Below are 100,935 nucleotides of genomic sequence, written 5' to 3'. Positions count from 1 at the left end.
ACTAAATTGAAACTAAACCCAAACCATAACTACTAAATCAAAACTTCTAAGATCACAGTGCCCAAGTTTATAATTTTAACCTTTCTTATCATATCATCGGAGAAGAAGCTATCAAATCTGTATCCTAGTAGTGTAATTTCTTCAAATAAATTTATTGTATGTGTTTAGCTCTTGACAGATAAGATGTGATTTTGTACAGGCACAGTTGATTTGTGAGATCATTTTGAATATATAAAATTAATTTGTAATAAGACATCACAATAATGTATTGGTTATCAGGCTAACCGTGAAACCCAACAAAGCACCAGCTGCAACTTCAACCTCAGTGTGGCCAATTGATTCCTTAAATGGCTTCCAAAGATTAGCCTTTGTTCTTGACCCTTCTTCCATATCTGCTGCCAAGCTTGAGGATGCAATATCCTCCTTTACTGGACTCGGAACTTTTAAGGTCTTGGTTCCTTCCTCGGATAATATGGGACTGCTGCTCTCAAGGTTTCTATTGAGTGGTGATGTTCTATTTTCGAGCAGGGAATCGGCTCGATGATCTTGATCTTTACAGGGAAATGACGAGGTCACTTGTGTCTTTGTCTGCAACAGCTTGTTGATGGCTTTAGCATGATTTCCTACTTCCCTCCTCACTCCCTGCAAAATGAGAAACTTTGTTATTGGTTACTCTTACTGATACCAAAAAAAAGCAGGGCCCTCCCATGAGAAATTTCTGAGCGTTTTTCGATTCTGTTCCTAATACTATACTGCAGGAGATTCTAAAAATGGAAAGAATGTATATAGGGAGGCTAGAACTGCAAACGAGTGGATCTTCCTCGGGAAAAAGGTGGAGTTTGTTAGCTAACCTAAGTATCAATTGCTTAAAGACATGTATTCTCGACCAAAAGGTTGGAGGTTCGAATTCCTACCCCAGCTTGTTTTTTAACTCAAAAAATGGGAAGTTCACTAAAAACTCTTCTGATCTCCCTGAAGAGGAGGCCCAAGATCATAGGCCAGCTTCCCGCACCACAAACAAACCAATCCACCACAATTTTGACTTCTCCTAGATACAAGTAGTCCCCGAGGCCTTCTCGAAAAGTCTAACGATATTAAGTATATTTTTCAATTTTGAGTGATTGTACAAATAAAATACTAGATATCATTAGCCAAGTATGAACGACCGATGTAGTGGGAGCTCATCCCTTGGGGGAGGTGGATAGCCTAAGCCTGGCATAAAGTCCGTACCGGACAGTACAACCTACTCCCAAGCTGGTCAGAACGAAGATACGTCAAAAATGATTGTCATAATGACATAATATCTCCACCAATCGATTCGTAAACCTATCGTTGCCCAAATTATGCAAACCTGATGGATTCCACCACACGAACCACCAAACCTCTATAAGGTAACTGACTAAGATAATCTGCTGCAAATACTAAAAGAAAAGAGAATAAGGGATCTCCTTCCCAAAGATCTCTAGAAGCATGAAACTATCTAGTGATCTAGGTTTGATTTACAATATAATCGAGAAGTTAGTGCTCGAGATTATAGCCAATATCAACTTCCTCCACCTTTCCCTAAAGCCTTCTACTTGAAGGATGGAAATCAAGGGAAAACCAGTCAACTTTATCACAAGTATTCTGAAGATGCAATTAAAAACCATCCCCTTTTTGTCTCTTCTTTTGGAATCATCCACCACATTTTTTCAATTAAGATGAGGTCTACGATCTGCCTACAGCCAACAAAGGTAGATTGGCTGGTGGAGGGGAGAACCTGTTTAAGTCCAACTTTAGAACATAATCTAATAAACTGCAGTAGGGGTCTAAACTCTCTAAAGTTGCTAACTATTACACACTGTATACATGCATACACATATACGTGCACATATGCACATACATACAGATATGAACATACTTATCATTTCCATAAATTATTTTCCTTTGGGAGTGTAACTTCCTATGCTTAGATACTACAGAAAAGAATCTTGCTGAGTGTAAGTGATCTCAGCAGAAGCCAAGGGATGTAAAATATATCGTAATAGTTAGTATTTTAGATCCAAATATGCTTGAAATGGGGCCAGCAGATAAACTAGTTCCAAGATCTAAGCGAGTATTTCTATATTCACTTATATTATATTATATATCAGTTAACATAAGAGCATTTATCTGCCTAAATTCAATAGTCCAGTTTTGCCTCCTATGCCTACTATGTTGCATGGCAAGCTATAACACTTTCGGATAACAGATAATCTAATAATATCCAAACGACGCAGACCCCTAATATCTAGCTCAACATTATTTGTTCAACTTCTACAAGGTCAGAGCAACAATTAAGCATGATATCCTAAACAACATGACTGTAAGATCAAAACATGAAACATAGAAATGAAGAAGACTAAAATAAACCAACAGGAAAGAAGAAACTTTGGCACACTATGAGCATGTAAGATTTAAAAAAAAAAAGTTTCTATGATGAATTCCGGATGCAACTAGTAAAACGGTAGTTTTTCTATGCCAATTGGGCTGGTAAATAATGACTATAACTTCTCCAAACATATTACTATTATAATACCCAGATTTTTATTTTATTTTAAAAAATAGTTTCATAAAGGAGGCAAAATTAAAAAGATGAGTTGACAAGGAATCCAAAAAGAAGGAACCTGTACAATTAAAATACACCTAGCTCAGAAAGGCCACCGAAGAATTACAAGCATGTTCTCTTCGTTTACTATCCATCAGTCACGAGGAATGTTTCTGAACATTTTCACAATGGATACCAATCCATATAAAGGAGTAAACCTGTGACATGATAATAAAGTGAATTCTCCCTAGTTCTTAAGACATTAGAGCCTTAGTCCTCAAGAACACACCTATATCTCACCAACCATGTATCCTAGAAAGAAGGCATGGAGCCAGTTTTGCCTCTTCATTTTGCAAACTGTTAAACGACTTACACTCAGCTACTGCACCGACTCACCTAACAGATATCAAAGATGAAAAATGATTTACTACAAATGAAGGTAGAAGAGCCACCATAAATGGTCTAAACTGGCATCTTTCAAGAGAACATACTAATAGGAGCAGAAGCCAAACGAAACGAACAGTAGTACTGCTGCTGCTGCTACACTACTTACTACTGATATGCTACTATTGCCACTGCTGCTGCTACTGCTACTATTGCTACTATGCTAACTCTTGCTCAAAAAGATATTAAAAAAAGTTTAGCCTATTATACAGTGTCACAGTTGGATTTTCTGATGATAATTTTAATATAGGGCCTTAATGCTTTACTTCATTTGATTACTCACACTTGTTCAAGAGTATTGCTTCACTCAATAATACCGGTGCCCAGATGATAAATTATGAGATCATTTTCTCTTTCCATCGAAGTTCCTCGTTAATAGAAGTTCGCATCAGAATATTTAGCAGAAGAAAATAGGGAAAAAATCACAATTAATCAGCAGAAAGATGCCAGGAAAAGAAAAGGGAAGACGATTATAATCAAGTATAACGAGGGCCAAACAAAAAATAAAAAAGAAAAAGAAGGAGAAGACCCTTCATACTTGCCTGAGCATCGTACATAATAAGGGACGCGTAAACTACAGTTAGGCCAAAAATAGAATCTGCAAGACCCCTGCGTTTATATTCTTAAGTAATGTTATGACAAGTAATTCTAAAACACAGGTACATGATTTCTTAAAACGGAAACACAGACGACAAAAAAAGCACATAATAAGTAGCTGATTACCTCTCAGCGCCGAGGATTGTCGCAGCAGCGACCACCGCCTGAAACATTTTCACGAAAACAGCAGTGATGATGGTGATTACATTAACAAAAGAATTGAAAATTACAGAACAAATGGGTCTACTAACAGAGGAATGGGTAGAAGGGAAGCCTCCAGCCTCGAAGGCGGTTCTGAAGTTGAAATCTCTGCCATAGATAATAACAGAAGCGAAAGGCTTCGCCAGTTGCCCGATCGCAGCAGACACACCGGCGGCAACTAAAACCTTGAAAACAAATTGAGCAAAATTTACGGCAAGATTCCTCCGCTGAAAACAAGAGAGAGAGGCCATATCGGTACTGAGTGAGATTAAGGGGAAGGAATTACCTTGTTATGGCTGAGCTGAACGATTTCGTCAAGCAATACAGCTCTGGGAGCGGTGAAATTGGAAGGAGAAGGGCATAATTTTCTGAGATGAATGTGAGAGTAGTGGCGATGATGAGTAATTAGCCGCGGCTGAGACGGAAAAGGAACGGCGGTGGCGGAGCTCCACCATGGCAGTGACATTCTCCTCTTCCGTCTGCAATGGCGGCAAGAAGCCTGAGGAATATATCCAAACCAATGAGTTTTCGATTTAACTTCTCAGGGCAGCGGCCGTTATTAGTCTGTTTTCTTTTGGAGTCCAAGTGGGTCGTGTTTGTCCGTCGTGAACAAGGGAACACCTTTTGGGGGAATAAACGAAGTTTATATTTACATTTTGGTCACATTTTGGTCTATTTATTGTTTTTCGTTTTTAATTTTATGTATTTTAAAAAAATTCCACAAAATTATATAAAAGTTTGGAAACAACAAAATTTTATAATTTTTCATCAAGAATGAATGGAGCATATTTAAATGTCTAGAGTGTTGTTAATCAAATGTTAATGGTTGTTTTGCAATGCACTTTCTTTGGATGTTGACTAATTTTCTCTTTTAGACACCAACTCATAGTCGTTTTGTTAATTTGAGTATACTTCAACGATTAAGGTATCAATGCAGTATGAAAATAGCTTTATTGTTGAATGTATTATGACCTATCTCCTTAAACGACGTTTAAGGTTCAAATATTATCTATCCGTGTTTGAATTAAAAAGAAAAACAATATTAAATTATTGTTAGTAACCAATATTATATGTTTGTGATTTGAATTTCCACCACACGCCTTTAGTGTAAGATTCTAAAGGAAAATAACATATTTCATGGTGACATCTGAATATAATGCGACGCATATTATATGCTAATGGCCTTCTTATGTAATATATTTTTATTTGAACATCAACCTATATCCTATTCGTGCTATGTAGCAGTTGGTTTTCTTACTTTATATATATCTGTCACGTCTAAAGAAAGTTTATTTTCAAAATAATTATATAATATAAAGAATTAGGAATCTTCAATGAGATTTAACTATGTCCTAGGTATTAAAAACTTTAAAATTTGTAAATAACCAAATTCAAACCATATAGTGATAGATTTGTTCACAAGAGCATACTTGGAGGTTGGATACGTCTATCTACTCTAAAGGATGATGGTTTGAATATATGTATCAATTAGTTGAATTATGTTCAAGTCAACGAAATAGTAACCGAGTAAATTACAAACATATCATATTATTTTGATTATTTATACAATAAAACATTTATTTATAGTCCATATTTAAACCATGTAGGTAAGAAAAAAAATTAACCCTTAGAGGTAGAAAGTTGTATCAATTTTCACTATGATTTTTTCTTTCAATTTTAATAATTTTGGGATAAGAGATTGAATTATCGATATTCGAGATGGTAATAAGTATCTTATCTACTGAGATAGACTCGAATTGGCAAGTTGATTCATCAACCATAAACTCTCAATTTCATCTAATTGAATTATAAACTCATATTATTACAATTTTTTACCATCTATTCAATTTATACTAATTCACCCATTAGTCTTAATATGAAGATTGATGGTAAAAAAGAAAATATATATATATATAGTTTAGTGAAAATCAAACTTTGTACAAAATTAATTTGATTAATGTACAAAATCGACTATTAAATAACAATGAAAAAGCTTAAAAATTCAAGCAAAAGCGAGCATAGTTAATTGGTATATATTTTCAACCACAAGGTTGTGGGTTCGATCTCTACCCCACATGTTGTACTAAAAAAACTTAAAAATTTAACAATAAATCATTTATAACCAATGTTTTTGCTTCAATTCTATAAATATCATACTAAATATATATTTGATAATTCATCTGAGAATACTTTTGTTAACAAAATTTTAAATAAAGCTCATCCGAATTTAAAAATTACAACAAAATATAACGTTAAAGGTGTAGATTTCAACACTTGATCGAGTTAAAAAGTACAATTTGATTCAATTAAAAATTAGGTAATGAAGGGTGTTTCCTTGTCAAAATCGTTCTTAGTATATTTGTAAATCTAAAAATAAGAAAAATGAGGGTATTTCTGTAAAAAAAAAAAAAAACCCTGCAGTCAGCGGCAGCACTCGAGAGGCGAGTTTGATCTCCGAAGTGTCCATCTCATCGAAGCCTTTCATATTGCCGCCGATTTGGAAGTTCCACCGCCATCGTAGACACGAAGACTGCTAAAGCAAAAACCTCCCAATAAACCCTAAACGCCGGCGATTCTTCTTCGGCGGAGAGAAATCTCTCTTCCAGTGTAAGTAATGGGACTTCTGCCGGACGAAACTAGCCGTCGATGAAGCGCCGACCGACTTTTATTCGACCCATCATCATCAATTTAGTTCCTAAACCTCCGTGGTTCCACCTATATCATTCGCCCACTGACCCAATCGCCACTTCCAATGAGGTATTCACCATCGTCGAAACTGTCAATCCTTTCGAAGATGCATTGGAACCCATAGCCCCTCATATGTCGCCCGATGTGATTACCTCCGTCATTGAGGAACAGCCGAATCCCCGACTTGGATTTCGACTCTTTATTTGGTCGTTGAAGAACAAGCGCCTGTGCTGCAGCGCCTCGCAGAATTTGATCATCGACAGGTTAGTCAGGGATAATGCCTTCGAATTATATTGGAAAACTCTTCAAGAGCTTAAGGATTCTGCAGTTACAATTCACTCGGACGCTTTCTCAGTGTTGATCGAGGCATACTCAAACGCGGGCATGGATGAAAAAGCTGTTGAATCGTTCGGTCTGATGAAGGATTTTGACTGTAAGCCCAACATTTTTACTTACAATTTGATTTTGAATGTTTTGGTGCGAAAAGAAGCATTTCCGTTAGCATTATCGGTGTATAATCAGATGCTGGAGTGTAATTTTAGACCAAATGTGGTTACATACAGCATTTTGATTCATGGACTCTGTAAAACTAGTAAAACTCAAGATGCCCTTGTACTTTTTGATGAAATGATCAATAGAGGGATATCGCCTAACGAGATAACTTATTCGATTGTTCTTTCTGGATTGTGTCAAGCTAATAAAATTGATGATGCACAGAGGTTGTTCAAAAAGATGAGAGCTAGCGGGTGTAGTCCAGATGAAATAACTTACAATGTTTTGCTGAATGGATTTTGTAAGTTTGGTTATTTTGATGAAGCTTTTGCATTGTTGCAAGCATTTGAAAAGGATGGCCACATTCTTGGAGTCAATGCGTACAGTTGTTTGATTGATGGCTTGTTTAGGGCTAGGAGATATGATGAAGCACGGACATGGTACCAAAAAATGTTGAGGGAAAACATCAAGCCTGATGTTATCTTGTATACTATTATGATACAGGGTTTATCACAAGAAGGCCAGATTAATGATGCCTTGGCATTGTTGGGTGAGATGACAGAAAGAGGGTTTAGTCCGGATACAACTTGTTACAATGCTTTAATTAAAGGATTTTGTGATATGGACCTTTTGGATAAGGCTCGGTCTCTTCGACTTGGGATCTCGAACCATGACTGTTTACCTGACAATCACACTTACTCCATTCTCATTTGTGGTATGTGCAGGAATGGGCTAATTGATGAGGCACAATATTTATTCAACGAAATGGAGAAGCTTGGGTGCCTTCCTTCTGTTGCGACCTTCAATTCTCTCATTGATGGACTTTGCAAGACTGGAAGGATTGCTGAAGCTCGCCTTTTATTTTACAAAATGGAGATAGGGAGAAAACCTTCTGTGTTTCTTCGGCTTGCTCAAGGCGTCAATAAGGTTCTTGATACTGCTGGTCTCCAAGTTATGGTAGAACAATTATGTGAGTCAGGTATGATTCTTAAGGCCTACAAGCTTCTTATGCAGCTTGGTGAGAGTGGGGTTTTGCCAGATATTAGGACTTACAACATTCTAATCAATGGATTTTGCAAGGCCAACAAGATTAATGGTGCTTTCAAGCTCTTCAAAGATATGCAACTCAAAGGGCGCTTGCCTGATTCAGTTACCTATGGGACTTTAATCAATGGGCTCCATAGAGTTGGTAGGGATAAGGACGCTCTAGCGGTCTTCGATCAAATGGTAAAGAAAGGGTGCAAACCTGATTCTTCTGTTTACAAGGCCATCATGACTTGGTCGTGTCGAAAAAAGGATGTTTCACTTGCTTTTAGTGTTTGGATGAAGTATCTGGGGAATTTTCGTGGCTGGAAAGATGAAGATGTCAAAGTAGTAGAGGGAAGTTTTGATAAAGGAGAGCTTGAAAAGGCGATCAAGAGACTAATTGAAATGGACTCGAAATCAAAAGACTTCGACTCATCTCCATACACCATTTTCCTCATTGGACTGTGTCAGGCACAGAGAGTTTCTGAAGCCTTTGCGATATTTTCTGTTCTTAAGGACTTCAAAATGAATACAAATCCCGCAAGTTGTGTGATGTTGATTGGTGGGCTTTGCCTGGAAGAAAAACTTGACCTGGCCATCGATGTTTTCCTTTATACGCTAGAAACAGGTTTCGTGTTGATGCCTCGAATTTGTAACCAACTGCTGAGGCATCTGCTTCTTTCTGAGGACAGAAAGGACCACGCTCTCGTTCTTATACGAAGAATGGAGGATTTTGGATACGATATGGACGCGTATCTTCACTACAGTACTAAGTCGCTTCTTCACGATCATTGGAAATCATTGAATGCCAAAGCCTTCACATCCAGATACACGCAACGATTGCCAATCCACAGCCAAGAATCCTAAATGCTGCATTCCCTCTGGTGGGAAAAAAGAAGAGGACCTGGTGCATAGTTTTTAGGAGTTAGTCCTCTTCCCTAACTTAGCAAAGTCCTTACTCGCTTAAGACCCCCAGTAATCGAGATTTGGCTTGTCAAACCGATTTCGGGTATGTACCAGTAGCAAGAATGTCGATACTTTTCCATTCATACTTCACAGTTTTGTACAACTATCTAGTAGTGTACTTGGAAAGTGTATGAGATTCGTTATTTGAAGGATGGCTTTCAGAAAGCATGGCAGAATTATTTTTATTGGAAGCTTTGGAACTGGCGTTTTGGAAGCTTTTTGTTGTCTGATAACTGTGGTCATTGGGTCTATTTGTTGAGATGAGAATTAGAACTTGATTCAAAGAAGTATCCCATTAAGAGAGATAAATGCATCGGAGGAAGAGAAAGAAAATAGAATAAATTGATTTCAATGGTAAGTAGTTATCTCCTAGCTACCCACCGGTAATCACCTAAATTTTATCTCTTACATTTTATCCTTATTTGTCTGCTGTGAGCAATGGCACGATCCTTATCGAAATTTTCTTGTAGCTTGCCTTGCTAGGAAACTCAGAACCATTTTGCCTTTTCAAAAAGAGGAAAACAGTGACGATATTCTCCCATTCTGGCTAGGTAATGTTTGAGTTTATGTTCTTTGCTTCATTTATTATGACATGATAATAGTTTAATCCAGTTCTTATTCTCACGAGAATGGATTTGTGTTCATTTAGAATGAGTTTGTGATGAATTTTGAAAATTGTGCTCAGTACTTTTAGGAAAACCACTGGTATTTTAACAAATTTGATTATATGTAATTTTTTATTTTTGGGGGCAAAATGTACTTGATTTGAATTTGATGTCTATTTGGTCTCTTTCCAAAAGAAACGTTATAGTCTTTAATGTTTGAAAAACAGGCAACTTCTATAGTGACAAGCAACAGCCAGAATAGCTCCGCTAGAAGAGGTGCATAGCAAAAAAAAAGGAGAAAGAAGGAAATTTAACGGTCACATTATTTTTCTGTTTTTTTACTAACTTACAAACGACTCCGGACTATTTAAAATTATTTAATCTAAATATATTTAATCTTTAATCTTTTTATTTATTTTTCTGGACAGCAAGTCCATTTTTTCTTCTTTAATTTTATAATATTTTAAAATTTTCATAATCAAGTATTAGTGAATTTGCGTATTGAATCTTGATCTAGAAATTTTTTTCTTTGTATCTGGAAAGTTAAATAAAAAAATAGTTATCAAATATTAATTTAATATATTGTCTTTTAGATTATCATAAACGACCGAAAGACATTATTGTATCTCTATAAGCTTTTTTAATAGTTAATTTGTTGTTAGTATTTATTAATAAATTCAATCAAACACACTTATTTTCCACCAACTAATTTGGAGTCGTTATGAATTTAATTTTACAAAAGAGTACATCTCAAATCACTAAGATAAGAGTAAAATTCTAAGTTTGAATTATCATCTTAGATTTAGTTTCAATTTCGTCCTACGGCTTTAAAAACTCCATCTCAATTTTATTATTTTTGGCTCAACCTTATGAATCTCTTTTACCCGCTCATTCATTTTTTGTTTTACAGAACTCTAGACACTAATATAAATTAACACCCTAATGAGAAAAAAAAAAACCAATTTGTGAGACATTAGTAGACCAAAAATGTTGAGGGCAAAAAAATAGCCTTGTCCCATGGATAATAGGGGAAAGGCAAAAAGGTAAGGTCTTACCTCAGGACTCTCTTGGACATATTCCACCTTCTATACTTAGCTAGAAAACACTGCAGCGACACCTCCTTAGAACCGTATGGCGGATGGCTGATCCTAACCTATGAATAGAGAGCTTCACTTTCGCATCAAGTATTGTATATCGTATTCTATCTCGGACTCTGTATTAAAGTTGAGCTAACACTGACATGAGTATTAGAGTGTTTGCATCTCTCGTGTAGGTTTTTCTTTGCTAAAGACACTCAAACTCTTTCCTACGTCATACTTTAACTTAGGTTAACCTCAACCAATTTTGTTGCATAAAACAAAATAAATAATTGAAATGTCTAAAATCATAATAATAAATTTAAAATTTTTAAAATTATACCCACTAAATGTCCAACCCACTTTGCCAAATTCGTAATTAAAATAAAAAAAAAAAGTCATTTTCCGTTTACGAGGGAATGCTCTGGCAGTTGGCGGCGAGGAGTTTTGGGTACTCCGCTGGTAGGAAACTGAAAACAACGATTCAAAGCAAACGAACTGAGAAGCCGGAGTCAACACAGCCATAAAGATGGACGGAGAACTACCGCCGGCGTCGGCTCCGTCGTCCATTCACCCGGCCGTAGCACCGCTGTCATTCTTACTTGGAACATGGAGAGGCAAAGGCGAAGGCGGATTTCCCACCATTAATTCCTTCTCCTACGGCGAGGAGCTCCATTTTTCCCATTCCGGCAAGGTAACCTTCAACTATTTGTTCTTCGTCTCAATTGTTTCCTGTTTTTTAATCGTCTTATTAGTGCAATTATAATCGTCTGTTTTCACGCCAATGGACTGTGCTTATTTAGCCTAATCGATTATCTTCTTTGTTTGGGGATTTTTGAATACGATGACCGTGGGAGAAGCCAGTGATTTCATATACCCAAAAGACTTGGAAGCTCAGTTCTGGAGAGCCAATGCACGCTGAGAGTGGCTATTGGCGTCCCAAGCCCGATGGTACAATTGAGGTAGTCATCGCTCAAAGCACTGGTCTCGTTGAAGTTCAGGTAAACCATAGGTTATCTTTCCTTCTCTCGCGCTTCACTATTAAATTCAGATTCATCGGTCAAAAGAGAATTGTTGTTGAAAATAGACGTGTTTATGTTTTCCGATTTTGATTTAGGGAAGTAGTGATGGAAACTTACGGATTCATGATATGATGATGAAAGGCTCTAAGATGTGAGCCCTAACAATATAAAGCGACATGAGTATCTAGCGGTTCTGCTATGCGTTCTCCTGTTATAATTTCGTAGGAAAGGCTGAAAAGAGTGGAAATGTTGATCATTCATTTGCAACAAATGCACAAATTCTGAAAAACAATAATTATTGAATTGCAAAGGTCCCCCCCCTAAAGCCTCTATCATTTTTCTCCCTGAAAAAGGCTAGTTCAGGGGTCTAGGTGTCTTGATGTAGGAAATTGTGGGTTACTTCCCTTTTAGTTCTCTGTTTTGTCAGTAAATGATTTTTAGTTAGTTGTTTTAATCATCTATAAATAGAGGTATTAACAGAAGGCTTTCAGAAACAACACTTAACTGTTAGGTTTTTGGTAAAATATTTAGAAGAGTAAAAATCCCACAACTGAAAGTTGCAGTGAAGTGATGTGCTCTAGGTGCTATAAAAGGAGCTTATTTATTCCAATTAGGAACACTATAAACTCGACATACTAACTCTAGTTTTGTGAGTAGTAAAAGATACCTGAGAATGTTTTTTTAATTGGGGTCGGGGAGAGATTTTTCTGTTATTTTTTCCCAACATGATCTTGTGTAAACATTGATATTGAAAATTCTTGGAGAGTGCATAACCTGCATCATGTTTTTTTATTATTTTTTTTTTTACAAAACAAAATTTTCTTTGAATTGGATGCAACGTATAAAAAAACTCCAAACGGGGGCACAGAAAAAGAAAAGAAAAGGAAAGAAAATAGAACTTCACTTGAAGGCTACAGAGGAATGGGATTAATTGCTGAACACGTTTGAACTTGAACTTCGAAGAAAAGCAACAAGGTTTTGGTAATTCATTTTGTGTAGGAAATGTACTAAAGTTGGTATTTCAGCTTTATGGATACACTCAGTGGTCGAAACAGATGAGTCAGAATCAAAGCTGAACTGCTCAAATCCCTCCACCCTGTGGATGTGATAAAATTGATTAAAATACAAGTGTTTCTTTCTTCCTTTAAGCTGCCTATCTTCTGGGGTTGAAATTTATTAGCTGCAGATTTAATGGCTCGTGATGTTGGTGCAGAGTGCCGTTCTTTATTTTTGCTTGATATGTGCATCTTCTTCACATACAACAGAAAGAATTAGTTAGAGTTAGAGGAGTAGGTGTTATGGTGCAACTGATAAGAAGAGAAATAAGCCACATTCTGAGGAGGTTCTCCTAATAGGATTGGGTTTAAACATATCTGAGCATCAAGTTCTGATGATTATATAAGGCTTTTAAAGGAAGAAGTAGAAGAAAAATAGATTTGTATTGGTAGCTAATGTGAACTTCCAGCTTACCATTAATGCTCTGATTTCAATAGCCAATTTTGATTTGTTTTTGACGTTGAAATTTTATAACCAGTATTATTTGCATCATCACCATCAATTTCTGAATATTGGTTTCCATTTCCTGAAACTGTAAAAGATCATCTCAACTCATTGAGACATTTCTTTTACTTATTATTTAATTTTGACGTTACTTGGCTCTCTTCCAGAAAGGAACATATAATGCAGAAGAGAATGCGATAAAGCTTCAAAGTGAGCTTGTGGGGAATGCTTCTAAGGTAATGTTTACGATCATCGTTATTCAGGGCAATATGAAATACTAATATATCATTACTAGGCTTCTATTTTGTGCTCCTCCCCCAATTGCCTTGTTCCGCGATTGATAGTTAATTGTTATCCTCGCCAACTATGACAACTAATTCTTAGAGGGTATTTGTCTCTTAAGTTAGATTTTGTGTAACCTAAGGTCAAAGTAAAACCCATATATTTATTATGTTTAGTATGTGAAGGTATCCATCTGAACTATTGGTGTGTTAATCCCACAGACTCCATAAACCGAATTTACATTAATTGGAGTTTATGAAATTCATGTTTCTAACTTCATACATCATATTGTTTCTAGTATTTGTTGCACATCAATAGAGCATACATCTGACTATATGGAAAGAAAGGAACTCTAGGATTTTCAAAGAAAAAGAAAACTCTTTCCAGCACTCTCAATCTCTTTTTCAGCCTCATCGTGGTGTCACCCCTTTTAACAGCTATATCTTGAACTGTCTCATATTTAATTGGAGAAGTTTTTTGTAACCATCTTGAAATAGAGTTTTACCATTTTGTAAATTTTAAGCCATCGATGAAATCGTTTCTTATAAAAGAAAAAAAATGCTAGTATGGTGGCAGGGCTTATTAGATAGGAACTTTAACGGACATGCTAAATCAAATGTTTAAATTATTTGTTAGTCAATAATCAGTTATATTTCTATCAACCGCCATAAAGAGCCAGGCTATTTATGTTTGTACGTAATAGGTAAAAGAAATAACCAGAGTTTTTAAGCTGGTGGATGGAGATCTTTCCTACGTTGTTCAGATGGCTACCGGCTCAACCAGTCTTCAACCACACTTAAAAGCCTTGCTTAGTAAAGTTTGAAGCAAAACAAAATGGTAAGTGCTCATAAATCCTTTCTTTAATTTTCTCTTAATGGACTGAAGTAGTCTTGTTAAGAATACTAATAAAAGCTACATAAAATCTATATTGAACTGAAATTAGCAAGTTTCGATGTTTATTTCTACATTCCTATGGCTCCTATTCCTCCATTCCTCTCTCTCTCTTAGGGTAAAACTTAATACCAATGTTTTCTAAATGTTTCTTAGTTACGATTAGGCATTCATAAATTTGTGTGTTAATTTAGAAAATATAAGACTTTTTTGTTTTCAGACACAGTTCTTTTAGAACATTATGAAATAAACTTTCAGATAACCCATTTCATGTTAGGTGCAGAAAAAAGTTGATGAAAGTTGTAGATTTCACACTCAAAATTTGGCAAACATATCAAAACAAAAGGACAAAAAGGGAGGAAAAATTCATCTGAAATTTAAGCCTTCTTCTAAAATAAACAAAAATGGCATGTGAAGAGGCCACGGAATTGTGAGGAAATGAAAAAGAAAAGATGGCAGTGTGGGAGCATAAGAGACAAGATTTGGGCATTTTAGCCATTTCAAAACGCTCTATTGATTTTGATTTGGTATTTGGTGTAAACTGTAAAGGCATCCATCCAGCAAGTTGAAATATTGATCGGTGATTATAAGAATGTTAGTATTCTCTTTTGTTGTTCACAACTGTCCAAATTCTTCTTTATAATTTATATATAACTATATTGCTTTTTATATAACTATTTTTTTAATCCATTATTCGTTTCATATTAGAAAAAAACCTTTGAACTCTTAGATGACATTTGATTCATAGGTTCTAATACAAATCTGAGTTGAACTCAACGTGTGGTGTGATAAATTTTAGTTTTCTATTTTAAAAAATTATGCTTATTTTTGTATAATTTCGTTCGTAGATTTTTCACATCTCTTGAAAATATATTTCAATTCTTAGATAAATTTTTTTATTTTCAAAATTTAACATAAATTTTAAAAATGTTTATAAAAGTTGTATAACAAAATAAGGAAGTTGAAAGTAAATTTCTATGCTTACCAATGAAATAGGGGCTTAAGTTACATGTTTATTTTTTATTTTTGTAAATCATATTTTTACAAATTAAATACAAGATTAAATAAACAATTTAGGTTTTTCTTTTATCTTGCATACTATAAACTCAATCTTATTAAAATTATGAGTGAAATATTATTTTTAATGATGACAAAAACAAAAAATACAAATAATAGTGGAGTTTTTTCCTCTTCCCATGTTAAATGGGGACAACTCACCAGTCACCGGTACATTTCCTCGTGAAAATGAAATAACCGCGTTTCTTTTTTCCACCTTCTTATTCGTTGGAAATTACCTTCTTCTTGTCAACGTCATTTCTCAAGTTTGTGCTTTAAAAGACATTTCTCAAGTGGCTCAATCCGGGCCCACTTCCCGAAATCTAATGAATATATAAAATAAAACACATATAATAATATAAATATCGAAATGTATTTTTAATCATTTTATTTGTGTCTTGGTCCTTCTTTTTTTTAATTCAGGTAATTATTTTAACGATTTAGTTTTATACTTTAAAATTATAACAATTGATCTATTATTTTGAATTTAGACTACTAATATGTTTCTTTTCTTTTTTTTTTAGTACTATAATACTAATATGTTAGGAAATAAAGAAAATGCACGTATACATTATTCTTTGTAAATATTTTTATTGAGAGTTAGGTTCCATTGTTTCTTTAAAAATAAAATTTTCATTTTTAATTTATTGTCACTATTTAATTAATTTAGCCTTACAATTATTTAAAGTTGAAAAGAACCCAAGATACTAGTCTATCATATTCATATGACCTGTGAGGCACAATCTTATTTTTTTGTTGTATATATCTTTGTAACTGAAATTATAATGTAATTAAGTTTAAATAATTTTATAATTGAAACTATACAAATTTGATAAAGTAAAGTAATTGTTTAAATAATAAAAATATCCAAGAAATTGTGATTTAATGATCTAAGGGGGGGTGAATTGTTGGCAATAAGGTTGATTGGTCAACTAATTTTGTTTGCTTTTCTTAATACCAAAATATCGATAATCTTGGAGTGGTAAAATTTCTCCAATCATATCTATTTTTTTCGGTGCTATGATTTTGATTTGACACTTGGTTTGAAATACTTAGTTAGTTCAAAATGATCAATATTTAGAATCAGAACTTTTAACTCAGATTTCATGTATTCTTCTTTAAGTTTTCTATAATTCTTGGAGGATTGACTTAAAGCTTCGTAAAATTTGGTGTCTACCTTTATTTAATTGACTTGTTAATATAGATTAGGATTGTCGGGCCCTCTCCTCGTTCCGCCCGCTGGCCTATTAGGTAGGATAGCTGTCTTCGGGCTTTGCCTGCCCTTTCTCATAAAGAATTCTGGTTTGGCCCGGGAAAGCGCTGACAACAACAGAAAGGAAGGGGTCTATGTAGCTGCTGCGCCCGCCCCCTTCTTAGTTAATGGGGCAGCAGGTTCGGCATCCACTTCAGATAATCACGCCTCTGCGTGGCAGCATGTGGAATGGCCGAGAGCGGGGAGTAACCTTTCGGTAATTTAGGTTGGGGTGTTTATGAGTTAGATTGAAGTATTTTTTAAACAAAATCAAATTGTTGGAGTTGTAAATTTATTCAATCCGAAAAAATTCTTACTAAATAATGAACATATTCCAATTCAAATATGAGTTGAGTTGGTTGAGTTATTCGAGTCATTCAAAATATTGTATAACAAAAAATAGTAAAGGTTAATATTTTAAATAATTATATATATATATATATATATATATATATAACCTCGAATTGATTCGTAAATGAATGTTTATTGCGGTGAAAACTTACTCTAAAAAACTTTTAAAAAATATTTTAAATAGTTATTGGAGAATAAGTAATCCAAAATTTAAATAAATAAATAAATAAATAAATAAATAAATAAATAAATATATATATATATATAATTTAGTATTATTGTCATCCAACAATTTGTTATAATTTCTTTGGTACAATTTTTGCATGTAGCAAACTTTGTACATTTATATTCAATTGCCTTGTTCGGATTTTTTTAGCAATTTTTTTAAAATATCATATTACAATATATGAGAAAAAAATTAAAACATTTATTAATATTTTACCAGGTTAAAGTACCTTATTTGGATACATTTTAAGCACCAATGGATTCCAACTATTCATAATTTGTGGAAAAAAAAATTAAAAGGAATTTTAATGGTTAAGCAACAAAAACTTACACATATAAAAAGTTAAAAGAGGAAGAGATTTGGGGTTCTAAAATTTGTCATTGTGTCAGCTGATGGATTTCTGGCCACGTAAATACGGTGTGGCCAACGAACGCGACGAAAGAACAACAAATTTTGGTTCCAAAATATTTGTTATTTTATGGATGTCGTAATTTTTACTTCAATTTCTCCATAATTGCATACTAAAATTTCATCACATATCCAACTGGTTGTATTGATGAACTTTTGTTTCGAACCAATCACAAATGAAGTGATAACTTGCAAATAAAATTTTACATCAATCTAATATAATGCGGTATTCGACCATGTACATTCCAAAGTTTAAGTTAGAATTAGTTTGAACTGACATCGAGTCAAACTTAGTTGGATTGCGAAGAGATCGCGTACATTTATAAAGGAGCTATTTTCGGACGATTGGTCTGCATATAGCAGGCCATGTTCTACCGACTGAATTATTAGTTAATTTTATTTTATTATATTCTAAAAATAAAAGGCACATTTCAACACTATATAAAATATTAGGATAATTAATAATATATATTAAAATATTATCATTCAAAGTAGAGTTTTAGGGATGACCATATAAATTCACTTCTAACAAAAGTTACATAGACATGTTTACCATGTCTAATTTGTTACAAACAATTCATTTTTTGTTTATTAAAATCAAGTTTATTTGCTTAATTTTATTATATGGTTGACGTGTGAATTCAAACCAAGTTACTAATACGGATCCGTGGGAATTTCCACATCACTTAGCAGAACTTGGGCTTGGCCTGAGGAATTTACCCACATGTAGTAGTAGTTTTTCACCAACAACACACGTAAACTTATATTCTAAACAACATATATCAATCAAGTATATATATATATATATATATTCAACTCGGGTAAAAATTTAAAAAGAATAAGTTGCCTATCAGCTAACTTATGACTTAATTGGTCAAAAGACATTAGTAATCAAAGATTACCATCAAGGTGACACGATAAAAAAAGAAAAGTGAATGTTTGGTGGCCCACTAATCTTGCATTTGTGGATCTAAAAAAATGAAAACAGGGTATTTACAAAAGTTTAAGACCAAATCAACCTAGAGCAAATAAAATGGGAAAAATATAGAGGACAAATTAAAATAAATAAAAAAAGATTTAAATTCTATTTTAATCCGTCAAAATAGTTAAAATCTAATTTTGTAGTGGAGACTACGAAAATAAAACATTTGAACTTTCTTTGTTGGTTGTTAATTGATGAGAAAGTTTGTTATAAAAACAGGGAGGGGGAAAGTCAGAACATTAGGGCTTAGGGGCACTCTAATTTGAGCCCTTTTCAGTTGAGTTTTCCCAGAAATTTGCCCTTTTAAGTCCGCCATTATCATCTTCCTTCCTGCTCCATCTCTCTAACATGCTTGTATGTTAGGTTACAGGAAGCCAATGTCGCTAATTACACATTTTTTTCTTTTCTTCTTCTTCTTCTTCCTGATCTACGCCGCCTCCGGCGAACATGAGTTCGTCAAGCTGGATCTGTTACACCGCCACCATCCCAAGGTCATGAAGAAGATTCACGGCGAACCGAAGGTTCTAGGAATCCACGATCGCCTCAAGGACATCCACGAGCACGACCAGCACCGCCACCGCATGATTTCCGAGACGCTCAAACAATCCAAGGAGAAGGTGCAGCCGCCGGAGGCTCCGGCCATCGATTTTCCCAAGCCGACGGGGCCGCCGATAGGGCTGACAACGCTCTCCGCCGCGGATTACGGGAGCAGCCAGTACTTCGTGCAATTGAAAATCGGAACGCCGCCGCAGAAGTTCTTGATGATCGCGGACACCGGAAGTGATCTGACGTGGGTGAATTGCAGATACCGGCGGTGCCGCGGGAACTGCACCGCGAACCCGGCTCGGAAGAACCGTAACGCGGAGCGCAAATTTAAATTTAAGTCCAAGGTTTTCCTCGCAAATCAATCTTCGAGTTTCAGGTTCTTCAATTGCTCATCCCCGAGGTGTCAAAATGAATTCTCCAGCATGTTCGCCCTCCTCGATGTATGCCCAACCCCAGCCAGCCCTTGCTTCTATGAATACCAGTATGCATACTCAAAACGAAACTCTCCTCTAATAACATATAGGTTAGAGATAAAAATATAAATTAAATTTACTCAACCCAAATCTTCGATAGGTACGCTGGCGGAGCAACTGCAAAGGGGTTTTTCGCGTTGGACACGATAACCGTGAGCCGAACGAACGGGGAGGAAACGAAAATGGAGAACACCACTGTGGGGTGCACGGAGTCGATGAACAGAGTGTTCGTAGGTGCGGACGGCGTTGTTGGTCTAGGTAGTAACTACTTCTCACTGACATCGAAGGCGTCGACGGTCAGCCCGGGCGGTCTGACCTATTGCCTGGTGGACCACCTGAGCAACGCGTCGGCGCTGAGCTACATGATCCTGGGGCCGCCGGGGACGGCGTCGCCCTTCGCGCACGGGCACGTCCAGGCCGGGAAGATGACGTACACGAAGTTGTTGATCGACAGCAACTTCTACGGCGTGGACATGGCGGGGATCTCGGTGGACGGGCAGATGCTGAACATCCCGAACCACGTGTGGGACTTCAACAGCGAAGGCGGGACCATAATGGACTCCGGGACGAGCCTGACGATGTTCACGTCGCCGGCGTACGACGCGCTGGCGGAGGCGCTGACGAAGAGGATGAGGGCGGTGGGGCCGCTGTACGAGCTCAAGCCGTTCGAGTTCTGCGTGAACGGGGATTTCGACCTGGAGAAGGCGTCGAGAATGAAGCTCCATTTCCGGGACGGCGCCGTTTTCAGCCCGCCGGCGAAGAGCTACTACGTGCCGGCCATGCCCAACATCACGTGTCTTGGCTTCGTGTCCACGTCATTCCCCAACAACAACATCATCGGCAACATTCTTCAGCAGAATTATCTCTGGGAATATGATTTCTTCAAGAGGACCCTCGGTTTTGCTCCCTCCGAGTGCTTCTAGTCATCTCTCCTTTTTCTTCCTTCCTTCTTTTCCCTTTTTCTTTTTCTTTTTCTTTTTAATATATAATATATAATGTATGTTATGTTTCTCACCCTCAACTCTCACTTACTATAATATACCCAAATGAAATGAAATGCCCATTATTTTATTCCTATCATCTTCCCCTCATTTTAATCGTGTACGATCTAATAGATTGTCGTAGCGAATAGTTGGATCATAGTCTGTTATCATAAAAATCTCTTACCATAAAAATGGCTGTATACCCACTAGCACCAGCCATGAGAAATACACCCATCCACATTTTTATCCTTTATAATTGGGCCATCGTCAGAAACAGCCAATTCTGAATCGTTATCATAACTGGCAAAAAATATATATATATATTTATAAATTGTGCTCTATAAATATAATTCTATTATATTTTAAAATGTATTCTTCTTTTCAATTGATCATGATGTTCATTTAGTGCAAAATTTACATTAATAAATAATCAAACAAATAAAGTAACTTGTTTAAATTTTCCAACGATTATTCTTTAAAGTTTCCGGCGGATATTACTTCTTGATGGTTTAGGTCTATGGTTTGAGTTTTATTTCTTGATTAGAAAGAGAAATTTTTAGGAATTAAGATTTAGGGTTTAAAGTTTTATTTATTTTTTTTAAAATACATGGTAGCTTGTTAATTTTCACCTGGCCCATCATAAATAGGTGCCTAAAAATATCTAGCTGTCTTGTTATTAAGAAAAAAAAGGTGTGCAACATTAAAACTTGAACAAATTTTCTTATTAATTGAAGTAAGTATATGCACATATTTGTTGAACTTATTAATTGAAGTAATAAAATTGTATATTGATTTTTAAACTCAGCCTCATATACTATGGTACTAACATTTATAAATATAAAACTTTATATGGGTTATTCAAACCTAAACTTCTAAAACTAAAATCCTTGAACCTCTGGAGATTGTCCCACCGGACGTGCCAATTTGTTCATACAAGATTCCCGAAGAAATTATAATTAGTGGACTAAATACAATTTGTATTGATATTTGGGGGTTCGTACAATCATTGAATTATTGCCTCGGGCTTGATGATGATCTTGATCGGCCTCGGACTTGATGTTGATGTTGATCAAGCCCATGTTGATGTTGATCGGCCTCGGGCTTGATGTTAGTCTTAATCGGCCTCTGGACTTGTTGATCTTAATCAGCCTCTTGTTAAGCCTTCTGGACTTGTTTTGTTGATCTTGAGTTTGTTGATCTTGATCGATCTTCTTTGCTTCTCCTTGATCTCCAGATTTTGATCATTTTCCAGATGAATTAGATGGTGAACGAACCCTCTATTTATAGGGTCTTTCATGAGTCTTCGGTGCTTGGATCCATCTAAGTCCATTGCCACGTGTCACGATCCAATTGGGTCAGTTTACGTCATCAAATATGGATTTTTTTTAATAATGCTTCATTCGAAACTTATTCCAAATATATATCTAACTCCATTTCCAAAAATAATGCTTTGAAAATTGTAGGCTATCTCTTGACGACCTATGCCACCTCACGGTTCCCTAGTTGCATGGCGCCTCATTGACGCCATGTGTTTTTTTTTTAATTCTGGTATGTCGTCTCTTCAAGAAACGACATATGCAAAATAATAACAGATTTAATACTTTGATACGGTGGTTGTTACTTTATCTTTTAATTAATTGAGACTTGAACCTACGAAGAGACGACATGACATAAATAAATAAAAAATACATGGTGCCAGCGAGGTGTCATGCAATTAGGGAAGCGTGAGGTGGCATAGGTCGTTTCTGCGACCTACAATTTCCAAAGCATTACTTTTGGAAATAGTTTGGGAGTTAATATATATTTGGAATAAGTTTCAGATGAAGCATTATTAAAAAAAAATCTCATCAAATAGATATGATACAATCTTATTAGATCAACTTATGTCATCATAGGGTCATAACATAATTTGATGGGTCGAATTCAAATATCCAAAAATAATATGTGACATTATTTAATTGGTCTCAATTTAATAACATATAATTATGTGGTAATTCGTGGTTAGTCGAAATTTATCTAGCAAACTCCCACCCAATCAAGATATTTTACTGGCGTTATAATTTTTTTTTTCTTTTTGCTATTTAAAAGACATTTGAGTAGCATCTAATTTAGGAGTTTATTTTTAGAGAGTGTTATTTTTTTCCAATCATATGAATTTAATTTGATATAAAAAAAATCACATTTTGAAGAAATGATCTCACATGAAGTTGTGTCAAAATTTATCTTTTTTCTTTTTCAACACTAAAATTTTTATTTTAGCAAACAAAGAAAAAAAGAAAAAAAGAAAAAGAAATGGTCTCTTTTAAAAATAATTATTTGCAACTTTATCGTGATATCACAAAAATTATCCTAAAATCAATAATTTCAAAAATAAAAAATAATATTAATAAAATAAAAAATTTTGAGAAAATAAAACATTCTTTGAAAAATAAATAAATAAAGAAAAAGCATTGAATGCAAAGCTTGAACCCTCAGCTGATCAAGATTCTATTGATTTGATTGGAGTGGACCATGACTTTTTATGTCCCTTTAAATACTTGGCAATTTAATCATTATTAGTTAAATTAAATTATTCAATAAAGTATTCTGTATATATTTTTCTTAATTTTGGGTTTATTTCTCAATAGTTTAACAGCTCATAACAGAAAAAAAAAAAAAAAAAAGATGCACATGCTAAGATTCCTATCTTCATTTGCTTGAAAAAAAGGTTTTGCCTTTTTAGCAATCTGAACAGCTCACAACCCACATGATCACCATACCCATCAAATCAACACACTCCATTCATTACCCTCAAAAAAACGAAAAAACCACCCAATTTTTAGACCAATTCCAAACCATAAACTCACCTAAATAAACAGAAATACTCATTTATAATTTTTTTTTATAGGGAAAAAATACAATTAGGAAGTCAAAGTAGGTTTTTTTTTCCTAAATTCAAATGACACCCATTAAAAACAAAATAAAAGTTTGAAATATTGAGTGTTGAGTGAGTTTTTTTTAGTATAATGAGTATTTCATGATTTCTTGCTCAGAGATATTTATCAAACACAGTGGAGAATTGCATTGCATTGCAAGCAAAGTTAAGCCAGCCCCAAGAGAAAGAAATCCAAAATAGAAATTAGAAATAATATAATATTGATTAATAATGTTGAAATTTTGATGGATCACATGGGAATTTACAAAAGCAAACTGACACACTCACATGCCATTGCCTCCCAATTGCACAAGCACATGCTGTCTGTCTTCTACACTAGCCCTACCACCACAATCCCCTCCCAATTATTTTCTTTTCTTTTCTTTTCTAGTCATCCAAACACTCTTACTAAAATGAAAAATCCCCACCAAAAAAAACCCAAAAAGTCTTAAACTTTCACACAATTTCACAACCCCACAATCTGTTCTCACTTTTTTTTTTTTGGTTTCTCTTACAAGCCTATTAATATAGACATTAATATACACAAACCCCACAAATCTGAAAAAGGGAAGAAAAAAAAACAGCTATCTAGTTAATTAGCAAACAAATCATTGATTGACTCCTCGTAAAGGTTACCATTTTTCTTTTCTCTTTTGTCTGTTAATTAAATTGTCGAGAAAATTCTAGAGAGTTTCGGAAGTCTCCTCCACTTCCACGGCCGGCGGAGCGCGGCGGCCGGCGGCGAGTAGCGTGCAGCGGAGGTGCCTGTGGCAGCTGGTCAAATGGTCGTTGGTCAGGCCGGCGGCTTGCATGAACGAGTGGACCACCGTCGGTCCGACCGACCGGAAACCTCGTCGGACCATGTCTTTGCTTATGGTCTCCGATTTGGATGTCTTCACCGGAATTTTGTGGCCGGACTTGTACTGCGGCGAGAAGGGCTTGTGGTTCACAAATCCCCAAATGTATTTATCGAATGACCCAAATTCCTTCTTAATCTGTTCCCATTAGATTAAACAACACAACCAAAAAAACGTCAGCATGCAAATTCCATTTCATAAAAGTTTGGAAAAAGCGTCGTTGTATGAATATTTAAATTAATTAAAAATGGGGTTTGGAAATTCCTTTTTACCTCGAGGATTCGGATTGCGTTGTCGACAACTCCTCGGACTCGGTTAATGTCGATGCCATATTCCGTGCTGATGGAAACCATCTGTTTGTCGGAAAAATTAGCCACAGTTTCTGCATCGAAGCTTGAAAATGCGTTTCTGGGGCAGAACACAAAATTGATTAAATTAGTGAAATCAAGAAGAATGAAATGATTAATTGGTTGGAATTGGGAAATTTTCTTTGGGAATTGTTGTTTTCTCGCTTTTGGGTACCTGAAATCTTGGCGTTTCTTCAATATTGAAGTCCAATCTGAACCCACCTGGGCTACGCTCAGAACCAGCAATTCAAACAGCACCCTGTTTTCAATTCTAAGATTCAGTACCCAAAAAACAGAGAGAGAGAGAGAGAGAGAGAGAGAGAGAGAGAGAGAGAGAGAGAGAGAGAGAGAGAGAGAGAGAGAGAGAGACTCACTTGTCCTCATGAACAGGGACACCCCATTCTTCATCATGGTAAGCAACATAGATGGGATCTAGAGAGAGAGAGAGAGAAAAAAAATTAAGCTATGGATCTCATAAGCATTTGAACTTGAAAAACAGAGATAACAGAGGATCGTTGGAAGAGAGAGAAAAAAATTTAGTCCAATTAATTTGTGGGTTACCTGAATTAGGTGTGATGAAGCTGCATCTTCGATCTTCGACAGCGGGTTTAGTTTTAGAATCAATAGGAACAATTTTTTCAAACCGTGCAGATTTAGATCTTCCATAATGGGCAATCTTCATCTTCCTCTGCGCCTGCTGCAGCGCCACCTGCTCCCTCCTCACGGCGGCGATACTCCCCGGCGACTCAGTGATCAGAGACGAAGCGTAGCTCAAAGACGGCGCCGCCTCATCGGCCCCACTCCCGCCCAATTTGAAGCTCTTGGATTTCTTCCTATCGAGAGCCCTGGGTCGAGCGGCGGCGGGAAGAACGAGCTTGTCGGAGCTGGAGTTCATGGCAGTAGCGGCGTCATTGGCCCGCTTGGTGGCCGGGGGGCGGGGGGACTTGGACTTGGGAGAGGCGGGGGACGGCGGAGAGAGAGGCGGAGAGGGAGATGGGGGTTGTTTTTTGAGGGAATTACGGCGGTGGAGACGGTTGCAGGTGGGTTGGAGGACGGCTCTTCCAACTGCAACAACAGAAGTGGCCTCCATGACCTGCTCCGAACGGCACATTTTTGTAGAGAGAGAGAGAGAAGAAATGAGAAATTGGGGGAGTGGTGAAGAGAGAGGAAGGGGAGAGGTGAGGGTTTTATCAAAGGGGAGTGGGGACAGAGGAAGAGCTCTGGTTCTGGCTATGGCTATAGCTATGGCAGCCTCAAGTGAGGGGCATTGCTTTTTGGGAACTACTCCACGAGGATGATCATGACACCCTCTCCCTCTACTTAATTATTCTTCTTCCCTTTTTCTTTTCTTCCTCTTAATCTTCTTAACTTTTCACCATCTCTAGTTTTTCTCCTTTTAGCCTCTACTCTTTCGTCTTAGTTCTCGCTGGGTTGACAATCTATGTATGAATTAAATTTATATAATTCATTAACTTAAGATTTCAAGTTTACGGATGGTTTGTTCGTAACATGGTATCAGAGTGAGAGTCGAGGTCGTTCAAACTGCTACATTGTTATTTTCTTTCCATTTATAATGAATTCCACCGTATCGATGATAATCCATATATATAAATTTAATTTAATCAATCGATGAGATTAAGTTTTTGGATTGAATTGTAGTTTGTTCATAACATGGTATCAGAGCGGGAGTCAATGTCTTGTATTCAAACCTCAACATTGTTGTTTACTCCCAATTTATAATAATTTCCACTTGTTGAAGGGAGTATTGAGAAGCCATATATATAAATTAAATTTATCCAATCCATCATCTTAAGATCCTTAACAATGCAAGGGGTCCGGTAATTTTTTGTATTATTTTTTTTATTATAAAAGATGACTAATTCACCCTAGGTTAGAATTTAACCACTCAATTGGTAAAAGAAAAGGAAAATAGAATTAAGTTTTGATCTAAATTGAACAATTTTCCTTTTTGACATTATATGGGAATTGAAGATGGGGGGATTGAATGGATGGGAGACCCCACTTTTGTTAGGGAAAATGGGAGATCATCACTTGGGGGGAGCTAGGGAGTGTTTTGGATTTACAACTTTTTGGCAATTATTTGGATATATATAAATATTCCAACCCTAAAAGGGGTATGAAATGGCATTGGCATTGGCATTGAGTGGTGGATAAGGAAGGTTACTATGGATGAAAATGACCAATCATTAAGCTTCACTTTTTAGCTGTATGGGGATTCCAATCCCCAATTCCCCCCTCACTTTTTCTGATTTCTATGCCAAACCACTTGCCCCACGTTGTCTCCCCCTTCTTCTTTTCAAAATATAACTTAACTGATTAATTCACTGATTCAATTAATTACGGTATATATGTCCGATCAAAATGTTAGAAGTTCGAATCTCTACCTTATATGCTATTGAGTTCAGGTCTATCAACGTCTCGGATCACTTTCTAAGAATAGTACTTTTAAAAGAAGCATTAATTAAGTACTTCAAATAGTAACCAATATTTTTAGAACTTTTCAAAATGACGGGTTTTGACATTGTATACTAATTCATGAAAATTCTAAAATACCTCTTTAGTGGTTTGATAATACTTCTCATCATTTTTAACCTCACAACATAGTTAATTTAAAATTTTCACCATAGTTTAAATCTTCTTATCCTCCTTACGCTCTTGTACCTTTTCTTTTTGTTTTTTATTGCCCCTCTATACATCCAAGTGCATAACCGTTAAAACTTTCCAATATTAACCATCTTTTTACTATAGATATTTCACCCTTTTAACTTTTTTTTTCTTTTTTCATTTATACCATCTCACGAAAGGTATTATAGTTATACTTGTCATATCCTATGACTTATGTATAGTCCTATGTACTTTACCTCTTATATTTAAACTTATCGATCAATTTTTAATGGTGAAATAGTATTGAATTGTTCGAGTAGTTAGGCATTTGGATCTCTTCCATGGTTGAGTCATTGAGAAATTTTTCAATGTAATAAAAGTTGGGTATGTTTCAAAAAATTTTATAGTAAAAGTAAAAAAACAAGAGGAAACAAATAAGAAACATAGGAAATTATTGATTGGTGAGTGGGCCCTCTGCCCAGCCCAATTCTGCCCTACTTGAGAGGATTACAAGGTGACAGATTTTGTTACTGTTAAGGAAAGAAACCTTGCTTGCAAGTGACAACCCCCCCCCACACACACACACAATTTCTTTTTCTTCTTTTTTTTCCCCTTTTTGAAAAAATAACAAATTATAAAAATGGTAAATAATAAAGTACTCAATAAACAATTCACAAAATTATTATTAGTTTAATTAATTTCAACTCTCACGGGAGAGGGAACATAAGATAAATGGGGTATGGGCATTGGATAGTTATTGAAAACCAAGTTCAATAATTATTGAAATGTATTATTATTATTATTATTATTATTATTATTTTGGTGTCAAACGGTTTAGTGTCAAAATTATTATCAGGGGGGCATTTATTTGATTTAAAAAAAAAAAGAATACTAATGTACAAAACACATTCATTTGTGAATTAAGGTTTCTACGTGGGGATTGAATTTAAGGCGAGTGCTTTTAACTAACTAAACTATAGAGTCCGTTATAAAAAATTATTGAAAAGTTTAGAATTAAATGACGTATATTTGAATTAAAAAAAAGTTTGATTTGTATTACCGTTGAGCTATACTCGCTTGGGTAACAAACTAAGTATCTAACAGAAGTAAATACAATTAAAAAATAAGTTTAGTATTTTGATCCCAAATCTCACAAATATAACATAAGCGAGCCAAACGTTTTTTTTAGTATCGATGTGTTTTAGTCTCTTTAAATTTAATAAATATTTATTTTGGATATAGTAAATTTGTAGTCATTTTTGTGAGGTCACATACTCTATCTATAAAACTTGACATTACTGTATTAAAATACTAATATAAGTGATGCAATAATTTTTTTTCTGTCTAAGGCTAAAACTATGACAAAAATCAAAATAATCTTTTTTTATGCACATTAAGAACATGGATAAATATTCTAATCCACTTGTCTGAACATTACGACGACAAATTAGTCTTCTATGGAAGGTAAAATATCACTCGAAGTCTCTTGAACCTTGTAAGTAACGATAAGTATTCGCGTCAAGCTCAGCACTCGTCGTAGACACATATAAATGACACTACAATATTTAACATAAAAAGTTGTTTGAATTAGACTTCTAGATACAACTACAGATAAACTAAATAAATAATAAAATTTAGTAATTTAAAAATGTATTAATTTGAGCTTAGCTCGATAGATAAGACACCTATTACTATCTTTAAAATTGATGTTTCCGTTTCCTATTTATATTAGTTTAACCCAAGTAAAGTAATAATAATTTAAGGGACAGAAATCCAAATGAATTATTTGGAAAAGAATACAAAAGTAAAATTACACACACGTGTAGAGAAACACACGTTATTCCCCATTATTGATAAATTTTAGGGGAAAAATAGCGTATATAATTCCAAGTTGATAATAATTTGTGAGGGAACAGTAAAACGCGTCGTATCATTGGTATTAATTGGCGTCACATGAAATTCCACGTGGAAGCAGATGAGAGGAAGTTGCAGTAACATTACATGATACTTTGCCAATAATATTCCCCTATATATTTGGAATAATTATCTTTTCACTTTAAAAATACTTTTTCTTTTTCTAAATTAAAAAAATGTAAATGTGTCAGCTTTTTATTGTATACCCTGAGACAGTCCATGTGACCTCTTTGATGATTCTAATAATTAATTAATAATTTTAATTAGATTTTTAAATGAAATTTATTTATGGATAAAAATTAAACCGTGTAGCTATGTTGCTCCCTGGCAACCTAAAGCTATATCGAATTATTTCATTTCACGTTTATTAATTATTGAAATCATATAATTACGTATTATGCAACTTTTATTAATTTTTTTAATTCACCGATATTTTGCGTCAGTTCCTATGCATTTCAACAAATCATTATTTTAAAGTAGTATATGAAATTACAAATGCGACAGCGTAGATTAAACTATAATAAAATATTCGTGTATTTTTTTAAAAAAATTAGTGTATTTTTAACAAGTAAATGAAGAAGGAAGGGAAATTATATTGTTGGTAAATAATGTTTTTACCGGTTGAACTTCGGACTTTAAGAAGTAACTAATGTCTTTAATAACTTAAACTATACTTATGTCATTGGAGATAATCCATGCATTCAAATATTCGTGGCATATTTGAGACCGTCTGGAAAAATAATATTTTTAAATGGACTATTATTTCCATTAATATTTTAAGCAATATTTACTAAATATTTTTAAAATTTTCAAAATCATATATCTAACCAGTGCTGTCAAAGTCATTTTGAATTCTTAATAAAACACTTTTTAACGTCCGGAAAATTTGCGGTTCCTAATAGAACAGGTAACCAAGCAACTTTGCCGTCCACTACCACTAAATCACCACTAAAGAAAGGTCGTCTTTTCAATGTACAAAATTACATGTATATTTACAATTCCTTTCTAATTACACAGACTCATAAATCTATAGGCTTAATTGCTTAACCGGGATATATATATTAACACTTGTTATATTAACACTTATTATTATGAGGGGTAGGTTTAAATTCTCTAAAACAATCAAGTTTAGTTATAAATAAAAAAAGCAAAAAACAAAAAACAAAAAAGAGAATCATTTCAAAACAAATTGAATTAGAAGTATTTGGAAATGTGAGTTAAAAGGGAGAAAAATAATGTAAGAAATGATTGGAAAAGGCTAAAATGGAGGTGGTACGGATACATATAATGTTAGATTGGTGGCAGAACAGAACAGAAGAAGAAAACAGAGGAAATTAAAGAGATTTTACATAAAAATATCTAATTCTTCACTTACATACAAAAAAAAGAGAACAAAAAGAAATTGGAAGATGACTGGAGAGGAATCTTTTCAGCAAACATTTTATACATTCATTATAGCATCATCGATGTCGTGTAACTTATACTAGTAGATTTCTATAATTAGAACTCGTTGTTTAAACTAAAAAACACTATGACGAATACATGACTCGAACTTGAGATTTTAAAGTAGATGGTACCCCGGACTCCAAACGCTCGCCACTGGAGTATCTCTAGGGGACTATACTCTATATTTTCATCCCTTGAGAAAACACTTTATAACTTTCCTTTCCTCTTCTTTTTTTTTTCCTTTTTTAATATTTTTATACTTTTAATGCAGCACTCTCTCGCCCCTGTACAATCATATCATGCTTCAAACTTTAAATTAATTTCTTTTATTGGAACTCTTTTAAAATATTTTGTAGCAATGTAGAGGGAAGTAGTGTTGTTTGTTATACACCTATGCCCATGCATCGTTTTATCCAACAATCTACAAGAAAAAGGATTTTTCCCGACAAGTTTCCCAACAAAAAATTTTCGTCGGGAGATCATTCCCGACGTTTTTTGGACTTTTCCCAACAGTTTTTAATGAGGGAAATTTTTTTTTTTCTTTTTCTTTTTTGTAGTGAATATATCTTTGTGACCTAATATTTTTTAGATATAGTTGAGCTCACCACTTTTTGTTGACGTCTTAATATTTCATCCATACGATTTAATGTATCTAAGACTTACCATACTTCATCGATTAACTTCTAATGGTTGTGTCTTGTCTCGGGCATGATTTTGATATCACTTTTTCGGATAAAACAGGATTTATCTCCATATAGCAGTTTTAATTATTATTATCAATCTTTAAGATTGCCTAAAGGATTTTGCTTTTAGATTTTTTTTTATCTAGAAACCAGTCTCATATTTATTAAAAAAAAGAATCACTATATCACATTCAACTTTTAATCAGTACTATCAAGTTACTTAGAGGGCGAGAACAACGCTAACACAAATATAGTAACACATCATTGAAAGAAAAGAGAGAAGTGAGGAAATGAGAAGAATGGGTAAACAATAAAGGTAAATAGATGAAACTATCATTTCACATATTAATAATATAGTTAAATAATAGTAAAAAACTTGACTAAAGATGAATATTTATTCAACTAAAAGGTCTAAAATGTAGAAGATCAAATAAAATTAACTTCAATGAACAAAAAGTATATATTTTACTTTCTTTGTCATGAAAATTCATAAATAATATATTGGAAAAAAAGGTGTGAAATAATATATGGTGGATAGTACATAATTAGAGGGAATTGTAAGAATAATAAAAAGAATATGTATTTATACTTATAGCATTAACTTTACAAAAATGGCATAGATTGCAAACTAATCCAAAGTCGCTTTTGTAAAATTTTTTGAAAAAATAAAAAGTAATGACATTTTAATAAATGCATATTTATTTTATTATAGAATTTTAAAAGAATATATATAATTGCATAAAATAACATATATTATTCAATTACATATGGAAACAAAGGAATGTAGTAGAATTTTAAAGACTGTATATGCTTTATGTATATTTAATATGTATAACCTAATTATTTTCCTCAAGGAAATTTAAAAACAGAAAAATCAAGTGCATAAAGTCAAGAAGTTTTATATTACTACTATTTTTTATTCCTTTCTTAATGTTATATTATTTCAAGATAATATACATTTGGCTAGAACCAGGAGGAGAAGCCATTTAATCTCTTTTTTCATTTTCTTTGTTCTATTTTATTTTTATTATTTTTAAAAATATTAAAGTTAAAATACTATTTTGGTCCATCTACGTTCAAGTTCATTCTAGTTTCCGCACTTTCAAAATGTTTATTTTGGTTATTGTGTTTTCAACTTCAGTTTATTTTAGTTACTGTAGCTTCACAATGTTCGTTTTAATCCATATATACTTTTAAAAAGCGACTATTTCATAGTCTCTTAATTTTATTTTGCATCTTTTTTTTTTCTATCGCATTTTCAACACAACAATATACTCAAGTGGAATGTAACCAAGATTTTATGTTAAAAAGTTTCTCTTTATGTGTATAATTTATGTTGGAACTCAATATATTTTGATTCATATACTTTTAAAACATTTTGGTCTCTATACTTTCAACTTTAGTTCATTTTGTTCACTACTATGCTTGCAAAATATTATTTTGGTTCTCGTACATTTAAAAACAACCATTTTGATCCCTTCATTTTTATTTTTATCTCATCTATTTCGTGTCAAAATTTTAACATGATATTTCACTCACTAAATTTCTTGAAATATAGCTATAAATTTGTATTAATTGATATCAATTGCAGATAAAATTTGTAATGATAAGAACTAAAATAATCACTTTTTAAAATTACAAATACCAAAAACTGATGTCTTAAACGTAAGAGGAAACTAAAATAAATAAAAGTATAAAATACAAAAACCAAAATGAACTAAAACAAAAACTACAAGTAAAGTAACCAAAATAGTTTGGATGATCAAAATTACCTACACCAAGATAACTTCTCGTCAAAACGAGCATAATTCAATAGTAATTGACATATATGTCCGGTCCGATCCGATCTACTTAAAAAAAAATACAACTTCTAAGCTTTATAATTTTAGAATACAAAAACCAAACTCGTGAGCTAAAATGGTGTATAAGTGGGGGAGTATCAACCAATAATAATAAAGAAAGAAAGTAGAGTCAACTCTTGAGGGAAAAAATAAATATAAATATATCTTAAAGATAAGAGAAGACATGTTTGCATGTAAGCATAAATATTAGTGCTTCTCACGTACGTACATTTTCTTCCCTTTAATTTATAATCATATCCCAAATTATTCTAAAAAATAAATTGAACTCCATAAAATCCAAATTCCAAAGCCTCACTCTTTGAATTACGATAAGCTTTTTGTACTTGCAGAGCAAAACCCCATAGATCCAACTTCTTCATATTCTCAGTTAATTGAATATCTCCCAATTTTAAGCTCGAGGGGCCATGAAGTTCATGGAAATGCCTTCTTTTGCTCTCTTCCTTCTACTTCTTGATCTGGTCGTGGCGGCACCCACCACAGGACCGCCAGCGGCCTCCCTACTGTCGCACTCTTACTATCAGCGGACATGCCCGGATGCCGAGGGCATCATTCACCGGAAAGTGCAAGCTTGGATCAACAAGGATTCCACGTTAGCTCCGGCGCTCATTCGCTTGCATTTCCACGACTGCACTGTTAGAGTATGTATCCATAGCATCCTATACATGCGTATATATGCATAAAGTTCACTGTTGTACTTTCAGTTTCAGTTTAATCCTATTTTTAATTTTATATGTTCAATTTTGTTCAATTTAGTCTCTATAATTTAAAAGCTTTAATTTGAATCATATAGTTTAGAGTTATGTCTCTCACAAATAAGTCTAGAAACCATTTTTTAATTACCTACCCAAAAACAAATATTTTACACAATTCCCAAACCCTAGGTTTTTTTTTTTTTTTGGACAAATCCCAAACGGTAGTTGAAAGTATCAATTTGTTGCCATATAAATAGAACAATTGTCCCATATTCAATAAATTAATTTATATGGATTAAATTCGAAACTTCTACGTCCTGAACAAAATTCAACCCAATCTCAAACTCTAAGGATAAATATAAATTTGTAATTTCTCAAACTATAAGGATAAATAAATTAAAATATTTACCTCTATTAATACCAAATTAAAACTTCTAACTTTGCAAGAAACCTAAACTCAAATCATAGAAACTCAATTTTTTCCTTTAAAGTAGAAATAAGAAATTGGAGAGGTAGAATACATCTTAAGGTATTAAATATTCATGTTGACATTTTGATCAGCATTTTCATGTACTCGTAGATTTGACATCAAAATGAGTGATAAATTAATATTTCTATAATATTACAAGAAAAGAAAAATCGATAAAATATATATAAAAAAATATAGACATAATATTAATCTAAATCATTTTAAACTTATCTAGAAATAGTAGAATGTTTATTTGTCAATTTAAATATTTTTTTGTAAATTTTTTATTTATATAATAAATATCCATTAATCCCGATATTTTACCGATATTTACGTGGACAGACCAAATTTAAACCGTAATAACCAAATTTATAATTTAAATTAAATTTATGAATGGAAACATTTCTTAAAAATGGATATTTCAAATTTTCAACATATTTTCTGGTAGGGATGCGATGCATCGATTCTTCTGTACGATCGGGGGACCGAAAGAAGAGCCGTCGCCAGTAATACGCTGAGGGGATTTCGAGTGATCGACGACATCAAGGCCGAGCTGGAGCGGGCGTGCCCTAAAACCGTCTCCTGCGCCGACATTCTCACTGCCGCCGCCAGAGACGCCACCATTCTCGCCGGAGGTCCCTTCTGGGAGATCCCCTTCGGCCGCAAGGACGGGACAATCTCCATCGCCGCCGAGGCGGAACGGGTCCCCCAGGGCCACGAAAACGTCACCGCTTTGATCGGCTACTTCCGAGATCTAGGGCTCGACGTCCTCGATTTGGTCGCCCTCTCCGGGGCCCACACCGTCGGCCGGGCCGCCTGCCGCACCTTCAAAGACCGCCTCTACGGCTTCAACCGGACCGGGAAACCCGACCCGCTTCTGAACCCTCCGTTTCTGGATCTGCTGAGGCGGCAGTGCAAGAACGACATGGACCTGGTTTTTCTGGATTCCACCACCCCGAGGATGTTCGATTCCGCGTATTTCACGAACCTTCAGAACAAATTAGGGCTTCTTTCGACAGATCAGGCGCTGGTTTCTGATGAAAGGACTTCTTCGTTTGTGGATTTAATGGCGAATCAGCCGTTTCTGTTCGACAGCCAGTTTTCAGCTTCGATGGTGAAATTGGGCAATGTGGGAGTGCTGACCAGGAAAAACGAAGGGGAAATTCGAGCCAATTGCAATTTCGTCAATCACAGAAGGAAATGATGGAATCAGAATGGATGAGTTGTTTGCCATTTTTACATTGCTCTCTGCATGGAATCTTATCTTATCTTATCCGAGTTCAAATAAATTGATCTGATAAAGGGTTTGTTAGTGATATTGTTGATAACAAATTGTGTGAGCTTTTGCTTGAGAGTTTGATTCATAGGTTAGATTTGTGAACCCGAGGGTAAGAAGTTGAACTTGTGTTGAATTAGAAGTGTCTATATTTCTGTAACTTATTTCTTTATATAATAATGGGAATACAAATTATACGGTCTTAACTTTCTAACCTCAAGCTTCATAAATTCAAGTTAATTTAAAGGTTGATAACACACTTTAGTCCTTCATGATAGATTATTTTTTCAATTTAATCTTTATTGTTTAAACAGTTCCAATAATTTTTAATTTAGTCATTTACCATTAGTGAATGTTAAAATTGGTCTATATAATCATGACGGGAAAACTCTGCCAATTTCTTAGAATTGAAAGAAATTAGGAACTTTCACCTCATATACAGATATATTACATTTTACCTGTTAAGTATTATGTCAAGTAATTTATCAATTACATTGACACATGGTCAGAGACTAAATTAAAAAACATTTAAAATAAAGAACTAAATTTAAATATTTTAGACTATAGAAATCAATTAAAACAACACTCAAACATTAGAGACAAACGTATATTTAACCACCATCACAAGTATAGATCAGCAGTTAAGGTATTTTGCTCCTAAAGTCCGAGTTTTCAAATCTTCACCCTACCACTAATAAATATATACATATATTTAGCCATCTTCCCAAACCCCATTTGAGGAAGCATCTTAAAAAAATGTTCAAAAGAACAGAGGCTTAGTAACGTGGGTTGAATAGCATGGCTGTCAAAATTAAAATTCTGCATAAAAATCTTACATTGATTGTCCATGTCCGACAGACCCGTTGGCCTTACAGATTACAATTAGTGGCTCTGAAATCACCATAATGGCTGACTCAGGTGAAAGACATTTCCTATGACTTGGGAAATTTATGGCACTGTCAGATGAGATGTGGGTATTGGAGTAAACACAAACTATGGAACTTTTGTAAGTCCAATAGGAAAAGAAATGTACAAAAAGGATAATGGGGGAGATTTTCTATTTCCAAATACTGTAAATCGGTGACGGTGTATAATGACATACAAAAAACAAGATTAGGAGGGATGATAACAATGACCTAATGCATCTCCTATCTTCTACGTAGCATTGCCAATATACAAATCATATGTACCAAAAAAATTAATTATATAAAGACTGCACAGTTCCATTGCACGGTGCAGAAAAAAATAGAATCGGCATGTTGATGGTTCGTCAAACTCCAAAATCTTTAGCTTCTTGGTAGGAGCAGTGCAGAGATGTTACAGGGGCCAGAATGTAATCCCTACTTTGATTTCAATCATCTACATCTTGTACCCATGCCAAACCTGCAACAAATTTTCCAAATAAAAAAAAAACAGTTGGTTCTTAGGGACACTATACAACGAGCTACAAAACTCAAGAAGTATAATGTATGAGAGAGAGAAACCTCGAAGCACTGATTCAACTGCTCCATTTGGGACAAACAGCCCAACTATTCTCTGTTTATCTGTTGTAGTTTCTATACGTACTACACGGAGCCGCTTATGACTTTGGCGTGCCTATAAAGAATCATATTGAAGAAGGTAAATCTGGTCACTGCCAATCCATACCATTGAAACATACCAATTTAGGATATGAAATCAAAGCAGATTAATTTCTTTTCCTACTGACAAGATGAGTTGAGACGGAGTAACACTGAGGAAGTACAGTTAAAACGGTAAACTGAATGACCAGCAATGCCTATCAAGTTTTAATACTTGAATCAAAGACATGAAGCATGGTATTACAGTCCTAGTTGATAAGTTTGGCGTTGGGGTATGTAAAAGATGTTGGAATCAGCAAGAATGGATGGTAATATTATAGTAATAGCATGGGTGCAAACGAAAGGACATGTTAATTCACCAAACCTTTTTATTTCAAAATTTCATACATTCAAAACGAGAACAAGGAAAAATCTCATTCCAGCTCCCATATGAGATAAATATCACTCGGAAGTTAAAGCCAGCGTACCTGTTTAGAAAGGGCCTGTTCAATTGTTCCCCAAACTGGAAGGATAAGGCCACCCAAAACATTAACTTCTTGTATTCTCCTGCCTACCGTACAAAAGTTGCCTAGCTTACAATTGGGTCCGTGCATGCACTGGATACAGTGGTAGAAAATCATTGGCGAGAAGGTATTAATTTAAAAATGTTACTGATACAACAAGAGGAAATCATCCAACGATACAATATATGTTATAGGAAAAACTGATGTATGGTTCATCAAGCAATGACACATTTAAACATAAATGCTGGCATCTGTTTGGGTGGCAACTAGCAACATAAGGGAAAAAGGAACCAAGTTATAGTTCAAAGATTAAATTTTCTAAGGAAGAATTTTAGTAAAAGACACCTAAACCACTTGCCATATACAGGTACAGGGCAACCTCAAGGCCAAGAAGCTTAGGAATCCTCTCGACTAAAAGTGGGATTGAACAAAACACCCTCAATCTAAGTTGATAGCAGAAGTAGAATAACAAAAGTGTTTTGTAGGGCACTCCAGAGGACATAAACTCTATATTATCACAAAAACCAGCAAAACTCTTGCGTTTATGGTTGAAATTCTTTTGTTCCTTTCTTCCTGAACCAACCACAAGAAAGCTATTAAGGCACTTAACCAAAAAATTTTAATTATCTTTACCTGTTTCGATGAAATGTTATACTCATCTTCCCACCCACTACGAGCCTTCTCTAATGATGATGTTTTTCGATACTTGTTCCGTAACTCGGTAAGAGACATCTCCCTGTAGAATAATGTAAAAAGATCAATACATATATGGGTGTGCTCAGACAGTGAAGTGTTATGACCACTTTAATTTAATACCTTAGCGACTCCCCAACAGCTGGACGGACAATTTTATACATTCCAGATACAGAACTGACAAATATTTTGAGAATCAATAGAAACAATTAATCAAACTGGGATTCCAAATTGCATGTAAATTTAATGAGAAAATAGGGGAAAATGTAAAACAAGTATAGGTGTAACTCCAATGATATAGAGGTAAAATTCTTCACATTATCAATCAAATAAGTATATTTCTACAATAATAACTAACACCATCCCTCCAACATAGAAAGAAGAAAATGGCCCTGGAAACTAAACAATTGTTTAAAAGGGTTACATTTTCTTCATGCTTTACCTTGGTCTCTTCTAACATCATCAAACTATCAAATAAAGTCAATGAATACCATTCGAAACAAACCAAATGAAACAAGTTTGGATGATTAGGAAAAAATAAAAGGAAGCCAAACATTTCAAGTCAACTATTATTATTGTTACTTTTGTCTCTTTCACCACCACTGACATAAAATAATACAAAAATAAATTAAAAATGGACATAAAATTATTTTATTCAGAAAGCAAACTAGATTATGGTGGATATAACATCCTCGGAAAAGCTACCTGTACTCATTAACTCCAAGGGAACGAGAAACTATTGGAAATGCCGTCACAATATGGCCGGTAATTTTACACCATTTGGTGTATGTGAAAGAAATTACATAATGTATTTCAAATCCAATAGTTCCGGAGCACATAGAGAATTTGAATCCATATTGAACAGTGATTAGGGCGCCCATTGTCCAACGATACTCCCCCTAGCATGCGTATGCACTACTTGATGACACCCTCATCTACCCAATAATTATTTGCAACATTGTCACAACTATAATTTATAAGAAGATCCTGATAAATTGCTTCTAAAAACACTTTTGGTTTGATTGGCTTCACCTTGCAATACCTCACACGAAACCATACAGCCATTTTTAAGGCAAACAAGAACGTAAAAGAGATGGCTGTCCCCTCTCCCCCTTTCTCTTTACTCTTATTGGGGATGCTTTCAGCTGTTTGGTTCACTTTTGCCATGAGAAAAAAATTCTTAAAGGCTTCTCGGTGGGAGCAAAGAATGTAGCTTTAACCCACCTTCAATATGCAGATGATACTATAATTTTCAGCCAAGGAAACTCCGAAGATATCATGGATTGGTGGGGTCTCCTCGCCCTGTTCATCAATGGGGCAGGCCTCTCCATCAATCTTGACAAAACCTCTCTAATAGGGATCAATGTTGAGGAGACCATCCTTGAGGATACTGCAAATCTGATTGGCTGTAGAACAGAAAAGCTTCCCTTCATGTATCTGGGTGTCCCCCAGGGGGAAATGCTAAATCTATTGGGTTTTGGGAGCCTATGGTGGAAAAATTCAGATGTAAGTTGTCTAAATGGAAGAATCTAAACCTATCCAAGGGAGGCCGCCTCACTATGGCACAATCCGTGCTTAATAGCTTGCCCCTCTACTATTTTTCCCTTCTGAAAGCTTCTGCTACTGAAAACTATGGAAAAATATGTGAGAGGTTTTTTCTGAGACGGGAGCGCGTTTCACCCAAGTAGCCACTTAGTGAATTGGGAATGGACCTCACTTCCCCTCACGCACGGAGGCCTCGGCATAGGCTCTTTCAAGCAGCGGAATAACGCTTTGTTGCTCAAATGGCTTTGGCGCTTTAGCCAAGAGGAAAGAGCCCTTTGGAGGAGAATGGTTGGCAGCATATATGGCACTCAACCTAACGGATGGGTGACTGCCATGCCAAAGGGAGCTGCAAAAGGAAGGCCCTGGTTTGACATAGCTCGGAATATCAACCTATTTCTTAAGTTTGTAACCTTCAAAGCTCACAATGGGCAGAAAATAAGATTTTGGAAGGACCACTGGGTGGGGGACAGAACTCTAGAGGCAGCTTTTCCTGATCTCTATATCATTTCAATGAAGAAAGATGATACAATAGATAGTTGCTGGAATGCAGAGCATCAAGACTGGGACTTGGGTTTCGGAAGAGGGCTTTTTGACAGAGAATTTGAAAGCTGGTTGGGCCTCACAAACAAACTAGACACGGTTAGTTAGATTAGGAGACTAATATTGATACTGGGGGTTCCTTCTCAACTAAGGCTACCTTCATTCACATCAACAAACCTTGTAAAACCCTCCAGCCCCCCCTCCTTAAGACCATTTGGAAATGTAAGCTCCCAAAGAAGATAAAAGTGTTCCTTTGGTCGGTGGTTCACAGGAGCTTAAACACCCATGACCGCCTACAGAAAAAGTGCAGAGCGTGGTCCCTCTCCCCCTCGGCCTGCCCTCTCTGCCTTAGTGATGAAGAAGCTCTAGACCACTTGTTGCTCCACTGCCCCACAGCCAATAAGTGCTGGACACAAGTTTTTAGTCTGTTTAGTATTGAATATTGCCTTCCCAGTAAGGTTGATGATTAGCTCTTTCAAGCTCTAAATGGAGGGTTCTTCCGTAATGCTAAAGGAACTTTGTGGTTTTTTGCAGTGGCTGCAATCTTGTGGAATATATGGAGGGAAAGAAACAATAGAATTTTTTAGAACAAATCCACAGATTTTCCTTTTTTGTGGGGTAATGTACAGCTAACTACTGCTGGGTGGTACTATAGTTTCAGCAAATTCTTTTGTAATTACTCCTTAAGCTCTATACTCCAAAATTGGATGGCTTTTCTGTAATAGCTCTTTTGGGGAGGGGTTCTCTCTACCCCTTGCCATTAGGTTGTTCTTCTTCTTGTGAGTAATACATTTTCTTTTTTGTTTTTGATAAGAAACTGCACTTTCATTGAGATAAATGAAAAAACTACAAAAAGAGGACATACAAAAAAAATAGTCCAGTAACAGGGAACCCCTAAAGAAACGGGCTCCAATCCAAAATAATGACTCCTAACTGATAATTACAAAAAGCCTTAGTGACCAATCCCCATAGAGAAGTGTTAAATCTAATAAGATCCCCCACATAATTCACAGATCTCTCCACTACCCTAAAAATTCTATTGTTTTTAGAGTAGCCAGAAAAAACGCTTGCCAAAGAAAACGCCCTTTGTCTCAAAACGGGGGGAATAACAATACTTCCTCTATCATCGCCCAACAATCTCTGGAACGGGCCCAAACAATTCCAAAATATCTAAAGAAACGAAACCATAACTCTTGCGCGAACAGACAAGACCACAACAAATGATCAAGATCCTCCGAAGCATTCCTACACAGAACACACCACTGCATACCCAAACAAAGGGAGGACATCCTCTGGATCCGATCCAAGGTATTAACTTTTCCATGTAGGACTTGCCACCCAAAGAACTTAATCTTCTTTGTAATTTTAATCTTCCAAAGCGAGGTGAACCAAGGGGTCAACAGGGACGGAGAAGAAGAAGAGGACGACGAGGAGTTCGGGACATGGAAAAAAGAGCTATAAGAAAAACCTTTCGAAGGATTGGGGTCCACACTCTCACATCTTCCCTCCCAACAAATAAGGAAATTCTAGACAGCGATCCAGTAAATCGGAGACCTCTGACGATTCCCGATCAATCAAGGAACAGGTGAGTCCCAAAGAGATGGACAAACCCTCTTCTCCAGAACTTAAAACCTCGGCCACTAAAAGGAGTTTCTTATCAGATAGAAAGTAGATCCGAGGGAAAGCAAGACACAAGGGTTTGTCGCCTATCCAAGTATCCTCCCAGAAATACATATTAAGACCTTCCCCCACAAAGACACGTAAAGAATGAGAGAAAACAGGGAAACCCAAAGAAATAGCCTTCCAGGGATTGTAGTTGCTAACTCTAGCCCCACCTGCCTGTACCCAATCAAACGAATGAAGCCCATACTTACTCACTAAAATCTTTTGCCACAACGCATTAGGTTCGTGGAAGAACCGCCATAACCATTTAGCCAGGAAAGCCTCGTTTCTAATCCTCAAGTTCCCAATGCCCAGACCTCCCTCCTCCAGAGGCTTAGACACCTCTTTCCAGTTAACAAGATGAGCCCCACCCCCCTCCTCCACATATTTCCAAAGAAAATCCCTCATTAATTTCTCTAACCCTTCACTCACAGTCACAGTCACTGGGATTCTGAAGAGGGACAAAAAGTAGTTCGAAATGCCTCTGAGAACAGATTGAATTAAAGTGAGTCTCCCTCCTTTAGAGAAAAAAGTCTTCTTCCAAGTAGAGAGGCACTTCTGAAACTTTTCCAGCACCGGCGCCCAGAAGATAGCAGACTTTGGATTATGACCTAACGGAAGACCAAGATAAGAGGTCGGAAACTTACCAACTCCACACCCTACGAGGGTCGCCCACTCACTGATCTTAATGTCCTCACAATTAATTCCCAATAACGAACTCTTGCACCTATTAATCTTCAAACCCGAAATGGCTTCGAAGAAACCAAGAAGGCAATTAAGATTTTTAAACGCATTAGGATTGCCGGAACATAAAAGGATGGTATAATCAGCAAACTGAAGGTGAGAGACGGATTTTCTCCCTACCCACTTCAAAAGCTTCCAAAGCCCCTTTCTCCACTCCAACAGAGATTAGTCTACTCAGGATATCCACCACCAGAATAAACAGGAAAGGGGACAGAGGATCACCTTGCATGAGGCCTCTCGAGGCTAGGATTTTCCCCCTAGGTCCCCCTAGGTCTTCCAGAGCCCCTTTTTGTGAGTAATACATATCTCTCATCAAAAAATAACGTAAAAGAGATTATGCCTGAATTCTTCGGAAGAAAGCAAGAGTTCTTTGAGTTAAATCTATGATTTGGGAAATTTGGTACGAGCAAAAGTTCTCCTTAGAAAGAAAGTTCTAATCCTTCTAGGACAGATTGCTAGGAATTTCTTTTGGGTAATCGGGGATATTAATAGGAATCAAGATAGCAAGGGTATATTAGAAATTAGCTAAGGAATTGTTGGTAGGAATTTGTTATAACTTAGACTGAGGGGAGAAATGAAGGTATGCAATGATTCAAGGAGTTTAGGCTTGACCGACCCAAAGAGAGGAAAGGTCCAAGTACCTCGAATTACTTAGGAGTTAATGTGGTTACTTTATCCTCTTCTTTTTAATATATTTCAGTTATTTGGTTTCTATCATATAGCTTGGTCCAACAAAGGTCTTGGTCTTATTCTTTCATTTCTTAGATATAAGTAAAAGGAGATATCAATCTATTATATACAAAAGAAATGATATTAACGATGAAAATATAAAAAATGAGGTCATTCCTGGCCAAAGTGAAATCGAAGTGCAAGCTTCATGGGTGTAATAACAAAATAAAACAATACCTTTCGAAGGCTAATATGAAATGGCATCTTCCCAACCAGTCCCTCTTAGATTCATAGAACCCGTCATTGGTTGAATCAAGCCCATCCTTTTGCCTCTCATCAAGAATGGTGCTCGCAGACTGACATGTGCACAAAAACATAATGAAACAAAGACGTGAGCCTTATGAAAGTGTCAAACAAGACGAAGAAGATATCACCCTTCTTTCTCCATTTAACTTTCTCTAGGAGGAAAACTTTTTGCTAGCTTTAGTGTTACTTTTGTCATTCCCTCGGATGGGTGACTTCCTACTCTTGGTTCAAACTTACCCTAGGCACAAAGCTACATTTTTGTGGTCTACTTTGATTCAAGCTACTTTAAAGAAGATTTCAAAAGAGATACAATCATGCAAATTCTAGGAAAATGAGATCTACGGAGATGTTTCCAGAACATTCACTCTTGTGCAATTAATTGTACCTAGCCTATTGTGTGTGACTACATATTTCTGAAGATATCTTTCTTTTTTAAGAAGAAACAAGTATTTCATTGATGAATGAAATATTCCCCCAAAAAAAAAAATTATATATATATAAAACCCAAGGGCCCAATGGAGTTACAAAATTATCATCCAATTGGCCATAAGTGTATTGAGACTATAATCAAAAAAAGGTTTCTTGCATCTACACCAGAAGTGGGCTAAGAAGAGGACCGAATTCAAAAAAGAACCATAGGATATTTTAGAAGATATCCTTGTTTCAGATATTTCCCAATTGGAGTTCTTTTTTTTTTCAATAAATAAAATAACAATCTCCTTTGCCTTTTGGGTCTTTGGAATCAGTTTCTAGTTCTCCATTTATAGGGTTGTATGTACTCTTATTCAATACAAGTGTTTCCTATACGTACATATAATAAACAAATGTATTATGTGGATTTACATGAAAACATGTGTCTACTGAATTTCTAGAAGATATCTCTCAAACAAATATCATCATAGTAGTCAAACATGATTAGAGAATATACCTCCCAGGTCATACCACGATCCAAAGTGAAAGTAAACAGCATAGTTGACGCCCCAGAGACAGGATCAACATGAACAGTCTGCAAGATAATTGAAATGAATCTTGGTCGACAACAAAAAACTGACAAGTGATGTGATGAAAACAGCAAACCTTTGGACTTCCTCGTAATTCAATAACATTGGCTCTCATATCAACTATTCCAGAATCAAGATTCCCTTCAATGCGTGCTTTCTGAATTAGAAGATCCAATATGCTGACAAATAACTCAAAAATCCTGTAGGTTGACGTCAACATTAATGATACAAACCCAACTCCAATGTCCACATGCATATCATAGTAAATTATAGATCACAGACCTATTTTGAATCTCAGGAGGCAGGCCCAAAAGCCGATTAAGAAAACGACCAATATCATTCATGTCTGACTCAACAATACGGCCAGAGGCTTTTCCAAAGTCCTTCCCAGTCGCTAAACTCAGAAATAACAACTCAAAATTATAACCAAGTCTTGACCGAAAATGTAATTTATATAGCGTAATGTAACATAAGGTATAGTGGCAAGTCTGGGAATAAGATAACTAAATAATATTTAACAACGTGCAGACAGAGTCACATAAAAGATAAAACCCTCGGCAACTAATCTTTCCATTTTTCTATTTATTTGTTTTCTAGTCAGAATAAAACGTTCACTAGAAGGTGGGACTTGGGAGGGAGACGAGAGATTCATATAGAAATGAGAAGTTACCGAGAACTGTGTCCCTAATTATTCCCACAGAATTAAGAGCAGCTTTTGCATTCTCAATAAAATCGCGGATTGTATCAGGTTGTTCAGATGAGCAACCAGGAGGTTCAACAGGCAGAACATCCTGGAAGTGAATTTTTGTTATTTATTTTCCTCTGCTCAAACGAAAGCATAGCTGTTGTAAAAAAAGTATAATAATAAAATATAATATAACCTGCTCCATTATTCCTCTATACATCATCGTCAAGGCCGTCTTTCCATAAGCACTGTCATAATTATAAGCACTTAGTGACAGTCCAGCCCTGCATGTGAATTGCCAAATACCATCAAGAATAACGAAGTAGAAAAACTATTCTAAGCATTGGTTAACTAATAATAAACAAAATCTTGATAAAAATAATCCGACTAGCCTTCGATCTCCTTGAGTTAAGGCTCCAAGGGACTCTAATCTCTTGGCAACAATTGATGCAAACCTGCGTTCTCCACCAAGATTCGTAAATAGCAGCCTACAAAGACATTTACCAGATAAATGTTACACTCAAACAAATACAAAAGCATCAACATGTTAAACATTTTGCCTTCGAACTATAACAAACCACTAATGCACGTGCATCATGCATTTCCAATTATGCATCCAGCATTTCAATTTTGATGGAAATAACTTGAAGTTATAATAAAATATATTAGCAGAAATATCAAATTAAAGGGCACTAAAGTAACAGGAATAACTAGTTCATCCACCAAAATCTGTCATCTTCTTCTCACCTGTCTATAATCTATCTTCACACGTGCATGCAGGAGTATTTCATTCACCTTTTTTTTTTTAGATAAAGAAACGATTCATTCATAAAGGAGCCAAAATACAACCAAAGGGACAGGGGTCAAGAAGACCCCCTCCAAAAAGAACACCAACTAACACAGCAAAGCTCTCCAGTCTTGTAGGATCATAGAGAGGCTGTAGTTAGAAAAGAATTTTGTATTTCTATGACACCACCAAGATGCTATGATATGAACACTATTACAAAAAGAATCAAAAGATTTAGACTTATGTTCAAAGAAGATTCCTTTCCATCCATAAATTCCATAGTAAAGATCTGAAAGCACAACTCCACAAAAAATAGGCTTTTCCTTTTAAGATGCCATCCGTGAAAACACTCAAACACCCAATCTTCGATGCTCCTAGGCAGACAAACCGAGAGCCCAAAAATTTCAAACAAGACTGTCCATCCTTTCTTAGCAAACGAACAGTGAATAAACAAATGGTCTAAGATTCTGCTTCTTTCAAACATAAACAGCACACTGAAGGGGAGATCGACCACCCTGGGCATTTCTTTTGGAGCCTCTCATAAGTGTTCAAAGCGCGGTACGCCAACGACCATAAAAAAACCTTCACTTTCTTCGGAATAGAATCTTTCCATATGAAGTTAACTAAGGGGGCCTTGAGTGTATTGTCATTTGTATCCAGAAGGTCCAAATAAGCTGATTTTGTAGAGAAAAATCCATCCCCCTCAAGGTTCTATTTTATCCGCTTCCCTCCCTAGAACAACAGCGTCCAGCCTCTCCACCAGCCTCATCCATTGCTCCAACTCTCTATCAAATAATCCCCTTCTTATGCCTAGATCCCACGTCTGATTGCCCTCATTCCAGCATTCAAAGACCGATGCATTCTGTTTTAAAGAGAGAACAAACATGTCCGGAAACTCATGCGCAAGGGGCACTTTGCCAGCCCATTTGTCTAGCCAGAAACTTAGTCTAGTTCCTTGACTAGCTTTGAAGACCACCGCTTCTTTAAAAGATCCAATATTCTTGGCTATATCAAACCACGGCCTTCCCCTAGCTTTCCCCTTGGGAACTTTTGTCAGCCACCCGTGCTTATCAACACCATAGATGCTAGCTATGATTCTTCTCCAGAGGGCGCTCTTCCTGAGTAAAACGCCACAGCCACTTCGTTAACAGGGCAGTGTTTTTATAACGGAATCCACCTATCCCCAAACCACCCAACTTCACAGGAAGAGATGAAATATCCCATTTCACCAGATTTCTGCAGCCATGACCAGCCCCTGCCCCCCAGAAAAAATCCCTCACTAGCTTATCCATTTCCTTCGAAATGCTCACAGGGACCTTCAACAGCGAGAAATAGAATATAGGAAGGCTATTCAACACCGATTGAGCCAGAGTCAATCTTCCCCCCGCGACAAAAGTAATTTTTTCCATTTGGCAAGCTTGATTTTGAACTTTTCCACCATCGGTCTCCAAAAATCAATCGCCCTATGATTTCCACCAAGTGACAGCCCCAAATAGTTAAACGGCAAGAATTCAACTCGACACCCCAAAGAAGTTGCTTTGGAAGCAACTTTCTCCTCATCCAGATTAATACCAATAAGAGAAGACTCGGCTAGATTGATACGCAGCCCAGACCCCTTAGTAAACAACGATAGCAAAGCCCTCAAAGATGATAGTATCATCCGCATATTGGAGGTGAGACACCAACACCCTATCTCGACCCACCTCGATGCGCCGTACAATTCTCTTGGTACAACAAAAATTCACAATCCGGCTGAAGGAATCACCAATCAACGTAAACAGGAAAGGGGAAAGGGGATCCCCTTGCCTCAACCCCCTAGTATCGTTAATTTTCCCCCTAGGCCTACCATTGATGAAAACAGAAAAGTTGACCGAGGAGACACAACCTTTGATCCACTTCCTCCACCTTTGCCCAAATCCTTTTCTCGAGAGAACCGCATCTAGATAGTCCCAATCAACAAATCGTAGGCTTTTTCATAGTCTATCTTAAACAGGTAACCACTCTTCTTGGCACTACCAAAGTCTCCAACAACCTCCTCTGCCACTAACATAGCGTCTAAGATCTATCTACCCTCCACAAAGGAGACTTGCGCATCATCAATAATTTACCTCAGTACCTTCTTAAGTCTTTTAGCCAAAACCTTGGCTATAATTTTGTAAAGCGAGGTAACCAGGCTGATAGGTCTAAAGTCTCTGACTTTATTTGCTTGAGAACTCTTCGGAATCAAGCAAATGTAGGTTTCATTAGTGCAATGATTCACGGTCCCGTTCTTAAAAAACTCTTGGAACACCCTTACTATATTGGACTTCAGAATGATCCAAGATTTTTTAAAGAATTCCATAGTAAAGAGACTTCAGGGTTCCAATACTTTGAATAGCTTTCCATATCTCCTCTTCCCCAAACGGTTCCTCCAAACTATTCGCCAAAGAGGGCTGTAAAGGGTTCCAATCACATCCTTCGAAAAGAAATCTTTCACCTTCAGCTTTAGCATATAACTTATTGAAATAGTTTAAAACCTCTGATTCAATTTCTCTCTCTGTGGTGAAAACCGAACCATTGCTGTCACAAAGATGTTGAATAGAGGCTTTGCTCCTTGCCGAAGCCCAACGATGGAAAAAATGTGAATTCTCATCGCCATCTTTTAAGCCAACTCCATTTGCACTTTTGAGCCCACATTTGTTGTTCCTTCAGGGTCACCTCCATTAAAGAAGCTTTCAAAGAGTTTCGGAGAGAAATGCTTTCTTCAGAAAGCTCCTCCCCCCTTTCCTCCTCTTTGTCTAGATCTCCTATCTTTGCAGTCATTTCCCTTTTCTCATTCTCAACCACCCTGAACTCCTCATTATTCCAGACCACTATCTTCTTTTTTAACTCCTTAAGCTTTGACATGAAGACGAAACCCAGCCAACCGTCGGGGACGCACTCTTGCCACCAAGTCTCAACATTTTGTAAGAAGGAAGGGTGATTCAACCACATGTTCTCAAACCGAAAAGGAGAAGGACCCCACTTCTGATTTCCCAGATTGAGTTGAAGGGGGAAGTGATCTGAGTCTGTTTGTACAACGTTACGTTTTTAAAAAACTTGAACCAGCTCTGGGATAGAAAAAATCTGTCAATTCGGGTGCACACCGGGTGGCTTCTCAAATTGGACCAAGTAAAGAGCCTGTTTTTCAAAGGAATATCCTCTACATTCAACGCATCTATAACTTCGTTGAACTCCCTCATACCTCTAGTGACCCTACCACCCGTAGACTTTTCTAACGGAGACCGGACCACATTAAAGTCCCCTCCAATACACCAATCATCCGTGCAAAGAGCAGCCAAATCCATCGGTTCTTGCCAAAAGCCATCTCTGTTTCTACTAGACGACGGACCGTATCCAACCTCCATAGGAAGGAACAACTGTCGCTCTGCCGTGAAGGACCGGATCCCACTTTTCTAGTTTAACGGTCAAAGGGCCAAAAATAACCCATCCCTTGTTCATTGTTAGAAGTCGGGCTAACTCTTCTGACGAGCATTTCAATAACGCGTTATCCGCTTGGAACGAGTTTATGATAAAGTTCTCCTCCATCTGCCACTTTATAGCCTCAAGAATTCTCCCCCAATCATCATGAAAATCCCGTCGCGTAATCACGATCGTTTCCTTCCAATTTATCTCCTTTACTTCTTGATGTGCCGCAGGGTCTTGAGCCATGAGCTTACTACTTCCGGCCGTTTGGGACGACCCTTTCACAACATCTGCAAAGGAGGCTCCTTTTCTAACCTCTGCAGCAGGGGTACGCTTCTTCCTTTCTTGTTCGCCCTCACCGTTCAGTGCAGCAATGATCGTCTCTCTAAAGCTCTCCCAACCTCTTGAGTTTTCACTTGCTGGTGCCACTATATTCCTTTTTCCCCCACCATTCAATACCTTTGTAATCTCCACAAAACTTCCTCTTTTGTTCGTAGTTTTTTGCATCCATATAAAACCATCTTTACAGTCAGTTTTCCTGAAGAACTTTAGTGTAAGCGGCGCCACCAGCAACTCTTCTAAGCCATCGACGATCCAAACCGCCACTATTTCCTCTATCGATATAGAGAAAACTCTCTTAAAATGCCTTTTCGTGATTTTAAGAAACCGACCTGACTTCTCTGAATCAATCGCGCAGGTAAACCACTTGCTTTCAATCTTAACCGACTTAATCCCCCCCATGACTGAGCCTTGTCATTCCTCTGGTCAAGACGAAGACATTGTCGGAGGGAACCACCGGGAAGGGAGGAGGGGAGGGACAGAGAGGAGAGAGCCATTGAGAAATTGAGACCAAGCGAATTCGTATTTCATTCACTAGTAATATATGATTTATAGTTCATAAATCTTAAAATATATATTTTTTAAAGAACTTTCAGATTACAATTTATTTATAAATAACAACGCTACCGGGGTGATAAGTCATACTCTGGATTGATGCTGAATTTACTACTGTGGGTGCACGTGCATAGCTCTAAAGTAGAAAACACAGGATAAACGAATTATAGACTTTAAATCTTTTATGTACTTTTTTGGTATTCGTTCTCTTTATACATAATTTTTTCTTTTAATCTTTTTGTATTTATTTTTCTTTTTCTGAATTACATGTGCTCGTTCTCAACACAATTGCCATAGGAGATTGTTAGTCCTCTCTTCAATTGGATATTTCCATAGAATATTTAGTGTATAAAAAAAATTAATCAAAATTATATCACAAATAATAATTTTTTTAAAAATTATAGGATCCATTTGTTAATACTGTTCTCTCTCCTTTCCTTCTATTCTCTCATCTACCATGTTTTTATAAACCTTATAGAAAAAAGATAGTTCCAAGAATTTTTCCTATGGAAATATATGAATATAGACACGAGAAAATACATTATAGAGTGTTCAGAAGTTATAGGTAGTCTCAGGAAGATGTCTAAATGTACATAATGTGGAATATATATATACACACACACACACATATACAAAATAAACCTTTACAAAAACCATACTAAAAAATAGAGATGGGCAAAAGTGAGAAATTAATAAATGAGATGAATATTGCACCGAATGGGTTTATTGTTCATCACTGACTATATCTGATATACAAGCTCTCTTTTTTTCCTTTTATATATCGGCGAGTATCTGGAGTATCTGGACCAACTTGAACGCAATTCGACTAATTTTACAGGACAACTGCTTGACCCATAAAATATTAAATCCGAGAATGTAGTTAAGCCCATTCCCACCAAATGAAAACCAAACTGACGTTTAATACTCTAATATTTAATACTACCAAAACACACACAATCACAAATTCAAAAAACGAAAACCATACAAACCAGTGGTATCAAAAGCACCTGTATTCGGGTGCTGAAGCTTGATTAGAGCGATGAGTTCGTCCAAATTGTTGAATTGCTCTATCAGCACTCCAAGGGAGTTCTAAAGTAAAATGAACTCTTCTTTTCTGTAACACAAATGCCAAAAGCTATAAAAAATTGAACAAGACCATAAGGAAGCAATTATCTATAAAAATAAATGATTAAATATAAATATAATAATTAAATATAATTTTTTTTAATAAAAAAACCTTAAGAGTACAACTTAATTACCCGCACAAATTCAGTCACTTGTGATAAAGTTCAACTTATATACATACAGACTCTCAGCTAGCCCCAAATGAAGAACAAGATTTTCCGAGCAGGTATACATGAGAGATAAACCTGATTTGCAGCTCTTCTGTCTGCTTGCAATGAAACACCAGCTGATCCAGCTTCAGAAATGATAGCAACCAACTTCTTGCCATCCATAAACAGTTGCTTCTCATGCATATTGACCATCTCCATTGTCACCTCCTTCCTACACATTAATTTAATTATGATAAAGCTGAACTGAGTAATAAATAACATTTTGGAAAGAAAAACAACAAAATTGAAAACCCACGAGTTCCGTGGCTGGTAAGTAACACCCTTTCCATTGGGAGCCCTTACAAGCATTCCCCTTCTTCCTGTTATTTCAGCAACTTTATCAGGGCCTCCAAGCTGCAGCAGAATCATATCGATCATCAGGAAAAGTAATTGGTCACGAGATTACGGTAACAAATGGGCATTTATGCATACATATATGCTGGTATACTATACTGCAAGCAGGCACAAAAATGTGGCAAGCAAAGAGCATGTGTGGTAACAATAATTCCCATTTTGTCACAAAACAAAGACTCACCCCACCCCCACCCCCACCCCTAGAGCGGGGAAAGCATCCAGCATTCCAGATTTCATTAAGATAAAGCGAAATACAAAAAGGCAAAAAAAAAAAAGCCAAAGGCCAACAAAAACTATAATGCCAGAATTATGATTTACAAAGCTTAGCAAGAAATCTTGGAAGTTTGATGCAACAAAGAACTGACGAACCACTAACAAAAGGAAACAACCAGAAACTTATAACTGAATTGCTGCAACAGGGAAATAACAGTGGCCTGATAATTAGGAAAAATCTATAAAAGGTTGAAATAATGAAAATACACACTTAAAATGAAAAGAGAGTTTATAAATAAACACTTTTTCCAACCACCCTGAAAAACACCAGAGAAATTTCATCCTTGCATGCTACCAAGAGAGAAATACGATGCAACAATTACCTGGTCAATAATATCATCCAAAGGATTGTTTGGAAGATTCAATGAACGAATAATTGCCAACAAATTAGACTTCCGATCTGAAGCAGCATCATACCTAATAGTAAGATAGAAATATAGCTTCAGGTGAAATATACGGAACTGAACTCCTGGGAGTAATAATACTACCAGCAGTCCTCACGTCTACAAAGGGGGAAAACTAACAAAATATGAAAAGTGAAAACCTTTTCAAAAGTTCAGCTATAACAGCTTTTCTTTCTTTAAGATACTCATCTGTCTTTTCCTTGCAAGAATTGCATGACCACTCTGCAGTTTCTATATCTAACAGAGGAGGGTCGAGACAGGCAGGATGAAAAAGTTGCTCACAACAGGAACATCGAAGTAATTTTTTCCTTTCCTGGGAAAATGAGGTGTAAGCCCAACAACACAGTCGTTTCACTCAAGGTCTGAAACCATCAAACTATTTCAAGGAACTTACCTCTTCAGTATTGCAAATCTCACAGATCTGAAACTCATCATCTGATTCGGTAGATTCAGGAGCAGAATCAGCTGCAAGAATAATATTTCAAAATAAATAAAATAAAATAATAATAATAATAAAGTTGTATAGAAAACTTTAAGCAATTTTGGGGATTTGGTCCCAACAATAATCATTCATATAGCACATATAGGTAGGACATAATCATTCATATAAACTAGTCCAATAGACAAATGTACTAAATCCATCACAAAGGACAACCAAATAACCCACTTTCAGATTCTTCATCACTTTCGCCATCACTTGCAGGTTTCCATTTTGCAGCTTTCCTTACCCTCCCATTTAGTGAAATTCCAGGAGTTGCAGAGTGTCTCTTCCTTTGAAGCTCCTTGACACTTCCCTCCTCTGATCAATTATAAAACATCACAAAATTAGTGGAGAAAGGAAGAATAATAATGTGACGACAAAAACCACACGTACCAGGGAGAGTTTCAGGCTTTTCAGGCAAAGGATAATTTTCTTCCACAAATTTGAGCAATAGTTCTCGAGGTCCAGAAACAAAATCATCAAGTTCAAGGCCCTGTACAAGACAATTAATAAAGATCCAAATTAGAGAGTACAATATGCCATCTCGAGAGCTTTATATGAGACAATAATGGATGATAACATAAAGCTATGGCACAGACATATTTTGTCACAGCTTCCTCAGTGCGCGCCTCTCCAGTACTTTGCAGGCCAATGACAACACACTTGTCTTCCAATAATGCTCGCTTAGCTAGTCTAACAGTAGCAGGAACCTTGGCAGACATACACATATGCCTGAAGAAACGCTACAAAAGCAGGAGGAAAATTTGAAGTAAAAGAAATGATATGGAACATGCAAACTTTAAAGAACAAATTTCATTGTAGATTAAAATTAATTAAAGTATAAATAATTCAACTTAAAGAGAAACAGACTTCTAGAGAAGAGCCAAATCAAGACCACACATACCTGATGGCTTGCCCAAAATAATCGCCAAAGTTGATTAGTGCTAGGCTTGTCACTAGTAACATACGCACTCGCTGTCATCAATTCTACCCGCAACTTGGCCCAAAATTCAGCTGCTAATGTATACATTTCCTGAGTAGGACATAATTCGACAGAATCTCAAGAGTTCATTATAAAATGCAAAAAAGAAAGAAAATAAATCGGAGTTCAATTAGAAAAGAGATGGGAAGCATTACACGTGCCAGATTCCTATCTAACTGAAGAAAGTCAGGTTAACTTCATATAATAGTATATTTATAAAATTAGAGGATACCATCATCTCAGCTTCTAATGGTGCTTCGACAATTTCAAATTCAGCTCCTCGGTAGCTAAGTGTGCGACATAAATACATGCCCCTGTAAAAGAAATACCTAGGTGAGTAAACTATCATAGACTTTGAATAAATAACCATAAACCTTGCCTTGCTTTCATGTCCATGGCAACAAGTTCTAGAGCCCCAACACCCCCTCTTTCCAATGCACCTGCAGAAAATATTTAACAGGATTTTTTTATACTGATAAGGAGAGAGAAAATCTAGTTCTGCTTTACACTTCCTTGATGCAATGAAGTTGCAAGAGTCGATGTAATTTTTTTTTTTTTTTTTGGAATAAGAAACAGAAAATTTTAATAGAGAAAGATATTAAAAAATAATAGTCAGTGAAGGCAATAAGGCATCTTCAAACTAGAAAAAACAAATACTTGTAATAAAAACTCCCCCTCGAATATAAACGAGCAAAACATAGAACTAGATCTGTAGCAACCCTTACAAAAAGGCTCATGTTATTGCCTGAACATCAGTAACAACAGTTAAATGGGATTCAAGGCTGTTTAACAGTACAAAAAAATAATTTCTTCCCAAATTGATCTGTGTGGGTGAAAATCTTATCATTATCAATGCTTCAAGCATAGTAAAGTAAGAACAATGAAAGAAAGAGATATAGCTTAATATAAAGGTCATATGGAAGTGTTAATATCTCACTCAAGGCACATGATAGATATATATGACTGTATGCATGTATTGGGGAAATGGGGTTCTGAAGATCTCCAAATACCAATTAGGGCAGTAGCTCCAAGGCTGAGGACTCCAAACATGCCTAACTAAAAAAGTCAATTTTCTAGATAAGAGACGAAACAAAATGACACACGTAATGCATAGCGTAGGGCATCCCTGTTCATCTTTGTTGTCGACTTAAGCCCAACATATTTCCTAGGTCAAATGAATGAGCATAAAGCCATAAATATACTAGATGGCGATATATCAGTTACAGAATCTATCAGTCTCCTCACACAGTTCATGGTCCCTTTTCTTTTTTTTATAGGAAGCAAATTTCATTGATATCATGAAATTACAAAAAAGAACCCTATCCAATGAAGTTACAAAAAAACTTCTACAGTTGGATAGGAGAGAATTCAAGCTGTAGTTAATGAAAGGATTTACATATTTGCACCACGATAAAGCCAAACTTCAAGCTGTAGTTAATGAGAGAATTCAAACTTCTCCAGTTCATGGTCCCATGACCAACAGTTAGTAGAGAAGTGGACAAAGAGGAAAAAAAAACCATGCTTACAGAGCAGAACTATGCAAATACACAATTCAAACATCCTTATTTTATAGTGTGCTTGAATGATGTTAAATGGCTCAAACCCAATGAATAATGTGTAATAAAAGGGATAAAAATAGTAGTCTAATTGGTTTAGTGAAATCCCATAGCAAAAGATTCACTTGCAATAAGTTAGACCTTTTAGAGCATTAAATACTCACCATCAACAAACCAGTTTGATTTTGATGCACTGAAATGCAATCAAGAAACGTTCACCTAGGTGATAGTTGTGTTATATAAGTCACAACTATCACGTTTTAACAAACCATTATCTCAAACTCAATAAACGCTCTTCTATGTGGTCATTTGGTTCCTCCCCGAGACAATGACTTTATACCTCAAATCTTTTTTTATCACCGATACCAGGTAAATGCTTTGTGGTTAAATACCATGAAGACATCTTTGAGAAATTTAGTTAGGAGGAAACAAGAAGAATTGAGGGAAATCAATGACGATCATATTCGCAACTTTTAAGAGCTAGTAAATTATGTCGCCACCTCCTGGAGTGCATCACCTAAGATAACATAATTGAAGTGTACTTTGCAAACCCCCCCCCCCCCCCCCCCCCCCCCACCCAACTGTGCTGCCTTGTTACTTAAATATCTTGAGTAATCAGTTATTAACCTAAATAAGAGAAGTTCAAGAACACGGTAGATTTTTGGCTTCCCTTTAGTCTTTCCATACAAGAGAGTTTCATACACTGCTATGCTTTATTATTGCAAACTAAAGAATGCTTTTGTGATCTCCATAGCCTTGTGGGTCAAGATCCCCTTAACATTCTTCATACATTTCTATATATATATCTTAAAGTTACTATCTTCCATAATTCCACATGCATATCAATAATTACTACATGCAACTTATCTATAAAAGCTACGAACAAGCATAATTCCTCATCCATATCACCTGGACAAGATAAACTTGATTTTTTTTACAAGATAAACTTGTTGCAAATAGATTTACTTCAATGTAACTTTTTTCCAACAAAATCACACCTAGAAAATCTCGGAAATCAATGAAGGAAGTTCCAGCTCCCCAAAGCCCAAGACGAACCATATAACCCATATTGCGTGGCTCAGATGCACCAGTGGCTGAGCAGTAAATGATGCGAGCTTCAGGAAGTCGATCCTGTGAATTAAAACAAGCATATCACCAATTAAGAAGAACCAAGGGAAGAAATATTAAGAGTAATAAAAACATTTATAGTTTTTACATGAAAACATATGTCAACCAAATGCAATGGGTTCTAACCCCTAGGATCGCCTACCTAACATACTAAATACTATCCATGTTTCCTTACAAACATTTCAGAGTGAGATGTTCAAGGAATTTCAAAATGTAAATTAAATGGTGAAAGACTAAAACAGTAATAAAAACATTTATAGTTTTTACAAGAGAGAGACACCAGAAAACAAGGACTGCAAACAAACAAACGTGAAACCAAAAATCGAAGATAAACTTGAGATAAAATATCTAAGCACAAGCACCCAAACGTGAGAAATTAAATGCGCCCATCTAAGGATTGTATTGAATGATCAGGATCAATGAAGGTTTAGTATTGGTTCCTGTAAAAAAAGACAATATCCCCCAAGATAAAATTTTCAGGAAGAAATGCTAAATCATGGTGAGAAAATTTTGTCGAATTCAATGAAACAAATCTATAAAATCAGAGCTAATGATGATAGTAGAATTTACAAGATTCATATTTCTTGAAAACAGTAATGCTAGGTCATGCTCACTTCACTACAAACCTAGAAATTTTGATAAAATAACCACACCAGTAAATATAGAGGATAAATTTTAAAAAAATAACATTCTATCATAGTAGTATATGCAAAAGAGATCCATTATAGGGAAAACCTGCAGCTCTAGAACGGCTTCTCCTGTCCTAGTTGGCTGGCTTCCAGCTTCAGGTACCAAATTTTTGGCTTTATGGCACTGTAATGAAGCTATTGACACTTAGAAACAAGGTTATTGAACCCACTGATTTATTTTTTTTTTGTAAGAAACAAAATGAATCCCCTGAGCATTTATTGCATGGATACTATTCCTCCAAAAAAATTTGTATATAGTCAACAATAACAAACAAATCTAAGAGGAAGGTGAAATTTAATACCTCGTCAAATATGACGAGACCATCAAATCCTGTTCCACACCACTGAACAAGCTGCTGCAGGCGAGAACGGCCTCTCTCAGAAGATGCTATGAGGCTGCTATACGTCAAAAAAACAACTCCTTCTCTAATGCCCATGGACTTCGAGTCAAGCTTTGAATAAGGCAGCTTATTCAAAGCATGCACTGCAAAATGGTGGAGGGAAAAGAAAGATAAATGTTTTATTATAAATCAAAGAATAAAAAAGTATTTAAAGTCTCCATCTTTTTTGTTGGGCAGGCTAGTGGTAGTGTAAGCTTTTGCAGTTCCAGTAATTTGTTTATGTGTGTGGATGGAAGAGATCATTGGAAACTATGGTATTCGGCAAAATGATTTGCAGTATTCTATTAATAGTACAATAAGCGTTGAAACTTATGGTGGTAGTTCAATAAACATTGCAAATTATGAGTTTCATGTTCCCGTGAACTGATATATAACTACCTTGAATGCATGTTGCACCTACATCATCTAAGTCTCTCCTAGCATCATACTTCAAGTCTGAACCAACAGAAATCCACCTGTGCGAGAATGTTAGAAACTTAAGAAGATAGTAAAGCACAAATTGAAAATACAAAACATCAAGCACAATGCAGCACAAATTTAAAATTTTTTATTTAAAAATAACATTTGAACAGGCTAGTGTATTACTACATGTATTTCACAGTTACTTCATTTCAATTGTCTCTGAGTTATTTATATAAGAAACTATACTTTAATCGATAAGATTTTTTTTTTTCGGATAAGAAACAATGAAGAGAAAAAAATGAGAAAACAGCCTAGGAGCAGAGGGTGGAGGTTACCCCTCCCAAGCACTAAACGCTAACAGCTTTCCAGTCATTAATAATTATAATGGAGCTATAGTTACAAAAGAATTTCCTGTGGTTTTTGCACCACTAGGAAGAACTAAGAAGTATGATGTATATTGTCACAAAAAGAATCCACCAAGGACCTTTTTCCTTTCTTTCCGAAGCAACCACAACAAAGCACAGGTCACACAATTCCATAGGATATTTGCTTTCCCTCTTAGCAAGGAGCCACCAAAATTTTCCGCAATCAAGTGTGTTTACTTTGTCACACTATGGTCTTCTTCTTTTTTATATATCCGTGAGTGTCCGGACTAGCTTACGCGCACCTAGACTAATCTCACGGGACAACCGCCTGACCCTACAACATTTGGTGCCGGTAAACACAGAATTACTAATTCCAAAGGTAGGTGGTCGTGGGGTTTGAACTCACCCCCTCTTAATTAACCCTAGTCCCTTTGGACCAATGAGTCACCCATGATGATTACTATGGTCTTCTTTTGATTATACAAAATTGGAAAGTCGCAATTGTATAGATCATAGGGGAGGGTTCTCTACCCTCCACCTATAGGTTGTTGTTCCCTTTTCTGGGCTCTTGGTTCTTTGAATATATCTTCTTTGTTTCTTATCAAAAAAAAAGAGTTATCTACTTTGTAGAGGAGGCAAAGGGATAACCCAAACTCCAGTAGTACAAAAGACCAAGCCTTGTAAGCAAAGGAGCAATGCAAAAAAAAAAAAATATATATATATATATATGGTCCACTTATTCCTCATTCAAATTACAAAGACAGCAAATAGAAGGGGCGAGGGGCTAGTAGGGAAAACGCCTTTAGAGTCTCTCTGCAATATTTAGGCTTCTATAAAATAGGACCATAGAAAGAATTTAACTTTCTAAGGGACCTTAAAGTTCCTGATGTAGTTCACAATAGAGGCCTTCGGCCTTGCCATGGGAGAAGGAAGGAGGGAGAAGCCAATTTTGCTGAGTAGAGACCACCGACTCTATCCTTCCAAATCATTTTGTCTGCCCTTGCCCTAAGGAAAACATGTCTAGTTTATCTTTAAAAATGGCCCATCTAGGAAGCTCTCTGTCAAACAAATTCCTTCTAAAGCCTGAGTCCCACGGATGAGCTTCTTCCACTCAACAATCAGCTATGAAGCAACCTTTCTTAGTAAATAAGGTATAAAGGTCTAGGAACAAAGTAGAAAGGGGAAGAGAATCAAGGAATGAAACTAAACAGAAAAAATAAGAAGATGATGACAGAGAAGGAGAAAAGTATAAGGGGCACAAAAACAGAAGAAAAAAAATAGGGTATCTAAACAATTTAAAAATCTAAGCCCAGACGGGCCATACCTTCTCATCTAAAGATCGTCCTATTCCACTCAAGTTAGAGTCTAGATACTCCAATAAAACACCCAAAAACAAAACAAAACAAAACAAAAAGAACAAACCAACAAACCTCTACAATTCTAATTAGACACCAAACTAATCCCGAAAACTTGTAAGAACCTATTCATATCATATGTGAGAATGGACGACACTACAAATGTTTAACTACTGAGATTGGAGACACGAGGAGGCTGAACTTTGAAAGAGATGGTGATTTAATTTCTCAAGAGAAACCAACCAAACAAAAAAATTACCTTTGTTGGAATTTTAAACCTCCACTATCTAAAAGGGGCTAAAGATAACAAAAGATGTAGAGATAAGATAGGAAAAGAAGCCATCACAAGAAAAGAACGAAATGGATTCAACACCCAAACTATCTCATCCCTGAAGCTATGACTAAGACACTAAGACACCAAGAGACTAGAGAGGCATTCTGAAGAATAAGAAAGAAATTGAAACCAAAGGATAATCAACTCAAGCAAACAGAACAATGAAATGCCATCAGGGCGTGGGCGTCCTTTTATTTTGCAGAATGCAAAAAAAAAAAATTAAATTAAATAAAATAGAGAAAGGATCATCATAATCCAAAGATTCTCCAAAATGAAAATAAGGGGTTTATTCCCAAGAGCAAAGCAACATGAACAAAATGATACTGATACACAAAAGACGTATTTCCTACCTTTTTAATTCCTTCCTAAATATAGAAAACATGCATGATCAGACAAAAAGTGATACATTTAAAAGTTTTCCCATAACTTGACTCTAGGCGTAAATCTAGTTTGAAATATTTAAGGAGAACAAACTTTAATTTGTTTTAATCTCACAACCAGAGTACACCTATCTGATCCTACCACATTTGGTTATATGAAAACTCATAGGATTTTAGATCTGGTGTAAACCAGTAGGAATGGATTCAAAGATACAAAATCTACTCAACTAGGAAAAAATGAAAGCTTAAATAAGAGTCCAAATAACTAACTCTAACTTCCTAACTAAAATAATATCCAACGGCTATAAGGCTTTAACGGTCATAATAGACAAGCCTTTATAAGCTACATCAAGAGGTTGATGGCTACCATAGTTTGAACTTATTCTCTCTAAGCCCCTCCACCTTTTCACTAGCCCTAATGACCACTTTCCAACCTATGGTAGTCAAAAACAAGATTAAGAAAGAAAAATTTATAAAACAAGTTATATAAATAAGGCAAAGGAAAGACAAAAAGAACATACGAAGCTTCGTTGTTCCCTCATATTAGCTTCGGGCCTTTCCTACGTAGCTCAGGTGGAGGGCAAAGAAGGCCCCCTCCCGGAAGGAAAGAAACAATCCAAAGGAAACTAAAGAAAACGAGAGATTCTTCATTAAATTGTTTATAAATCCAACCAAGTAACTAGCAAACAACCACATTCCCCAAGCATTCCAACTATATGATAGCCCATTACAACAACCAGCCTAACCACATAACTATGAAATAATATTATGAGGTTGCCGTATCTACACTGACCACACTAGTAGTAATACATTTTTTATGTAAATGGTAATAGGTTGATTTTATGAGACTTGTTGTCCTATCTTTCTGGACATCATTTCCTTTCTAATTCACATCTTCTTCTTTTCAAAAATAATATTAAATTTTAAAAAATAGGTCCTATCTGTCGCATAATGAGAAAATCACATCATGCGTAAGACTGAGACAATGACTAATTGAAACAATAACTGGTGGGCAAATGCATGTAATGACACTCTTGTTTCTGCTCATTGAAATTAATAACAATTCAAGAAAGAAGATAATAGCAGGGATTGCAAGCAAAACTTTACAATGCTTTCCTCCTCCCATGGTTCCAATTCTCCCATAATAAACCTGCAATGGTCCGACCTTTACCAACACCGGCTCCATCTCCAATAAAGAATCCTGCCCTGGTATCATTTGGGAGATGGTGCATATGTCTCTGTATTTGTAGTCGACAGTTCCTTAGGAGTGAAGAGAAAATTTAAATTATTGACCATAAAAACATCAACTATCCATAGACCAACCTGAGAAGCATAAACCAATGTCTCAATTTGCAAGCATGACAAAGCTTTTGAATTTTCTAAGTCGTCCTTGACTTTTAAATCATAAGTGGGTTCAGGAGGCTGCACAGCAGATAAGGAGGATGTCTCCACAACTGGATCTGTGTGGGGCAGTCCTATGGATAGCTTAGGAGGGTGCTGCACAGAATGTCAAAAACACAGCCATCTGAGAGCAAATCACAGCTCTGATATTTGAAAACAATGAATAAAGCCCAAACCAAATCTTCCTGTAGTGAAGTTACAAGAGTTTATTATTACTCACATATTCTGTAAATGTTTCTCCCACCATACCACCTTCATCTTCTTCTCTTTCCACTTCAATGGCTACCTAACACATTTCAACTCATAAAAATATTGTACACTTAATGAAAATGCATCAAACTGAAATTTTGGCACCCATTTGATTATGCTTGGTCGATTTTGAGATGGCCATCAAATATTGTAAGAAGCAAAGGCAGAGCAAACTTGCTATAATTTAAACCAGTGTTTTTAAAAATATACACACATATATACACACGCATACTATATATATAACACTAAGAATCAGCATGAAGCTATAATACAATGAAAGTAATGGATAAACCATCAAACACAAACAAATTTGAGGAACGTGAAACCCATCGGTCATCAGTCAAAAAAGAGCACCAAACAGAATAGTAAAAAAGTTGCATAAGAAAACAAAGAGTCACAAAATCATAAAAGTCATTCAACAACAAATTTCAAGTCTTTCAAGGACAAAAGGTCCACAAAATCATAAAAATAAATTACAAAATCACATTGCAATGACCTCAAAATTATAACTAATCATCTCCCTATCCGCATTTTCTCCTTCATTAAATTTGTAGCTCTTTTCGTGCTTCTTCACGTCTATGGAAGAGGAGATTTGAGTGAGAATGTTAACAAAAAGATATTTAGTTTTTATTTTCCATTTTTTATGGGAAATATATTTTCATTGAAATAATGAAATTTATAAAAAGGAGATGGAAAGCCGAAACTTTTCATTCAATTTAACTCTCTTTTAATTTAATTTAACACTATTTAATACAAATCTTGCACTTAAGCAAGCAATAAGCGGATGCTCAATGAGGATAGTCACCTTACCTATGCCTAGGCAAGAAGCATCCCTCAGGCGTGCTTTTTGAGACTTCTTAAAACAGTGATTTAAACCCCAGGGGAAAAAATTGAAAGAAAAACACAAGGATGTATAACAAAATAGATATGGAATGCTATTCCCATTATTGGTCTCAAGCAATCATCTAAAACATAAACACTAGTTAACATATAATGTTATTGACATTGCATAGGACCGGCTGGAGACAATGCATGTTTTTATGCATAGACTGCTGTTATTATTTGCAATCTACATTCTCAACACACACACACACACACATACATAAGCACAAAGAGTTTGCTCCACCATCTTAAAAGAAAATAGTGATATCTCCCACCCGCTAAAAACCATGAGTGGTCATATAGGGCATGTAGCCAAAGGAGAGAGCAGATGTGATGCAACTTAGGAAAGGAAATATTATTGATAAGATTCTGCATTCAAAGATACAACTAAGGCCTTTAAATAGGCAAACAAACAAGGCTCACGGTAACTACAAGTTACCAAGGGGTAAACTAACTAATAGAATTAAAAGACTTAAAAGCAAGCAAGCTAACTTATAACGGGTTAGCTATATCAAGATGACTCATGCGACTAACCACTTATGCGTTACTTGGTCATTGTTAAAAACAGGTAATGGCAATACCATCAACCAACTCTACTCCCGTTGATATTATTTTAGAAAGAGTAAAAAGAAAGCTAACTTGAGGTATCATGACTCACTATCACTCAAGGAAAGACAGAACTGTGGCAATTTAAGGTCGCCGTCTAGATAAAAACTTATATTGTTGAATCCAGGAAACAATGAGCCGTTGGTTAACTCACTAGTATACCAAACAGGAAGCAGCCTTTTACTAAGATGTGAAGGGCTTAACTTTCAACGGCAAACACGTTGTCTTGGACTACTAAAATGGGTGGATGTTCTTTTTCCTGAAAAAATAAAAGGATGCTTATTGCTAAACATAGACTATTTAAGCCTTGCTTATAAATTCGTTAGTGAAGGCCAAAAAGGTGACGAAGATAGATTGTTAGCAGCTGTAAATGGCATAACACAACATAATGTTTTTCGAAAATGTGTGGTTATTCAGAAGGGGGGTTTTTAGTGGTACCTCAGAAGTTCATTTATTGCCAACTTAGGATTTTCCAGAGAGTATGAGCAAAATGGTAGCGAGCATGTAACGTGCAGTGATAATAAAGTACTTAAACTTTGAACCTCTTATCCAGCTTCATACAAGTTCCAAGCAAAAAAAAGATAGATGGTTGCAAAATCCCAGCTAACAGCCGGGCCAGAGTCACCGTAACCATATAAAAAAAAAAAAAAACAAATCGATAAAAGCAAATAAATGGAAACCTCGTTGACTTCCTCAGGAGGCGGCCGGGACGGGAAGAACTGGTGGAGCTTAGAGACATCGACGGCGAGGTCAACCGCGCACTGGGGACAAACGAACCTAGTTAAACCATGAGGAACATTAAGCAGGGCCTTGCAATTAGCGCAGGGGAGCTGCATCTTGGTAGGATCAATGCCGTGAGCAGGGACGTGGTGTATCGAGGGAGGAGGCGGAGGGAGCGGCGGGAGCGGCGGCGGCGACGGCGGCGGAAGGGGCTTGGAGTGGGCCCTAACTATGAGCTCAGGAGGCAACATCTGAGGCAATTGACAAGATGGGCAGAAGAACTCAGTGTGACCAGACGCCACCACCAAAACATCGCGGCAACCGGCGCAGCGGACCTGAACTCCGGAGCCGTATAATGGTGGTGGCTGCGGCGGAGCCAGCGACGGAGGCACCGACGATTGAGTCATATCATGCCGTAGAATGGTCCAGTGGAGGAAAAATGGTGGATGAGAGGCTTGTATGAATGGAAGAGAGTTGGAGAATTAGAGCGCGAAGTTGGTTTCTTTGACGTTTGGGTGTTGGCGGGGAGTGGGGTGGGGTTTGGTTTGCTTTCGAAGATCGTTTCGATCCTGCGCTGCGCCCAGAAATTGAAGTCTTCTCTCTCTCTCTCTCTTCTTTCTTCTCTTTTTTTCACTTTTTCTTTTTCTTTTTCCTTTTTTCTTCCGAATTCTGAGATAATTACCGCGGGAATTACTGTGGCGTTTTTTGGCGCGGAGCCCATTGGGCCGCTGTGCTCAGAACCTGAAAGAGGCCCATTTAATAAGCCCATAATTTCTTGTTGGCCCATTTCAACAGAGTGCCCACTGGGTGAATCAGAAATTGTCTGGCAATTATGTGTATATTATATCGTTCGGTCTCAAATGTTTATGATTATATATTATATACTGTTTAATTTTATGTTTATAGACCTTTTCACATTTTAAAATAAGCTTACCTTATACTTTATATTTTATCTTTCCTTACCATTTATCTTCCCAAAGGGATATAAGCGTTTTATATTCTTTTTCCGACGTCTTTCAAATATACATAATTTACAAACCATATTTTACCTCATCTAATTCCAAAACTTTTGAGTTTATTGATAGTTTATTCTCAAAGAAAATTCAATAGATTCGAATTTATTCCTTTTTACACCTGGATTTGAATCTTACATTGTCATTTTCTCTCCATTTAATATTGATGTCTAACAAAAATTCAATAGTGATTAAAGAAAAAAAAAGGTTTGGCGAGTATAATGCATCTACAAGTACTATTTCTTAAAACCTCATTTGAAAGGTTCATTCTCACTAAGTTTAAGGGTATATTTGAAATCCATTGATTCTATTTGTCCAATTAAAAATTTATTATAAAAATTTTTAAATCACCTAAGTTATCATTTTAAAGTAATTTTTTAAAATCAATTATAAAGAAGTCTATTTTTTTCAAAATCACTCGTGACTTCCAAAAATCACAACTTAGGGTTTCTCTCTTTCCTCGAACCATCCGTTCAGCAAGAATCCAATTCCTTCCTTCTGCTTCATGTCAATTTCTTCACTGGAATCCCACTCATTCCTTTATTATTCACACCCGACCCGACCCGACTGAGTTTCAAATAATATATAAACCTGTAATGTAAGATATTTATACATTATAAATCATAAACATCATTTTCGGGCTTGGAAAATAATTAGCCGTTTTGCCGCCGGCTAGATGGGAACCTGGCTGTCGTCCATTAAACGGAGCATGGGCGGAGTACGCGGCGGCGAGAAGCTGGCCGACGGAGGGATAAGTGGGAAAACGGCCGCCCCGTGGACAGAATCGTCGGATAAGAAGACCGAGAGCGGCGGCAGCGGCCGTGGAAAGACTGCGCGACCTGAGAAGAAGCATCTTTACCGGAAAAAATATGGTTTCATCGCTGATAACTTCTCCTCCATCGATCAGGTTTTTCTTTTTTCTCTCTGGTTGGTAAAAAAAGGGGGAAAGAAAAGAGAATAGTGACTGTAATTATTGGGCGCGGGTGTGGTGGGTGGGACATCTTAAAGACGATAGAGTTGAGTGGATAAAGTGTAGGGCCTAGAACGCATAACCAATACCCTACTTTTAATAACTCTAATTTGCTCCATTATTTTGGTTATGATGAAATTTCAAACTATTTATTTTAATATAGTATGTTTAAACATTATTTTAATTCCATAATTTTAACTTTAGTTCAATTTTTTTCCACTTTTAAAATTTGTATTTTAGTTTATTTTTCTAATAACAATATTTGTTTTTATACTTTTTTTTCTTTTTTTTCCTTTTTTTCCTGGAATCTTTCCATCTTCGGAGCGCAACTTTCAATCAACCTCAAAGCCCTGCAAGGGATGTGAAGCCCTTCTCAATGTCTTCCACTCACCCAGTGGATCCACAGCTACCGACTCTTCTCCTCGCTCACGGAACTCCCCCAACCGAGTCTCAGGTCCCAGTCTCAGGTCAAGAGAGAAGAGCGATGGCATACCTTGAGTCACTCGCTTCCATTGGGCGAACTTTCATCGATAGCGTGTCCTTTTAAAGTGGAATTCATCCTTTGTTTTTTCCTTTCCATTCACTCGGATCTCTTCCGTTTCATCGATTTTGTCCTGTCTTCCAATTTTTGGAGATCTTCTTCCGTAGGTATATACCCCAACCCAAAAAGGTGGCTCAATTGCCTGGACATGAATTGGCTCCACGATTCCTTGGTGACGCCGGCCGAGTCCTGATCCGGGGAGGTGGCGCGTGATTTTCCTCCTTTTTCCCAATAAGTCGACGGCGTTACACCATTGGGAGAACCCGAGACAGGCTGAAATTAATGAATTTCCACGGTTGCCGCCGGCTAGCTAATATAATAGGGCGAGCAGCGTAATAGAGTCTCCAGGACGGACGACGTGAGTGAGAGCCCAGACCATAGCGGCTTTAGAGACTTCTCTCTCGAGCTACGCGGATGCCGTAGTCGCAGAAGCCGGATCAACATCATGACAACGGCATTCTGGAAACTGTTGGGCCAGCCACAATTGGTGTAATGTCTGGGTGCGTATGGCGGTACACTGAGAGCACCTTTCAATTACTTTCAAAATATATATTTTAATTCATATACTTTTAAAAAATTACAATTTTTATAATATTTTGATTCATATACTTTTAAAAAGCATTTCATTTTTTATCCCATTTTTTCGGTCATAATTTTAACCCTTCGCTTAGGGATGTACATTGGTTGATCGGATCAGTTTTCATGCCAAAAATCCGACCAACCAACATGGTGAAGCATTGTCAACCGAACCAACTATCGGTTCGGTCGGTTTTCGACAAATCGACTCCTTTTTTTCTGTGTTTTCCACGAAACTTTGGAGTAATTCTATTTTCCCATGACCTTTACATTAAAAAATAAATAAATAATCATATCCGTTGTTTTTGTGAACTTTTCCTTGAGAGAAAAAGAGTTGGAATTGAAAATTAGGGAAGGGAAGATAAGAGGAGAGGTAAGAAAATAAATTTGAAATGAAAAAGAACGAAAGAAAAAATAAATCTCTAAGTTGAAAGAGATAAGAAAGAGGAAACATACCAGGAGAGAAGAAAATAAAATTATAGCTGGGAGGTAGAGGAGGTTGAGAGATGGGTTAAAAGAAAAATGAGAGATGACGTATAAAACAATTATAAATAATTAAATAAACAAAAAATAAATGGTCATTCACATCAATCACGTGAATGACAATAAAAAAATGTTATAAAATCAGCTTGAGTTGAGATTCATGCGTGAATCAATATCTTTCTTTTTCTCAGGTCAGTTTGGATTATATTTTTCTAACCAACTTAGGTCCTCGAAGTCAACCTTATACCACTTATAATATATATATAGTATAATAAGTTAGAATTACGTATTCACAACTTTTTGATCGAAGATAACTATCTAAACTACACGAGTCATGAAATTTAAAAGTTATTTGTCCGCTCAAATTGAAAAGGGGTACATTTTGGAAAATAAAATTTTAAAAAAAAAAACAACTAATTTACTCTCTAAAATTTTAAAATATCTATGCTTGTCACTTAACTTAAAAAAAAAAAAAAAAGTTAATTTACAAAAACTAGTTTATTCTCCAAAATTTTCATCCACCCACCCAATATTTATTTCAAATCAGTTTATGTAGTTCAATATATTTGTACACATCCTTAGATATACATATTTGAAATAACGGTTAGGGTTATGTTCAAAGCGAACAATATCTCAGGGTACGGTTATTCTTAACAAATGGTATCAGAGTTCGGTGGTACTTTGTTCGAGAGGAAGATTGTTAGGTACCATTGTGGATATACGTGGATACCGTTATCCTTAACAGTAACATAGTTCATCCGTAGGAATTTGAAATCATCCGCAGAATTTTCCCACTTCCCACTAATGTGCTGCTTCTATTTATGTTATTCATTTTAAGAATTCAAAATTCAAAATTTGACTGAATAGGTTACGACAGCCTTGAGAAGAGAAGGATTGGAATCGTCAAACCTCATCGTCGGAATTGATTTCACCAAAAGCAACGAGTGGACAGGTCTCTCAAAATTCAAACTAATTCTCATTGTTTGTTCTTCATAGTTCATAACTTCATATCACGTTTTTGCCTAAAACGACGGCATTTGGCGCCCAGGTAAAGAATCGTTCAACAATCGGAGCTTGCATGCCATTTCCGATACTCCTAATCCGTACGAGAAGGCTCTGTCGATTATCGGGAAGACTCTGGCTCCTTTCGACGACGATGGCTTAATCCCTTGCTTTGGCTTCGGCGACGGTAACCTCAGCTCTTCCTTTTTTACATCAATTTAATTTAACCTTCTGATTGTTATAGGAAAGTTTGAAAAATGATTTTAAATAATGTGATTTAAATTCAATAAATTATTATACATCTTTTATCTTATTTGAGAAGATAATGATTTAATATGATAATTAAATTTGTTTGTTGGGATCTCACTAAAAGAAAAAATAATATAACAAATTTTACTAATTTATAATTTTAATTTTAATTTAAAATAAGACAATGTTAAATGAGAAATCGTTTATAAAGATTGTGGATTAGAATAAGCCTCTTAAAAATGTGTGAACCGAGATGATTATGTCATTAAAAAATTACATATTAGATGTCATTTAATAGTATTAAAAAAACTATTTCATTTAATAACCAAAAACACCACTTTCACATATCTACACATCTATTCATTTGATTTGTCACGGCGTCTTGATTGGAGGTATATATCAATTACCGCTAAACTATGCTTGTTTAAAAAAAAAATTTTATCATTTTAATAACCAATTCATTTTTAGTTTTATGTTTTAAAAAATAAGCTTAAAAACATTATTCTACGCATGTATTCAATTGATTTGTCGTGAAATTTATGTGGACATTTTCAAAATATATGACAAAATTTGAAAACGGTTTATTTTTTACATTTAGTTAAAAAAATCAAATAATTTCCAAGACCCGGTGAAAACCTCGCTAAATCATACAAAAGAAAACATAATTAATTAGAAAACTAAATTAGGGAGTGATAATCCGATTTATTTGGTGTTTCATTGCCTTGGTGACAGCAACGACACACGATCAAGAAGTGTTCGGGTTCCACAGTGACAAATCGGCATGCCACGGGTTTGAAGAAGTTTTGGACTGCTACAAAAAGATAGTTCCAAACGTTAAACTTTCAGGTTAATCCGCCACAGAATAACAGTATCTCTAATTCTATATCAAATCAAATGTTAATTAATTTATTTATTTATAGGGCCAACTTCTTACGGTCCCGTAGTTGAAGCCGCAATGGACATCGTGGACAAAAGTGGTGGCCAATTTCACATTCTGCTCATTATTGCTGACGGACAGGTTCCATTTTCAAACTCCTCTGTTTCTTCGTCTGTTGTGTTTTTTTCTCAACGATTGAAACAAAAAAAATGAATGTTTTTGTTTCAAAGGTTACGCGAAGCTCCAGCACTGACGATGGTGAATTGAGCCCTCAAGAGGAGAAAACCATTCATTCAATTGTGGAGGGAAGGTATAAAAGATCAAAGATGTCCTTTTTTCTTTTTTAATTTGATATTGGAGAAAAAAATAATTGTTCAACATATTTATATTTCTCAGGCGCACATATAGAATTAAGATTTTCATGTTGTAATTTTCATCCAGTGGATATCCACTTTCGATTATTCTTGTTGGAGTGGGAGATAGGCCTTGGGACGACATGAAGAAGTTTGACGACAAGATTCCAGCGCGGGATTTTGATAATTTTCAGGTTTCATACCAGAATTCCATGTTCGACCTTGATCAGTTCAGTCAAATTTTATTGTACAAAATCAGAAATTTTCTAACAATTACGTGCAGTTCGTCAACTTCACTGAGATAATGTCCAGAAACATCCCCACGCCTGAAAAAGAAGCAGCTTTCGCTCTAGCTGCACTTATGGAGGTTCCTCTCCAGTACAAAGCCGTCGTAGAAATGGGTCTTCTCGGGTATGGCTTACTCTTCTGGTACTTTTCCTTCCGACTACTTGGTAGAGGGTGTTTTGATCCTGAGATCAGCTGGAATTGCCATTTTCTAAAATCATGTATATATCATTGTCAAACGTGACATTACTATTTTAATTTTAAATGAGAGTGATATTGTTGGACAGCTAAATACAAATGATTTTAGAAAGTTACATAATTGACTGTGACTATGTCAAAATCACTCTCAAACATGTCCTAACTTTGTTTGTTTTTGATGTGGAGCCAAGACATGTGACAGGAAAAGCGAAGCAAGTTATTCCACGATCCCCACCAGAGCTCTATACTCGACCTGCACGGCTTATTCCCCAACCAAGCAACACCATCTCGACTTTGGCCTCTACTACATCCGATGATCGAAACCAGGTATGTTCTAGTACGGGACTTTACTCATGGGACATTGCTTTTCTTGCTTACAAATTTTGGGATGGATCAAGTATAGAAACAATAATTTGTTTTTGTTTTCGAACTCAAATGCAGGTCTGCCCCATTTGCTTGACCAACGGGAAGGACTTGGCCTTTGGATGTGGCCACACGGTAAAGAGTTTGAACTGGCTAATATCTACAGAACATCTTTTGATTCATCAGCCTTTCATTCTCTAGTTCAAAGAAGTCACGTAGATTATAAGATAATAGGCATAACTAAAAAATGAGTACATTCTATGGATCTTTTCCATCAAATTGTCTACCGTTCATACTAGTTGCAATCTCTTAATACAAACACATTTACTAACATTCAAACATTGCAGACCTGCAGAGACTGTGGATCGAGATTGTCCGATTGCCCTATATGTCGTCAGCCTATCAGAAACCGCCTAAGGCTATATCCAGGGTGATCAGTGACTGCACCAGGGTCATGGTGAGATACAACATGCTTGATGTCCATGATAATAAGATAGATATGATGTACAGGAATCGAGGATTTAGCGATTAACAAAAGTATGTTGTTTGAGCATGAGAATCTTATAATCAAAAGTCTAGGAATGTTCTACTTCTAGGTGTGTGTGTGTGGGAACTCTGTGTACATAGGAAAAGCAATGTGCTCCTATGTAAGCATAAAGAAACCGTAGTATTATATTGACTAAAAATTTCTTGTGATGCAAACAAAGATCTTAATGCATAATTGCACGTAAGATTTGCACTGAATTTGAAGTTGAGCACTTATCATTAATGTTTTCTCTTACCATATTCATACCCCTCGAGAAGTTCCAAGCAGAGTTCCCCTCCACCATCTTCCAGAGTAAGCATAGACTCTTAACCACCACTAGTTGTACTAATCAAAAGCATCAGGAGAGTTGATTGAAACATAAAAGCTAATAGCTGCAAAGAATAAATCAAGATTTGATAAAAATTTCCATTAGCTTCACAAAGCCTGTCAATGAGTAGGACTAACTCGTGGTGGTACTGGTAACATAAAGCATTTGGAACAAACAAAGCTTCTGAAAAGTTAGTTGTTACATCATACCAATTCCATACAAAGTTGAAGTTTTCAGAACTTATACCATTACGATGTACCCAAAAACAGCAAGATCACGTTCCAAAATCTCACCAGCACATACCCACTTATTTATTTTCCTTCTTGATCTTTTGTTCCTTGTCAGCAGCATCGTTGCCTTCGGTTGGGATTGGTTGAATTCTCACATATGGCTTCCTTGTCAACGTCTCTCCCTTCAGAGCAGCAACGTAGCGATCGTTTGTGTCCTCTTTCCTCTGCAGCTCGCCAAGATATTCTGCCAGTCTCTCCCGATTCACTTGCCCCATCATCTGAATTTCAATTTCCAGTAACAACACCACAAACTTATTAATCCACATGATAAACAATACCTGATGCACTCTACTCAGCTAAAAAAGCTACTGCAGCAGAAAATACGGCATATTTAAGTTCTGACATTCCCATGAATTCACAAAATATGGCCTTGTAAGAGCACTATTGGTGGTTAGATGAGCCAAATCTCAAAAGGTGGAAGCAGCTCGTGAAAATATATCATGGAGAGAAGTGTTGAAATACATGAAAGCACCATCCAGCAAATTGATGCAGCTCAAATGACAACATGCAGGAGAGATTAACTAGTGTGAATAAACAAATTAAACGCCATATTCCTATTACAGATGGCATGGCCTGAATGAGGCGGCATTTCCGAACAGCAAAATCTTGCAACCAGCTTACAGCATGTGAAGCAGTAGAGTGTAAGTGAAAATAACGTCACATCACAGGCACACTGGTTTTACTTTGTCTGATATTCCTTTCTTGTTAAAGCAATTGTAGATGAATACTTATATGCCAAAATTTCTTCGAAATGTTAATACCGTAGAAATTAGAGGTCTGATCAAGAATAACAGATCAATGAAGCAGTCAGCTCAAGCAAACAAAGAAACCCGCCAAGTTTTCCGTCGAAATATCGGGAAATTCCAAAGAAACAAATCATAACTATCGTGGCAGAGCAAGATGTTGAAATTAAACACGATCGGACGAAGCAGACCGGAATTTCAGACGGAACAAAAAATTCTCAATTGGAGAAACTTGATCGAGAATCTGTCGAGCAAAATTGAGACAAAAAATGGGGCGTTGGAAGAGAGAAAGGGGCATACGAGAGATTCGGGTCTAGCATTCTGGCGGAGGCGGGCTTCGAGTTGCTCGTTGCGGGAATTGGTGGCTTGCATGACGCAGTAGCCAATAACTCCGGGAACGACGCCGCAGACGGTGGCGAATGCGAAGAAGAAGGGCTTCGAATCCCTGGTTTTCCTCACTACCCATCTCCACGTCTCGCTCTTCTCCCACAGAAACGACATCCTTCGCCTTGATCAAGCCTGGCAGACGAACGCGGGACTGGTAAAACCTATATCCCCAATAATCACAAATTTTGCTAAATATATAAATTTATCCTTAAATCTTTAATCTTTGGGTAATTCTCCATTTCGTTTTTAACTTTTTTAAATTCTCAATTTTCCCGTTTTCAATTCTATCGAAACTTTTTTAACTTTCCTTAACCATTGTTTGATGGATTACATGTCATATCCACGATCTCACTTTGGGCTAATTGATCTATATATATATGAATGTATACAAATCTCCACTATTGTTATAAAATTTACCAACTTAGGTATAATTCAAATAATTATGACACATTTTTATGATATAAAAAAAGTCGTAAGTTTAAATTTAACTCCAACATATTGTGTTAAAAAAAAAATTGTTGAGATTGACAGTTTGGCTAAAATAGTATTTAAATCTCATTACACCAATAACATATATATTATTTGAGTAGGTAACGTGTCCACATGCCTATATATGAATATAATGATAATTTAGTTACTCAAATTTTAAGTTAACATTTTTTATTCATTTCATTTAAAAAAGCTTCTTACATGATTATTAAAGTTTGGAGAGGTAGATGATCACTTTTAAATTTACTAGTTCGATACCTCGTGCAAATACACGAATATTTTCTATTTAACTTAATTTTACAATAACATAAATAAATGAGAAAAAACAATATTAGTATAATAATAACAATAATAAACAAAAAAAGAAAAAAATTAAGATGTATATATACAAACTTCATTAAAATATAGGTACTTTACTAATTTAATCATTTAATCTATGAATGTACTTAAATTGCATTGTTTCGTACCTCTTAAAGAATTTTATATTTGATTAAGAAATGTATAAATACTTTAATTTTTTATTTTAATGTTATTTTATCTAATTTTGGTCCATTATTTTTTAAAAATATTTTGTTTGTTTATTAAAAATTCTAAAAAAATTTCAAGCTAACATTTTGTTATATATTAAATATTTTAGTTTATACTAATTTAAATTCAAGTTAGTGTATTCCAACTTTTTAGATTTCATACAAATTATTGTACATAATTAATTTATTAATTTACTATTTACAATTAATTAAAACTTTATGACCTTACACAAATTTTTTTTCAACAAAATCAACATGAACTTGTAATAGATCAATACATTATTATATTTTCTAAAAAACATTCTAAATACATAAAACACTAATTATAAAAGAACAATACAAAACAATAGTAACAAAAAAAAAAATCAAAGTTTATTAATACACTAATCTAAAATATGTTGATGCTTAACAATCACTATTATTTTACCTCATAAATTATGGAACGATGATCTCGCAAGCCTTTGATTCAAGATATATTGTCGACACATGTATTCTCTATGACTTGATGAATATGTCGTCAACATGATTTTGAGATGTTTTTGATATTGAATAATATTTGAGAGCAATGTTTTGAGAGAATTAAGTGTTGTGAAAAAATAGTAAAAGAAAGTATGTTTTTATAGTATTAGGAGATAAAACGTTACAAAACTCTTGTAATTCTATTATAAATTGTAATTAAAGAAAATAATTTAATTTAATAGTGTGAAAAACCTTTTGTATTCTAACCTTGTTTAGATCATGGATATTTATTATTATATTATTATTGATAATTAATAATCAATAATTAATTTAATATTTATAATAAATTATTAATAACATAATTTGTAAATTAATAAATTAAGAAAGGGACAAAAGCGTCCAAAAATGTTTCTCCGAGATCCTCCCATTTTAATATAGTATAGATATACCAAAACGAGTATAGATCAGCAGTATGAATTCATGACATATATCTCCCATCAAGAGGTTGTGAGTTTGATCTTCATCCTAGATATTGTACTAAAAATGATTATGGACTGCTCTGAATGTCATTTTTTTGTTAAAATATGTTTTAATTTCCCAGTAATTGATTAGAATAATACTTTGTATGTCAAGTAATACTTTGCCGTTTCTCAAGAAAAATAAATAAGTAAATAATACTTTGTCCATTAGTGGATATTATTATACATTTTACAAACTATAATTTAAACTAATCAATAATTAACCGCCTTCGGTCAAACTACATATCTTATTATTTGCTCTAACTCTGTGAGTTGAAATTGTGAGTTGAAATTCTTACCATATACGGGAAAAACTAAGGATCCATTTGATAATAATTTTAATTTTTTGTTTTTGGTTTTTCTGGTTTTAGTTTTCTATTTTTAAAAAAACAAAAATCATATATGTTTGATAACAATTTTTTGTTTTCTTGTAAACCATATATGTTTGATAACAATTTTTTGTTTTTTGTCTTTAAAAAACGGAAGATCAAAACATGTTTGATAACCATTTTTTATTTTTTTGTTTTTAAAAAGTTAGAAAATTGAAATAGCTATAGAGAAAAATTTATGTAGAGTAGAGATGACAATGGTGTGGGTGCGAGTGAGGATGTTCTCCCCCATTCTCGTGCTTGTAAAAATTTTTAGTCTCCATCTCCACCTCGTTCTTGGTCCGAGAGATGTTATCGGTTTTATAATTGTTTTTAATTATTTGTATAATTTAAGTATAAAAAAGTGTAATAAATATATATTAATTATTTAAAAAATGGAATCGGAGATAGATACGGGTCGGGACATGCATTTCCTATCTTTGGGACCCGACCCTGCAGAAATTTGTGTCCTCCCCCTAGAGACATGAAAATAAATAAAAATATTTAGAAAAAAAAAGTTAAAGAAAAAAATAGAAAAATTGTAGAGCACACAAATAAAGTAGAGAGGAAAATATATGTTTTAAAGGAAAAGAAACGATAAAGAAAGAGAAAAATTATAGTGGAAACAAATTTAGTGATAAAAACAATATCCAAAATATAATTTTTAGATAAAAATAAATAAATACAGAGACAAATAAAATTTATAGTGAAATAAAATTGAGCGAGAAAATAAAATATAATTTTCAAATGAAAAAATAGGTTACGAAGAGAAAGAAAGGTTATAAAAGATGAAATTTTAGAGGAAAAAAATTTAAAAAAAAATATTAAATTTTTAGATAAAAAAATGAAACTGGTCTATTAGTAAAAAATAGAGAAAAATTTGGAGAGAGATAAATAATAATAAATATTCAAAATATGAAAATTTTAGAGAGAAAAAAATAGAGATAAATTTAGAAAAAATAGAGTGAAAAATAAATTTGAGTAAAAAAAAGTTGCGTATGGGAAGAAAAAAATCAGATTTTGAAAAACAAAAATTTATTTTTCAAAAACTACTTTTTTTTCTTTAAATTACATGGAATTTCAAAATTATTTTTGAAAAACAAAAAATTGAGTTGTTTATCAAACAATCATATTTTTGAAAAATTAAAAAACAAAAATCAAAAACCAAAAACAAAAAACGAAATGGTTATTAAACGGTAACAATCATTAAAATTTTGATGTTATTTGTATTTTTTTCATATAGTTGTTATGCATGTGTATTATAAAAATAAAGTTGTTAGACAATACTATTACGTGGAATTAGAGGGGTTAATGGATTGAGTTGAGATATTTTTTAGGCTCGACTAATTATTTGGATTGTAAAATTCCCTGATTTAAATAATAAATCAAACTCAATGCAACCATAAAAATATTTAGGTTGGATTGGTTCGTGTTATTTGGGTCAATTATTTAGTGTAATGTATATAAACAAATATAATATCTTAACCATTTATTTATATATTATCGTCTAATATTTTTTTTTCAGATGTATTATTGTCTAATATTGAATTGATATTATAAAGCAATGTTTATTTATATGGTAAAAAATACACTAACAAAAAAAACCTTAAAAAAAATTGGTTTGAGAGCCCATATAGCAAGAATGTCAAACAATTGAATGAAGTAAAATTAAAATAAATAAAACTTAAAAGGTTAATTTGGTTAAACCCAAAACTCTGGTAGGCGAACCATTGAACCATTTTTTTTGGGCCAACGAGTTTTATGAATACCCCTAGTAGAACGACAAGTTTTAAGTTGTTTAAAGTTGTTGATGCGTATTATTGTGGTCAAGGTCATGCGTTAACATTGAGCTTACATGGGCTATGACGTGGTTTCACTAGCAACCTACAAACGTAACATTTGCATTGGTATGATGCTCGATCACGTACACTCCACGCTTAAGTTATAATTTAATACAAGCTGGTATCAAGCCGAGCTTAGTAGAAAGTAATAGATTGCGTAAAACTTGGAAGGCTCGACTCCATCTTTTATACGAGGGGAGCGTTGGGAACCGCGATTGAGATACCTAACATTCAACTGAATTTTTGTAATTGGAAGATCCTATAGTAACACATTTATCATTCCACGAATTTCAACAAACTTTATGTCAATTAGAATCTTCCATAGATTAGAATTGAGATGAACTCTAGTTCAAGACCAGTTGACATTTCTTCTTAGTCTTGCACATGTCAAAGTTGAGGTCTAGACATACGTACCCTTTACGGGGAAGGCCACATGTTTTCCATTGGTTTTGATCGGACAAAAATCAATTATGGATAAATTTGAACTTAAAAAGAATAATTGACCAGACATTTTATTGAACAGATGATTAAGAAAACTAAGCTCATTATATTATGGATTATAGATACCAATTTATACTATGAAGTAACATTCTTAAAAAAATCTAAGAAACGAGAAGATTTTCGTTTGTTTTGAGTACCAAGACATTTTGTTATTCGAACAGTGTCGATGGAAGTTTACGCTAACCCGAATTAAGCCGTTGATTGCTACACTGATATTTATTTGCTAAAATCAGTGGGTTTTTAGTCCTTTGCTCGGAGACAGGCATTGGAAACACGAAAAAAGAAAAAAAGAAGGAAAATAACGGAAAATAAAGCCCAACCATAACCATAGGACTCTGACTCTATCCAGAATTGTCGCTGTTTCATAATGAATTCAGGGGTGGGACACAGCCCCGAAAATAACATATGTGATCTGTTTGTTTCGAGGGAAAAATGAGCCGAGAAAATGGAAAAAGGGGGGAAATTTTTGATGGGTGGTAAAATTTTTTGGAATCAGATTGGATAAAGCGGAGAATTAGAAGTGGCGCTGGCTGGTCCATTTCTTCTCCCTGCGGGCATTGGCTGCTACGGCTGCCCTATCATACGCTTTCTTCACTGCACTGCGCTTGATGATTCTGTATACAAATGGGAGGTGACTGATGCCAAGCTTCTGCACCGGCTTGATTTGACAGATACTTCAATTTCTCAAACTCTCGCGATCTTCGTCTGTTGCACCGAAGTGTACCATTCTCATTGCTGTTACCCATGTTTAGTTTGCTGTGTTATTTGTTCTGCTATCTGACTCTTGGGTTTATATGGTTTATTGTTTTAGATTCGAAGAGAGCTGGGGGTTAGTGTTACTGGGGTAGTGGTTAAGCTATGGACTCTGCAATTCAAGCTCCACCTTCTCCGCCTTCTTCTTCTGCATTTCGTAGTCCATGCCTCACCTCTGCTTCTCAGAACTGCAAATTTCCGTTGTAAGCTCATTTTCGTTTAGTTCTCTGCTCACCCGGTTTATAGTCGTTTAATTATGGTATGCAACGAAGTGTTGTCTGCATTTCATGTGCATTCATTTCTCTCGTTTGTAAAATACTGGAGTTTTTTTCTCTGATTGGCTTGTTGTGAAAATTCCTATATGTCCACCATGGTTATTTGAGGTTCAACAATAGTGCTAAGAGCTTATAAGGGAGCTGTGGACTTATATACTCGGCAGTTGCATAATTTTGCACATGTAACCTGGGGCTATTGGAGTTATCATGCTTGGTTTTTCGGTTGATAGTGAAGGTTTTTGATCTCTGCCCACCCACGACGCATGAATGCCGAAGTGAACTGGTCAGGTTCCGGCTACCCCACATCCTAACGTAGGGCTTCTGACTCATCCTGTCACGAGATTGCCTCTCCTTTGTAATGGGCAAGGATTGGCTTACTTTATAGGCTAGCATCAGGGCAATGAAATAGCTCGACTCTTTGAGGAGAGGGTTCGTAGTGTGCTTGACTGAGAGGTGGCGTGGAGAGGTTCTTTGGGAGCATTCATCAGCTCTGAAATTACATCTGGTGCCTTTTCCCAACTCATCGTCCCTTGTACTTTAGGTACGATTGAGGGAAACCGAAGTTTCTTAGTGAGTTACTTCTCAGGGCAAATGGGCATACCCACTAGCCTATTCCACTGTTTAACTTATGCTAGTTAAACTGGATTCATATGACATGGGGTAATAGGATTATAATATAAAGTCAAGAGCCCATGTAGCTGATAGGATTGGTCCGTAATAATATCCCTTTATTACCCTACGGACCAATCCTATCAGTAGCTGATCGGTATTAGTAGCAAATTCTATATTACACATTACTTTTTACTGACCAAACTCCGAACTGGCTATTTCTTATTTGTGCTAATCACCGCGTTCTAGATGTTAGTTGCATCAATATCATTGTGCCTCTTCTCATCATACCTCTTCATTTCTCTCTGACATCCTTCCTTAACTTTCGACCTGATGTCATGGTAAAACCACATCTTCTGCATCAAAATTTGTCAAGGATGAATAAATAACCCTCGACCCAAAAGCTTAAGCTAATGGGTTAGGTAAGTTTAATTCATATATTGAATATCTATCTAACACTCCCCTTCACTTATGGGCTTGGATAATTGCACAAAGGACCAACAAGTGGAAATCATTATAAATGAGGAGAAAATAACAATGCAAGGTTCGAACATAGGGACCTCCTACTCTGATACCACGTTAAGGATGAATAAACCACCACTCAACTCAGCTTAAACTAATGCGTTGGGTAAATTTAATTCATATATTGGATATCTAACAAAATTCTTTGAGGACTTTACTGTTTTTGGAGTTTGTATCTTTGAATAGTTTTGTTCCTTTTCATCTATCAATGAAAGTTAGTATCTTGTTAAAAAAAAATAAAAATTCAAAGACTCACAATGTTCTTCCCGAACTTCTCTCTCTCCTATCTCTGTTAAGTTTGTAATAGTAATAGTTTATGCAGAGAAGAAATGGTATGAGCTTTTATAAGGTTTGGGGTGGTTGTTGTGTTCATCTTTCCTTTGAATCTAATGCTGTTTACTAGAATTGTCTACCTCTGTGAGGTATGATGCCATTGTTTTGGATGGGGACAGACATGATAGCTGCTACAGATGATAAAGTACTCCCTAGGAATGTCAGATCCAATTTAAAGACATCAAATTAACCATAGCCGAGTTTGGCATCAATTGTTCAGTAACTTTAGTTTTCTGCCATATTAAGAGATCATGTAAGATGTTTTATGTAATTGTACAAGAACTCAATGAACCTTTTTTCGTTTTCGTTTTTGTTTTTTTTGTTTGTTTTCATGTTTTTTTAATAAGAAACACAGAAGGTATATTTAGAAGCAAATCCCAAAAAGGGAAGCGGAGGGTAGAGAAAACCCTCCCCGAAAGACTATACGATCGGAGCTTTCCAATCTGGCATAATCAAAAGAAGACCATGATTACAAAAAAACCTTATTGTGGATTGAAGCCCATCAAGAAGCCGTATGCTTGTTATTCACAAAAAAAGAATCTATCAAAGCAATTTTATCCTAAAAAATTCTGCTATTTCTTTCCCGCTAGATAAGTCAAAAGGACCGCCCTTGCTGCATAGTTCCAAAGAACAAAGGCTTTTCCTTTGAGGGCATTTCCACCAAAACCTTCTGCTACGAAGTCATCAATATACTGTGGGAGGCAAAAGGAAAAATCTAAGAGAGAAGCCATGTAACTCCAAGCTTTCGAAGCAAAAGAGCAATGCATGAAAAGATGGTCTACATTTTCTGAATTCTGCCAGCACAAATCACAAGCAATAGGAGACAAAGTCCAATGAGGGAGCTTCTTCTGAATTTTCTCTGCCGTATTTGTACCCTGATAGAAGAGAGCCTAAAGGAAGACTTTGACCCTCTTTGGGACTCTGAAATTCGAAATAAGAGAGGCTGTGGCCGAGTTCAGTTTAGGGGAAGAGGATGTAATGGCCAGGAAGGCAGATTTAACATAAACTCAATGAACTTAATCACGTTTCATTTTTCAATAGTTTGCTCCATGTTATTTTAAATGGTTACTTGGCAGTAAGTGTACTCTAGCGCATGATTAATGTATTGGTAATTTATTCACTTTCATATCAAAACTTATCCATTGTTGTCCTAATTTATTTTGATAGTTCAGCTTCCAAATTGTACAAGGTTCCTGTCTTCCTATAAATTATATTACTTATTTTTCTCCGTATACTCAGCCTTTATATTTATGCTGTTTTATTATCTTTAGGCTATTATTTGTTACGCCAGATCTTCATATATAAAAGTTTTGAAATCATGTTTTTACTTCAGTTCGTTGTCAGGGATGAAGAAGTACACCCTACGGTTTCACATGAATTGATTTAGTGTAGCAGTATTAATATTTTTTCTTTGCACAGGCCAGCTTCCAGAGTAATGTCTTCTTCTAAAAGAATGCATCGCTGCTTCAGGCTCCATATGGATCCTTGTACTAATTACAACATCTCAAAAAATCACGTAATTTCCAGATACTATTCAGAATGGCCAGAATCACCATCTATGTTCTCTAAGCAATCACCCAACAAGTATTTTCTGCCTCTGAGAGCATTGGTTGCGTCAAACACTCAAGATATTCTAGCTGCTCCTTTAATTGGAGATGACAAGGTCGGGGTGTTGTTGCTTAACCTTGGAGGTCCAGAGACTCTTGATGACGTGCAGCCTTTCTTATTTAACCTCTTTGCTGACCCGGTATTTCCCTAACAAATCCCATTCTCTCTTGAGCATTTCTTTTTAATATGGAGTTCTGATTATTCATTCCTTTATTGGATGGGATGAAACTTTAAAAGTTTGTTTTATCTTATTGCCTTGCATCAATTATGTTTAAAGGTTCTGACAATGAAGAGATATATCACATATTCTTCTTCACTCTTTCCAATTTCTTGGTGTGCCGAGTGTTCCATTTGTGCCTAAGACGATAGTTTGATCTTAATAGTGGTGACTACTTGACTTATGGTTTCAGATCAAACAGGTGATAAATGATTGGCCATCAGAACTTGATTATGCTATATGATTTTTGAAATGTAACCTAACCAGGCATCTTTCTTGGTTTTTGAATAATGATGGAATTGGTACCATCAAAATCGATCTTCAAATTTCATCTCTTTTGCAATAAAAAAATATTTGCTTATTGCCCTTTGGGTTTTGACAAGTAAAAAGAACTCCTCGACTTATGAAATTCTTGAATGCATTTAGCATTCTTGGAATTTGAATCTGACATATACCATGTTTCATTTTGACGAAACCACAAAGTGCTATACGATGGAACAAATGTCATTACATAATTTGCATGGATTTTCACTTTGACCTGTACCGTGTTTCAGTTTTACCGGTCATTTACTAACATTTAGTAAAATTTTGCCATAATCAATGTTGATATTTTTACATATATTTGTCTTGTACATGGGTTGGCAGTTTTTCTGGTACTTAGTTTTTGGGACTGCGATGCTCTCGTCACATAATGTGACTAAAATCATTTTACCTCATCTTTTGGATAGGATATAATACGATTGCCACGGTTGTTCCGTTCTCTCCAAAGACCATTGGCACACTTTATTTCTGTTCTAAGATCGCCCAAGAGTAAAGAAGGCTATGCCTCAATTGGTGGTGGTTCTCCTCTGCGAAAGATAACTGATGCACAGGCAATAATTTATTCTTCTTCTTCTATTATTAATATTTTTTTAATGTACATGTGGGCCTAAGCATGTTTTCACCTCCATTGTTATTTAACAATAAAATAACATAAAAATATTAGCGGAATACTGAATACTGTCTGCATGGTTTGTGAGTGTCAATGCAAGATGCATGATTGCGTGTAGATATGTTACCTTTTTGTATGCATATTTTATCCTATTCAGGTATGGTATAAATGTTTTCAATCAGAAACTTATCATAAAGAGCACACATTTATATATATAAGAAAAGCGTATTTGTATTACTCACAAAAAAGAGTTACAGCACTAGGGGGCAGGGGGCAGAGGGAGCCCCCTCCTGCACAAAAAATCTAAGAACTTTGTTAATAGTGGAGCCCCCTTCTTGCAACTTATGAACTTTGTTATTGGCCAAGATGTTATAGAGACAATCTAAGAAACTTGGGATTGGTTATCAACATTTTAGAGGCTTAAGAGTCAGTCAAAATTTTTGTTTAATTTTATAGTTAGTATGATTAATGATTGTTGAAATTCTTAGTTGTGTCAGTGGGAACATGCTGTTGAATATAAGTTCAGACAGAAGTGGTTTTTTGTTGTTGAATTTTTGTCCTCTGTATATCTTTTTTGGTCAGGCTGAAGAGTTGAAGAAGGCCTTATGGCAAAAAGATGTTCCAGCCGAAGTGTATGTTGGTATGCGTTACTGGCATCCATTCACTGAAGAAGCAATTGAACAGGTAGACATTTCTTTTATATTTATGAACTATGTTGCTGACTTTTGAACATATTCTTGTTTACACTGCTTCAATTGTGGCAAAAATATGTTGCTGCATGGTTCGATTAATATAGGCTTGGGAAATATTCGAGCTGTAGCCTGTAGGCAGGTTATTGTTGCTCATTCAAGCACTGAGTTAGAATATCAGGCTCCACCACACACTTTTGCCAAGTCAATTCAGCTTCAATTGCTAGTACTCGACATTGAAATTGGATTTTCTTCACCACGTCCACCCATTACCTGGTGTGATAATTGAGAGACCAAATCCTTAGCTACCATACCAATTTTTCATGCCGGTTCCAAATATATCGAAATTGATCTTTATTTCTTTCCACATCAAGTGGGTGACCACTGACTGCCTCAGGAAGCCACTCCTCACTCATCCTTCCAGTTCCTGTGTTCCAAACTTAGGCTGGCCAACTTCCCCACTAATTTATGGGTGATTGTGATGAAAGGACCTTTTTACGATGCAGCATACAAGGTCTAGGATAGATGGTCATTATTAATTTAGTAGTCTGATAGTCACTATCTGTCCTTTGTACTGTCTTCTGCTAGCCAGTCCACAACTTTTTAACCTTAGCCACAGTCGATTTGATTCTTCGATCTCTCTTTGTTTGATAGCCACATCTCTAGCATATATCTTAAGTCAAGCCTAATTTTGGTTTGACGAGGGGCAGTTCATTAAAAGAATTCTTGACCTTTAAGTTGAGGGCATTGAATGTTTAGTGGCACCAATTAAAAGAAAGAGGGTGGTACGTTCAAGAAGGAATGGTTGTTAAGCTACAAAGCAACTGTGAATATCTATGGTATTTCGGGCCATGTAATTTTTTGGGGAGCTCTTTGAAGAGGCAGAAGAACCAAGAAGAAGTTGTATTTCAATGCTTGGTGTGTAGTATGTAAGGCTGGGGAGAACCAAAATCATGCTTGTTCATTGAGACTTTAGTACAGAATTCTGGTATATCATTCTGAACCTCCTAAATGTTGGATAGATTTTTTACGATTTGGTAACGAGCAATTTGCAGCAAATGGAAGGAGTCTTTGGGGTAAAGAAGCAGCTGAAAATTGTTTGGAAAGATCTATTTAAAGTATTATTATAGGAATTGTGGTTGGGAAGGAATTGCAAAATTTTTGTTAACAAGGAAAGAAAATGGGAAGTTGTAGTAGGAAAGGCTAGATCTAATGCTTCTTTTTGGTGTCCATTATACAAATCATTTAGAGTTTACACCCTTTTCATGAACTACTCTAGTTAAGTATTTGTGTGTAAAATCCGAAGGGTCCTACTTTAAACCAAACTTTTCACTATATACATATATATATTAAAAGAGGTTTTCACTGTATCAATGAAAAATTTGTCTCTTGCTTCAACAAAAAAAGGGTCTTGCATTTGAACATTGGATAAAAACACACAAGGCAACCGACAATGTCACGTTTGTATTTTCATTTTGCTCTTTTGTAGGCTGCTTAGAAATTTTGTTTATTTTTCTTTCCATATTCGATCAACAATTGTAGCCTCATTGGGTCCCTGATAGACCTCGAGTCCCTAAATTTTATGCACATAAGCAAGAAAGGGAGAACCACATATTGAGTGAGGCCTCGTGATTCGTGGGACCCAGTGGATATTGTTAGTTAGGAGGGAGGGTGCAGTGAGACTAGTTTTGGGTGTTTAAGGAGTCTTGCAGTTGAGGGGAGAGGTGTGTTTTTGGTGTCATTTCGTAAGGCTCATACTTAGAGAGTTAGGGAGCTTGAATCTCCCTTGACTTGTTTCTATGTTTTCATAAATAAATTGGGTCCGATGGAGCTTTCAAACTTCAAAATTCGATACACAAACATGATTATTATATTTGTTTATTGATGCTTTTTCCGAATGTTATTTTTTCCTTGGTAGATAAAAAAAGACGGGATAACAAAGCTTGTCGTTCTTCCTCTTTATCCTCAATTTTCAATATCCACTAGTGGTTCAAGCCTTCGGCTCTTGGAGAGTATCTTCCGGTAAAGATCAGATTCTTTATGTTCATATAACATTCTGATATCATGGGTTGGTTTATATGATAATAAAATTATCTTTTTCGTTAGGGAGGATGAGTACCTAGTTAACATGCAACATACGGTAATACCTTCCTGGTATCAACGTGAAGGATATATAAAGGCCATGGCAGATTTGATTGAAAAGGAATTGCAAAAGTTTGACTTTCCTGAGCAGGTAATACATGTTGCATGATCAAACATATATAGTTCATAAAATGTTGTTGATCATAGTCAAATGCTAAATAGACCTTTCTGTGGTTCATACTATTGCTATACCTTGTCATGAAAGTGTAACTTACACATGTACATAACAGGTAGTGATATTTTTTAGTGCACATGGAGTCCCCCTTGCATATGTGGAAGAGGCTGGTGACCCGTACAAAGCAGAGATGGAGGAATGCGTGGATCTGATCATGGAAGAATTAGAAAAGAGAAGGATACGAAATAGCTACACCCTTGCTTATCAGGTATGTGCCTTTCGATCACTTCAAATAAATACTAAATGCTTGGTTGCTTTTTCCTGTAATAAGGTAGTTGAGGAGTGATCAGTGACTATGCTCTGGGATGCATTATTTATCATAATTATCGGCCATGGTTTGTCAGAGAATAATATTACAATTTTGAAGGGAAGGGTAAGATTTTGTGTGGTCTTACACTTACTTTCAAACTTCCAAGACATGGTAAGATTCTCTAGATAAATGCAAGTCAAACTCTGAAACGGGAGTGAAGAGTTAATAAATAACAAATGTAGAGATTGGAGTGAACAGTGGGATATTGCTTGATTTTTGCCTTCTAGTATTCTCTCTCTAACTCCTTTAGTAACTATAGCCTTCTACAACTATTTTTAAATGGAACACCTTTTTTTGTAACCTGTGGAATATTTGAGGGTGTAGTTCTACTTCAGGTATGTACTCTTCATAGTTTCAATAAAAAGGTTTTCATTTCCTATTAGAGAAAAATCATAGTTTTAGAGCAAAGATTGTGAAGCTTTTCCCGTAAAACTTACAAGTAAACCAGATATAGTGTGGTTCAAGATAATTTTGTTTTTTGTTTGTTCTGGCAGTTAGGCAAATTTTTCGTGCTTCCTCATTCATGGTTCATCGACTTACACCTATTATTGTTTTTATTTGTATTTATAATTTTTTAACTGTGTACAATCTTGATGAATTGGGTGTTATGACTTGTTCTACAGAGTAGAGTTGGACCTGTGGAGTGGTTAAAACCTTATACAGATGAGACAATAATAGAGCTTGGGCAAAAAGGAGTTAAAAGCTTGCTGGCTGTACCCATCAGGTACGTTTATTTCTACATCAACATTATGGTGAATGATAATTTAATACATCAGAAATTACAGCGGAATTTAAAGTTAGGATTTCATAAGTAACATCTGTTTTAATTCCTTACAGATACAGCACTTAATAATCACTGGATGTTATTCGGTAGAATATATCATAAGAAATAAAATATCAGACCCAAGGAACTTGTATAATTCATGAAGCACACAAATTCCATTTTTAGAATCGCATATATAATCTAATAGGTATGTTTTGTTAATAATTTTACATGTATTATTGCTAATATGTTTCAATTATTATTGATAGCATGTGATTGTGTAACAATGGATAATTAATTATCTAGAACCGGCAAGTGATTGTTGCTATTTTTGAAAACTGCAAATATAACTGCTCCGTATAAAATCTCTTTAATAGATGTTGTCATTTATCAGTTGGTGATATTATTTGCATATTAACCTTATGCAGACAAGTTCGTCATTTTGTTTTAAAAATCAAAATCATATTCATTTTATCAAAATTTTATGCTTCATTTGCAGCTTTGTAAGTGAGCATATTGAAACTCTGGAAGAAATTGACGTGGAATATAAAGAACTGGCTTTAAAATCTGGGATAGAAAAATGGGGACGTGTTCCAGCATTAGGATGTGAGCCTACTTTCATATCCGATTTGGCTGATGCTGTGATTGAGAGCCTTCCATATGTTGGGGCCATGGCTGTCTCGAATCTTGAAGCTCGGCAGGTATTATATCACCATTTACAAGGGAATAAAGCTTAACCTATAATACCAAGAGCTCAATAGATAAATTCATGTTGATATTTATTTATTTTTGATAAGAAATGGAAACGATATATTCAAAAGAATAAATTCATGTTGATATTTATGGAAGAATATTACTGCTACAACAGACCTTAGTTTTATATTGTTATATGCAGATACCAATTTGCTTTATTTTAATAGATTGTTTTTTTTTTTACTTTTTTTTAATTATGACTATTTTTTAAAATAAATGATGAGAAACTAACTTTCGTTGATGAAAGAAGAAAGAAAGTACCAAAAAAGAAAGGGGTAAGCCAAAACAGGGGATAATAAAAAAACTTGCAAAAAGAGCCTCGAATTTTGGTAGTAAAAAACAGGGATAATTACAAAATAATTATTAAGATTTTGGTTTCTTTATCTAGCCAACGATTTAAATGTCAAAAATCAAGATACAAAATTAAATACAACGAAATTATTACCATTGCATAGGTAATAATAATGCAGTTGAAATTTGGGTAATTAGTAAAGCAAGTCATATAGTTGACGTTTACCCTGCAATAAAATTTGATAGCTATTGAATTGAAACATGATTAAGATACTGAAAAAGATTGACTAAGTTTTTATTTTCCAATATTTTTGAATACTAGATTTTAAAATTTAAGTTATAAACTATGAATTATATCTTCCAATATATCTGAGATCTGATCTACGGTTAGTTGGAACTTGGAAGCTTCAGCAACTAGATATGCTGCATATCTAGTTGTTGAGATGGAGACGTGTTCTAGAGATGTGCGCAGTGCACAATGGTGGACACTTTTGCTATTATATTTATAGATTTTCGAGGTGCACCTGGATCTTTGCTTGAAAACTCAATCCTGGACCGGAAGTATGGCAATGGACCACATGAATCTCATTGTCTTTAACTGCATATAATTTATTTTATTTTGTTGGATTAATCAAAATTCTTTCGGTTGTTTATTTCAAATTTGTGGAATTGACGAACTTTTAGCATGATGTTTCATCTGTTCTGGAACATTATGCATCGTAGGTGTGAAATTGTACTGGTCACTACTGGCTTCCTTTTTGATATACTACATAGATGCAGCATGCGCCATCCACTTTATGATAAATGTTCATCTTCCTAAATGAATGATTCGGATTCCAGCTCTTGGTATCTATTATTTAGTTTGAGAAATCAGAAATTCATATTTGAGTTAGTTACTACTAACTCACCGTCTCTTTTAAGTTTTATTCCATTATTTACAGAAAAATTACTGTATCAATGGATTTAGAAAGGGATAACTTTGGATGAAAGAAATTCACTGCTGGATGTTATTCTGCATTTGATTTAATATAGTAAATGTATTTCTTATTCCCTGCTAACATTTGTTTGTTTATTATCTTGATTGTATTTGAACCTTTTATTTTAGTTATCAGCAAGGAAGAAGGTTGTTTCTCTCATGATAAACTATTATTCATGCCCATTTCTCCTTTCTCCCCTTTTCAGCCTTTGGTTCCACTTGGTAGTGTGGAAGAGTTACTAGCAGCGTACGATTCGCAACGTAGGCAGCTACCACCACCTGTAACTGTGTGGGAATGGGGTTGGACGAAAAGCGCCGAAACCTGGAATGGAAGAGCAGCAATGCTGGCTGTACTTGTCTTGCTGGTCCTAGAAGTCACAACTGGAGAGGGATTTCTTCACCAGTGGGGAATTTTCCCCCTATTTCACCAGTGATCTCTCTCTCTCTCTCTTCCTCCCCAAATTGTAGTATGTGTATATTTATTTTGTGAAATATATGTTGCGCACCTTTTGGCATCTTCCACCCACATAGAAAGTTTTAGATGCTAATATATAAATATATTCATGCGAACGGGAATTAAGTTGGGTGGTAGTCTTGTTCTTCAGTGTTATCATTTTGGACAGGAATTTTGATGGTACGTAGTATATGGTGGTATACTACCCTGTGAGCAGAATAATAAATAAGTGTATACCCTGGTCCTTCAATGCATGTGTTGCCTAGTGAAATTTGGTTGGGGCTAGAGATATTTCTCTTCCCCTGTTTTTCTATCTTATCATATTAATATACACACAACTTATCAATTGTATTAACATAGACACAATTTTAAGTATAGCTTGATTTGTATACTTGTTTGTCATGTATCTTATAACATTCTTTTTACCTTTTTTAATTATAGCACTTGACCAACGTGGTAGCAATTTCTCTACTAAAACGTCGACAGCTGGGTCTGAAAATTTGAGCTCTCAGTAAGTCTATCATGCCCTTGATTGAATTAACATGCTGTTTTTCCAGACAAGTTACTGTGCTCCATTTGGTTGATAACATTGATTTTGCCAGGAAAGATTAAGTTAAATGGTGTTATATTAGGGCCTTGAAACTGCCAAATGGTACCCCATTTCATTCCCAACCGAAACTGGAAAACCTTTTTTCTCCTCTTTTTCAATTGTTGTATTCAAATGATTACAACGAATATGCACTAGAAAAGAGGATGAAAAAAAAGGAACATCCAGTTTACATTTGAATTAGTGGCTGTAAGGAAATGGGCCAGACATTTATCATGAAGTTGGTGTAGTTGTAGTCATGGACAGTCTAGTCTTCCATATAGAGATAGAACCAGACCTTTTGACCAATCCCTCATAAAAAAATAGCCTAATGAACTTTCTTTGAGAGTGATATTATAGATTTAGCCTTGCACTTTGATATAAATGAATGTGAATATATCCCTAACCGATCTATATAAAAAAAAGAAAAGAAAAGAAAAAAGAATGAAAGAAGATGGAGAAGAAGAAAAAGAAAAGGGAAAGGTATAATCAGCAAGCCCCACACATTGTCCCCCTGAGGAGTGAGGAGAACTCTCACATGAAAGCTACAGCCTAAAATCTGAGATGAGTTAAAAAAATAATACCCAAAATAAAGGAAGAATCAGAACATTTGTCTTTTGTGCTGCCATACACATTAAAATGATTAAATCGGATCAGCCGATGGAATCTGAGCATGCTCCTAGGCCTTCCCCCAACTCAATTCTCCTCTTCAACCTAAGCTTTAGCCTCTTCTTTGCTTTTACTTTCCCTTTGTTTATCTATTTTTCACTTCAGATTGTCTGAAAGGTTGCATCACTTTAGACACTCTATTCATTATAACACATCTTGATGTGTTGTAAAACATATCATATACTTAAATTTACTGCAATGATTTCACCAGAAATTTCGAGATTTCGTAATGTCATTTTCTTCTCATTTCATATGAATAATCTCTGTCCGAGAAATTGTGATGATCTCAGACCCAATATTAGATTGAGTGAATATTATTCAATTGGAAGTTTTTAATTATAGAAGAAAAATGGTTTAAATACTATTTTAGTACATGAATTTTCAGTTTTGGTTTATTTTAGTCTTTGTACTTTTTACACATTCATTTTGGTTCCTTCATTTTCATCTCATTTTTTCAATCATAATTTTACTGTGGTATTTCACTCATTAAATTTCTGGATCAAGTTAGTCACTTTTTAAGAGTACAGGAAAAAAAATGAACGTTTAGAAATAAAAGAACTAAAATAAACAACAGTTTGAATCAAAATGAACAAAAATGAAAGTATATAGACTAAAATAGTATTCTAAGTCATGGCTCCCTTGATTGGAAGACAACACACACCATCACATGTCACTGCTTTAAATTAAAGGCATGACATTAAAATAATATGGGAAGAAAATGAGCTTTTATATAATCTCATTCACACCCATTATTCATTGGAGAAATTTGGTCAAATATAATACACAGACACACACGTTATTCGAGGAAGAGTCAAAACACTTGGTTTTTTTGTTTTGTTTCTGATGCCTCTGTGAAAAAAAATGGTACTTCGATTGGTGAAATGGATGAGTTTGGAATCTCTTTTTAATGTTTGGATGATATCATCACATTATCAGATCAGTCTCAGAGCATCGTTTGAGACCAAAAACATAAGCCAAAGCAAGGCCGATAAAAGGAATAAAAGGGTCTTTCGGCAAAAGAACTATGGGGTAAATTCTCTCCCTCCCCTCTCTCTCTCTCTTACAAATAATTGGATTTTGCATCTGTAAGTGTTATGGTATGAATTATATGATGATGCTTTTGAGGTGTAAAAACTGTAAAGTGATCATATAACTACTAAAGGTGGTAACTTGTAGTTGAATATACTGTTTCTCTACTCTACTGGCCTGTATTTGTATAGAATCACTTTATTAAAATAATACCTACGGCTATGGCTATGGCTATGCCTATGCCTATGGCCTCTCATTCACTGAATCTCTTTCATTTTTTTGAACAGTTTTAATTTGTCTTAGCCTTGTAATTTTCTTTTGAATAAACATGGGTTTAGTGGACAAAATTCCTACAGTCATTTAAATTGATCAAAGATGGAATTTTGTTTTGTTTTTTTTTTCATAATTGTTAACGATTATGAAAAAGAAAAAAAGCCCTCTTTTCTAGTAAAATTTTGAGAGAAACCCTTTATCAAAGAACGTGAGTTATATATATGTATAGTGATACTAGACGTCCAAGATCTAAAATTATCAAAAACCCTAGCATTAAAAGCCCTTTCTTTATGGTACAAATCTTAAGAGAAACCCTTGATAAAAACGTGAGTATAGTGATATATATAGTGAAAGAAAAGCCCTCTTTTCTAGTAAAAATCTTAAGAGAGAAGCCCTTATTTAGAAATGCGAGTATAATGAGATTAGAGGTCCAAGATTCAGAATTTTCAAAAACCCTAGTGAAAAAGAAGACATTTTTTCTAGTAAAAATCTTAGGAGAAATCCTTAATCCAACATTAGAGGTCCAAGATTCAAAATTTTCAAAAACCCTAGTGAAAAAAAGCCATTTTTTATAGTAAAAATCTTAGGAGAAACCCTTAATCCAACATTAGAGGTCCAAGATTCAAAATTTTAAAAAACCCTAGTGAAAAAAGGCCCATTTTTCTAGTAAAAATCCCAAGAGAAACCCTTTATCACAAATGTTAGTATAGTATAATGACACCAGAGGTCGAAGATTTCAAAATTTTAGAAGCCCCTTTTTTAAAATTAATCTTAAGAAAAACCCTTTGTTAGAAATGTGTGTATTATGACATTGGAGGTCCAAGATTTAAAATTGTCAAACACCCAAGTGAAAAAAAAGCCCTGTTTTTTAGTAGAAATCTTTGATTATATCACAAAACCCAACAACAGTTATATTTGAAAATTAAAGAAGCAAAAAAGTGGAAGAGCATTGATCTGAAAGCACGCGCAAGTGTCTGTTTCTTCTTCACTGAAACTCAGTCGTTTTGGGAAACATTTTTGAGAGAGGAGAGAGAGATAGCAGTCAAAGATTGTGCGCAGTAATCATTAAAGAGGGGAATGGATCTTTGTCGAAATGAAAATGATATTTTAAGGAAAGGAAATGAAAGCAAAGGGGGCCGGCCGGGGAGGGGATTAGGGGTTCAAATGGCAAAAAACTGAGAGAAAAAGAAAAAGGCAAAGCAAAGATAATAGCCACCAAGGAAAAGAGCAAAAGCAGAGACTGTAAGAATGTGACAGGTAGATTGTTGGGTGGGTCCCTGTGTTCAACAACTGTACAATGACAAAAGTTGCTCTTTAATATTTTGAGAGAGAGAGGTTGATTTTTTCATTCGTTTTAAATCTTATTTTAGTTCTTATTTTAGTTCTTAGTATTTTTAAAATTGGTTGTGGACATGATCATTAGAATATGAAGAAAGAGGGAGAATTGCTTGTAATAGGGTGCTTAGTCGGTTTAGACTTGAGAGTTGTTTATTTTTGTCCCAATTAGTTCAGCCTTAATTTCGATGCCGTTTGATCTCTCTATATTATTTATTTATTTGTTAGTTTCTCAGCAGACAAAAGCTATCTGCAGACGAAGCTTCTTAATCATATATCCTCTCTCTCTCTCTCTCAACTCTCAATATATATATAGAAATGTGTATATTTGTTTATATACAATGCATGCCTCGTTTTCACACTAAGCCACATCCTATTTTACTCATAGAATCTTCCTTTAAAGCCCTACACTCTCTCTCTCTCATGGTTATTTACATTTATACCCTTCCATTACGAGCCTACGTTTCTAGGTCTAGCGATGATCTAACATGACTTGTTTGAGATATTACATTTTAAATATGGGGTTGGAATTCGAATATACGACTTCTTAAAAGAGCTAGATGTCTTAACTAACTATTGAGTTATACTTTAGTTGGCAATTCAATATAATATTTATTGTATAGTAGAAACTAGCCAATGAGATTGAGTTTGAACTCTATTTTGTGATCCATGTATTAAGCCTCGTGTATTAATTTAATATTTTAGGGGAGAAGTTGTTGGGAATATGACCAAAGACCCACGTTAGTTAAATAAAGGGAAGATCATTGGTATATAGATGAAGATAATTATTTATTGGTGCCCTCTCTGCCTCTCATCAAACGAGACTCTAGATCATATATTTTCTTCATTGCCCGTTTACAGCGGCGGCTATATGGACTCGTCTCTTCAACACCTTCAAATTAAAATAGCCTTTGTGCTTACTAATCACATTGATAACTTCGTTGTGACAGCCTCTCCGATCCTCCCCACTAATACGGCAGCGCCATGTATTATGGAGCAATGCTATTGGCGCTATTTTACATCAAAGTAGCTCCTCAGCCTCTGGGAGGATATAAAGATATTTGTGCATCTCTTTGGTCTTCAAAATCCCCCCACTTTTGTAATTATGACATTGTTACCATTTCTCTCCATTGGAGTGCTTTTCTTTAAAGCCTCCTCTTTTTTGTATGTTTCTCACGAACTCTAATGAATGGTACATCTTTTCCAAAAAAATATAATTATTCATTGGTACGAGACTCTTTGGGTGAAACCAAAATTAAAGCCATGAGAGTTATGTTTAAAAAGCGGATAATATCATGCAATAATTGTGGAGATACTTGGGGTACAAGTGTTATATATCCTTAATTGGAGTATTTAAAGACAAATATATCGTACCAATTAAATTTACCTTTTAATCGTGGATCTAGCAGGTGATTTTATAATACATGTCTCTAGCTTACTTGAAAGAACATATATATATTATGTGATTTTGTTTTTCTTTTAGCTCCAAAATCATGGCTTTGTCTAGATTAACAAAATTATTTTGAGATTTTTTTAAAAATATTTTGATTAAAATTTAATCCTCAAGAATAACAAATGAAAAACAAAATCTCATTATCACATCAAAGGAGGTAAAAGCTAGTTTGGAATAATAATTACATGATTTTTGATTGACTAAAAAGGGAAATATGTAGGTTAAGATCATTAGTCAAGTCAAATATTGTTTGCTAAAAATGAAAGAAGTTAAATTAAATAATTAAAAAAAAAACCCTAAGGGACACACATGACAAAAAAGGGGTTCCACTTAGCTGATCAAATCATCCAAAGAACAAAGACATCTCTGATCTTCTTCTTCTCTTCCCATATAATCCCTTCAGCTGTCAGATTTTAGACACCAATAAAAGCAACTTCCACTCTGTAATATAATCTCACTTTTTAAAGCTCCATTCTTTTCCCTTATATAGTTCTATATCTCCTACAACTTTGGTCTCCTTCATGTCTTCTCTCTTCTTTCTCTCTCACTAGACACACAAATTTTGAGCTATTTCAATGGCCCCCATGACCCTCCCTCCCGGGTTCCGCTTCCACCCGACCGACGAAGAGCTCGTTGCTTACTATTTGGATAGAAAGATCAACGGCCGCTCCATCGAGCTCGAGATCATCCCCGAGATCGATCTTTATAAGTGCGAACCCTGGGAGTTACCTGGTAATGTTGTTTATCCTTTTCATCTTTGTCTTTGTATTTTTATCATTTATTCGTGTTCTTAACGATCTTTTGTCTTTAGACAAGTCGTTTTTGCCCAGTAAAGATATGGAGTGGTACTTCTATAGCCCTCGGGATCGGAAGTATCCAAATGGGTCGAGAACGAATAGGGCGACGAGGGGCGGGTACTGGAAGGCCACTGGGAAAGACAGGGCGGTTCAGTCGCAGAAGCGGGCAGTTGGGATGAAGAAGACGTTGGTTTATTACAAAGGGAGAGCTCCTCATGGCGTTAGAACTAATTGGGTTATGCATGAGTATCGTCTTCTCCATTCTCAACTCGCTGGTCCTGTGTCGTCCCCTTCGACAAAGGTTTAATTTTCTTCTTCTTTTCAATTTTTCATTATGAAAGAATTGTGAAGAGTGTGGAAGGAAGAAGATGAACCATGAACATCACAACATCTGAAAAAGAAAAGAGAGAGAGAAAAAAAAAAGAAACCCTAAAGAAAAGGAAGAACAATTGTATCAAGTGTTTTTCCTTTTTGGTTCTTTCTTTCCCCTTTTTCCTTCTTCAACTAAACCAAAAAGAAAAAGAACAAACATCAATAAGAGTTTATGAAAGACTCTTTGGTTATAACTTTAGATAGATGTGTGTACTTAATTTCCATCTCTTTCTTCCTTAGGCTTTAGCCCTTTACCCCTACAAAATATTCAAAAAATTAAACAATTTCTCGAAAAATGAATCTTCGATAAGTTTAAACTAAGATATATATAAGTCACTAATTACTTGCAGAGTAAATATTAACATACCACTAGACCTAAAAACATAAAAACTATAGAATATAAATTCAGGCAAAACATTCCTAATACCCTTTTTAATATTATTGATACAGGATTCTTATGCACTGTGTCGCGTTTTCAAGAAAGCAACAGTACAAGCACTGAAGGTCGTCGGGGAGAAGGCAATCGAAGTTGAGGGAGAAGCCCCGATGTGGCAGACGACAGACGAGCAAGAGATGGAGATGCAAGGGGACGAGGGCGGGGGGTTCGAAAATTTAAGAGGAGGGATAGAGACCAATGAAGATGGTGATAGCTTCGATCAACTTCTTCATGAATATAATCCCAAAATCTTCAGCTCTGAAAACTCTTCCTCCGATCTCACGCAAGGGAATGTCGCCGACGACTTACCCGCTCCGGTGGCCTCCGATAACGAAGCCAACAGTGCAGCCGATCATCTGTATCCCTCAAATTTTATGCAGGTACTTCTACATCGTCTCCATCATTTTTAGTTCATTCAAGATTGTCAATAATACACCTTCATTTTTTTAAAGATTTAATTCGGAATGTTATTTATGGTTTCTTGCATGCATAATTTATGTGCATATTCATGCATAATTTACGAGTATAAGAACAATGTGCATACCTTAGGTATAAGGGCATAAAGGTTAAAGGGCCGCCGATTTACATACATATTCATGCATAGTGCATGTGTAATTAAAGACTTGAACGATATCGATGAAATTAGCTTAGTCGTATGTGAAAAACCCTTGTTTCACCTTCACCTTTCGTTTTCATTTCCCATCAGGGTTTCAGAATTCTTTTCGATTTTTTTTTAATTTTGTGAAATCATAATTATCAATGGTAATCATATCTTGAACAAAAACAAAATCATTAAAAAAAAATTTAACTTATGATAAATTTTTCATTTTTTTTAAAAAATAGTCTTTATTAGTTTATAAATTTATTATTTCTTTTAAATGAAAAGAACACATTTGAGGTATATAAGGGAGAAAGAAGGTTAGTTTCTTTAGTGAAGTTTTTCTCTTTATACAGTGAACTTAAATAGAAAAGTTAATGAATATATCACTTTTATTTCAAAAAACTTACCTAAAGTGAAAATGTTGTTCTCTCTAAAGATATTTTTTTTGAGACATCACATTTTTTTTTGAGATATTTTGGTGTACTTTCTAATTTTATATTTATTAACAAAATGAGTTTATTTATAAGGGAAGCCTCATTGAGTTATTTTTGTTCTAAAAAAAACTCATGACCTAAATTATAAAAATACCCTTATTTATCTAGTTGATTCCAATTTCACTCATTAAAATGTTTCAAAAGGTATAACCCTACCCCTCAAAATTTTCATTTAATTTAGAAATATTCTTTGTTATCAATAACTCATGCTAAAATATAATGCGCAAATCCAACTAAAAAGATTTAGGTAGAATTGAACTTTTTAAAAATTAACCACATAGATTAAAGGACAAATTAAAAGATTAAAAGTAAAATTGGAACCAATTACCTACTTTTTAATGGCATTTTTGTATAATATAGACTAGAAATTATCTAACAATTCACTTTTTTTACAATTTGATCACTAGATTTTATTTATTTATTTTTTTTTGAAAAAGAATAACTATAATCAAGGTGGGGAAATTAAGTATTGCGCTAATCATGCATGGTGGTGGCATCCATGCACGCGAAGAGAGAGCATAAATTGGACATATACATATTACATATATATATATATATATTAATAAAAATAAATAAAAATATAATATTGAGTGGCCCACAGTCACAATCCCTTTGAGTTGTCTTTTTTATCTTTAAAGGTTAAAAAAAAAAAGTTAGAAGTAAATAAAATGACCACACACAACACAATATCTTTCCCAAAAGCTTCTCCCAATCTTAATTTTAATCTCTTAGACTGAATAAAAAATGTCTCTCTTTTCACCATCCTCCATAACCCTCTTTTGACCATCAAACCCCTTCCTCTCATCTTTCTTCTAAAGTGTTTCTCTTATAATTAGCACTGCATAAGAATTCATTTGACAATCACTTCTTTATTGGTTTGTTTTTTAACTTTAAGGAAAAGCATTTAGTTTGTGGATTATTGGGTTAATTAATTTGTCTTTGTTTGTTTATTTCAAATTTTATAAAATTGTTGTCCCATAGATTACATATTATACACTTAAATTTTGTTGGATTATGAATTTTGTTTCTAATTTTTTTTTATTTCTTATTTACAAAACCATCCCTTTAAATGACTACGATGATAATATATATTAGTATAGTTAAGCACATACCAAGTTGAATGAGCAGTACTTTTTGAGAAGTTCTCGTACATGTTGCACCTCTTTTAGAGAAAATCAAACCTTTAAACGTTCTCACTACGTGTCTAATAATATATACACATATATTCTTGCGTGTGTTTTTTAGATGCAAAGTACTATTATCGATCATCCGAATCTCCATTACCAGCATCCTTACTATCCACCATTGGAGCTCGACGACTTCCCTCAACTGAATATAATTGGGGAGACGAAGACGTTAATGAAGCCCGAGTTCATAGACGAATACATGAAGTTCGACAAATTCAGAGAATCTATGAATGGAACCTTAGAGGAGATTTTGTCTCTCTGTTCTCTTCCAGTTCCCATGCAAGAAGATCACGTCCAACCCTCTTCCTTATTACAGTAACGTAAACTTACACCAAAGAAATCGCATCTTCAACTTACGTTTACTGTACATTAACTACAACAACCATTCAAATTTACACAAAATCAATCTCCAAAATATTGTGTAGAAAGAGAGATTATTTTTGTATGGTGAGAGAGCAGCTGACCATCATAACGTTACGTTGCATTAAAATTAAACTATTACACGATTTCCATGTAATGGGTTTTTAGGCATTTACATGTGTAATAGAGTGATGTTTGTGTCAAATTAAGGAAAGCAATTATACCTTCATTTGTTTCAAATCTTTGCTGGTCTCTCTTTTTCGATGTTTTAACTGTTAAGTTCGAGATGTTTTTTTATTTACTTATTGTTGTATATATGCCAGGTGTAGGTAACTTGTATATTAAACTAAGATAAACTCACTTAACTTAATATATTACTAAAATTGGTCAGACACAAAATAATTAGTTTCTTACATGATTGAATAAACGTAACACTATACGCTCCCTTGAGATGGATATTAATATTTATAAGATTCAATCTCAAAACCAATTGACAATGAGAGTAGTAGTCCATGTCTATTATACAACCTATGCAAGGTCTCTTTTCTTTTCAATGTGGGATCTTTAACAATGGACAACTAATGAATA

The 100,935-nt window shown here is 35.3% G+C and overlaps 11 protein-coding genes across 18 annotated transcripts; 7 read left to right on the top strand and 4 right to left on the bottom strand.

Annotated features, from left to right (window-relative positions):
* Positions 1–109: 109 nt before the first annotated feature.
* LOC111017975 (Acid phosphatase/vanadium-dependent haloperoxidase-related protein) lies at positions 110–4,423 on the bottom strand. The gene is made up of 5 exons (XM_022293886.2): positions 4,095–4,423; positions 3,859–3,993; positions 3,734–3,771; positions 3,553–3,619; positions 110–642 (listed from the first exon to the last, which is right to left on the bottom strand). The coding sequence occupies exons 1-5, from the start codon at positions 4,272–4,274 to the stop codon at positions 256–258; spliced, it is 807 nt and encodes a 268-aa protein (XP_022149578.2). The 5' UTR covers positions 4,275–4,423; the 3' UTR covers positions 110–255.
* A 1,768-nt stretch (positions 4,424–6,191) lies between these two features.
* Positions 6,192–9,171, top strand: LOC111018027 (Pentatricopeptide repeat (PPR) superfamily protein). 2 transcript variants are annotated; one of them, XM_022293954.2, is made up of 2 exons: positions 6,619–6,759; positions 6,852–9,171. In XM_022293954.2, exon 2 carries the CDS (start codon positions 6,881–6,883, stop codon positions 8,879–8,881), a length of 2,001 nt encoding a protein of 666 aa, XP_022149646.1. In that variant the 5' UTR covers positions 6,619–6,759; positions 6,852–6,880; the 3' UTR covers positions 8,882–9,171. The 2 variants fall into 2 exon arrangements, with proteins under 2 accessions (XP_022149645.1, XP_022149646.1); XM_022293953.2 differs by having other exon boundaries at positions 6,192–9,171.
* A 256-nt stretch (positions 9,172–9,427) lies between these two features.
* LOC111018028 (nitrobindin heme-binding domain protein) lies at positions 9,428–14,302 on the top strand. Of its 2 annotated transcripts, XM_022293956.2 has the most exons (5): positions 9,428–9,531; positions 11,093–11,355; positions 11,522–11,662; positions 13,351–13,419; positions 14,169–14,302. In XM_022293956.2, exons 2-5 carry the CDS (start codon positions 11,191–11,193, stop codon positions 14,286–14,288), a joined length of 495 nt encoding a protein of 164 aa, XP_022149648.1. In that variant the 5' UTR covers positions 9,428–9,531; positions 11,093–11,190; the 3' UTR covers positions 14,289–14,302. The 2 variants fall into 2 exon arrangements, with proteins under 2 accessions (XP_022149648.1, XP_022149649.1); XM_022293957.2 differs by lacking the exon at positions 9,428–9,531 and having other exon boundaries at positions 10,364–11,355.
* Positions 14,303–18,765: 4,463 nt separating this feature from the next.
* NANA (Eukaryotic aspartyl protease family protein) lies at positions 18,766–20,725 on the top strand. The gene is made up of 2 exons (XM_088121127.1): positions 18,766–19,658; positions 19,751–20,725. The coding sequence occupies exons 1-2, from the start codon at positions 18,988–18,990 to the stop codon at positions 20,571–20,573; spliced, it is 1,494 nt and encodes a 497-aa protein (XP_087977253.1). The 5' UTR covers positions 18,766–18,987; the 3' UTR covers positions 20,574–20,725.
* A 3,022-nt stretch (positions 20,726–23,747) lies between these two features.
* Positions 23,748–26,021, bottom strand: LOC111017989 (DNA glycosylase superfamily protein). Its single transcript, XM_022293906.2, has 5 exons — positions 25,313–26,021; positions 25,126–25,183; positions 24,927–25,010; positions 24,677–24,812; positions 23,748–24,542 (listed from the first exon to the last, which is right to left on the bottom strand). The coding sequence occupies exons 1-5, from the start codon at positions 25,860–25,862 to the stop codon at positions 24,231–24,233; spliced, it is 1,140 nt and encodes a 379-aa protein (XP_022149598.1). The 5' UTR covers positions 25,863–26,021; the 3' UTR covers positions 23,748–24,230.
* A 7,570-nt stretch (positions 26,022–33,591) lies between these two features.
* On the top strand, positions 33,592–35,924 carry LOC111018010 (peroxidase 7). The gene is made up of 2 exons (XM_088120583.1): positions 33,592–33,919; positions 34,891–35,924. The coding sequence occupies exons 1-2, from the start codon at positions 33,686–33,688 to the stop codon at positions 35,644–35,646; spliced, it is 990 nt and encodes a 329-aa protein (XP_087976709.1). The 5' UTR covers positions 33,592–33,685; the 3' UTR covers positions 35,647–35,924.
* An 822-nt stretch (positions 35,925–36,746) lies between these two features.
* On the bottom strand, positions 36,747–65,699 carry EMB1135 (RING/FYVE/PHD zinc finger superfamily protein). Of its 3 annotated transcripts, none has more exons than XM_088120604.1 (32): positions 65,028–65,698; positions 62,831–62,896; positions 62,533–62,706; positions 62,317–62,447; positions 58,752–58,828; positions 58,275–58,456; positions 58,019–58,096; positions 57,154–57,286; positions 54,979–55,039; positions 54,832–54,913; positions 54,522–54,650; positions 54,217–54,360; positions 54,011–54,110; positions 53,804–53,935; positions 53,531–53,601; positions 53,277–53,449; positions 53,056–53,149; positions 52,362–52,459; positions 52,142–52,277; positions 51,779–51,885; positions 46,039–46,134; positions 45,843–45,930; positions 45,632–45,752; positions 45,244–45,355; positions 45,038–45,161; positions 44,889–44,966; positions 43,892–44,010; positions 38,618–38,671; positions 38,435–38,537; positions 37,766–37,894; positions 37,203–37,314; positions 36,747–37,101 (listed from the first exon to the last, which is right to left on the bottom strand). In XM_088120604.1, exons 1-32 carry the CDS (start codon positions 65,472–65,474, stop codon positions 37,070–37,072), a joined length of 3,783 nt encoding a protein of 1,260 aa, XP_087976730.1. In that variant the 5' UTR covers positions 65,475–65,698; the 3' UTR covers positions 36,747–37,069. The 3 variants fall into 3 exon arrangements, with proteins under 3 accessions (XP_087976730.1, XP_087976732.1, XP_087976731.1); XM_088120606.1 differs by having other exon boundaries at positions 62,831–62,892; positions 65,028–65,169; XM_088120605.1 differs by lacking the exon at positions 38,618–38,671 and having other exon boundaries at positions 65,028–65,699.
* An 835-nt stretch (positions 65,700–66,534) lies between these two features.
* Positions 66,535–72,721, top strand: RGLG4 (Ca(2)-dependent phospholipid-binding protein (Copine) family). The gene is made up of 11 exons (XM_022293966.2): positions 66,535–66,987; positions 69,518–69,602; positions 69,699–69,839; positions 70,634–70,747; positions 70,822–70,919; positions 71,009–71,088; positions 71,220–71,325; positions 71,415–71,542; positions 71,806–71,941; positions 72,056–72,112; positions 72,325–72,721. Exons 1-11 carry the CDS (start codon positions 66,757–66,759, stop codon positions 72,409–72,411), a joined length of 1,263 nt encoding a protein of 420 aa, XP_022149658.1. The 5' UTR covers positions 66,535–66,756; the 3' UTR covers positions 72,412–72,721.
* LOC111018036 (centrosomal protein) lies at positions 72,179–74,439 on the bottom strand. 3 transcript variants are annotated; one of them, XR_015789295.1, is made up of 3 exons: positions 74,165–74,439; positions 73,078–73,339; positions 72,179–72,895 (listed from the first exon to the last, which is right to left on the bottom strand). XR_015789295.1 is itself a non-coding variant. In XM_088120730.1 (3 exons), the coding sequence occupies exons 1-2, from the start codon at positions 74,363–74,365 to the stop codon at positions 73,139–73,141; spliced, it is 402 nt and encodes a 133-aa protein (XP_087976856.1). In that variant the 5' UTR covers positions 74,366–74,439; the 3' UTR covers positions 72,179–72,895; positions 73,135–73,138. The 3 variants fall into 3 exon arrangements, 2 of the variants coding, with proteins under 2 accessions (XP_087976856.1, XP_022149659.1); XM_088120730.1 differs by having other exon boundaries at positions 73,135–73,339; XM_022293967.2 differs by lacking the exon at positions 72,179–72,895 and having other exon boundaries at positions 72,906–73,339; positions 74,165–74,438.
* A 4,917-nt stretch (positions 74,440–79,356) lies between these two features.
* LOC111018063 (ferrochelatase 2) lies at positions 79,357–93,304 on the top strand. Of its 2 annotated transcripts, XR_002602363.2 has the most exons (13): positions 79,357–79,674; positions 79,766–79,910; positions 82,866–83,193; positions 84,000–84,143; positions 84,785–84,886; positions 86,810–86,913; positions 86,998–87,124; positions 87,264–87,416; positions 88,142–88,242; positions 88,781–88,982; positions 90,508–90,731; positions 91,197–91,266; positions 92,947–93,304. XR_002602363.2 is itself a non-coding variant. In XM_022294006.2 (11 exons), exons 2-11 carry the CDS (start codon positions 79,813–79,815, stop codon positions 90,733–90,735), a joined length of 1,587 nt encoding a protein of 528 aa, XP_022149698.1. In that variant the 5' UTR covers positions 79,358–79,674; positions 79,766–79,812; the 3' UTR covers positions 90,736–91,146. The 2 variants fall into 2 exon arrangements, 1 of the variants encoding a protein (XP_022149698.1); XM_022294006.2 differs by lacking the exons at positions 91,197–91,266; positions 92,947–93,304 and having other exon boundaries at positions 79,358–79,674; positions 90,508–91,146.
* Positions 93,305–96,419: 3,115 nt separating this feature from the next.
* NAC020 (NAC domain containing protein 20) lies at positions 96,420–100,589 on the top strand. Its single transcript, XM_022294038.2, has 4 exons — positions 96,420–96,832; positions 96,912–97,198; positions 97,720–98,085; positions 100,046–100,589. Exons 1-4 carry the CDS (start codon positions 96,676–96,678, stop codon positions 100,304–100,306), a joined length of 1,071 nt encoding a protein of 356 aa, XP_022149730.1. The 5' UTR covers positions 96,420–96,675; the 3' UTR covers positions 100,307–100,589.
* The last annotated feature ends 346 nt before the right edge of the window (positions 100,590–100,935 follow it).

The sequence above is a fragment of the Momordica charantia genome (assembly GCF_013281855.1).
Source record: "Momordica charantia cultivar OHB3-1 chromosome 2 unlocalized genomic scaffold, Mcharantia_2.0 BLBB01000002.1, whole genome shotgun sequence".
Lineage (NCBI taxonomy): Eukaryota > Viridiplantae > Streptophyta > Magnoliopsida > Cucurbitales > Cucurbitaceae > Momordica > Momordica charantia.
The sequence above is the reverse complement of the archived record's forward strand: the minus strand, read 5'-3'. Positions and strand labels throughout refer to the sequence as shown.

What these genes read in the sequence shown, in the direction of transcription:
- LOC111017975 (XM_022293886.2), bottom strand. Translation starts at nt 4,274, where the DNA reads ATGTCACTGCCATGGTGGAGCTCCGCCACCGCCGTTCCTTTTCCGTCT. An exon ending in TCCCTTCTACCCATTCCTCT is followed by an intron (nt 3,772 to 3,858) that starts GTTAGTAGACCC and finishes AAAATGTTTCAG; the next exon opens with GCGGTGGTCGCTGCTGCGAC. An exon ending in ACAATCCTCGGCGCTGAGAG is followed by an intron (nt 3,620 to 3,733) that starts GTAATCAGCTAC and finishes ATATAAACGCAG; the next exon opens with GGGTCTTGCAGATTCTATTT.
- LOC111018027 (XM_022293953.2), top strand. Translation starts at nt 6,455, where the DNA reads ATGAAGCGCCGACCGACTTTTATTCGACCCATCATCATCAATTTAGTT.
- LOC111018028 (XM_022293956.2), top strand. Translation starts at nt 11,191, where the DNA reads ATGGACGGAGAACTACCGCCGGCGTCGGCTCCGTCGTCCATTCACCCG. An exon ending in ATTTTTCCCATTCCGGCAAG is followed by an intron (nt 11,356 to 11,521) that starts GTAACCTTCAAC and finishes CCGTGGGAGAAG; the next exon opens with CCAGTGATTTCATATACCCA. An exon ending in TTGTGGGGAATGCTTCTAAG is followed by an intron (nt 13,420 to 14,168) that starts GTAATGTTTACG and finishes TGTACGTAATAG; the next exon opens with GTAAAAGAAATAACCAGAGT.
- NANA (XM_088121127.1), top strand. Translation starts at nt 18,988, where the DNA reads ATGTTAGGTTACAGGAAGCCAATGTCGCTAATTACACATTTTTTTCTT. An exon ending in CCTTGCTTCTATGAATACCA is followed by an intron (nt 19,659 to 19,750) that starts GTATGCATACTC and finishes AATCTTCGATAG; the next exon opens with GTACGCTGGCGGAGCAACTG.
- LOC111017989 (XM_022293906.2), bottom strand. Translation starts at nt 25,862, where the DNA reads ATGTGCCGTTCGGAGCAGGTCATGGAGGCCACTTCTGTTGTTGCAGTT. An exon ending in AAGAAACGCCAAGATTTCAG is followed by an intron (nt 24,813 to 24,926) that starts GTACCCAAAAGC and finishes GTTCTGCCCCAG; the next exon opens with AAACGCATTTTCAAGCTTCG. An exon ending in ACGCAATCCGAATCCTCGAG is followed by an intron (nt 24,543 to 24,676) that starts GTAAAAAGGAAT and finishes TAATGGGAACAG; the next exon opens with ATTAAGAAGGAATTTGGGTC.
- LOC111018010 (XM_088120583.1), top strand. Translation starts at nt 33,686, where the DNA reads ATGAAGTTCATGGAAATGCCTTCTTTTGCTCTCTTCCTTCTACTTCTT. An exon ending in TCCACGACTGCACTGTTAGA is followed by an intron (nt 33,920 to 34,890) that starts GTATGTATCCAT and finishes ATTTTCTGGTAG; the next exon opens with GGATGCGATGCATCGATTCT.
- EMB1135 (XM_088120604.1), bottom strand. Translation starts at nt 65,474, where the DNA reads ATGACTCAATCGTCGGTGCCTCCGTCGCTGGCTCCGCCGCAGCCACCA. An exon ending in AATTAGGGACACAGTTCTCG is followed by an intron (nt 45,356 to 45,631) that starts GTAACTTCTCAT and finishes TTCTGAGTTTAG; the next exon opens with CGACTGGGAAGGACTTTGGA. An exon ending in ATAACATTTCATCGAAACAG is followed by an intron (nt 37,895 to 38,434) that starts GTAAAGATAATT and finishes CACTGTATCCAG; the next exon opens with TGCATGCACGGACCCAATTG.
- RGLG4 (XM_022293966.2), top strand. Translation starts at nt 66,757, where the DNA reads ATGGGAACCTGGCTGTCGTCCATTAAACGGAGCATGGGCGGAGTACGC. An exon ending in TCATTATTGCTGACGGACAG is followed by an intron (nt 70,920 to 71,008) that starts GTTCCATTTTCA and finishes TTTGTTTCAAAG; the next exon opens with GTTACGCGAAGCTCCAGCAC. An exon ending in GGGATTTTGATAATTTTCAG is followed by an intron (nt 71,326 to 71,414) that starts GTTTCATACCAG and finishes AATTACGTGCAG; the next exon opens with TTCGTCAACTTCACTGAGAT.
- LOC111018036 (XM_088120730.1), bottom strand. Translation starts at nt 74,365, where the DNA reads ATGTCGTTTCTGTGGGAGAAGAGCGAGACGTGGAGATGGGTAGTGAGG. An exon ending in ATGCTAGACCCGAATCTCTC is followed by an intron (nt 73,340 to 74,164) that starts GTATGCCCCTTT and finishes ATTGAAATTCAG; the next exon opens with ATGATGGGGCAAGTGAATCG.
- LOC111018063 (XM_022294006.2), top strand. Translation starts at nt 79,813, where the DNA reads ATGGACTCTGCAATTCAAGCTCCACCTTCTCCGCCTTCTTCTTCTGCA. An exon ending in TTAACCTCTTTGCTGACCCG is followed by an intron (nt 83,194 to 83,999) that starts GTATTTCCCTAA and finishes TCTTTTGGATAG; the next exon opens with GATATAATACGATTGCCACG. An exon ending in CTGAAGAAGCAATTGAACAG is followed by an intron (nt 84,887 to 86,809) that starts GTAGACATTTCT and finishes TTTCCTTGGTAG; the next exon opens with ATAAAAAAAGACGGGATAAC.
- NAC020 (XM_022294038.2), top strand. Translation starts at nt 96,676, where the DNA reads ATGGCCCCCATGACCCTCCCTCCCGGGTTCCGCTTCCACCCGACCGAC. An exon ending in CGAACCCTGGGAGTTACCTG is followed by an intron (nt 96,833 to 96,911) that starts GTAATGTTGTTT and finishes TTTTGTCTTTAG; the next exon opens with ACAAGTCGTTTTTGCCCAGT. An exon ending in TGTCGTCCCCTTCGACAAAG is followed by an intron (nt 97,199 to 97,719) that starts GTTTAATTTTCT and finishes TTATTGATACAG; the next exon opens with GATTCTTATGCACTGTGTCG.